The sequence below is a fragment of the Myodes glareolus genome, chromosome 2 (assembly GCF_982192425.1).
Source record: "Myodes glareolus chromosome 2, mMyoGla1.1, whole genome shotgun sequence".
NCBI lineage: Eukaryota > Metazoa > Chordata > Mammalia > Rodentia > Cricetidae > Myodes > Myodes glareolus.
Window position 1 is genome coordinate 78,071,418 of NC_142027.1, and position 143,459 is coordinate 78,214,876.

Below are 143,459 nucleotides of genomic sequence, written 5' to 3' on the forward strand. Positions count from 1 at the left end.
AAGAACTTGGCTCTCCTTTGTTATGGTAATTCCACCTGTAAACAAGGTTCCAGCTTTGGGCCCTATACCCTGCCACACCTGGCTCCCTCAGCTGATTCTGTCTGAGGCGCTGGGCACCTATCATCCTATTCCACTGCTCCTGATGGGAGGGGGCCATACCCTTTTGAACCCTCTTGCCCACTGGTATAAATACCCGACTTGAGTTTAATAAAGTGGCCATTTACTCTTTGGTAAGTGAGCAGGTCTCTTTGTGTGTCTGTTTAAACCCTTAGGACAGCTGTCCATTCTCGTGGACTCGAGTTCAGGAAAGCGTGCGCCTGAATCGGGCCTGGGTATCCACAGAAAAGTGCGGAGGCTTACAGAGGCACATGCCTTTAACCTCAGCACTTGGGAGGCAGAGGCAGGAGGATCTCTGTGAGTTTGAGGTCAGCCTGGTCTACAGAGCAAATTCCAGGACACCCAGGGCTATACACAAAACAAAACAAACACCTCACCCTTTTCCCCCTTCATCTTACAGATAACAAAGTTCAAATGGGTTAGTTGGCTTCCAGCATCCAAGGTAATCTGTTTCCAGGCCAGGTATCTCTTCTGCCTCCTAGAGCTCCGTCAAAAGCCATTTTCCCTTGCAGATCAGAAGACAGTAGTTCTGCTCCTGCTATCTTTACCTAGCATGTATTTCATTTTCTGGATCTATTACTATTTATTTGTCATCTGTGTGCATGCACACATGACACAGTGCTCATGCAGAGGCCAGAAAACAACCTGCAGAAGTCTGTTCTCTTCCTCAGCCATATGGGTCCCAGGGATTGCATTCAGGTTGTGGGCTTGGTGGTGCCCATATCCACTGAGCTGAGTCTCGGGCCTCTACCACCTGTTTTCTAACAATATCCCTGTACTCACATGGTCACTGTTCTAAGTATACTTTCAGGAGCAAATTGTCTAGGTTCCAATTTAAAGCAAGTCTACCTACATAAAGTACCTGGAACACAGCCTAGCCCATAGTAGGCCCTTAACAAGCCTTTTGGTCCGCATCAAGGAACAGAATAAGTTTTCATTGTTCATAGTCTGCAGCCTACAGCACTGCAGCTCCTCCCAAGTATCATCCTCCAGGGCTCCGGGGATAAACAAAAGGCAGTGTCTGGAAAAGCGGAAGCTTGCAAGCTCCAACTCTGGGCCTGAGGAGTTAACAGCAGCTAGGTTGGGGGTGAGAGCACAGCCAGCCTCAGGGCTCCTCCTAGGTCCAGCTGTCTGCAGGTCACAGTCCAGCTCTCCCAAACTGTCGCTGGTGCTGGGGTGGGCTTTGGTGGCACAGCTATCTTTTTGACTCGCCCCCGCTGCTGCACCTCCTCAGCCACATCCCTTAATAGCCCCAGTAAGAACCCGGGTTCATCAAGCAGGACTGTTTTCTCAATGGGGTGAGTAGTCCTGCGTTGGTCTCCACAGGAGAGATCTCTCCCAGCAACACGTGGACACTTCTGGAGAAGGAAGTTTCCGTGATGACTCCTGGAAAGATGGGTATTGGTCCAGGACACAGCAAGACCAAGTTCTCAGCACAAAGATTTATTTGCCCCAGGGGGATAGAGGGCAGGGAATAAGAGTCAGAGAGGAGATAGAGGACAGGGAAGAAGGGGAAAGAACTAGGGGAGAGGGATGGATATTTACCCGATGTGGGGAGGAGGGGAGGACAAAGGACTGCCTCTGGAGACAGGAGACAGACGTGGCCCACAGGAAAATGGAGGTTTGTAAAGGGAAAGGGGAAACCCATATTAGGACAAGATGTTTTCATTTTAATTGGACATGTTAATTAGGTGAGCCAAATGGGGCTTTTGATTGCTGGGCTTCAATACTTTGATAGCTGGGCCTTGGTAGTCAGCCTCAGGAGGAAGATGTGGCCAAATAAGGGGCTAGACCTTGGGGGCTGGCTTTAGAAATGTTATCTAAGCTTCTTTAGTAAGGCCAATGTGAATGGGGGAGAAGGGCACGACCTGCCAGAGCCATATTTGCCAAGCTTGCACCGGCTAGAGTCCCTTTAATACTACAGTCTCCTAGGCCCAGAAGCCCTTGCAGAATCTTGAGTAGATGTGCATCTTCAGCACATGGTGGGACTTTGCTGTCTCAGAGACCACAATGCCTTTGGAGGGCACTTGCTTGTGCAAAAGTCATGAGCTTTGGAGCCTGGCTTTATGATCTTTTGCACCGTTCCCACCATAACATGCCTCTGCAGCTTAACACAAGGTCTATGGATCTTTGACACAACCTTCCCAATGCACTTAGAGTGAGTTAAAGCTCAGAACCCAGTGATGGAAGGAACTCCCTAAATCACAAGTCTAGGCAATGAATAGAAAGTGACAGACCCCAGTGACATTTCTTCACAGTGAGAGCATGAGTTGTGTGGGATCTTCAAGCTGAAACCAGCAGCCTCGGCTCTGGGGAGACTGGTCTGGAAAAGTGCGTTAGCAAGTATAAATAATGGCCAGGGTACTCCTGTGTTACCATAGGTAGCCTTCGACAGAAACTGTAAAAATACCCTACCAAGCGTGTGTGTGTATAAACTGTGAAAGTCCCCTGACCTGAACATGTGTTTACAGAAGTGGAAAAAGCATACTGAACCGGAGCACATGTATATGGCGTACAGAAAGTCTGATGAATTCATGTCTATCTCTGCGGTTTGCTGGGTTTCTGAGAGTCTCAAACAACACCGGCTGCAGCACAGATGAGTGCAGGGAGACGGAACTACTCCATGGTTCAAAAGCAGCTTCCAGATTGCAACAGCGACTGCCCAACTGTACTGAAACACTAACTGGCCAGGGCAAGAAGTCCTAAGGACTGGAGAAACAAAGGAGACTCAAAAGTCAAGCATGCTCCAGTCAGATAGCATCTGAAACTGGTGCTACGGGGAGAAAAACCACTTGCACCTTCTAATATTTATTTTCTAGAGCTGGCCATCTTCATTCCTAAACTAACAGGTTTCTGATTATAAGGCCAACTGGGATAGACAGAAAGTACTTTCTAAACAGTAAAATATTCACATCAGATTTTATTAATATCAAAGAAAACAAGAAAATGTGTTCTCTCAGAGACAATGAGGTCTTTGTGTAATTTTAATTCAGTCTCTGATCAATAGGTTTCTTCAAGCTCGTTGCTATGAGACACCGTATGTGTTTAGTGGGGTCTGGGGGCTGGACCTTCATCATTCTTTTGCATGCTGTGTGTGTCCATCTTGCTTGATGGGAAGAATACCCATCCACTCACAGGAAAAAGAAACAAGAGTCAAGAAAAAAAAATAACAAGATGTATTTAAAAACAGTCTTCTCCAGTTGGCATCTTGAAATGGCTAACAATTATCTCTAACCCCCTCATCTGGTTTTCACTGCTCTGGCGTCCTCTGAGACGTTACTTCTTGAACCTCGGGCGGCAGCACCAGACATGATATCCCCAGAGGGAGAGGTATTAGTTAACCTTCTGCTGGTCACTCTTGTCTGAACACAATAGACAGATTCTTGAACCTCTTATTCATGACGATCATCAGGGAAAAAAAGATTAAGCCAAACTTGCATATTGAAAATAATGAAACACACAAAAAACCCCTGCAGATAATAAATATCGCCGATCCACCTATTTCAACCAAAGTCCAATTTCTTTCACTCCTAATAGCCCTGCAGTCCATTGTACACCTTCTGCACTGATCCTTGTTTGAGCAGCTGCTTGACACCTGCAGAAAGAGTGACCACATTAACAAAGATGTGACTTGCCCAGAGTTTGCAGGAGGTGTCATGGAGAAGCCCAACGGCTGGATGACAACCCCCGTTTTCAACTTCACATGTACACATCTCAAACATACACACCTGTTCACATGTGGACGTCAAAACACACACACATGTGATCACTTGTTTCTTTCTCTCAAGGCCCGCCCGCAAATCCCATGAAGCTCCAGGAAAGAAGAAGGCAAAACAAGTGAGCGGAGGCACTTCAGCTGATCTTCTGTTCCTTCTTCCTTGCTCTTTTGCCAGTTTCACCCCCTTTACCTGTTCTCTTATTATTTTAAATGCTTACACCACCAGCTGCTAGCACGGAGAAGTTCGCCCCCACCCTCCCCAATTCTCCTATACCTCACCCTCCCTTTTGGTTTGGTCTAGCTTTTTCACTGAAGTGATTGTTTCACTTCCTTATTACTCCCTAAGTGCACAGCCTTTAGTGAGCAGTGACAGCAGGATTTCTTATTGCCTGTACACAGAAAGGCCTATAACCAAGTCTCAGGCCTCCAAAGGGTTTTGCTATTGTTTTCATATATTCAACCCACACTCATATGTACAAATATGTGTGTACAAATACACAGACAGACACAGACACACACATACACACACACACACACACACAATACCTTCTTTTGCTTCCTCTGTCAGCTGTTCTTTTGGAAAATCTACATCAAAAGTGATTATCAAAGAGCCCTTGATGTTATTGTTGTCAAAGTTAGGAAGCCCTTCCCCTTTCTTCCATAGCTTGGCTCCTGGCCTGGTGATCTTGTCCCGGGAAATATGTACCTGGAAAGCAAAAGTGAACCAAGTGGAGTAGGACTGGCATACCCGACGTCCAGCTCACAACTTCTACTGTGCACTGGTGACAAAGCCGATGCCACAGCTCAACAGGGAAGGGAGGACAAAGGGCGAGGAGAACCTTAGGCTGGCAGCACAGAAAGACAGAGAGAGGAGAGGCAGCGGCAGAGGACCAGAAAGGAGCCTCTGGTTTCAGACGACCTAAACCACCACATGACCACAAAACCGGAAGCCTGGCTGTTTACCTTGTGACCATCCAAGTGAGTTATGTCCATCTCAAAGCCAACCAGAGCCTCAACTAGCGAGACTGTCACATTTGTGTACAAATCATCGCCTCTCCTCTCAAATATACGGTGCCTGAAATAGAAAAAGGTAGACACCACTCGAGTTTAAAGTGCTAGAAGAGTCTTGGGAAAAGGTGAGCACCATTCTTCCAAACAGTGAGCCTTAGGCCTGCCTTGTGTACAGCCCAATCTGAGATTACAGAGTCACGGAAGTCACAGAAGTCACACTGAGCTCGATTTCTAAGGTATGCACAATCAGTAGAAGGACACAAAGGTAAGGAACCCGCCAACCATTAGGTTACAGAAAAGAAAGACAATGCTTGGCTGAATTTCCCTCCCCAGTCCAGCAGATAAGGTGAGTAAGGGGACAGAGAGATCACCAAGTTCAAGGCCAGCCTGGGTGACAGACTGACATCTTATCTTTCAAGTGTGCCACCCACACCTTGTCAAAGATGTTAGGTGCTAGTTTCTCAGGGAAGTTGTGAAGGGACAAGGTATGCAAGAAGTCACAGGAAAGATCACCTGGCACAGAGTGCAGAGGGTAACTAGGGAAGGGGGACCATTTCTGTATAACCTAGTGGGAACAATATTTTAGTCAAGCCTTGAACCCAGACCTAACCCTGGTTTCCAACTATAATAAGAGAGAATAATAAATAAGAAAGCCCAAATCCTGGGCAAAAATCCTGGGAGTGTTTAAGCAGCGCTCCACACTGGAGAGAAGAAGCCTGTAAAAGCTGGATATTAATATGACTGAAAGGCCTTTTTCATGGAAAACTATTATGGCGTTCCTTGATTCCTATTGCAGACTGCCTCTCATTTTCAGCTCTTTATTTCTTGTTTTGTTGCTGTTGTTTGTTTAGGACAATACCTCATGTACCCCAGGCTGGATGACTTGGACCTTCTGGTCTGCTTGTTTCTATCCCCTGAACACTGGCATTATATGTGCCACTGAGCCTTGTTATAAAGTGCCAGGCCCCAAACCCAGGGTTCTGTGCATGCTAGGCAAGTACTCTCCCAATGCCCAGCTCTTTTCAGTTCTTACTGAGCCTTTCCTTCTAGCATCTTTTGACTTTTAAAGTCCTAAGAAAATAACAGGCTCAAGGTCAGGACCTCACCTCTTATTTTCATTATTATTGCAGAGTTAGAAACAATTACTGATGGTATAATAGGCCTAAAACAGAAGAAAAAGTGCAGACGCATCAACTCCATAATCACTCAAGCAAGAAGCAGGGCTGAGAGACACCTCTCCCAGCTGATACCTACTTGACAACTTTGATTCGGAACCGTAAGTCTCCAGGTTCTCCATCCACATGAGGCTCACCTGGTCAGAACAGTTCAAAGAAGACCAGAAGTTACACAAGCCGAACTTCTAAATCCACTGCCTCAGGCAATGGCTCTATCAAGTCTATTTGGGAAGGCAATGACTCCACTCCTCCCACATACTAGGTAGCCATTAAGGTATGGGACAAGGCAGAAGTGAATTAAGATAATAAATACTGGTATCTCACCTTCTCCAATAAAGGGGTACTCCATGCCATCTCTCACGCCAGGTTCTATTTCTACTTCTAGTGTTCGCTCTTCATTCACTAGTCTGAGACAAAGGGAATTAAAAAGGGAGAAAGAAATAGTAACAAGACCCCAGATATAATCAGCTTTACCACCGTACTGGGAGCCTTTTCCTGGACAGCCACACTGTGTTGTTTGCCAAAGCTATCTGGGCCCATTTAGGGCTTCCAGATGCCAACACTCAGGGCAGAGAGACTCTGCATCACACGAACATCAGGGTCTGCTCTCAGTCAGAGTGGGAGAGAAACAAACTCTGCCACATGTCGCTTAGCACTGAAAGGCACTGCCTCGGAGCTTAGAGACAGCACCGTTCCCTCCTGTGGAACATGGTGGGGGACGGGACAGCCAGGTACAGACAATCAGAACATTTATGTGTCTCAAGAGACCCATAGATGGCCTTTCACTTACTTGACATTAGGGCACTCATCACAAACCACCTCCTGGGTCATCTGGAAGCGCCCCGGCCCCAGCTGTGTGGTTCGCATCTCCTGCCGACAGTTGCATTTCCGTTTGCCAGGAGCCTGCCTGGCTACAGGCTTGTTTCTGACTACCTAAGAACACAGAAAACGGCCTTTAGTTGCCTCACTGGAGCAGTGCTCTGCACATGTGCCTTTTCTGTAAGCTACCCTCAGAGACTGAAACTTCACACAACTCTGGGGGCTACAGATCAAACTCCACACAAGAACAAAGCAAATACACTAGGAGTAGAGACAGGGGAATGAGAAGAGACTCCAAAACAAGGTGAAGTACCAGCATTTCCATAACACACCTAGGGCTACTGAATTAAAGCAGCTCATAGGATTACTGCGTTATTAAGAAATCCGAGTTTTGTAAAACATAACCCCCCCCCATAGAACAGTCACAGCATTCAACATCCGCTGTGTGACTACCATCCAGCTCTACAGTTAATCTCTCCAAACCACCTCTTTCTGTTTTAAGCAACCAGTCCAGGACTAATCCCCAGTGCTGCCACCACTCAGACACCAACATATACGAAGAGACAACAATCATCTCTGTGTAGCTGACTGTCTCCAAACATCATCCCCTCAGTACATGACACATATCTATCTACAAACAAAAACAAGAAATGAAAAAATATAATGATATATAACATATCTATATCTCCTCAATTACCTTGTGAGCTTGTGGCCTTGTGGCCAGCCTGGACTGTGTAATACTTTACCCCCCCTCCAAAAAAAAAAAAAAAAAAAACCAAAAGGAACATATTTTGGGACTGGAGAGATGGTTCAGTGGCTAAAAGCACATACTGCTTTTGTAGAGGATTGAATTTGATTTCTAGCATCTATATCTGATGCCTTGAACACCTATACTTGTGTGCACATCATTCCACACAGAAATAAACAAAATTAAAAATAAAAAGCTCTGCATTCTTGTATTTGTGCAACTGCAAGGCATTGCGTTCAGACACAAACAATTGGAGAAGCTCGCCCACAGCAGAGCTCAGACACCTCTAGACGTGCACACACTCATCTAACCACAGCTCCACAGGCAGCTCTCATCCTTCTCAAGAACAGTGAGGAACCGTAGCACATATGCTTAAGTAAATGGCAAGGTCTGAAAGTATGCAGTCTAGCTGCAAAGTCCACTCCAAACTTTAAGGAACAACTTGGTTAAAGAATGAAAACTTTTACTAGAGAACATGGGACAACTTTTTCACTCTATAGCACATTTCTAAAAGAAAAGACTCAAAAATTAACAAAGACCAGAATTTTTTACATTAAAATGAATACTTGTATTAATTAAAATAAATCTTAAATATCGTGTAAAGACAAGTTATATTATAAATAGGCAGATATATCTGTATTACGGCTAACAAAAACAGTAGCAAGAATGGAGTGGTCTTAAGTCAACAAGAGAAAGACAAAGCAGGGCATATGGCAAAGGAGCATTTCACAAGAGGATGCAAACAGAGCCAATCAAAGAGATGCTTATCCTTGCTGGTGATTAAGAAGCACAAACCAAGACCACAAGGAGGTAACATCATATGGGTAGAGTGCCTGCCAACATGTGTGAAGCCTTAGGTTCAATTCCCACAGCTCCAGAACTGGGGGGGTAGGGGAGCAAATTTTGTGAGCCTCATAAATTGCCATGGCATGCTAAGTGTTAACATAGACTATTTCAAACATCCTACGGCATTTTCTTGTGAAGCATGAACATGTGCTAACACAGTCCAACTACTCTACCCTTTACTTATCCATGGAAGAGACATCCTTGCTTATGTGTAACTAGAATATGTACAGGAATGTTTACATATAATACTCTTTGGGAGCTAAAAACCAAACAAAACCAAACAACCCTACTGACAGTCACCATGAGATTTTATTCAGCAGACTGACAGCTCCAAGTATGACTTACAGGGACAAGTCTGTCTCAGAAATGATGATACGCCATCTTTACAGACTCAAAGACAACAAGAATGCACTGCTTAGGTTCGTGTACGTGTAATAAACCAGAACAGCAGCGGTAGAGTTATCTCTGCGGTGAAGTAGGGACGGGATACGAAGCAGGAAGGGCATGGGACTGCTTCAGTGAGTTCTTGGCTAGGAAATGAGTTCAGTTTGTGAGTGTTATGAATTAAGATTATGATTAATTCAATCGTGTGTCAGTCACTCACTCTTGTCCTTTAAAAGATAAAAAGGACATTAAAATCTCTGATATTTGGTCAAAAGTGCAGGTTCTGTGCGTCAGTGTGAGCAGGTGTATTGTGAACTTACTTCCACAAAGTTTCCTGCATACACTTCTTCTAAAGTAACTTCGAGATCGACAATGATATCACTTCCTCTTGGGATGTTTCTGTCCTGCTGACGAGGGGTTCCTCCAAACATGAAGCCAAAATCTCCAAAGAAGCTGTAGATAGATGGCAAAATTCATCAGGAAAAGAACTCAAATCCTATGTCTCACCATTCCTTATTTTCTTCACACTGATAAAATACTGCTTCCTACCAGCACACTATATAAACAGACATTTTAATATACTGAAGTCAAATATCATAAAAATTTTAATTTACATAGCATCAGGTTGCCTCCCACTATAAAAACAAAATATGATTCATACATAACAGCAATACAGGAACACACAGCACATCAACGAATTCAATGTTGGGCTCAATCAATGAAATAATCCATTTCAATACTGAGGAAACCCAGACAAGACAGACTTAATGAAAAAGGATCTAATATAGATAATCCTATGCAATTTAAACTTTCTGATTAATTAAAGTTTTGTTTGTTTTTTTGGGGGGGCGGGATTTCTCTGTGTAGTCCTGGACATCCTGAAACTTGCTTTGTAGACCAGGCTGGCCTCAAACTCAGAGATCCACCTGCTTCTACCTGGGATTAAAGGTGTGCACCATCACCAGGCCTAATTTAAGGAATTCTTTAATGTGATCCTAAGACATCTGAACATATTATGTGTGTTCACTACATGTGCTCTTCAGAGATTGACCTGGACAAAGAAGCTACCACTCTGTACAAAAGCATTGGGCACTTGTTTCAAGTTGGAAGCAAAGCCTCGGGACATTGTACTCCATACTGAAAGGAAGTCCTGGCTTAGACAAGGTCGGAATCAGTGTTTGGAGGTAACGAAAGGACTCCCAGCTGGAGTTGTCAGATGCCTGCACTCCAAACCCTTCAGCAGAGAAACGGCCACGTAGAGGAGGGGAGTTTCTCCTTCTGACATCTCCAGCATTGCTTCAGTGGTGAGGGAAGAGGCACTTCCCTGACAGGCTCAACAGATAACCATATGGAACTAATTTTACTTGAGGCGCAGGTCCACAGAAGCCTTTGGGAATCTGAAGAAATGAAGGTTCACACCACACAAGTGCAGAAGCAAACATCTTTCTGTTCATAATCACAGAGTGAACTCTGGCTTAGATCTCCTGGTGTAAAACATCACGATGTATGGAGTCAAGTGTCAACAAGGAGGGTTCAGAGTGAGATGTGTTAGCATCCAGCATCCTCGGTTCCCAGAAAGCCAAGTACAATAGGAGGTCAAGAGATTCTGTGACTTCCTTCTCTGATGGGGACTATCACAGCCACCCCTTTGTTGTCCACAGGATGAAACAGAGGCAACTCTGCCCTCTGCTTCTGAGAATAATTCATTTAGTGCCTAAATGAATGTCTCAGGATGTAATACTTTGCAAATGGGCAAACAACTTACTGTGAGAAGATGTCCCCATGGGAGCTCTGATGACCATCTTTCAAGCCTTCTTCCCCATAAGTATCATACTGTTTCCGTTTCTCACTATCTGACAGAACCTGGGATAAACAGAGTGGGAAAGTGTCATACTCCGTCAGTCAGCTAAGATACACTCATGTCTACAGCTGGTTTCCATTCTGACCCTAAATTTCTAAATCCTTCGAGAGAGTGTGATTTTCATTATATGGTATTAAGGCATATTTAAAGTTGTTACCTTGTGTTTGTGTTGGAGTTTTGAGATAAGGTCTTCCTACATGGTTCGGGCTGGCCTAGACATCCAAATGTAGTCCCAGCTTGCCTCAAACTCATGCTCAACCTGCCTTAGCCTCCTGAGTAGAACCCTAGACAGACAGCACCACATCTGGCAGGCTGTTTTAACAGACTGAACTCTTTGATGCCCTATCTATTCCACATTGCCCAGTTCATGCTTTTAGCTTCAAGTTATTGAAACTGATTTAGTACTTTAAGAATGGTATTTAAGAAATGTGACTGTGAAGGTCGAGAAGGCACCAAGAAAGAGAGGAAATGGACTACGCAGGTTAATTTTCTAGGCAATTAAATTCCAAGGCTAATAATTCTCTCACTAAACTGTAAACTAGAATATAACTATGGCAGATTATCATGACTGATAGATGTACTAAATTAGTAGTCTTAAAAACACTACCCATCCCTGCAACACACACTACACTTTAGAAGATGGGCGTGCCAAGAAAGCAAGCTCATGGGCCCTGAAGTAAAATTCACAGCTACATTTTCATACTTCTTTTTTCATGCTTTGGTATGCATGCAAATCCATCTGTAAAAGAATGCTCTCTGCCTTAGTGTGTGTGTGTGTGCATGGGCATGTAACTTTGTGACATCTTCAGTTCAAGAAAATATTTGTTGAGAAATACACTGCTGAGAAAATACTAATAAACATCACTCTATGTTTTTAGAGTAAATTTCACTGCCTAAAAGAACTTTGCTTAATGCTTGTGATCCAAAGAATGTAAGATGGCGCCGACTCTTTTCCACATGCGTCTTGTTTCTAAGCATGCAAAAATTTGCTTTCAACATGCAAGAAGAAAAAAATGTATATAGGGGATTGATAAAAACCAAGTATAAATATATATATATATATATGAAATCTATTATTTTGTATGTCAATTTTAAAGAGGGCTCGAAAGACAGCTCAGCAGTTAATAGCATCTGTTGCTCTTATAGAGGACCTGACTTAGTTCCCAGTACCCACATGGTGGCTCACACCCACTCATGACTCCAGTTCCAGGAGATTCAACGCCCTCTTCTGATTTCCATGGACAACAGGCATGCATAAAGTATACCTACAGACAAGCAGGTACATTCACCCACATAATTTTCTCTTAAAAAGCTTATTAATTTCAAAAAGAAGAAAAAGAGGGGAGTGCTGAATAGATGGCTTATAGGTTAAGAGTACACACTGCTCTTGCAGAGGACCCAAGTTTGATTCCTAGCAGCCATGCTGGGTGGCTAACAACCACCTATAACCACAACTCCAGGGCATCTGGCGCCTCCGGCCTCTGTGAGTACTTCCTATACGCATACACACACATATATGTATAAATAATAAAATAACTGTTGAAAATATAGAAAAGTTCTTTTATTTTAGAAACCTGAGGCATATGCACACATACATTACTTCTGAAAATTAAAGAGCTTTCAATCTTCCTTTGGGCGTGTGTAAACTCCTCACTATGTTGCTCAGTCTGGGTTTAATCCCAGAGCTTAGTTTCCAGGTAGCTAGAGTCACAGGTGCTTTTCAGTATCCTCAGTCTACTTTAGAGGTGGGGGTGAAGGGGAGAAGTTGACTAGCCAACTTATAAACAGACACACACACACACACACACACACACACACACACACACACACACTGTAAAGCACTGAACAACAATTAAAAGTGTAAATCTGGCTTTTCATGGAAGTATTTTTGAGAACTGGGTTCCTAGCACATAATAACACTATCCTAGGAGACAGTACAAAATGTGAAGTCTATTAGCTCATAAGAAACAAAATGTTATGTATCATTATAAGGGCCACCAGCCCTCTGACTTACACATGGGCCCAGGTTAGGAATTTCTGTCAGAGGGGCTGGCAAGATGGTTCAACCATTAAGAACCCTTGCTGCTCTTGCAGAGAACCTGAGTTTGGTTCCTGGCACCCACGTTAGGCAGCTCACCATCACCTGTAACTCCAGGTCCTGGAGATCTGATACCTCTTCTAGTCTCTGTGGGTACTCACACATACCTGGTACATATACACATAAATAAAAACAAGATTTTAAAAAGGCAGGAAATGGAATCTATAGATAACGACTGCACTATCTGTTTTCAAACAGAAATGAATGAGGGAGGGCTCTTGGCATTCTGGTGTTCCCCTACTCACAGGTTTTTCTCCTTTTTAGTTTTTATGACTCACCTCATAAGCAGCACCCAGATCCTGGAATTTCTCCTGGGCTTGGGGATCATCAGGGTTCCGGTCAGGATGAAGCTGCAGGGCCAGTTTCCTGTAGGCCTTTTTGATGTCCTTTATAGAGGCACTTCGAGGCACCCCCAAGATCTTGTAGAAATCTCGCCTGAGAGGATGGGTAGATGAGACTTCATTAGAGAGTTCTGCATGACATTTTAAAGTTACTTCTTTATTCTCTGACAATTTTATGTGTGCATATAATGTCATCTGGTCATTCTCACACGACTTCCTTACCCTCTCTCACCCCTCACTCACACTGGAACTTCCTTCTTCCCAATAAGCCCCCTTTCCTATTCTCATATGTTTTATTTTTTGTTTTTGGCCCACTGAGTTTGGTCAGCGAGACTTATATAAGTGTGGGCAGGGAGGTATTTACTGGAGCCTGGGCAACTACCAGCAGCTGCATCCCTAAGGGAAAACGACTCCCCCTCACCCAGCAACCATTAACTGTCAATAGCTCTTCCCTTGGGGAGGGAGGGATGAATCACATTTTTTGTTTGTTTTAAAATTTATGTGTTTGTCTAAGTCATCTCTCTAGCTCTATATTAAATTAAAAACATTAATATGTATGTGTACCTGTCTGTCTATATGTGTACCATATGCGTTTGTAGAATGCAGAACCTTTGCGGTTATGAGCTGCCTTATGTGGGTGCTGGGAACTGCAGCCCGGTCCTCTGTAAGAACAGCAAGTGCTCTTAATCACTGAATTATCTTTCTAGACCCAGAATGTATTATATCTTTAAATATGGGAAGTACTTTTTTATCCCTTTACAGCCAGGTCTATTTATATAAGCATGAAAATATAAAGATGAAGGTATATGTGACATGTGAGCATACATAAGGAGTGAATAAAAAAGGGATATGCCAGAATTTAGTCTGAGATACTGAAGCAATCAATGAGAGCCTATGATTGGAGACAACTCGAAACTACGCAATTCTCATAGAGTTACCTTCAGTAGAGAAACTATTTTTGCGCTTTATGGCTCCGTGAAAGTAATTACAGCTAAAACCCAAACAATCAAAGTAATTCTCTCTTTACTCCCTATATTGGCTCCAAATGATTTTTTTAAGGATTTAATTATGAGCACATGTGTATGTTTGTGTGTGGGCGTGAGTGCAGGTACCCTGGGAGTTGAGAAAAGCTGGATCCCCTGGATCTGGAGTTACAGGTGGTTGTGAACCACCACATGGGTGCTAGGGTCCTCTGCAAGAGCAGCAAGTGCCCTTAACTGCTGAGCCATCTCTCCAACCACCCCAGTGACTTCTGATTGTTTCCAAAGGTCAAGTAATTTCAAAAGAGAATTACCTTTACTCACAAAGATTGTATCACATAAATGTCCCGACAGTAGCACTTTGTGAACATTAAAGATGGACTGACTGAAGGAGTTAAAATAAAGGGTAAGCAAAGTTTAAATAGTAATTTTGAAGAATGAATAACACTACTCTGTATGTGAGAATTGCAGGGCATTTTGCTGGGAAAATGCATTTTATATATTCATTGGGAGTAACCACACTAACTTGCTAAGATCATCTTTGTGATACACAGCCTCTAAAGTTCACACGCAGGAGCCTCTATATCCTGGTAGTTATGCACATAGCATGAACTGGGACATAAAGTAGAGCACACTGCCAGGGACTACGCTAACATCAGCCATAAAAGGGTTGTCTGCAGAAAGTGCTAATGGGAAGATAGAATAATACTATAAAAGACATCCCAGAGAAGGGCCGTATCTAGTTCATCCCCGAATAAGCTGAACACACATGAATGCTCACACCATCTACTTTCTTTGAATAGAATTTTAGCTATCAGAATTTATTATAAAAATATTATCTTAATAATGGGGCTGGAAAAGTTACAGAATAGATATTAACATAGTATGGATGGTAATCTTCAAATGTATAGGGAAAATGAATATTAAAAAACATATTGTATGGTGTAGCTCAGTCAGTAGAGTGGTTGTTTCTAATTTCTGAAGCCCTGAATTCATCATGACACACACCTACAGTCCAGGTATTCAGGAAGCTGCAATTAGTTTATACCCTGAGTCACACTGTTTGAAAAGTCATTTGGTATTTTAATCATTCTGTCAGGGTTTGGGTTGATTTTGATAGATGAGTTTCAAGACTTTGAACTCACTATGTATCTGAGGTCAGTCTTGAACTCCTGACCCTCCTGCCTCTACCTCATAAATGCTGACTTTATAGGCATATGAACCATGTCCAGCTCAATTGTATCACTTTGCTTTGTTTCTCAAGACAAGGTTTCTCTGAAGCCCTGGCCTTCCTGGAACTCACTCTGTACACCAGGCTGGCCTCAAACTCACAGAGATCTGCCTGCCTCTGCCTCCCAAGTGCTGGGATAAAGGTGTGCCCACCCGGCACAGCTCAACTATATCATTTTTAAAATCTTATCACCCACAGGAAGTCCCTAGCTAATCTGTAAAGTCCTGACATCTCATGAGAAAGGAACCAGCTATTTAATAATGAAAAGGCTAACTATGTAGAGAGTGAGGCTTACTTAAGTAATATTCTTAAGAATATGCTTATGTAGAAGGGTGGATTAAACAAAAATAAGGATGTTTTAAAAAATCATGGAGAGCCACTACTTTGTCAGCTAATTCAAAAAAATATATAAAGTGCCCCCCAACCATGATCTTAAAGTTCTTACAGGGGAGCTGAATTCAGTTTGCAGCACCCATGAGGGTGACTTACACCCACCTTTAACTTCAGCTTCGGGGAATACAACTTTTCTTGCTTCCATGAGCACCTGCACTTACATGTTCATATCCGCACACAGACACAGATATACATGTATTTAAAAATAAAATCTTAGTGAGAGACAGTCAGATGGATACACAAACACAGAGCCAGAGGATTCTGAACATAGGTACTCTGCATGAGTGGGCAACCTTTTCCTTAGAAGGCACGCATTATGAAGTGAAAATCTCAGTCCCCCCACACCCCCCGAACAAGAGGCTGTCCATCGTAAGTCGATGGAAGCCTCTATTGCGGATGGCACACACACACACTTTGGTTACAGGATACAGAGGAAATCAAGCTGGAGAACTTCCTGCCTCCTGGCCAGCTTTCACAGCGCCAGGTTACATAGGCTGCGCAAGGAGAAAAATTACTAATATTGACCAAAAAGGCAAGATGTACCCACATCTGGTACAATAGTAATGCAACGATTAGGGGGCTGACCTACTGCTTTCTGATTGGATTTGAGGCCTGCTCCACAGAAGGGAATTTCTATTTGGTACTGTAAAGCTGTTTGAAAGCCCATGGCTGGGCGGTCATAGGTCCTGTGGGAGAGGGAAACCTATTAGTGTTATTTTGTTAGACATGTGATTTTTAGGTCATACCTGTAATATCTTGTAAACATTAGGTTATAGTTATAGGCAGATTCACACACTGAGTCGTGGTCATGGGGGCTTCTTTATACAGGTGGCAGTAGTTAGCGCATCAACGGAATTGGTCCAAGTGTGGAGAAGAGGTAACTGACTGCTAAGTGCTTGGTTTTCAATGGAACACCTATTTCAACCTTCCCCGCCTCTCCTCAAGTCCCCAAGGTTCAGGCAACACCGTGGGAGCTGGGGCAGAAAGAATGTAAAAGCAGGGGAAGGGGATGAGCGCTGTCAAATTCTGTCTTCTGGAAATGGCACTCATGGTCTCACTCTAGTTATGGCTGCCCGAACAAGACCTTCACAAAGAACATGCCAATACCATTAGTCCCCATCCCAGAAGCCACACCAGCTAACTGGGCTCAGTGAGTTACGTGAAGGTGGGAAGGGGGCACGCTGGTGTGTGCACAGGGGGAGTGTGTGTGTGGTATTGTGGGTAGGTATGATTACATTGTGTGTGTATAAAGTTGTCAGGGAGTAAGTAAAGAGGGAAGAGGTTAAATGACAGCTCAGAAAAAAGGCTGGTATAGCTCAGTGTCCACATTCTACTCCCCAGAGGCTACTTTATGAGTGACTGGAGTTTAAAGCTATAGAACTTAAAAATATTAGAATTTGCCAGGAATCCCGGTACGTGGGAAGCGGAGGCTGAAGGAGCATGAAGGAGTTTAAGGTTCCCCTCAGCTACATACTGAGCTGGAGACCAGCACACCTCAACTCCCAACTCCAACACTCTATGCTGATGTTTTGCTATATACTTTGGGCACTCATGGCTTAATCAAACTAAGGGAAAGCAATACAGTCGATGTAAGAAATGCTAACTTTTAGAAATTGAAAATATTTCACAAGGAAAAGAATGCCAAAATGTAGGCATATATGCAAAGGGCAAAGAGCATAAAGGGAACAACTTTAAAAGCTATTGGAGGTGACGTAACAACCTACAGACTGTCAGAATGCGACACCTGCTAGTTTCTGGTGTGTTATTTTTGTGGCTTCTTATTTATTTGAGATAGGGTGTGATGTAGGCGGGCAAGCCTGGGACTCACTCCCTAGCGGAAGATGACCTTGAATTCTGATTCACCTGTTTCCACCCGCCAAAAGCTGGGGCTAAAGGTGCAGGCGCTCTAGAACACAAGTCTGGCATACCATCTCCTGAGTCATCGGAACTCTGGGGTCGTGCATTTTAGATGCTGGGAGAACCTCAAAGTCGGCTCTTTTTCCTTGAAGGGTGGCACAATGTTTTGCCCGGTTTCAGAACATCGATAAAGTTCCTTCAAACTTGTATGATTCCTAAGAGTGGCCTAAGGCTAGGTTCCCAGTTTCTATTACCTGCTAGTGAACTGCACTTCCCACTAGAACCATCCAGTTCAAGAAGGAAGCGTGGAGAGACAGGGAGCCCAGATGACAGTTCAGGTTCGCTAAGCCCAAGAAGGTGGGAAACATTAAGGTTCTCTAAAGGGTGTTGTTGGCTCCCTCAAGCCAATTTCCTTCAGTCCGAACTTGGCTTCTCTACCTGCATCTGACTTGGCATCATGGCCCACCCACTTTAGTGTCCGCCCCTCGGACGCTGGTTGCAAGCTTGGTAACCCACAGTCCCACCTTCGAGTTCAGCAAATCCATGTCCATAACCTCAACCCCTGCTTGGCACTCACTACCTTCCTTTCCAACAGGAGCCCCGTCCCTTCCTCAGAGTTCCGTATCCCTACTTCTGCTCACAGCCACTTAACTCCCTCCAATGCCCAAACCAACTGCAACCAACTCCCTCTCTTCTGGGAAATCTGGCTCCGCAGGGTCAGCCTGGCCCACACGACCCCTCCGTCCCTCGGCCCAGCTCACTGCTCCCTCCTCGCTGCCACCCGCGCCCTTCTCAGCAAAGGCCGCCCCTCGGGCCCGGGGCCGCGCGGAGCCCCGTCCTCACCCGGCCATCACAGCACCGATGAGGTACAGTAGCAACAGGCAGAAGGTGCTCAGGTTCTGCGGGGCCATGGTGTCGCCTGGTCCTGCACTCTCGGCCTCCCGTGCCGCTGCGTGCGCTGACCAGCCCTTCCGGCCCAGACAGGCCGCCTCACTCCGGGGTCTCTAGCCGGGCCGCCGAGACAGCTAGCGCGCCCCCTCTTCAGCTGCCACTTTCCGGGAGCCCCCAGAGCCGGCGAGCAGCCAGGCGTGGGCCAATCGTCGCCGGGGACATCACACGCGGCCGCCACTCCGCAGCCAATCAGCGCGGTACACTTCACCTCCGAGGCGGCGCGGGCAGCCAGTCAGACAACGGAACTGTGGCCGCGGCCTCCGGCCAATGGGGAGAGGAGACGTCAGAGGTTCGCGCCGCCCGGAAGCGCCTGCGACTCGGAGAGAATTTCAGGAGGAGAGGGGCGCGCTGCGAGGAAACCCGAGCGTCCACCAATCGTGGGACTCCTTCCCAGTTCTGACCAATTGCTTGCGAGAGGGCTTGACTTGGTTACCAGTCTATAAACTACGTCGTGTGCGCCCGGGACGCGCGATCGCCAAGGCGATTGCTCGGTGCCGAAGTACATTAGGCGCCTTTCCTAGGGATGGGATCGCACAGTACAAACTGATTACGAATAGTCTCGATTTCGTAGAAAAGAGACCTGGTTCCTTATAGAGAAGCCGCCGCGGAGACCGACTTAAGTTGATATTCGACTTCCAGTACTCCGTAGCGGTGAGACGACCCCACCCCCCACCCCACTTCAGAACCCGTTTTCGAGAAAACTAAGGCAAAGCGTTCATTGGCGGAGTTGGGATTTTTTTTAATTGAAATGTTTTCTGTAAGTTTCCCAGCAGAATTGCACATAGTAAGCATGCAATTAATAAAAGCCGTTATTATAGTTCGAAGTAGAGCTGCTTCGTTGGCTGTTCTTTCCTCCAGTTTTCTTTACCACAGAAAAACTAGTTGTTTAGCAAAGCCTCTTCGCTTAGCTTTGCTTCCTGCATAGGTTTATTCAGATCTTTACCAATGAATGGTATCTCGATTATGACCACTATAGCTCCACCTCTTACCCAAGTCAGTTACCTCTTGCTTGCAAAGATCTCCTAATCGATCTTCTCCCTCCAAACTTCCTATCTCCACACAGTATTTTAAAATAGTCCTGCGAGCGCGCTAGGGCCCTGGAGATCACAGATTAGCCTAAACTGGTGGACCTGGGAGTCCAAGGTCCTGTGTCTGTCTGTCTGGCCAGCCTTGGGATTTCAGACCGTTGTTGCCAGTTGCTACTATGGGTGGAATTCAAGGCCTCCCGCTTGTACAGAAAGTAAGTGGCAAGCTTTACAGACTAAACTGTCTCCCCAGCGTCCTTGTGACTTTTTAAAAAATATATCAAATCATGTCACTCTCCTGCTTAAAAGCCTTAATGGTTTTTCATTTCACTCTAAGTAGAATGCCAACTCTATGGCAACTTACAAACCTGTCTAGTTTAATAATCGGTATCCTCCCCTGTTAAGTACCTTAAAATATTCCAGAATAATCAGCTCCCTTCCTCCTTTTAAGACATTTTCGTTGTATGTATCCATTGTATACGGTACTTCCTTGCATAGGCAAATTACACAAGTATATAATGTACACGGAGCATATTCTGCCTCACCATTTGCCCGCTTACCTTTCTTTTTCTCTCTGTCCTGTTATTCCCTATGTTTCTCTAGAACATTTGGCCTCTACTTTCATTCCATGTATACATATGTAATTTTAAGTACCTATATAAAATCTAGGAACCACAAATGAGAGAAGACATGTATTTTTCTCTTTGAGACTGACTTATTTCCCTTTGGATGAATATCTCAGTTTGTATTCATTTTCCTGTAGACAGCATACCTACATTCTTTATGGTTAGACAAAAAGATCATTGTCTACATAAATGACATTTTTTCTTTATTCTGCTGCTGTTAACTCCTACGTTAGCTCTGTATCTTAGCTATTGTGAATTGTGCTGGAACAAACATTGATATTTTGTCAAAACCCTTTTGTGCATTAATAAAAAGGCTTATTTTTATGTGCATGAGTGCTTTGCCTGCATGTAAGCCAGTACGTGCCTGTTGCTCAAGAAGGCCAGAAGAGGGTGGAGGATGCCCTGGAACCAGAGTTGCAGATGGATGTGAGCACCCATGTTGGTGCTAGGAATCAAATCCAGGTCTCTAGAAGAACAGTAAATGTTCTTAACCTGTGAGCCATCTCTGCAGCCTGGCTTGCAAGTGTTGTATTGAGAATTTTTATATTGGGCGATAGGTCTATAATTTTCTTTGTAGTGTGTTTGTCTGGCGCTAGTAGGAGGGCAAATTGGTTTTATTTTTTAAAAGTGACTTTATGGACTACTTTTAGAAATGTTGGTGTTTTTCCTAAAGGTTTGGTAGAATTCTACAGTGAATCTATCTGGGATCCAGGTTTGGGCTTGTCTTAGTCACTGTTCTCTTGCTGAGAAAAGACAACTATGGCCCAGGCAACTCTTACAAAATAGAGCACTTAGTTCGGGTCATAAGTTTCAGAGACTTAGTTCATTACCATAATGGCAGAGAGCATGGTGGCATGCTGACAGGTGCTGGAACAGTAGCTGAAAGTGCTACATCCTGATTCACAAGCAGAGAGAGAGAGAGACAAAGAGAGCGCCTAGGCCTGGTGTGGGCTTTTGAAACCTCAAAGCCCACTCGCTAGTGACATTCTTCTGCCAACAAGACCACGCCTACCCCAACAATTACACACTTCATCCTTTTAATCTTTTCAAAGAATCCACTCCATGGTGACCAAGCATTCAAATGTATTAACTTATAAGGGCCATTCTTCACATCGCTGCAGGGCTTTTTTTAGTTGGGAGATTTTTGTTGTTTTTTTTTTTTAAATAATTTTTACTTCTTCAGTATTGATGCTTGTTACATAGTTGTTTAAATTATTTAAATCCTCTTCATGTAACTGGCAGGTTTTATACTTCTAGAAATTTGTCCATTTTCTTTTAGGTTTTCCTGGTGATGGAAATTTTATTGTTATCTTGTAATGGTTCCCATTTTATCTCTGATTTTGTTGAATTAGGGTTTCTCTCTGTGTGTTGGTTAGTTTGGGTTAGATTTGTTGATTCTGTCATTTCATGGATTCTTCATATCTTTTTTCATTTCAGTTTTGTTCATTTCTGTGCCCCTTCCATTTACTATTGTATTTATTTTGTGTGTGTGCACATGCCTGTGCAGTGTGCATATGGAGGCCAGAGGACACACTTGCAGTCTGTTCTCCTTCCACCATGTCAGTCCTAAGTATTGAATTTAGGTGGTCAAGCTTGGTGGCAAGTGCCTTTTCCTGCTGAGCTGTGTCCTAGTTTCATTTCTGTTGCTATGGTAAAAATATCCTGAACAAAGATGACAGGGGAGGAATGTCTCTTTGACTTACAAGTCCAGGTTACATAAAAAGTCCTGTCATTGCAGAGAAGTCTCAGGGCAGGAGTTTGAAATAGCTGTTCACAGCACATCCACAATCAGGAACAGAAACAAAAGTGCTGTGTTCCGGCTCTGAAGGGAAAGGTATCCTGGCTGTCAGAAGCCAGGCTATACCTAGAGCCCTGTTCTGGGTGGGGGATGGCTTCCCCACAGGAATGTAGCAATCCTGCTCCTCTCGGAGAGCCATTATTGCTCACCTCTGCTCCGCTCTCTTTTCCCTGCAGAGATGGATGTCCGTTGCTTCTTTCAGTGCCCTGCTCCACTATGTTACTTCTCTGCTTCTCTCTGCTAAGGGAGAATACCCACCCCTCTTCCCCCAGCAGAAATGTAGCAGGTTGCTCCTGCTCCATCAGAAGTTGTTACTTCTCTGCCCTGCCCCACTCCAATGGTCTTCACCCAAAACACATTCAAGAGATTTATTGGGAGGGAAGAATCCAGGAGAGTGACTGTCTCTGCCAGGGTGGAAGAAGACAGCTCCCAGCTGAATAGGTACAGGGCTTATATATGGCTTCTTAAGAGTTTTTCCAGGGTGAAGATTTTCAGAGTGGGAATTGGTTGTATTTCAATCCCTGAGCTTGGAACAAGCTCAGAGATTCGCTGGATTTTGTGCTCAGGAATGGGTTGGTTTCATGCTCAGGGAGTATTTGGTTTTTATGATGAATTGGTCAGGAGCAGAGTGTGTTTCTTTAGCTCTGGTTTTAGGGTTAGGGTGTGTTTTTTGTCTCTGGTTTCAGGGTCAGGGTGTGTTTCTTTTACTGGCTCTGGTTTCAGGGTCAGGGTGTGTTTCTTTGGCTGGCCCCTTTACCCTACAAGTACCCACGCTCCCTGCCTGCTCACAGGTCTACTAGCCTCTCTACTTGTATATAGGTCAGGGCCCCATCCAGGGAATGGGTCAGTTAATAATCAAGATAGTATTCCCCATTTATGCCCACAGGCCAACCTGATCTAGTTAATTCCTCAATTGAAATTTTCCTCTCAGGTGATTCTGGATTTTGGCAAATTGACAATTAAAAACTAACCCTTGCAGCCACCTTGCAATCAATGCCCTAGTTCAGTCACTTACTTTTTACCCACTGATTTGAGGTTTGTCTTATCCTGTTTTCCCAAGACCCCAAGGTGAATTTTTAAATTATTTGTGATATCTCTGATTTTTTAAAATGTAGGTAGGCACTTCCCTCTTAGAACTAATTTCATGGTTACAGGGAGATGGCTCAGTGAGGAAAAGCACTTACCATGCAAACCTAACGACCTGAGTTCAATTCCTGAAACCCTCATAGAAAGCTAGTTGTGATAGCGCACATGTGTAATCTCAACATGCCTACTTGAAGATGGGAGGCAGAGAAAGGGAATCGGAAAAGCTTGAAGTCCAGCTAGCCTGTAGCACAAAGCAAAGATGCACAAACTGGAGGAGAGGGTTGGGGAGATGGCCCGGTGAGTAAAGAGGGATCTGTCAGTTTTGATTACCCAAGTTCAATCTGTGGCACCCAAGCAGTGGAGAGAACTGACTCCCCCACATTCTCTGGCTTCGACCTGCATGCATGGCATGTGCTTACACAACATACACACATGCACACACACACACTAAATAATGTAAATTAAAATTTTTGAAACAGTAAGAAGAGAAGTGCTTCAAGAAGGCGGAAGGAGAGTACTGACTCCTGAAGGTTATTCTCCCCGCCCACCACTCTGACAGTGCCGTCGTCATGTACCATACGTATTGATGTTGTATTTATAGTATTATGTTGTATTTATAGTATTCTAGTCTAGTACTTAAAAACGTTGGTTTAGGTTTATTTTTAAGTTATGTATGTATATGTGTGTGTCTTTGTATGGGTTTGTGAATATGTGGGTACAGGGGCCCTCAGAGTTCTGAAGAGGCTGTTGGATCTCCTGGAGCTGGAGTTAGAGTTGGTTGTGAGCAACCCACATGGGTGCTGGGAACCAAACGGGTGCTCTGCAAGTGCAGTAGGTGCTCTTCTCAGCTGAGCCGTGGCTCCAGGACGGCCTGCTCCCCATTGTTCAGTCTCTCTGTCTAGTGTTCTTGGAGTGTTCTCACACACACCCAGAATTCTCCTCACAGCTCCATTCCCAGACCATGTTCCAACACCACCCCCATTGTAATCTTTTAAAATTATCATTATGTATGTGTGTGCATATGCATATCCACCCTACTGAGTCCATTTAGAGTTGGTCGTGTGCAGCTCTGTCCAGGGCTAGCCACTGGGAGTGGATGTCCTATGCAAGAATTCATCCCTGAAGGAAACTGACTCTCCCCCCTCAGCAGCCATTGACCACCAGCTCTCTTCCTAGGGGTGGGACCATGTGGAACTTCTCCAGCCTGCACTGGCTTATCAACTGGTATTCTTATGTTGGTCTTGTTCAGGTAATCAGAGATTTAGTGGGTACATTTTCCTTTAATGCCTAGGGGGCGCTATCTAGCAGTAGGCATCCTGGGCCTCTGGCTTTTACAGTTGTTCCAGCCACTCTGCTGGAGCCCCAGCTGTAAGGGCTGTGTTGCAGAGTTAGGGTTGGGAATCCCGCAGACCCATCCTCTCTGTACTTTGATGAGTTGTAGATCTCTACAAATAGTCTCCATCAATTGCAAAAGGGAAGTTTATTTGAATAAGGGCTGAGAGCTATACTTAATCTGTAGATAGAAATATAAACCTTTAAGACACAGTCTAAATATACATATACATATTTGGAAAATATATTGGTTTAGAAAACTGTAGCAATAGGTTCTCCTCGAAGGACTGACCTCTCCAGCCATGGGTATGCTTTTGTGGTTTTGTCCTAAACGCCTCCTGAATAGGCATTTCTTTCCCCGGATTAGGAAAGATTTTCTCAGCCTTTAGTATGAAATTGTTTTTAGTGCCCATACTCTATAGATATGTCTTTTCATGGTGCCCTTAGATCTCATTGCTGTTATGCCATATGAAATCATCCATGTCAGTTGCCTGCATGTCCTGTTTCCTCCACCTTGTCTTTGAGACCTGATACTCTGTCTTCTCCTCATTCTGTTATATTAGGGAAGCTTTCCACATATGTTGACAGTAGTTTCTGTCCCACCCGGTCTCCACAGCCATTCAGTCCCAAAGAAACACAGAGGTCTACATTAATTATAAACTGGTTGGCTTTTTAGCTCAGGCTTCTTATTAACTTTTACATCTTAAATTAGCCCATAATTCTTGTCTGTGTTAGCCATGTGCTTTGGTACTTTTTATCAGCGGGGCAGTCACATCTTGCTTCCTCTATGTCTGGGTGATGACTGTAGACTCAGCCTTTCCTCCTCCCAGAATTCTCCTGTTCTGGTTGCCCCGCCTATACTTCCTGCCTGGCTACTGGCCAATCAGCATTTTATTAAACAAGTACAAGAGACAAATCTTTGCAGGGTACAAGATTGTAGCATGAGGGGGCCGGCTTGTTGGGGTTTCCGCCCCGCCCGGTACCCCACAGCCAGCAAATCCCAAAGAGAAATCACACACAGGACTCCATAAGATTATAAACTGATTGGCCCATTAGGTCAGGCTTCTTGTTAACTCTTATAACTTATGTTACCCCATTATCCTTTTCTACATTAGCCACATGGCTCCATACTTTTCTCAGCTGGGCAAGTTACATGCTGCCTCTTCAGTGGTCTGCGCAGGAGTGACGGAGGGAGCTTCCTGTGTCCCAGAATACTCCCAGTCTCTTTGCTCCACCCCTACTTCCTGTCTGGCTTTCCCGCCTATACTGCCTGCCTGGCCAATCAGTGTTTTATTAAAATATGATTGACAGAATACAGACAATTCTCCCACACCACAAGATCATTGTCCCACAGCACACAGAACTTTTTATTTGCTTTATGAGGCTTTCATATCTTCAGTATTCTCTTCATTGAATTGCACTTTTATATCAACTTGACTGTGTCAGGAATTAACTTAAAACCCAAGCAGCTGGCACCTGTGAAGGATTTTTTGTTTTGTTTTTGATTGGATCACTTGAGGTGGGAAGACCCACTCTCAATCTGGGTTACATCTTCTGGTGGCAGCCTATAGAAAAGACGTGGCCAGAAGTGTTTGCCCTTTGCCTGATTGCCCTCGTTCTCACTGACAAATTCAAATGACCTGCTGAGGCGTTCCTTCACGGCATTAGAGCAGTGGTTCTCAGCGTGTGGGTTGCGTCCCCTGGAGGTTTTATATCAGATGTCCTGTATATCAGATTGTACATTATTGTAACATGTGGGGCCGGCTTGTTGGGGTTTCTGTCTGGCCCAGTACCCCAATAAGCCAGCAAGTCCCAAGGAAAATCACGCACAAGACTCCATAAGGTTATAAACTGATTGGCCCATAGGGTCAGGCTTCTTGTTAACTCTTATAACTTATATTAACCCATTATTCTGATCTATGTTAGCCATAATGGCTCCATACCTTTTTGAGCTGGGCAGGTTACATGCTGTCTCTTCGGTGGTCTGTACAGGAGTGGCTGAGAGAGAGCTTCTGCTTCCAGAATACTCCCAGTCTCTTTGCTCCACCCCTACTTCCTGTCTGGCTTTCCTGCCTATACTGCCTGCCTGGCCAATCAGCGTTTTATTAAAATATGATTGACAGAATACAGATAATTCTCCCGCACCATTTCCCTCTTTTTTTTTTTTAAACAAAGGAAAATACCCATAATCCATTTGTTGGGAATGTGGGCGTAGTATTTCAGGCTACTTCCTGCTGGTTGGGGGCGCTGATAGTCTTAAGGGGACCTAAAGAAAATATAGAGTCATGACTGGAGTATCCTGTGAGTCTCGATCATCTCAGGCAGCAGTCTTGGATCAGTTCTGGATGTAGACCACTGTCATCTGGGCCATCTGTTCCTATCGGAGATTTTTCAGGTGGCCTCCCTTGGTCAAAGGTGATTATTCTTAACTCTGAATAAATCCAGAGTCTCTCGTTTTCTGTGGAAACAAAAGCAAAATCTCTTCTCCAAAGTAACATACCTTTTGACTTCAGTTTTGAAGCCAAGGTATTTTCAAAATGCCTATCTTGGGTTAGTTCAGCAGCATTTATAAACAAAAGTCTTTTAGCAGTTGTTGCTCCTTCCTCAGCAATCAAACAATTTAAAGAGAGCATAATAGCATACAGTATGAAGATTCTCTGTGCATTTTCCATCTTTATGTGACTTTATTTTAACCTCTATTTCTTTTATTTTTACTTTTACTTTTTGCTTTTGAGACAGATTCTCTGTATATATCTTTGTCCTGGAATAACTCTGTAGACCAGGCTGTCTTTGAACTCACAGAGATCCTCCTGTCTCTGCCTCCCCAGTGCTGGGATTAAAGGTGTATGCTACCACACCTTGAACTCACAGAGATCTGTCTCTGCCTCCCAGGCATTGGAATTAAAGGCGTGTACTACCACACCTTGAGGTCACAGAGGTCAATCTACCTCTACCCCTTGAAGTCACAGAGGTCAATATGCCTCTGCCTCCCAGGCATTGGGATTAAAGGTGTGTACCACCACACCCAACTACTCTCTTTCTTTCCTTTTAACTTTAAGAACTTTAACTTTTAGTCTGCATATACACACTGTAAACCATTTAGAGGTTTTCTTCCTCTTTGAATCTCTCTTTACTGTATATTTTTCTTTTTCTGACCATATGAGTCTTTAATTTACTAAGCAATATGGAGAGCCGTGGCTTTGACGGCTAGATCCATCTCATTTCTTAGCTCTCCAGCCTCATGGCTGAGATACCAGCCAGAGCTGTGTTCACTGCCACAACTCTATGGCGTTTCAAGGTCCTTGTCAGAAAGCAAGTTGCAGCATTCTGCTCACAGATCACACTCAGTCGAACTGCCTGCCTGAAAGAGTCAGAGATTGCCTTGGCAGGACAGCCCAGAAAGACGGCATTTTAAAACAGCGCAGCTTTTTTCCTGCTACGGCTGAAAACCGAAAAGCATGCATTCAGCTTTTCATCAACACCGTTTAGGTGCTTCGCGGCAGGACCTCTTAAAAGAGCTGCAAGGTTTTGCAGCTAAAGCTGAGTCAGGAAGCCTCTCTTAGATGAGAGCACTTTCTTGCCTCTAGCAGGCAATGCAGACCCGAGAAATTGCTGCTACCAAGAAAACATACTTTACTCTATTCTTTCCCAAACTTTCTCAGGCTTTCTGTGGATTCATTTATCCACGTCTGGGCGTCATATGTAGTATGAGGGCCGGCTTGTTGGGGTTTCTGTCCCTCCTGGTACCCCAACAGCCGGCAAGCAACAAAGAAAATCACCCACAGGACTCCATAAGGTTATAAACTGATTGGCCCATAGGGTCAGGCTTCTTGTTAACTCTTATAACTTATATTAACCCATTATTCTGATCTATGTTAGCCATAATGGCTCCATACCTTTTTGAGCTGGGCAGGTTACATGCTGTCTCTTCGGTGGTCTGTACAGGAATGGCTGAGAGAGAGCTTCTGCTTCCAGAATACTCCCAGTCTCTTTGCTCCACCCCTACTTCCTGTCTGGCTTTCCTGCCTATACTGCCTGCCTGGCCAATCAGCGTTTTATTAAAATATGATTGACAGAATACAGATAATTCTCCCGCACCACATTATTGTGGAGCTTTTCCAGCCCGATAAGCCTCTCTACCAGTGCAATAGTCCAGATCAAACCAAATCAGACCAAATTAAAAGAAGCCCAGGTTTAATGGATTCCAGTGCTCCTGGGTGGCCCTCCAGGAAAACATGGAGAGAGGAGAGGAGAGGAGAGGGAAGAGGAGAACTGGCGAGACCACATGTTTGTTCTCTGAAGGGCAGTTTAGATAGCCTTTGGGAGTGGTCTTGACCCTCTCTGGGGAGGGGCTGCTGTTTGGCAGGCTTTCTTGGAGGTGGTGTCTGGACTGTGGCCACTCCCAGGGAAGGGGGCTTTGACATGGAACTTTCCACCCAACATTCCAAAATGGATGCCAGGAGCTGGGGTAAAGCCCCCAACCAAACATTCCAGACTCTTAGGATAAAGGGGTGCCAGGGAGCAGAGGTGATGCTTCCAACCCAATAATTATGATTCAAAAATGGTGGCAAAATTATAGTTATGAAGTAGCAACAAAAATAATTCTATAGTTGGGCACCACAATGTGAAGAACTATACTAAAGGGTTGCAGCATTAGGAAGGCGGAGAGCCACTGCATTGGAGGCTATTTCTTCGAGCTTCTGACAAATAATGAAGACCAGCTGAAACATCTACCTTCATGGACTGAATAATATTGTGTTCCTGGACTTTCAGTCAGGAGACAACACAGCCATTGTTGAACTAGCCGGACCACAGGTCTCTTCTCTCTCTCTCTCTCTCTTACACACACACACACACACACACACACACACACACACACACACACACAATCGGTCCCATTCCTCTAGAGAACCGTGATTTCTCTGGGTCCTAGTTGTGGCTTACTGCTGCTTTTCCATCGGCCACACATGACTGCTGACAGGGCCTTGGACTGACGAACAGTTTCTGTCCCTAGGATACTCACTGCAGTAGAGAAATATATACTGATTACTAGAGATAGGCGTGAGGTAGGGACCATCCCAGGACAGGGTTAGTCCTTGTACTTTTCTAGCATTTATACACTCTTTAAAATTTTGTCCTGGGAAACTTTAAAGCCTTCTGGAGGCTGACATGCACTGGACTCGGCTCTTTTGTCTTTAGATACTCCAGGTTAATACAAATGCACATTTTCCTTTTGAGTTTTCCAGTATCTTAGTTTGGTTTCTGTTGCTATAATGAACTGCAGCACACCACACCCATCTGCACTCCATGCGCTACCATACAGTTCTTGAACCGGGCAAGGGGCTGGAGATTGAAACACTCAAAGACTCACAGACAGAGACACAGGTCATCCTTGATGCCAAAATGCCCTAAGAATGCCCCCTTTATTGTATCCAGGGCCGCTTATATAGAAATCCTTGACTGATAACCATGCCCCAGCCAAACCCACCAGAAACCACTCTCCTGTCATCAGGAATTCCTGAGGGTCTCGTGCTCAGAGCAGCCACAGGCTGTCTCACAGCAGAGGAAAACAAGTTGCAAGAAATTCCGGATCTGGGGGTTCACTGCTCCCAACATTGAATACCATGACTAAAATCAACTTGGGGGGCAAAGGACTTATTTGATGTACAGTTAACAGTCCATTCTGGAGGGAAACCAAGGGATAGCTGAGGCAGGAACTGGATCAGAGACCATGGAGGAATGCTGCTTACTGGCTTGCTCAGCCTGCTTTTTTATACAACCCAGCACCATTGCCCACAGTGAGCTGGATCCTCATACATCAATCATCAGTCAAGAAAATTGACTCATAGACCCCTGGCAGTGGGACCAGAATCTATCCCTGGTTCATGAACTGGCTTTTTGGAGCCCATTCCCTATGGTGGGATACCTTGCTCAGCCTTGGTGTGTGTGTGTGTGTGTGTGTGTGTGTGTGGCGGGGTGGGGGCTTGGTCTTGCCTCTACTTGAAATGCCAGGCTTTGTTGACTACCCCATGGGAGGCCTTACCCTCTCTGAGGAGTAGATGGGAGGTGGGCGTGGGGCAGGAACTGTGACTGGTATGTAAAATGATAAAAAAAATTTAACAGAAAAAAGCTATTTCATAAAGGAAAAGTAGAAAATAAAAAGAACATGCATCCACAGATCTGCCTACAGGCCAGTCTGATGGAGGCAATTCCTCAGTTGAGAGGCCCTCTTCCTAGATATGTCTAGGTTTGTGATATGTTGACCAAGATCAACCAGCACACCTACATAGACTCCTTTGTCTACTTTCTCTTATTCCCCTCTTGTTTTAGCATTTTGCAAACTTAATTTACACACTAGTCTAACTACTTCAGATCTGTTAGTACCTCTCTCTCCTTGTAAAGATTATATCTTACCAAAAAAAAAAATTATGTCTTACCGTGTGGTCCAGCTGAATCAGCCTTAACTCTTTTGAACACAGTTCTGCCTGGTTCAGTGGACTGGGCATTGGGATAAAATACTCTGACAAGAAGTTTATTTTGAACTAAAGCCAGAAGGATAGAGCCCATCTTGGCAGGGAAGACATGGCAACAGGCAGAGAAAACATGGTATCAAGAGAACAAAAGAGGCTGATCACATGGCATTTGCGCTCAGAAAGCAGGGAGAAAACAGCAAGTGGGCCCAGCCTATAAAAACCCCTAGGCCTGCCCCTTGTGATGTACCCTGCAAGGTTCCATATCCTGAAGGTTCCATAACTTTCCTAGACAGCTCTACCATCTGAAGACCAAGTGTTAAACCCTTGGGCTTACGTAGCCATTCATATTCAAATCGTAGCATTCTGCCTTTGGTCCCCATTGGCTCATGCCATCTCATGATGCAAAATGCGTTTAGTCCAACTTCCAGAGTTCTCGTGATCTAGGAATACCAACACTGCTCTAAAAAGTCCAGTCTCTTCTGAGACTCAGGGCAATCTTTGAACTATGTAACCCTCTGAACTACAAGAAACAGATTATGTACTTCCAACATACAATAGGACCGAGTAAACATTCCTACTCTGAAAGGGAGAAATGGGACATAGTGAAGAATGGTGACACCAAAACACGACTAAAATCCAACAGAGCAAATAACAAATCCTTTTCCAGGGCATGCCTTAGAGGCAGGGTTAGCTTCTTACTGCTTTTTTCCTCTTTGGACTGCACCTTTCTTTCATCCTGCCCCACTTGTTTTTTATCGTAGGCCTGCATCAGAGTAGTTAGTAATAACCATGCAGCAGGTTCAGTGTTGTGCTGTAGTGAAGTTTCAGTCTGTTTTAGAGTCAGGCTTACTCAAATGCTTAGGAAAGGAGCAGAATGCAGCCAGGTTCTGAGTCAAAATACCACACTATTGGCCCCTAGTTCGTGTCCTAAACACGGCACTGTGGCCTAGTCCAGGCTCTAAACACCACACTGTATCCTAGTCCAGGCCCTAATAGAGTCCTTGTTTCCTAATGAGCATCATGCACAGGGCTCCATGATCTCTCAGCATTGCTGTCTTCCGGCCTCCATGAGAATGACTTACTACATTCTGTTTCCAGCATTCAATGCCTTTCCAGCCTAGAGTTCTAAAACTGTAACATTCCACAAAACAAAAGTCCAAAGGGCACACAGCAATGACTCCACTTGGTACCATTTCCTGTATTAGTTTCTTTTCTGTCATCATGATAAAAATGCCCTGGCTAAAAACAGCTTGGGGGAGAAAGGGTTTATTTTGGCTTTCAGTTCTAACGGGATAACCCGTCATGCCGGGGAAGGCATGGCAGGAGAGGCATGGAAGTGGCTGACCACACTGTATGTACACTCAGGAAGCAGTATTGGAAACAGCACGTGCCACACATGCGCACACAATGAAAAAGCCATTCCCAGTTCTAACAGTTGACAGACTATTTCCTGATTATCGCAGTTTGTTGTTTTGGACCATTACTAAGGTACTTACTGTGAATTTTCCTTTCTGTATTAAAGTTTGGACCTGGTGGTTAGATATGGTTAGATATCTTTTATCACTTATGCCTCATCCTCAGTGTTCCAAGTGTTGGGATCCCATGAGGGGCTCTGTGGGGACTAAGACAGAAGTTGGCACCAGATAGCTGGGTATTGTTGTGACAGGCTACACGTTGGCAGATTTGAACTTTCTGATTAGGAAAGCGGTTGAGTATGTTAAAGGGGCGGGGGGGGGGCTTAATGGGTCATCCTAGTTGGAGCATGAAAGATAGTGCTGAGGGAGATTTGAACTGTAGGGGTTCAGCCCAAGAAGTTTCAGAGGGAAAGAAAATTAGGAAGTAGCCAAGAGACCATTCTTGTGATATTTTGGCAGGGAATGTGGCTGCATTTTTGCCCTTGTCCAGAAAAACTGCCTGAGACTAAACTGAAGAGTTTTTGGATTAATGGCATTGGCAAAGATTTCAAGACAGCCTAGTATTGACTGTTGTGTGGTTGTCAGTGGTCACACCTATGCCAATCTATAATGAAAAAGAACAAGCTGAACAAGGAAAAATACAAATTGTACAATTTGAGGAGAAAAGGAACACTAGGAAGTATAATGGAGCTAAGTCCAGGGCTCAAGGAGACAAAATGTTTAAAGAAAAGCCTGCTGTTAAATTACACAAAGGGAGTGATGGCCTCAGAGTAAGACCCCACCCGGCTCAACTTCCACCTTCTGGAAAGGAGTTAATGAAAAGCTTAATCAGTGAACAGGAGAAAAGGAAGCTGATGCAGATGTGATTGAAGGAGGGGCCACGGTCCAGCCTAGAACAGCTTCGGCCACGAGGTTCTGGCTTTAAGGTCAAGGATACAAGAAAGGGGTTACGGAATCCCCCACCCCATGACTGAAAAAACACAGTGAGTGAGGTCAGACTTGTTAGGGTACCCTGTATTGAGGCCCAGACAAGCCATTGTGTGCAGCTGTAAAGGTGAAGCCTGGGTTGCCATGGAGAACCCAAAATGTTAGAGATGCCAGAGTTGTTGGATACCTGCTGAGGAGAGCTGCTAACAGGGAGTGGAATCAGCCCAAGAAAAAGAAGTATGTTGTAGTCAACAAAGCTGAACGGAGTTGGAGATCTGAAGAGCTCTTTAACATAAAATACATACATAAAACATAAATATAGAAATAAAACATAAAACACAGAAATGTAGAATTTGGAGTTTTCACTGTTGCTTTTTCTGTCTTACTTTGGTCCAATATCTCCTCATTTTGCTCCCTTTCCTCCCTTTTGGAATGGTAATTGTTAGAAATTTTTCCTAATGCAAGCTCTCTGTCGATGCAAAAATCCCAATCAAGCCAAATCACAACAGCCCAAATAAAGAAATATCCAGGTTTAATGGGATTCCTGCTCTCTCAGTGGCCCCAAGGAGGAACCGGGAGGCCACTAGCTCGATCCTCTTTTGAGAGCTCACTTAAATACCCTGTGGAGTGGTCCTGACCCCTGGCATGCTGGGATTTGGAGTCCAAACCAATACAACTCTCAGGCCTGGCAGCTGGGATGGATGCTAGGGCCTGGGGTCTACACCCCCAACTTAACAGTAATGTGTATTCTGTGTTATTGTATGTTGAAAGCATGTGATCTGCTTTTTGATTTTGATTTTACAAGGAGTTACAGTTAGGAGATGGCCATGAGTCTCAGAAGAGACTGACCTGTTAAACATTATTGAGACTGGTAGACTATGGGGACTTTTGACGTTGGACTGAGTGCATTTTTTCCATTATGATATATCTACAAGCCTACAGGGGTCAGGGAGTGGAATGTGGTGGTTTGAATAAGAATGGCCCCCATAGGCTCCTATGTTTGAATACTTAGTCGTCAAGGGAGTGGCACCACATGGGAGGGATTAGGAGATGTGCCCTTATTGGAGTAAGTGTGGCCTTGTTGGAGGGAATGTGTCATTGGGATTAGCAACTCTCTCTCTTCCTGCTGCCTGTGGTTCTGGATGCAGAGCTCTCAGCTCCTTCTCTAGCACCATGTCTGCCTGTGCGGTGCCATTCTCCCAGCCATTGTGACAATGGACTCAATCTCTGAAACTGTAAGCCAGCCCTAATTAAATGCTCTCCTTTATAGGAGTTACCGTAGTCATGGTGTCTCTTCACAGCAATAGAATACTAAGGCAGCTATCAACTACAGATCTAATTTATACTCTACCCCTTCCCTCTGTCACCAAATGAAACGTCGTCAGCACCTCCCTCTCATTGTCTCTCACTACCCCTTTCCGGCCAGTTCAGAGATGAGTGTGGCTATCATCTCCATGTCTTTTTCTCGTAATTCTTCCCATTTGATGGCAATTTTTTTGGGAACACAGGTCAACCTTAGTTGGTTTTCTGGGAAGACCTTAGTTGCATGTCTTATTGTCTAGATAAGGGGCTAGGCTACAGTTTGCTTGAAGCCTTGTCCCATACATGCTACTTGGAGGGATTGTAGTCTCCATACACAAGTGGGCCCCATCTGTCATACCACTCCATACCTTGAGACCCACCCCGCCCCTCCTCAGACCCAGCAGATTTAGTGGTATATTTTTTACCCACAGCATGTACACTGGAAGCCATGCCATCCTGTGCCACATTTGGAAGGGTTGTCTAGGTGGAGTCGCCACACTCAAACAGCCAGCTTCCAAGAGCGTGAGTGCTCATCACAGAGCCTTTGGTACCAGGATGCCGCAGGCTCGGGCAACAAGTACTGTGTGAACAGATGTCTGTTTAAGCCAGAGAGGGAACCACCACCAACAAAAACAATTGTATACTTGTCTAGTGTGATGACCAATGAATTTACTGGGGTTACTTATGGGAACATGAGTGAGGGGTTTCATGAGGAGCATAGGAAACTTACAAAAGACCACATCTTGAGGAAAATCTCTCCCTCTCAGCAACTGTTCACTGCCTGTGCGCCTTCAGACAGGGCTAGGCTTCTTGAGCCTTTCCAACCTAGCAACCGTGAACTGCCTGCGCTTCTCCATTGGAGAACACCAGTGGACCCAATCTTGTGCAGCAGATGATCACAGCTGGGGAGAGTTAGAGACCAGCAGCTACACTATGCTTAGCTGTCCACAACCAGTAATTGATTAGTACTGGGTGATTAAAGATAGAGGAGGGAAAATAGATAGAATGAGTGACCAGTGGGTACAAGATGGAGAGGATGCTGGGGCTAAAGATGGCAAGAAAAGAGATGTCATCATGTAACCTTAAATAGCCCCCACTCTCAGGAGACTCAGAGACCCCACCAAACAGGCCAGCCTGTGTTCTTTGAGAAAGTCTGTCAAAAGTCAGAAGGGAAGTAAGAAAGAGAGGGAAAAAAAGACAGGATGAGAACAAAGAACGCTGACCTGTAAATTGATCTTCGGTATTGAATAAAGGGATAAATGTAGGAGAGGGGGCTGGGTGAGGCACTGACTGAATATAGTCTCTTGACTGTTGCTGTTGTCAGCCCGGATTCTGTGTCCCTTCCTAGGCCCTCTGATGCCAGGCACACCAGTAGACAGTCATCTGCAAGACTGGGCCACGAAAACTGATCCTGTCAGTTGGCCGTCCTTCTGGGAGGGGTCATAAATGTGGGCGAATTTCTTGTCAGTCTTCAGGGGTCAGGTGGTGAGTGCTGTCCTTATCACAGTGCTGGCTTGTCCTCATGAGCCAAGTGGTAGGTACTGGCCGCTCCTTCCTGATGGGGCACTCGGCTTGAAAGCAGGCCGACTCTGGCTTTGATTAGGTTTGCCACTTGCTAAATAGGCTTTGTTGCCAAGTTCCTTCCAACAGTCTAGAGGAAATCTGCTGTTCAGGTTCCAGCACAGTCTAGGGCATTTGTTCCAGGTTCCCAGAGTGTTTGGGGCAGAGATCTTAAAATGGTTTCTAAGCCTCTCTTGTTGAATACCCAGAATATCAGAAGTTTCTGTTGCTGGGGTAAACACTATGACTGTAAGGCAACTTGAGGGAGGAAAGGACTTATATGACTTATAGGTAATGGTCCATTTTATGGAAGGAAGACAAGGGATGACTCAAGCCAGGAACCAAAGCAGAGACCGCGGAGGAATGCTTACAGGCTTGCTCCCAATGGTTTGTCCAACCTGCTTTTTTATACCATACAGGTCCACCTGTCTAGGGGTGGCACTGCCCGCATTGGACTGGACTCTCATGGATCAATCATTCATCAAGAAAATGCTCCCACGGACATGACCTGTCTGATGGAGGCAATTTAGAGTCCCTCTTCCCAGATAGCTTCAGTTTGTGTCAAGTTGACAGAAATTAACTACCACACATGGTATCTCCCTTCTCATTAAAAAAAAAAGTTTGCTTAAGGAGAGTACTGTTCGGTTTTCGGAAACCCTCTGTTTTAGACTGTAGCTCCTCTCTCCCTGGGAGGAGAGAAATTACCTAAACTGGAACTATTACTCTTTCGTTTTGTTTTGAGACAGGGTTTCTCTGAGTAGCCCTAGCTATCCCGGAATTCACTCTATAGACCTGACTGGGCTCGGACTAGAGATCCTCCTGTCTCTGCTTCCTGAGTGCTAGGATTAAAGGCATGCACCACCATCACCAGGCAGTAACCTTTTTTGTTTGTTTGTTTGGTTTTTTTTTGTTGTTGTTGTTTTTGTTTTTTGAGACAGGGTTCTTTTGTGCAGCATTGGTGCCAGTCCTGGAACTAGCTTTTGTAGACCAGACTGACCTCAAACTCACAGAAATCGAATGCGGGGATTAAAGGTGTGCGCCACCACCTCCGCCTAGAAATTATTGTTTTTTAAGGTCTACTATCACATCTAGAGAAGCTGTAAAGAACTAGGAAAGTAGGAATATCAAAAGCCAATATGAGGAAATTTCTTCCTTTTCCATCTTCTGGGTGGAATCTAAAAAGTTTCCTGAAGGCTGTAGCTTGGCTGGAAGGTTAGCCGAACTCTGGAGTGAAAGCCAAGGCTCTTCCTTCATTCCCAAGGGATCTGACTCTCGCTTCAGCTTGCTATGTAAGACTTGGGGTGTGCCGAGTTCGACTTTCCATGCTCGGTTTAGCACTTGAAACCACACGTACCCGCCCCTGAATAGCTCTAAACTGCGGTGAGCGTTGTAAATTACCCATCACAGCGCGCCAGCCGCGTGGGAGGACCACGGTTCCACGGAGCTGAGGGAGACTTCTCGCTCCTGGACTGAAGGGCGCAGCGCCAGAAAGTTCCCAGCCGCGGGTAGCCGTTTGCCTCGGGGTTGGAAAGCCGCGGGTCGCTCTAGCCATGGTCCGCCAGGGCTCTGTGGTGGGAGGCCTGGTGCCTGCGCAGTGAAGGGCAGCGGTGCCGGCGAGGGGGGAAGCTCCAGCGGCTGCGAAGAAGGTTAGTGGTGAGTGCTGCGCAGGAACTGTCCAGCTGCCTCCGGGGAGGGGTGGGTTAGATGTCCCAGAATCCGACTCGATCTGCGCGCCCCTGGCTATTCCGCCTCCACGCGGAACCTCAGCGGGGGCTGACCTCGGGGGTCCTGGGCCCCTGCCCTGTACACCACCTAGCCAGTGCTGCCCAGGCCCCTCACCTCCCGGGTTTGTGCTTACTAATTGCTCCGGTTGAGCCCAGTACAGGGGTCGGCAGCATCAGGTGCCTGTTGCCTCGAAGACACCCTGTTTCCGTTTTGGAGAAAACTGAGGGTTTCCCCATAGTGCTGTGTTAAGTCATTCCTGGATTGGACTGAACCACCATAGACTTTTGCTTCCCAACATCCATCGTTTGAGTTGACCTTTCTGTGGCCTTCCATCTGTTTAAAGGCCTCCTGTGTCCAAGGGTTGTCATTCTCTTCTAGACCCACTCAGTTTTAGAATTTCTCCCTGTACCACTTCTCAAAGTTGTAGCCATGAAGTTCTCAAAGCAGACCGGAACCCTAAATCAAGAGTGTGCTAACTAAACATGATTCTAGACAAGTCCCCTAACTTCTCAAAGCTTGTCTGAAGTGAGGGAAATACAGGTGACTGTGTGAATGAAATGCAATGAAAGATATTGCTTTTAGCATCCTGCTTCCTACACAAGCACCCTCCTACCTCCCTCCCCCCCCCCCGCAGGCACATAAGCGCTCTGTCAGTTATGAAATATATTTGTTTTTTGTGTGTATGGATGTTTGCCTGGGTGTATGACTATACACCATGTGCGCGCAGTGCCCAGAGGAGGGTTTTGGATCCTCTAGGACTGGAGTTAACAGATGGTTGTTGAGTCACCGTGTGGATGCTGGTAATTGAACCCAGGTCCTTTGGAAGAGCAGTAAATGCTCTTAAGCACTGAGACATCGCTGCCTTCTAATTATTTCTTTTCAAAAAGCAATAATACACCATTCCTAATTGGTCCTACAGAAAGCTCTTTTCGAATTATGCTAAGAAGTGCTCAGTGAGATGGATGTTTTTGTTAGATGATGATGCATTTGATGGTTGCTTTGGGAAGGGCTATATGTCAGGAATTCCAGAAATGCCAGTTGTTTTTTTTTAATGCATATTTAAAAGTCCCTGGGAAGCAATTTATAGTGCATAATATGCCGAAAGAGATAATCAGAAATTGTATGTAATAGCTGAAACCTTTAAACTTTTAAAATGGGAATTTTAAGGAAAAGAAGAGTAAGATAGATAGGTCTCTCTGTTCATCACTATTAACAGGCATCAGTATTTTGTCCATCTTGTTTTATGAAAAATCGGAAATTGTTAAGTGTTGAAAAATAAACCAGAGTACATTTGGAATGCTAAGATACCTTGAAAATAATTCAGAATTGTATTTACACACTGCAACCACGAACATTCAAAATCTAAGTAGCATCCAATCTAGAAAACAGACAAGGAAATACCATAAACCATTAGCTGATTTCCCTTTAGTGGTGGGAATATGAGTGACCCCCGCTCGTTTTATAGTTCTGTGTGTAACAGCTCTGGAAGCGCTGTACCTGAACTGAGCACAGCTGCACACCAGAGCCAGTTCACTGCTAGCGAGAATTCATCCATTGATGCGTTCACTTTCCTTGACCCACATTTGCATTCACATGCCTGTCTGCCACCTGGAGTTAATGCCTGGTGTCGAGCATTAACTCAACACATGGTCAACTCACACATTCAAATCTTTAAGAATATTTTTCATTTTAATTACTTTTATTTATTTAGTTGTGGTGTGGGGAGCTGTTAGAAGATAAAGTTCAGAAATGGGTTTCCCTCTTCAACGTCGGAGTCCTGGGGGTTGAACTTAGGTCATCAAGCTTGGTTGCAAAAGCCTTTATCCCTGAGCCATCTTGCTGTCCCTGTATATCCAAATCATTATTAACAACTGTCTTCTAGGTGTAACTGATATTATTTGATCCATTTTATTCCATTTTATTTCTACCAATGTTTCCCAGCAGGATCCATTATAGAATCCTGGTACAGGATGATGCCCCCTGCCCAATACCTTTTCTTCGCTCTCTAGGCAGGAATAGAACCTAGACCACATGCATTTCCATACTTTTCTAAAGCAGCCATTTCAAATAAATAAGGTGATGAACTCATAGTCTTGTTTTTCTCTCAAAGAGATTGCAGTGGAATTTGACCAGAAGTTTATTTTGCTTTTGGTGAGGGCGAGAGCTGCTGTTAAGCTGAGGCCACAACACACTTAAAGATAGTTAGGGGGTCACTTTCCAAAAAAAGGGGTGAAGGAGATTGTTTCGTGTTTGTAAAGGAACTTTGTTTCACAGGTATGCAAAGAAGCCTCTTTGTCCTGATGTCTTCAGAGATACTATGGATCAGTCCGGAGTTCTCCTCTGGGTAAAATCAGAGCCTTTTATAGTGGGTGCCTTGCAAGTCCCACCTCCATCCAAATTCAGTCTTCACTACCTCAGGAAGATAGCCACCTATGTGCGGACGCGGGCCACAGAGGGCGCCTACCCACGCCTCTCCTGGTCTACATGGAGGCACATTGCGTGCGGAAAGCTGCAGCTGGCCAAGGAGCTAGCATGGCTCTACTTTGAAATATTTGATAACCTTTCAGTGAGGACCCCCGAGGAGCGCCTGGAATGGTCTGAGATTTTGTCCAGCTGCACGACTGAAGATGAGGTGGAAAAGCAAAGAAGTCAGGTACGTATGGACCGCCGTATATGTAGTTACTCTGAACAATAATCCGTTCCGAATTTGTGTCCTAAGAGTGCAGCTTAGGTTCTAGGTTGTTGGCCCTCGTGATTCTAAAGTGCCATCTGAATTGTGTTTTGACGTATGTGATCAATGAATTAGTCCTTTTACATCGTAGTTCATGATCCCCCACTCCTGAAGGAGCCATGCGTTGGCAGCTCTTCCACTGACTGTAGAAGTATTCTGGGGCAAGGGCGCGGCTGATGTTACAGGTAGAGGCGCCTGAGTCTTTAGCAGTCTGTTGCCTTCCCCTTACTCAGCCCTTCATTCTATCTTGACCGTCTAAAAGTAACATCTGCTGTATACTAGAATCAAATCATTTTTATGACTGTATTTATTAATTCACCCATTTTCTGTTGCTAATAAGATAGTGCCACAGATGGGGTTATTTTTAAGGAGCTCTATTGTGGCTCATCGTTCTGGAGATCCGAGATCAAGAGGCCACAAGTCTGGCTATCGCAGTGGTTCTCAACCTCTGGGTCTCAACCCTTTGGAGTCAGATAACCCTTTCACAGGGGCCCCCTGAGACCATTGGGAAACACAGATAGTAACATGACAATTCGTACAGGAGCAACATTACAGTTATGAAGTAGTGACAGAAATAATTTAATGAAGAATTGTTTTAAAGGGTCACAGCATTAGGAGAGTTGAGAGCCACTGGGCTATAGCATCCTTGCTGGTAAAGACCTGAAGCAGTACAGGAGGACATCATGGTAAGAGACACTGTTTTCCTGTGTGTATGCAATAGTCTCTCTTCCACTTATAAAGCTACCAGTGTGGAATCTCAGGGCTCTGATCTGGTGTCTTTATTTAGTCCTAGCTACCACCTAGTCCCACCCAACACCATAGTTACATCGTTTGTACCCTCTTAGTCCCTCACCGTGAGGATTAAATTTCAACATGAATTTTCAGAATGGACAAATCATATTCAAGCCATAGTGTCCTGCTTCTGTCTCTTGCTCCACGTGGCTCATACGCTCATAGATGGTGTCATCCTCTGTAAATAATCCCACAGTCTTAACTTATTTGAGCCTCATTGTCTCATTTGAGATTCAAGGCAAACTCTTCAGTTGTGAGACTGTAAATTCAGGTTATCTACTCAGAGTATACAGTGGGCCAGGCTATGGAGTGGGTAAATATTTTCATCCCAAAGGCAGTAGTTAACCTGAGAGTGGTAACTGGCCAAGCATGGTGGCGCAGGCCTTTAATCCAGCACTTGGGAGGGAGAGGCAGGCGGATCTCTGTGAGTTTGAGGCCAGCCTGGTCTACAGAGTGAGTTCCAGGACAGCCAGGGTTGTTACACAGAGAAACCCTGTCTTGAAAAGCAAAAGTAAAGAAGGTAGTAATTGGCCCAGATCACATCCAGAAGCTGTCAGCACAGACACAAGCTGTTAAACCTCCAAATTCTCTTGTCTTGGGAAGGGGTTGTAGCCCTAAAGCCTCATGTAGCTCTTCCTCTATGTCTTTGCTAGGCTCAGCCCATACTTAGCTCTCAGCTCAGAGTGTCATGACTATGGCTTTCCCAGATTGGCATTAGTAGACTGGTAGTTCCCAGTTACAGAGTCCTGGGGGTAGTCTCCTTCCTACGATTTCATTAGGCATGGACCCTCTCTAGCAGGACTCCTAAGCCAGGTCTCTGTGTGGCTTCTAAGTTATCCTTTGAAATCTGGGTGGAAGCTGCCATTCCTCCATAGCTCTTGCATTATGCGTGCCTACAGTAATTGTCATACTACAAGGTGACACTTGCTCCTTTGATTAGGGTTGTTAGCGGTACCTGGGCTTGCTCACTCCCTGCTTTGATTAGTCTTAGCTGTACCCGGCTTGCCTGAGCATAGCCCAGGTGGCCAAAGAGTGCTCTTCTGGAAAGCAGAGAGCAGAAGGTGAGAACTTATGGAGAGAACTCTGAAACAGTTCTTCCTTTAAGCCACTGGGCTGTGGTGAGAAAAGTAGCCCCACAGACTTCTGAGGTGCCCTCCAGGTCTTGCTCCTGTTGTCCTGATGCATCTGGCCTCATTTTATCCATGCCGATCTTTTTAGCAAGGTTACTGGATGCCCCCCCTAGATGATTTTTTCTTTATTCCTTTGCTGGATGACCTGCAAATCTTTCAAGTCCTTTTGCTTTGTTTTCTTTTAAATTTTACATTCTATTCTTAGATGGTGCTTTTACTCCTTTCTTTGAGAAGTTAAAAGGTAACCCAGGAACACCTTGACTGTTTTGTTGTTTGAGTATTTCTTCTGCCAGGCACTCCAGTTCCTCACTGTAAATTCTACCTTCCATTAGTCTGTAGGTGGGTACAGACATAGCCCTCTGGCAAGAGCTAACTCAAGGGTCCTGGGAGAGTGTCTATCCCCTGAGGGCAGCACCCTCAGTCAGACCCAGAGACTTCCTGCTAGACTCCACCTCATACAGGTCCTACCATCTCCCCACATTGCCACCCTGGGAGTCCAGCATCAACTCAAGACTCACAGGACAAACTCCACCCAAACCATAGCAGACAGCACCTCTGCCCCCATGGACTCCGTAAGCTAGTAGGAGCGGCTGGTGTGTAAAACACAGTAAAGTTCAGAATGGACTTGAGAGTGATTCATTCTTGTGGTAGGAATAACTTCACAGAGTATATTAGTTATATACAGTAGTTTAATTATGATGCCTGTGGCTTGTGCCAAAGCAGTTTGTGTATCGTTTGTCCAACAGTCCTACACAGCCATACTCAGTGGGATGAATCTCAGGGCTCTTATCCATGCAGTGACTCAAGAAATCATGTTTCTATATTTTGGAGTCACTTAGTGTTAAATGACTTTGCTGAGGGGGGAAATGAAATAAGACAAAGAAATGCAATAGGATCACAGTAGTTGACCTTTTGCTCACTTTACACAGAAGCCACACAAGCTGTGGCTGTCCTTCAGGTTGTGATTGGCAGTAGGGAGAATTGCTTCCTTGTAGACCATGCCTGTTCTTATCACAGATGTGAAGAGAACAGAGAGGGAGGACACAGCTGCCTTTCCCCCATAGTGAGCTTGAGAATGGGTCTTGACTGTGAAGCAGGCACCACGGTGAAGGCCACGGTGAAGGTCACCTTCCTAAATTTCTCATACATCGTTATTTTTATTTTACTACTGTGTAAATTAAGCACACGAGTTCTAACGTTTTAGAAAACTTTGTATATGTAGTTGCAGTATTGTTAGCTGCATGGTGCTGTATTGCAGACCTGAAGAACTGAATTACCGTGTGTAATTGAGACTTCGTTAGCTTTTGACAATCGCCTGTTTCCCTTTTGTTCCAGCATTTGACAGTCGCTGTTCTTCTGTGCATCTGTGGACTTGACTCTTTTAGACTTTGGATGTGCTGTGGTTGAAGTGTCTTCCATGGTATTCTATGTTGGATTTTAATGTTCATCCTGAGAGATTAAGAGGGTGCAGACTTAGTCTGAGGTACAGGCCTGTTATCCCAGCTGTTAAACAGACAGGAGGATTACAGGTTCAGGGCAGCCTGGGCTACAGAGTGAGTTTAAGTCTAGCCTCCGCAACTTAGTCTCAAAATAAAAAATAAAATGAATATCTATATGTTAAAAAAAAGGATCCTGATGACTTCATCAGACAAACATTTTCAGAAAAGTAGCAAGATACAAGAACAGTGTATAAAAATCAGTAGTTTTTCTATATACTAAGAAAGAACTTGCCAAGAAAGAAATAAGGAAAGAAAAAAGCAAGCAAACAACCTGGAATAAACTTACCAGGAGTTAAAAAGACTCTACAATGAACATTTTTAACACTAAAGAAGGAAATTTTGGAAGACACAGAAACACAACCAATAAATGGGTAACTGAATTGAATAGCAAGTCTCAAAAAATATAAGGCAATAACTGTGAGAAAAATGTTAAGTGTCTTTAGCCATTAAGGAAATGCAAATTCAAACCGCTTTGAGAATCCAGTTTACCACAGTCAGAATGGCTGTTGTAGGGGACAAAGGCCAAGGAATACAGATGAGGATGTGGGAAAAGGGGAACTCTTACATACTGCTGAAGCACAATTCATAAAAACTCAGAGAGAGAAATTGGGGTTTAACCTGAAGGTCAGAAAAGCAAAACAGCCAGCCACTGACTCTTACCTCTACCTCAGTTTGAAATGGTGATCCAGCCTCCAGGAATCTCAGAATGAGACTGAAAGCTGTCTCCTCCCGTTTTATAATCTTTTCTAGTTCTGGGATTAAAGGCGTGCATTGACCTGTTTCTATGGCAACTATTGTGGCTACTGGAATTATAGGTGTGTGTTGCCACTGCCTGGTTTTAACCCCAGTGGGGCTGTTTTACTCTCTGATCTTCAGGCTAGTTTTATTTATTAAAATGCAAATGAAATGTCACTGCATACTGCTGGTGGGAATGTAAACAGGTTCAGCCACCGTGAAAATGAGCACGGCCGTGTGCGCCCACAGGTGTCTTAGGCGAACATACCAAGGAGATAGTTGACATCCGTGTTTATTGCTGCACTACGTAGTAGCCAAACCCAGCAGATAAATGAATAAAGAAAATGTATATATACCTAATGGAACTTTATTCAACCATAAAAGAATGAAAGTACATGGCTTTTACTAGTAGGAGAGTGTCATAACAAAGCCTGTTGCTACAGTGTTTCTCCACTGTGGGCTATAGGTGGAGGGTACTGTGGTCATCAGCCCCGTGTTTCTCCACTGTGGGTTATATGTGGAGGGTACAGCAGTCATCAGCCCTGTGTTTCTCCCACTAGGGGTTAGATGCTAGGTACAGTAGTGCCTGGACATGAAGGTGGATACAACGCTAAGAAACATCCATGGTTTTGGGGTGTTTATTGTGTACCGTAGTTTTGCTAGTTACTGTGGATATTAAAGTAGAAAAAAGAAGACTCTTTACTGTCTCTTGGGAAGACTGTCTGAAGCAATAATGATTGTTAAGCTAGATGTATAAAATCAAGGAATGTATTCTGTGAAAAATACAGCTAAATAATTGTTAGCTTGGGTGTTTCTTTATCCAAGAATTGAAAATAAGGGCTCACACAGATTTACAAAAGAAGCCCGGTGATGTTGGGGAAAGTGGTAGTGTAGATTAGGAGGGAAACATTGTCAGGGCTGACAGCAGGCCACATGAGAGAAGACGCTGAAGGGCCCTGGACTGTAGCCTAGGGTCTCTCTATGGGGTATGAGAGAAGGAAGGGCTGGTTATTAAGGGGAATAAGGTGGTTCTCTATTTTGATTGAAAGATTGGATCATGTATTCATTTTTCCTACTGCATATAAACCTCCCCACAGTGCATTTGATTTTAGTCATGTGCACACCCAATTATGCATAGACTTAAGATGGTAGAGGATTCTCACTAAAGCTTTTCTAGAGAACACAATTTCATCTTATTCCATGTACATCCAAAACCAGCTCAGACTGGATCAGCCCTTCTGTTCTTCATACCTATATACACTGAGGTCATGCTTGACTAGAAACTATATATGTCATTGTTGTCAGGGGCAGGGAAACATACAGTACCATTCAGATATGGGCGTGTGAGTAACCTAGCACAGGGGGAGAGCTGAGTCCTGAGGTTGCCAGGTGCATTGTTTGGAGAAGGTTGTGTGTGCATGGTATGTACAGGTGAAGGAATCAGGCTGCTAAGTACACTGTTACATGATGGGGGTGTGCATCACCCAAAACCTAGTGAAGGTCCCAAGCTTTACTAGCTCCTGTGCTTGCCTGCCTCTGTGTGGTTCCTCTTGTGCAGCATTCTTAGAACACTGAGGTGAAGAATTGAGGGGTAAAGGTGGTAAGAGAGAGGTCCTCTTGTTGATGGGCACGTTCTCTTTCTGGACCGTTCCAGTGCTGTGGTGCTGTTTTAGTTTTAAAGATAGGAACTGGGTGAAGAGTATTGTAAATATAAATATAAATAAAATTTATATTATATATATTTAAAATTATATTATATTTTATAAATATAAATTATATTTTATTATTAAATTATAATTATTTTATTGTTAAATTTATATAAATATAAAATTTCATAAATATAAAATTATATTAAAATAAATATAAATATAAATAAAGTCGATCTACTTTATTTCTTACTTCTCGGCACTTTACTTTCTTTAAGAAAGTAAAGAAAGGTGTAGTTTAGTGGATAGAGTGTTTGCTTACGTTGTCAAATCCCTGGGTTCATTCCCTGACATTGAATAGACTGGATGTGGTAGTACATGCCTGTACCCCAGCTCTAACGTGGGGGCAAGATGACCAGAAGTTCAAGATCGTCCTCAGCTCCATAGCAAATGAGAGGCAAGCTTGGGCTGCATAAAATCCTGTCTAATTTCTTAAAATGTGTGAATTCCCAGTTGACTCTTGACAGACTGGATTTGGGTGATCCTGGGAATCTGTGTTTCTGTGTCCCAGGTTTGGTTTGCCCCCTACTGCTCTGTTAAGACACTGATCAAAATCATCTTGGAGAGGAAAGGGTTTATTTGTCTAGAGGTTAGAGGTTACAGTCCATCCAGAGAAGTCAGGGCAGGAACTCAAGCAGGTTTGTAGAGACAGGAATTGAAGCAGACACCAGAGAGGAGTGTTGCTTACTGGCTTGCCTCCCCTAGCTGGCTCAGGGTGCTTGCTTGCTTTCTTTTTTTTTGTTTTTGTTTTTTTGTTTGTTTTGTTTTGTTTTGAGACAGGGTTTCTCTGTAGCTTTGGAGCCTGTCCTGGAACTAACTCTTGTAGACCAGGCTGGCCTCGAACTTACAGAGATCCGCCTGCCTCTGTCTCCCGAGTGCTGGGATTAAAGGCGTGTGCCACCACCTCCCGGCTCAGTGTGCTTTCTTACACAACTCAGACCACCTTCCCAGGGCTGGGCCCTCATATGTCAGTCATTAATCAGATGTCCTACAGACAGGGGCACAGATCGCACTGATAGAGACAAGGCCTCTCAGTTCAGATCTCTCGGTACTCTAGCTTTGTTAAATTGACAAAAACTGATGAGCACACAGAGTTAGAAACCTTCACCAGCGATTGTGGTGGATCCGAGTGTGGACGCAGATGCTTTTCGTCACTGTCTCGCTCCTGCGTGTGTTGGGATGGGAATGTGAAAATCACGAGCTTCAAACCACAGCCTTCTCAAATAAGACAATGACAGCAGAACAGGGATCTTTGGTTTTGGTTGTGTGTGGTTTTATTTATTTTAAACAGGGTCTCCCTGTGTAGCCCAGGATTCATGGTCTTTCCTCCTTAGCCATCTGAGTACCGGGATTATAGATGTGCTACCAGCCCGGAGACAATTCCCTCCAAATGCACATGCGTAAGAAACTGTGTAGCTCCGGCTGCCACCCTGATACCAGCTTCAGTTAGACTGATGCCCTAGATTTTCTTGGTCAGCCTGTAAATCTGGGTTAAACATTCATGCTTGGTTGAACTTCCTTCTTTTGTCTTCCTTGCACCTGTTCATTTACATATTTGAATTGCTGAGGTTGCTTTTTTGCCTGCAGTGTATTTTTGGAAAGGACATTGGTTTTCAGAAGGACTTCCTATAGCTTTCTATGAAGTGACTACAGTTACATAGTTGAGAAGTTCCTCTGTCTGGGCATCAAGTGACAGCCATTTCTAAATTTGATGTTTTTAAGATCAAGAAGCTGTGTAACCCTAGTTACGGTATACTCACTTGTAAATTAGTGGTGGGTCGTGTTTTAAGGTGTGTTCATCTTTTATTTCCTGGACAGCTTTCAGTGGACACGCTGCAGTTTCTGCTCTTCTTGTACATCCAGCAGTTTAACAAGATCTCCCTGCGGACATCGTTGATTGGGGAAGAGTGGCCCAGTCCTAGAAGCAGACCTCAGTCTCCCAGCCTCACTGAACGGACCAGTTGTCACAGTAAGGTATCGATTGTATTTTGTAAGGGAAATGCTTCCCCTTCCCTACAAAGTATGTGTAATGAAGCCAGGCATTGTAGAATGTGAAGCAAGAATAATAAAAACCTGGAGACAAATAATGGGGTCTTACCCGAAGATCCGAAAAGCAAAGCAGCCAACCACTAGAGAGACCTCTTACCTCTGCCAAGGCTCAGACCACAGGGGCGATCCTGCAGTGCTCTCACCAGCCTCAGACTCCACACTCGACTGAACTCCTGTCTCTTCCCCTTCACATTCCTGTCTCTGCCCAGCCATATCGCTCCTGTCTCCAACCTTCCTAGTGCTGGGTTTAAAGGCGTGTGATCCCAAGTTCTGGGGTCACCTTTGTATGAGCTCTGTTTCTCTTTTAGACAGATTCAGTCTCCTGTAGTCCAGGGTGGCCTTGAACTAACAGAGATCCCTCTGCCTCTGTCTCTCTCCCCCACGTCCTGTGTGTGTGTGTGTGTGTGTGTGTGTGTGTGTGTGTGCGCGCGCGCGCGCGCGCGCACGCTACCACTCCCTGGTCTGTGTGGCTGACCAGTACGGCTGCTTTGCCTTCTGTTCTTCAGGCAAGTGCTTTATTTATTAAAACACAAATAATATGCCACTCTAAGAGTATGCCTGTAACTCTAGTTCCTGGAAGATGGAGCCAGGAGGGTTATGAGTTCAAGACCAACCTGGGCTATTGAGTGAGACTCTAGCTCAAAACAAAAACAAAAACAACAACAACAAAACTCCCCTCAGTAACCCAGACCCAGAAAGACAAATATAATATGTACTCACTAATAAGTGGCTTTAGACATAAAGCAAAGAAAAACATGTCTACAGTTCACAACCCCAGATTCACAACCCCAGAGAATCTAGACAACAAAGAGGCAAAGAGGACCCTAAGAGAGACATACATGGATCTACATAGGAAGGAGAAAAGGAAAAGATCTCCTGAGTAAATTGGGAGTGTGGGGATCATGGGAGAGGAGAGGGAGGGGAGCAGAAAAAAATAATAGCACAATAAAAGCAATTTAAAAAAATTCCCCTTTCGCCTCTTAAATTGCTTAAGTAATTTTATGTATTTTAAATAACTTGTCTCATGTGATTAACTGTCACACATAATGAGTCTTATATTAGTAAGGTCTTACAGCTTTTCTTTCCTATTATAAAGAAAAACATTTTCATCTTTTTTTGTATGTGAAGTATGTTGAAAGCTCTAAAATGTAAACCATAGTGACATATGAAGGCTCTTCTTTAGAGTGAATGTGCACACTTGGAATTGTGCCATAGCGTGTGAGTGGAGGTCAGAGGACCGCCTGCAAAGACTGCTTCTCTCCTGTCGCCATGTGGGTCCCAGGGTCTGAACTCGGGTCACCAAGTTTGGCAGCAAGCGCATTTATCTTGCTGGCCACATGCACATCTTGCCTGGCTAATCAGTATTTCAGTATTGAGAGTTAGGTTCATTGAATTCTTTTCTTTCCAACCAGCTGACACAACACCTTCAGGCACTGTTAATGCCAGCCAGCAGGGAGGAAGTTTCCTGGTCAGTTTGAGATTGGTTTCTCTGTCACTTAGCCAAAGTCTAGTATCTTCAGCAATAGGGTCTTCCCACATAGTTGTGACCAAGGGCAATGACAATAGCTTGTGTTGCTTAGGAGGTTTCTGAGGCCCCCTTGACCTGTATCCCACAGGGAGGTATCCTGTACCCCTTTCTAGTTTCCTGGCTCCCACTGAAGCACCAAGTTACACACAAAAGCAAAAGATTTGAAGAAGCTAGGATCGTACTGTGATAGAGAACATGTGGTGTTTGTCTTTCTGGACCCAGGTTACCTCACTCACTCCAGTTCCATCCATTTATCTGCAGATTTCATTATTCCATGTTTTTACAGCTGGCTAAAATGCCATTGTGTGTATGTACTACATTTTTCTTACTTAGTCATCTGTTGTGGGCAACCAGGTTGGTCCCTTTTCCTGGCTATAGTGAGTAAAGCAGCTGAGACCCTGCATATGCAAGTGTCTCTGTAGTAGGATCGGAAGCCCTTTGGGTATATACTTAGGAGCAGTGTAGCTGGGTCACACTGTAGATCTGTTTCAAGTTTGCTTCTTAGTTCTTAATTTATCTTTGTTTGTTTTGAAATAGGGTTTCATCTTGTAGCCCCAGCTAGCCTAGAACTTGCTATGCAGACCAGGCTGGCCTGCAACTCAGCAAGATCTACTGGCTCTCCTTCTCAAGTGCTGGGATTAAAGGCGTACACCACCATGCCTGGCCCTCTTTCTAGTGATTTGAAAATTTCTAGTAGTCTGCAGGTGCATGCTCCCACCAACCATGTGTAAGAAAGAGTACACTTTCTGCCACACTCATACTAGCCGTGTATAAGAAAGAGCACTCTGCCACATTCACACCAGCCATGTGTAAGAAAGAGCTCTCTGGAGCTGGAGAGATGGCTCAGCAGTTAAGAGCACAGACTCTTCTTCCAGAGGTCCTGAGTTCAATTCCCAGCAACCACATGGTGGCTCACAACCATCTGTAATGAGATCTGGCGCCCTCTTCTGTTGTGTGGGCATACATGGAGGCAGAATGTTATATACATAATAAATAAATAAATCTTTAAAAAAAAGAAATTACTCTAAAAAGAAAGAAAGAAAGAAAGAAAGAAAGAAAGAAAAGAAAGAAAAAAAGAAAGAGCTCTCTGTGCCATACTCACACCAGCATCTGTTCTCATCTGTGCCCTTCTGACTGCGGTGAGGTGAGATCTTAGTGGAGTTCTCGTCTGCTTTTCCCCAAGGACTAAATGCCTTGGGCATGTTTTGAAGCTTCCTAGCCATTTTCATATCTCCTTGGAACTATTTTGTCGAATCCCATTGCCCATTTTAATTGGGTTCTTTATTTTCTTAATATTTATGATTTCTTAGTATATTGTTGACCTTAATCCTTTGTCAGATAAGTGACTGGCAGAGATTTCTTCCTCTCTGAGTATCCTTTGCAGGGGTCCCATTTGTTGATTGTTGGCCTTATTTCCTGTGCTATGGGAGTAGTATGCAACTTTGAGTTAATCTTTAATAAACAGTAAAATTTAAAATTACATGTATTCCAAAGGGATTGTTTTAAAATTTATTTTTTATCAGTAAAATCAACTCATTTTGCACACACACAAAAAATATAAATTTGCATAAGCCAAAAGACCTTAATTTTTAAGTTTGAAAGTTCCTTAAAAGTGAGGATTTTGTCAGACATTTCTTCCACTTTTGAAAATGTGATGTGAACAAGGACAGCATCCACCAGTCACTTCCTCCTGTGTCCTCCAGCATGGCAAGTGTAGACGGGCTTGGCTGGCACAGTATGCAGTCCAGACATCTGGAGACTTCATAGGTAGCCTTCAGTAAACTCTGCAGGATATTGTTTAGTAGTTAGTTTTTCAGAGACAAAGCCATTATTATTATTCTCATTCCCCCAAACTCCTGAAAACATAATAGAAAGAAGGAAATGTCATATGGATAGGAAGGAAATCACTTCCTAGCATTTGCCTTCTGAGCTTTCTCGTTTCTTTTTTTCTTAATGCCATAGTAGTAATGTTTGCAATTCAAATTTCTGTCTGTCTGTCTGTCTGTCTGTCTCTGTGTTTAGAGGTGCACCTTCTGCACAGTGCTTCTCATTGAGCCTGGAGCTCACTGCTTTTGGGCAGACTAGCAGGCAGAAAGGCACGTCCCACAGCATGAAGTCCAGTGCCATCATCCTTGCTTCCTCTGGCTTTTAGTCTTCATGAAAGAACACTGCATAAATTTTGATGATTTTTTTTCAGTTTTAATTTCACAGTTTCTATTTACTCAGCAATTTCTTCTTGCTTAAGCACAGCCCCCCCCCCCGAAAATATTTTTCTGTCAAATATTTAATGTTTTCTCTGTGTTTAAGTTTGGGATTTGTTCATGTAGTTGGGACTTTTCAAGTCATCCTTCAAGGAAGATGTAGCAGCCACTGGAGCATGTGGTGACCCATCTCGATGGGCCACACCATTGTGTGCGTGGACACTTGTGAGTGCAGCAGTGTGTTCTCTGGGAAGTCCATCCGCACAGTACCAGTAAGCAGGGCCATGCTGTACCAAATAGACCTGCAAGGTTCTGGGTGCTCAGAACGTGTGAAACCCCACTACCCCATGGCACATACTCAACACTTGTGGAGATATTCAGGATACCCAGGATACCCAATAGTTGAAGGGTGGCTCTGCTTCATATATTTTCTGATCATTTTTTCCCCAAGCCAGGATTTCTCTGTGTAACAGTCCTGAAATTCCTTCTGTAAACCAGGCTTGGCCTCAAACTTACAGAGATCTGCCTGCCTCTGCCCCCTAAATGCTGGGACTAAAGGTGTGCACCACCACCACTCAGCTCTGAAGATCATTCTTAAAGGGATCCTTTATTATACTCCTGTAACTTTTCCCAGTTTTAATGTAGTCAGTCCCTTCAGTACTTAAGACAAAATACTCGACTTTACAGGAACAAATCCATTTCTGCATTTGTTCATTTGAGCAGAACTGTTCAGTAGAAGGAAGTCTTGTTACTGGATTCTGCTCTACAACACAAGGTGCACCTATTAGTCAGGGTTCTCAAGGAACAGTACTGGTAGTAAAAGGATTTATTAGACTCCTCACCGGATGTGGTCCAGGTAGCCAGCAACAGCTGTCTCACAGTAGAAGTCTGAGAATCTGGTAGTCGTGGAGTCCCTGAGGCTGCGTGTCTCCGCAGTCCCAGTCTGGTGCTGTGTCCCAGAGGATTCCTGGAGAGCTGCTGGCTTCAGTCTGAGCTGGAATCCTCAGCCAGGGCAGAGGACCTGCCATCAGGAGTGAGGGCAAGCAGGCACAAAGCCTTCCTTCCTCCAGTCCTCTATTGGGATGCTACCACTGTGGCCCAGGTTTAGGGTGGGTCTTCCTACTGCAATAACCAGATTAAGAAAATCCCTTAGCTGTGGTCCTGAAATCTTGGGTTTTAGTTGATTCCAGATGTAGTCAGGTTGAGTCCAGATTTTGTCAAGTAGCTGTGATAGTATGTCATTGCCATATGATTTGGAAGAATTTCTTTCAGTAAGATGTATAGAGCCTTGGCCACCTTGGTCAGTAGAAAACCCTAGTTTCTCTTCCATTTTTGGTATTCATTTATTCTCTCTAGCTGCATATCGTTCAGCAGGATGTCTGCTTGCAGAACTACCTTTCAGCTGGAGCAACTTTTAGAGAGGTGTTTATCACCCAAGTGGCTGCTGACTCTCCATCTTTTGCCCAGTGCAAACTCTGCTTTCACCTAAAATAAGTTTCTTACTGCGTATTGTCAGTAAATGTTTGATTGTACATCTAGTATATACCTACACATCTGGGGCTGTATAGGTGTATAAACTGCATCCAACACTCTCTTGTGGCCTTTACCAGTACCAGGCATGCACCTGGTGCACAGACGTACATGCAGGCAAAATACCCATACGCATAAAATAATAATTTTTAGAAATTACAGACAAAAAAAGTCCTTCTTTTGTTGAATTGTTGGCTTGTTGGCTTCTAGCCTAGCTGAGAAAATGTGAGCTCCAGGTTCAGGGAGAGATACAGCCACAAAGCAAATAGATAGAAGTGATAGAGGACACTCACTGTGCTCTTTGTACAGGCATGCATGTGCACGTACACTCAGGCACAGAGAGACACATACGTGAATAAGTAAATGAGTAAGTCTTTTTAAAAAGTCCTATGTTGTAGTATGAGTGAGCTTTTTAATTCTAATTATCTTGCTTTTTTTGAGAATTTTATATGAGTGCTATATTTACATCATTTCCACTCCTCCCTTTTGTCCCCCAACTCCTCCTTCCATTCCCCTTTAGATTCATGGGGATTATTGCTCTGTGTGTGTGTGTGTGTGCATGTATTTTGTTTGTGTGTGTTTAGGCTGACCTCTTAGGATTGTATAACCTCTCAGAGGGCATATTTCTAGAGAAAAGTGATTCTCAGTAGCTGTGATTACCTATACCTTTTTATCTGGGGGTGAGGTCTTATGAAATCCCTCCCCCATCTACCTTGGCATGTCAACTGGCATCATGCAGGTCTTTTTGTTGTTGTTATTCTCTCTCTCTCTCTCTCTCTCTCTGTGTGTGTGTGTGTGTGTGTGTGTGTGTGTGTGTGTGTGTAACAGCCTATCCTGAAACTCACTCTGTAGAGCAGGCTGGCCTTGAATTCATAGAGAGCCCCCTGCCTCTTCCTCCCAAGTGCTGGTACTAAAGACTTAAATCATTACCTGGCTGTGATTTTTTTGTTTGTTTGTTTGTTTGTTTTTGTTTTCTTCAAGACAGGGTTTCACTGGCTTTAGAGCCTGTCCTGAAATTAGCTCTTGTAGACCAGGCTGGCCTCGAACTCACAAAGGTTCACCTGCCTCTGCCTCCCAAGTGCTAGGATAAAAGGCATGCACCACCACTGCCCGGCTGATTTTGTTTGTTTGTTTTTTGAAACAGGGTTTCACTGTAACTTTGGAGCCTGTCCTCGAACTACTTCTTGTAGATCAGGCTGGCTTCAAACTCACAGAGAGAGGCCTACCTCTGCCTCCTGAGTGCTAGAATCAAAGGTGTGTGCCACCACCACCCAGCAGGTCTTTTTTTAATGCAACCATGTTGTTAAGATTTTGTAGATACAGCTTCTCTGTCCTAATGTCTTATAGCAGTTATTCTGGTCCTCTGCATTACAGTTGTTCTATCATTTGCCACAAGTAACGCCTATAAACCACAACAGCGAATGGCCTGGCCGGGTATCTCCAGCAGGGCTATAGTGATTGGCCTGGCAAGGTCTCTCCAACAGGGCTATAGTGGCACTTAAATCCTGGAGGAAACCAACAACTCTCTAATTAGATCTAAGGGAAAGAATTCTTGCTTAGTACCGTAAACCCAGCCAAATAACTTCCTATGGCTGGAGAAGGCATAGATGTTGGAGGAGAACCTACTGCTGCCATTACCCTAAATCAGTGTAGTTTAGCTGTGTTCTAAACACTAATCTTTATATTCACATGTAAGTGTAATTGTCACCCCTCATCAAAGCAGCTTCTTTGGCAGAGATTCATTAGTGGTCAAAATACAGGGAATAAGTGGTTGTGGAGTACCCAGCCCCAAATGGTAGGTACATCGTTCCTTTTCCTGCTACCCAGACCTGAAATAAACATAAAGAAACTATATTAATTGCACTACTGTTTGACCAATAGCGTAAGCGTATTTCTAGCTAGCTCTTACATCTTAAAGTAACTCATTTCTATTAATCTGTGTATTGCCATGTGGTTGTGGCCTACCAGTAAGGTTCAGTCCAGCATCCAGCATTTGTCTCCTATGGCAGCTACATGGCTTCTCCCTAACTCCACCTTCTTTCCTCTTCTATCTGCTTGAAATTCTGACCTTGCTCTATTCTGCTAAGCTACTGGCCAAAACAACTTTATTCATTAACCAATAAAAGCAACACATAGACAAAAGGACTTCCCACACCAGTACATCAACAGCATAGTCCCTACACCTAAGGCTCAAGGAAGATGGAGAAATGGACTCTTGAGTAGAGTAGCTTATTCCCTGCTACCTTTGACTTTGTTTGTTGAACCAGAATCTCATATTAAAAAAGTTGATCCCAAACTCCAGGGTATATGTGATCTTCTAGCCTGAGTGTCCCAAGACATTGAAATGTCTGACTTTCATTGGTCTGATTTGAAATGAAGACCTAGACCCTTTAGATTGAAGAATATACTAGCTAGTGTGAGTTCTTATGTGGCATTGGGACCTATTAGAATAGCCATGAGGCCCATGAGTGACCTGCGGATTAGAAACTCTTGAAGCACAGACCTCTTCTTATTTGAGGAACAGGTGTGTGGTGAGACCGTGGCCTCTGAAAGAGGAACGTATGGCTTTCCATTTCCTGCTCTGTAATAAGCTCTGATTCTGCTTTAGCTTGGGAGATGAATGTGTATCCCTGTAGTACAATCTACACTTTTTGTTTCCCATAGGCTGGGGGAAGGTACGCCTGCCCCCGTGAGCACTCTCTAGTTGTAGCCATACCTAGTAGCTGCCGGCTCTCACTATTTGGTCCCAGAAGAGCACTTTTCATCCTGCTTTCTCTGCTCTTACCCAGGCTTCTTGTTCTTGCTTGATTCCATCATTAGATCCTAGCCAGTCACCCTGCATTTAGTCTACAGTCAGACCCTACTTTGCTTGGCTGTGTAAAGTACAGGTGGCTTTTTGTTTGTTTGTTTGTTTAAACTCTGTCAATGATTCCTTATTATCATGGTCATCTTTATATTGCTTGCCATGGGTATAACAGGAATGAGAAATGTCGATTGAATCTTAAAATTGTTCTTCTTGACCTGTTTTCATTGGAATCCAAATGAATATTTGAGAGTTTATTTAAAAGGAAAAATACATTGGACAGCTGTAGGAGTTCAGCATCCTTAGCCATGAGGGAAATGCAAATCAAAATGACTCTGAGATTCCGTCTTACACCGGTCAGAACGGCTAAGATGATAACACTAATGACAGCTTATGCTGGGTAGGTGTGTTGTAAGGGGAACACTCCCCCATTGCTGGTGGGAATGATTTTGTACAGCCACTTTGAAAATCACTATAGCGGATTCTCGGAAAATTGGGAATCAATCTACTTCAGACCCAGTGATACCAATTTTGGACATATACCCAAAGGATTCTCACTCATAGGTTCTTGCTCAGCTTGTACATGGCAGTGTTATTTGTAGTGGTCAGAACCTGGAAACAACCTAGATATCAGTCAACCAAAGAATGGATGAAGAAAATGTGGTACATTTACACAGTGGAGTACTACTCAGCTGTTAAAAACAGTGACCGCAGGAATATTAAAGACAAATGGATGGAATTAGAAAAAAATCATCCTGAGTGAGGTAACCCAGGCCCAGAAAGACAAACATACATAGTGTGTACTCACTCCTAAGTGGACATTAGCAGTAAAGGATAACCATGCTATAGTCCACAGTCCCAGAGAGGCCAGGTAACAAGGAGGGCCCACAGAGGGAGTCATGGATTTCCCTGAGAAGAGGAAATAGAAGAGATCTCCTGGATAAAACTAGGGGTGGGTGGGGATGGGAACATGAGGGATCGGACTGGGGCAGGATAGAGGGGGAGAGTAATGAAAGAGATGTCTTGATGGGGGGGGGGTTGCGTTTTGGGGTCAGGTGGAAGCCTAGTGCAAGGGAAACTCCCACGAATCTGCAAGGATGACCCCAGCTAAGACTCCTAGGGAAGCACGGATAGATAGCCTGAACAAGCCTTCTTCTGTAGTCAGATTGGAGCTACCCTAATTGTCATCAGAAAGCCTTCATCCAGTAATTGATGGAAACAGATGCAGCACTGGGCTGAGCTCCTGAAGTTCAGCTGAAGAGAGGGAGGAGGGATTGTATGAGCCAGGGGCATCAAAGCCATCATAAGGAAATCCAGGAACAACTAACCTGGGCTCATAGGAGCTCACAGATACCAGACCCACAGCCAGGGGGCCTGCATAGGACCGACCTAGGCCCTCTGTGTATGTGTGGCAGTTGTATAGCTTGCTCTACTTGTGAGACCACTAGCAGTGGGAGTGGAGCTGTCCCTGATGCTCCGGCAGTCTTCTGGGAACCCGTTCCTCATACTGGGTTGTCTTACCAAGCCGTAGTATGGGGGAAAGTGCTTAGTCTTTACCGCAACTTGATATACCATGCTTTGTTGTCATCCATGGGAGGCCTGCCCCTTTCTGAACAGAAACAGAGAAATAGATAAGGGGGGGCAGAGGGTAGGTGGAGGGAGGGAATGGAAGGAGAAGAGAGAAGGGAAACTGAGGTCAGAATGTAAAATAAGTGAATAAATTTAATAAAAAATAATAAAATTTAAAAAAAAATTAAAAGAGGAAAAGTATATGGATTAAATGTCTCTAACATGGCAGCTACAGTCCATGTGTCTTAGTAACTGACGACCAAAGCCTACTGTGATTGGTCCTGCCTGCTGTTTTAGTTTCTGTTCCCAGTATGCTTCCTGTACCCAACCCAGAACTTATTTTTCTGACAGAGCTAAAGTCTTTGCTGTTTCTGTAACTTGAATGTCCTTTTTCATAGTTGCTCACGTCACCTCCTGCATCCATCAAGAATTTCCTCAGATAGTACCCCACCGTGATGTTTCCCCTCTGGTGAGGGAGTTCTCTGAGCTTGTAGAACGCCTTACAGATCTCTGTAGCGGCTCTTACGCGGATGTCTGCTGTATCTCTGTTGTCTTCTCACCATGGGCTCCTGAGCTCCTTGAGGATAGAGCTGTCTTACTCAGTTTGCGTACCTAGCACAGTCCAGGCCAGCCAGAGGTTCCAGACAGATATGTCTCACATAGATGAGGCAAAGAGCAGGGGCGCTCACCAACTCAAACCTTCTTCCCAAGGTGGCATTTCTGTTAAATCTAGGTGCCATAAAGCTGTGACTGCAAACCCAAGAGACCCAGAGCTTTTTGGAGTGAGTGACTCCCATACTTTCTTTCATGTTTAATCAGATGGCAACCAAACACGCATACTAAAAATGTTGTATGAAATTACCTTTGGGCTGTGTGCGTAAGCTGTGATGATTTGGTCTCATCCTCGGGTAAAAAATGTCAGTTTTACAAAATCTGAAAAAATTCAAAACAGTTCTGGTCTCAATATATATTTGATAAGGGTGTTGAATCTACAGTGCTTTTGAGTCACTTTACAAATACAATATACACAAAGGTCACTTTTACATAGCTACCTATGTTCTTTGAGAGAATGAGATGGCATGTAAACACAGTATAATTAAAATATAAAGCTTTTGTCTTACAGAATATCTTCATTCTGCTATGGATTTTCTTTGTCTATTTTAGAATTGGAATGACTACAGTCACCAGGCTTTCATCTGTGACCGTCTGTCGGATCTCCTTGAGCTGCTTCTCGACCCAGGACAGCTTAGTGCGTCTTTCCACTCAACCCACAAAAGTGTGCTCTCTCGAGAAGCCATCCTGGCACTCAGCTTCCTCATCGAAGGCACCATGAGCAGAACCAGGAAGGTGTACCCCCTTCATGAACTTGCCCTGTGGCAACCGCTGCATGCAGACAGTGGCTTCTCAAAGGTCTCCAAGACGTTCTCTCTCTATAAGCTGGAAGCCTGGTTGAGAGCCTCTTTGACTACAAATCCATTTGGTCCATCTGCTTGCCTCAAATCTGGGAAGAAATTGGCTTGGGCTCACCAAGGTATTTTTTATAATATATTTTACCAAATATTAAATTGGCCAACTAGGAAGCCTACTGTTCTCTGGTGTATTAATGATCAGATGTCCGCTAGCCCGTGCAGTCGCACATGTCTGTAATCTGGCATTTGGAAAACAGGGCAGAAGAATTACAAACACAAGGCTACAAGTGGGGCTCCATGGTGAGACCCTGTCTCTACACTGCGTGCATGTGGTACACAGCATACACGCAGGCCAAACGCCTGTACACATAAGATAAAAGTACAGGGAAAAAACCTTAAGTAAGTAAATAAAAAATAGCCCAGTATAAGAACGGACCCATCTTCTGTGTATGACGTGCACGGTAGACAGGACCCTCAGAGTTGACTTGGGCTTTTTATTACAGTTCACATGACTATAGTTTGTCCTCCATTGATTCTTTCTTCCCTTTGCTGCCAGGTGTTTTTATTTTCTATTAAATAAATTATTTAAATTATAAATTATTTTATTTAAAAATAAAAGGTGTTTATTTGCTTGAGGTGTTTTTGATTTTCTATTTAGCAGCAGAATTTGGCCAACCAGTAGACATCACTTCAGAGCTGATAGAGATGAGGGTCTTTTAGCTGCATAGGCACAGGCACAGAATATATTTCTAAAATAGAAATCGTGTGAACAACAGCAAGAGTCCGACATTTGCTATGTCATTGTCTACCCTGGTCATCGTCATGGCTAAGAGATAAGTTCTAATGTTGTGGGCTCTTGAGAAGAACCAGGAGAACATGTCTGCAGATGTCTATGCTACTGAGCTAGGTGCCAGGCCAAGTTGTTGAGGGAAAAAAATAGTAAGCTATGTTCCACAGTCTCAGAATTTCAAAGATAGGCTAACAAATAGCTTCCGTATATATGTTTAAAAATATATTAACCCAGCATGATGGCACATGCCTTTAATCCCAGCGCTCAGGAGTAGATCTCTGTGAGTTCAAGGCCAACAAAGAGTATATTAAAATGCTAACAGAGATGGTAAGATAACAAACTATTTTTTAAACTTTGTACTGCTATTTTTCTACACAACCATGTATCATGTATATGCTATATGTTCAATTAAAAGCTAAGTCTTTTAAAAAATAATTTTATCATATTTGTGTATCCTTTCCACACTGGCCCAGTAGAGGTTGATTTCATAGTTTGTGGGAAGTACAGGCAGAGAAGCAAGTTTTGGACTGATGTGTTGGAAGGGACCCTGTGAGGGGAAGATGTACTCTTGAGTAGTAATGAAATTGGGGTAAAAACATGAACTCAGGTAGAATTTATGGAATGCTGCTTTTAGTAAGTTGAGAGGACTGCAGAACTGATGTTATGGCAATTTGAGAAGTCCATTACAATTGGGAGGGCACAGTGAGGCTGTGGAAGAAAAGCTGCTTGGATCTGTCAGTAGTTTAGGACTTAGGCACATTACTTAACCTAAAAGGTAAATAAGAGAGTACATCTTAGCTCTATCTGAAATCTTGAATGTATTAGACTGTGAGGCCCTGACTTTGCAAACTCTGTTTTAAAGAAGGGACTGTGTAGAGCAGGGCCCAATCTCAGCTCCAGAATTGTTCTGTTATAGCAGAATTTGAATGGACGCCCTGAAAATAGCCAATTAAGGAACTAGAGTGCAGGGCCATAAAATTTAATGAGGTCCAGATGTTCTTGGGAGGCATCCTGTCCTTGAAGATACCTTGTCAGTAATTTATGGCTCTTTGTTATGTTTTCACACCCCAAACTGACCGATGGTTTCAGAAACTACCTGACCCTATCCACTCCTTACCCAATCCCAAGACGACAGGACATGAACTCCCCTGGTAACAGTGTTTTCTCTTTTAAAAGTTCTGCTCTCCCAGGGCTCCCTGCCACACTTTCTGCACCCACCATGCAGGGGTTCTGGAAAGGTGTTGGTCCAAACTTAAGTTTGAATATTAAAAACTCTCATGTAATTTGCATCAGAAATCTGGCTCTGTGAATTCATTTGGGGACCAGAAACTAGGGCATAACAATACGTTTATATTTTTCATAATAATTTTGAAAGATTGCATATATACAGAAAAGAACAATCAACAGTATTTTGTCATTAACTCCTTTTTAATTATTTATTTATAATGTATACAGTATTCTGGCTGCATGTTTTGCTCGAACACCAGAAAAGGGCATTAGATCTCATAGTAGATGGCTGTGAGCCACCATGTGGTTGCTGGGGATTGAACTCAGGACCTCTGAAGAGCAGTCAGTGCTCTTCACCTCTGAGCCACCTCTCCAGCCCCTAACTCTTAAATATTATATTTTCTTCGCATGTATTTGAGTTTAGGCATGGGTTAAAAAAATGTTTTTGTTTGTTTGTTTTGCAACTCTCTTATTATTTGTGTGTTTCCTTAAATAGCGGAAGGTACGACCAAAAGAGCAAAGATTGCTTGCAATACTCACGTGGCCCCTCCGCTGCACCGCATGGTGGTGATGAGCCAGGTCTACAAGCAGACGCTGGCCAAGAGCTCAGACACTCTAGTGGGAGCTCACATCAGAGTTCATCGCTGCAATGAGTCTTTCATATATCTGCTCTCCCCGCTGCGGTAAGCATTTTGATATTTTCTTTTGGGCAGGATTCACTTTTTTTTTTTTTAAGTCAGAATTTTATTCTAGGTAATTAATTCAGAAGAATTTAACTCGCTTAAAAACGTTTCAGGTCTGTGACAATTGAAAAATGCAGAAATAGCACCTTCGTGTTGGGCCCCGTGGAGACAGCGCTTCACCTACATGACTGTGAGAACGTGGAAGTCATTGCTGTTTGCCACCGACTGTCCGTCTCTTCCACAGCAGGCTGCACCTTTCACGTCCTGACGCCTTCACGCCCACTTATTCTCTCTGGGAACCAAAGAGCGACTTTTGCCCCGTTTCATACCCATTACCCAATGCTGGAGGACCACATGGCCAGGACAGGCCTCGCGACGGTACCCAACTATTGGGATAACCCAATGGTTGTGTGCAGAGAAAGCAGTGACACGAGCGTCTTCCGGCTCCTGCCACCGTGTGAGTTCTACGTGTTTATTATTCCCTTTGAGATGGAAGGGGACACAGCAGAGATACCCGGGGGTCTCCCCGCTGCCTACCAGAAAGCACTGGCTCAAAGGGAAGAGAAGATACAGATCTGGCAGAAAACTGTGAAGGAGGCTCGTCTGACGAAGTAAGTGTTTTCTGGAGTCAGTGTTGCTGTTCATGTGAAACTTGATGGGAAGACAAAAGTTAATCTGGACACTTTATAGTGTCAGCCACACTGATTAAATGATGTGTGCATCCTTTCTCGGGGCTTGAATCCCCAGTTTAGTATTCTAGGTGCTGTGTTACCGGAGGACGGGAACAAGCCAGTACTCAGGTATTAGGCTCCCTTTCTTGAAGACATTGAAATTGCTCTGTGGCACAATCCTGTAATCCCAGCACCTAAAAGGCTTGAGGTAGGAGGATCACAAATTCATAGTTAATGGGAGCTGCATGATAAGACTCCTCCTCACAATAAAAATAAGCTTATGTTTATTTGGCAGAGGTAAGATTTACATGAATTGAAGCAGTCTTGTCTAGAAGATGGTACGTGATTCGGCCTTAAATGACTTAGCTATTGGCTACTCTAACACATGGACTATTCTGGTGGCTTCCTGACTGCACTGCACTCGGCACCAGACTCCGCCAAGAACCTTATTTAAAAATAGAGATTTTCATGGTTCCCACCACACCAAAGACTTAAACTCACATTCTTGAATGGCTTCTTTCTAAGGCTGACCATGGATTGTTGCTATTTCTTGTCAGTTTTGCTTAGTCTGTGCTAAAGTGGGAGAGTGGTTTTTGTTTTTTTTAAGGCTAGATTTGCAGTGTAAAATACTGTGTTTCATCCTACTTAGGGGCACTGAAATAGCTTATTTTTTAATTGCATTCCCAGGATAACAGGTCTAGCTGTAGATACTATGTTATGCCCAATTTTTTATTCAAGGGATATTGGTCTTTGAACTCCAGAAGCCAGGGACATGGCATGCAGTGTCAGAAGACACCAGTGTGAACAGTACGGGAGGCACATCAGGATGCAGAATTTGTAATGGGTCTTAAGAATGAGATGTGTGCATGGTGGCAAGGGCTAGTCTTGAGTGTCTCTGCAGTACTGGAAGAGCAGATGTCTGAAAGGCAGAAGCTAAAGTGGGATCCTGGGTGCCATACAGTGGCCTTTAAACTTGCTAAGTGAATTGAGTCAGGTTAGGTCACATTTTGACAATCAGGCCTGACTGCTCTTGGTGTCCTGTGGACGCTGTGGATTTGTGCCCTGCAGAAACACAGCACAGCCAGGCTGATGTGCGGGCTGTCCCAGCTGTGGGGCCACTCTTCTCTTTCCTGCCTACATCAGGCTGTCGCATTCGGGCCGTTATCGTTTCTTGTTCTGTGTCTGGTAGCCCATTCCACACAATCATTTTGCTTCCTCCACTGTCTCATGTAGACTTCTGTTCAAGTGTATATTGGAGAGACGTCCTCTGTCAACCTCTTTCTACAGTAGCACTCCCAGTAACACTGTATTGTCACCTGATGCTCCACTGTTGTCCAACAAGTTGTTTTCTTCTAAGTCCCTAACCTTGTACTATATATTTATCTTGCTTCCTCCCCATATTCCCTACAAGGGTGTACAGTTGACAGGGACACCTACACAGAAATCACAGTGTGCCAGCCTGGTCAGTAGACCAGTCTCTTTCTTCATGCATTTATTCCCCTCAGTCAGAACACTGTCTTTAGTAAGACTGACAGCAAACAAACCTTGAGATGTTGTCTGTCACTGTGCTCTGAACAGTGAGAACTGAAGGGTAACTAGAAATAGCCTTTCAGTGGTGTTGTGGGAGTAGATCTGTTGGGGTTTGTCTTCTCAAATGCTTTTGCTCTCAATCACAACTTTAGGGAGCAGAGGAAGCAGTTCCAGGTCCTTGTGGAGAACAAGTTCTATGAATGGTTGATTAATACAGGACATCGACAACAGCTGGACAGCCTCGTTCCACACACAGCCGCCTCCAGACAAGTGCCTGGATAGGACCCGCATGGAACCACTGGTAGGCGTTTAGAACACGGAGCACTTAAGGAACCCTTGCGAAATCTTCCATCGCATACGAAACAGAAGAGACAGCGCATTAGATTATGCTCTCCTTGCCAGTGTTCTCTTCTTCCCCACCACGTCGAGATACTTACCCACATATTTTTTGATGAGAAAACTAAACTATTCAAGAGGTACCTAGAGAAATCTGGGCAAATATCATGGCCAAGTTTGTTTGTTTGTTTGTTTGTTTGTTTGTTTTTGCAATTTTTGTAGCAGCAAAAAATATTTTTCCATTAATGACATTATGTTTTTCTTTTTGTTTTTAAATAATTTTTTTAAATTACAGGTATGTGTGTATCTCTATGTGTGGTTGAGTGAGGTGCCCAGAGAAGGTTAGAGGTGTCAGATCCCATGGGGCTGTGGTCACAAGTGGTTGTGAGCTGACTGATGTTGGTTTTGGAGGTTGAACTCAGGTCCTCTGGGAAAGCAGTGTATGCTCTTAGCGGCTGAGCTCTCTCTCCCAGCCCAGGCATTAAGTTCTATTCCTCCTCTCTAATATATCTTTTCCCTATCCCCACAAACTATTTAGTAAAACAGGTCTTTAAGAATCACACATAGAGCATTATTAATAGGTTAGTTTAATTAATCCAAATAAATACTTTATTACTGAACACTAGAAGAAAGTCATAGATTATAGATAGAAATAAACTTATTGAAAATTACTTACTCCAAATGCTCTTTTTCAGCATTTTTAAAGTTTTTTTAAACCTTTTATTTTTCCTTTGTGTCTTTCCCATCATGTATCTCAATCCCTTTGCATCTGCCCTCTGCCTTTGCAACCTCCCCCAAAATAAAATTTAAGAGAAAAAAAAAAACAAAAAGAAAACAGGAAAAATCTCGTCATGGAAGCTGCAGTGTGGCCCAGTGAGTCACACAGTTCACCCTTTTGTCCATTCGTCTTCACTTGCACGTGTTCATTAGAGTCATGGGCCTGGTTCCAGGCCTCTGGCTTCTGCTACACTCTCGATGCTGGGCCCTCCTGGAATGCCTCTTATTATCCTTCTGTTTCCCTGTGTTGTGGAAATCCTGCAGCTTTGGGTCTGCAGGACCGGTCCCTTCATGTGCTCCAGCAGATCTCAGATGGGGTGGACATTGGGGTGGGCTCATACCCTGGTTCTGGGCCTGGGTAGTGGCAGAGTTGGTCAGCCAGCCACCCATTCTCCCCACCAAGGTGAGCTCTCCAGCATTGGAGTTCACCCCTTGCAGCAGTGAGCTGCTTTCAGGCCCTCAGGGTTGGCCCTCCCACACCTGGACCTTCAGGGCCAGCCCTACTGGATTGTCCAGGTGAGGTGCAGGGGCTGCTCTCCCGAGTGCTGCAACTGGTGAGGGACAGGGACAGCTCTTCTGGTCATACTGGGCCAACTCTACCACACCACCATATGTCAGATGAGAGTTGGGGCACAGGTCTCCTAAGCTCACATTCTTGGTGCCAGTTTACCAGTACCCCTGTTAATAGGATCAGCTCTGCTGTGCTGCCCAGGCAAGGTGCAGGGCCCACCTTCCCGAGTGCTGCAGCTGGTAGGTGGGTGAGATGAGGGGGGCGTGGCCAGCTCACCTGAAACTCCACCAGCAGGGTCAGCTCTACTGTGCTATCCAGCAGGGAGCAGGGTCCACTTTCCGAGTGCTCCAGCTGGTAAGGGGGAGGGTCAGCTCCCTCATCTGTTGCAGGTGGTGAGGGGCAAGGGGTAAGGGGGACATCTCTCCCCCAACTATGCTGCCACATGACAGATGAGTAGTGGGGACAGCTCTCCCATCCTCACAAGTTTGGGGCTGGCTCATCCACACCTTTGACAAGGTTGGCTCTATTGTGCTGCCCAGGTGAGGTGCAGGGCCTGTTCTCCCGAGTGCTTCAGCTGGTAAGGGGAAGGGGCAGCTCTCCCACTCTTATGATCTTAGGGCCAGCTCTCCCATCGCCTCAGGCATAGAGGGGTGGTGGGGCCCTCAAGGGCATCTCTTCCCATCCATGCCACCATATGGCAGATGAGGGGTGGAACCAGACCTCTCGCATTTATGTTCTTGGGGTGGCTCACCCATGACCTTGTAAGCAGGGTCAGCTCCGCTCTGCTGCCCAGCTCTGGTACAGGGCCCACTTTCCCACGTTGCAGTTGGTAAAGGGGAGGGTCAGCTCCCCCACCATCTGGAGGCTTTAGGGGCAATGGGGGAGGACATCTTTCCCTCGCTCGCACCATCACATCTCATAGCAATACCAGCTCTGCCCTCTCACACCCTCAGGGCTGCCTCACCCTCGTCCCAGGTGAAGCACTGGGCCTGCTGGTGGGGGTAGGGTCAGGTCCCCCACTTGCTGCAAGTGGAGAGGGTCAAGGGGAGGAGGGAGGGCATCTTTCCCTCACCCATGCTACCACATGGCACATGAGAGGGGCATGACGTGCTTTCCCATTCTTACACCCTCAGGGTTGGGGTTGGAAATGTGGAGATTGTACAAAGAAACAGAAACTGTAAGGCGTAGGGATTGAATCTTCTGTTCATCTCCACTCTACCAGTTTAGGGTTCATTATAATTTCTTTCTGTTATAAAGTAACTAACACCATAAAGGAATACAAAGCTTATTTTATCATAATAAATTGTCATGGTCTTCTAATTTATATGAGTTTATAAAGAAAAGTAGTTTTCATAATTGCATGGAACATGAAAATTAACTTATAAATTAAATTCTCTTTGCTGATCTGCAGGGCTCTGGAAAAGTGAGGAAGAACGGAGGACGGTGCCCATTGGAGACTGTACTGAAAAGGCAGCCTTGTGCCTGCGAGACCTCGGCCTTTTCCCTCTTTTTAACTCCTTTGTTGGTTCCTGTTCTGTACGTACTTAGCTTGGATTTTAGCTTCTGACTTTCATAAAACCATTTTACGTGTAGAAGGTTAGAAGACCCATGCATGTTGTGCCAAAATGGAGCACTGGGCAAGGCAGATGTATGTACATGTTGGTGTCCAAGTGACTGAGTACAGGCTCACAGGCTAATCTCATGTTTTAGTTTGTATGATGAAAGGGTTTTGTCCTAGCAGAAGAAGTTAGCCAGGTGTGGTGGCACGTACCTGATCCCAAGAACTCAGGAGGCAGAGTCAGGTGGATCTGTGAGTTCTAGGCCAGCCTGGTCTACATGGTGAGGACCCTGTGTCTCAAAAAACAAAACGAGTTGTCTTGTTCTTTGTAACTATTTAAAAGGAAATTTCTACTCCTTTTTAAAAAAGAATGACAGTATGGTTAGCTGATGTATAAATATAGCAGAGATAGTTTTATAAAATGGTATTTTAGGCCTTAAAGTATAAAATGCGTATAAAAATTGTAAAATTTTTTATTTTTTGCTTCGAATTTCAATAAACAAACTCTAAAAAGTAATTTTTCCTGTTTGTTAAAAAGATAAGTTTTACTTTTAATTTAATAAAAGGTTTTTGTTGTTCTTCTGTTACTGTACCAAAGTTGAGTTTGCATGTGGCTGGGAAGCCCTGTTCTTGAAGACATGAGTGAAATGAGTATAGTAACTGACGGGTTCTTTAATTAACAGTTACCACCCCCGAGAGCCACTCCTATGGCTCTCCAGTAAAATTAGCTCTCTTAATGCTTGCTAAGTCTTTGAAGCCTTGATAGTTTTTACTTTAACATGAAATTCAAGTAAACAAAGACTGAGCAAATGTCGAGCCATTGGGGTGGCACTAGTGGGTTCTGCACATTATCCAATACTTGGAAGTGCACAGAATTGAGGGCGCAGATAACTCTGTGCTTCGCTATTCGCTTCTTGTGATCCACATGTCAAGGCCCATTTGCCGCATCTTTAAAGACGTTTGTTATTAGTATGAATGTGTATATATGTGTGTATCTCTGGGTATGCACATGTGAGTGCAGGTCCTGGAGTCAGGTCCCCTAGAGCTGCAGTGGTGAGTGCTCTGTGCCTCCTGGGAACTGAAGTCCAGGCTTCTACAAAAGCAGCGAGCGTCCTGACCGCCGAGCCTCGCCAGCCCCACATTTCCCCTTTTACATCAACGGCTCTCATGGGTGTCCCACTTATGAGGGTATTTGTGGGGCACTTACGGTAGAAAGGTAGAAAGGTGAAATTGACTGAGGAAGACTGCTCGGCTGGGGAAATTGAAGGATTGGCTTGTTGTTTCTCTGAGTTTGTAAAACATATTCATCCCATCCCTAAAGTTAGAGGCAGATCCCAGTGTAAAGGCAGAGAGAGCATCTAGCTTGGAAAGTTCTGGAGTCTCAAGGCAGCTTTCTGTCCCTATATAAGTTGGCACTCTCTTACGAGCCATAGCTCTTTCTAATTTGTGTCTGCAAAAAAATTCAAACTTGAGTGACATTTGCAAGAATAGGTGAGCTGACCTTGGTGTGGCAAGCCTGTAATTCCGGAACTTGGGAATAGGGATTGCCATGACCTTGAAACCAGCCTCAACTACAAAGTGAACTCCAAGCCTACCAGACGCACACAACATAGTAAGATTCTTAAAAAAACAAACAAAACAGGACACTGACCCCCATCTATTCTCTGACTAGAATACCAATGTTAACATTTTGCCACATTGACTCATCTGTTCTCTATCATTAACATCAAATTCAAGAGCCGTATCTAACATATAGTCCATCTTAAAAGTTTTTAGATTGCCAGCCTTTTTTTTTTTGTAGTGACTCCCAGCCCACCCAAGGCAAGAGCATTCATAACTTCTAAGTGCAAATTTGTCTGTCCTTGAAACCTCACTTTGACCCTGAAGTAGAGGGTGGTCTTTGGGTTCTCCTGTGTGCTCTCTGTTGAAGAAGAGAAAGACATTAGGAATGCCATTGGCTGAAAAAACAAGCTGCACAGAGAAAAACTTGTTTTGAATTTTTAAAACTTTGGCTGGATTTCGGTTCCTTGATTCAGCAGCGTCTACAATGCAGCAGGGCTGGGTGAGCATTAGACGGGCAACGAAGCCTGCCTTTATTTCATAATCCCCATTGTTTCTCCAGCAAGCATCAATAGACTGTAAACGACTGACTCAAATTTTGGATCCAATTCTCATGACTAAGCAAATGTTTGACTTGAAAGCAGCCTGGTATAAATGTCCCTGTGCCACGGCTCCGGGGCTACTCCTGCATTTCCTTCAGTAGGTGTGGAATCCGCCTCTGCACCTACAATGTCTAAAACCGGAGCCAAGGTGAGTAAACACCGCACAGACTTCTTAGCTCACGGCTCTTCATCTCAGGACACGCTGGAAGCAGCGTGCAGAAAGGCTCTTGCTTCTGCCTAGAGGGGAAGAAACTAGTGCTTGAAGGACAAGGATGGGAAGAGGAGATGGAGAACGGCTTGCTTTCTAGTCTAGCGGAATCACCTAACACATTAAAGATTCACCTTTAGCGGTGGTGCTGTGCTAAGTACTGTATGGGTAAGCAATAGCGAAACCATCATGAGGGCTACCTTCCAGCAACGGACGATTTAAATACCAGGAATAGGCCATGATGAAGACTGTAATAGAAATGTACTCAACATTCTGTAATGTCTAATTTAGCCTCAACTATTACCAAAAGGCCAGTCCTGTGAACTTAATCTGGCAGTATGAATCAATTAATCTTAAGCAGTTGGTTTTGTTTCTGGGCAGAGTCCTCACCAACGTTTGACCCAACTGCTTGTCTGGAGGTGACCGCTCAGACAAGGCTTTGGGAAGGAAGGAAGGGATTCTCTGTTAACTTTTGTAGTAATCAGTGAGGCTGAAGGGTGGAGTCGGTGTGTGGTGCCTGATCCCTCCCTCCTCCAACTCCTTGCTTTGAAAACTTTCAGACTTACTAATCTTGAAAGAATAAGAAAAATGTGTAAATACTTGTCTTTCACTGATACCCCAATTGCTAATGTTCGGCTGTATTTGCCCTTTGATGAGTACCTAACTTCACTGTGTTGTTGACTCGGGTATTTAGATATGCAGCTCCTAAAAACAAAGTTGGGGTGTTTTTGTTTTGTTTTGTTTTGGTGTGTGCATTTTTCACCTTGAATAAACATACCCCCAAGATTCTTCCTAAATCTAATACCCCATATTCTGACCATATTTGGTTTCTCCAGGTGACCCCAGACATGTTACGGCATGTTAATGTCATATGATGCATCTAGTTATCTGATTATTTTTCTTTGCTTACTCTCTCTGTTCTCTCTCTCTCTCTCTCTCTCTCTCTCTCTCTCTCTCTCTCTTCCCCCCCCCCCCCCGCCTCTAGAGCAGCCCCTTCAGTTTTTGCTTTGGTTTGGGTTTTTTTGTTTTTGTTTTTGTCATTGTTATTGAGACAGGGACACTTTTTAAAGTTCGACCCAAGTATAGTGGAGAAACTCCTAAATTGATATCACAGTGTCCTCCTCATCTTTAGACTGAGACTAACAAGAAGCGTGCTTACCAGTGCACGTTGTCCGTTCCTGTTAACTTGTTCTATGATTGGCTAGCTAGTGCCTGGTGCTCTTTTTCCTCATTGACAAATAGAACTAACAGCCATCCAGATGTTGGGGAGAAGGACTGTCTAGTGTAAAACACACCACTTCCACTTAGGGCCCACTGAAGAATCTGAAGAGCCTTGAGGGAAGCCAGTGCATCAACATCATGTAAATAAGCACCTGTCCTTTCTCACTGCCCGTCCTTTCTCACTGTCTCAGGCACACTGACTCAACATGAGCAACAGATCTTATTAAGCATGTTTTCGTTAACCTCAGAGATAGGCCAGATTTTTTTTCCTGCTTAGATTGGTAGGCTAATTTTTCAAAAATAAACTCAAACGTGACAGGAATTTTATAGTAATTTCTAGGAAAACCAGCACGGTTTGACTCTTCTCTACAAGTTTATGTCCAAAGGCCACACATCTCTCCATTAGCAATAGAGTGGGCAGACTTCACACACCTTCATCCACTGAACAGAGCTGGGGCCGGAGCTCCATGGAAGACGAACGCACATGAGTCAACACGGGGTGACTGGCTGGTCTGGGAGGGCCCACAACATGCTGGCTCTGCATGTATGTACTTCTCAGATACTGCTGCAAGGCAAATATACAGAGGACTGTCAATGTGACAGCCAATGAATTAAAATCCTCAAACCTTACTTCCCGTAGCATAGCTCCCATGGAATCATTTTCAGTAAGTCATGGCTCAAAAGTAAATTCAGCATATGAAGAACCTGACATGTAGAACCTGTCCGTTCTTGGAGAAGTCACTCGATTTTCCTGAAGATCTCATCATAGGTCACAATAAGACTCCAGGATGCAGGGTCAGTACTGCTGAGGTGTTGGAGTGTAAATGCTGATGTGTTAAGTCACGTGGGATAGGAAGATGGAAGGAAAAGAAAATGGTCCACATAAGCAGCAGCAGGAGGTTTGCAGCACAGCCCACGGGCTTATAACCAGCCTTGAAGAGCTAATGATCTTTGGAAGTCATCTCTTTGTCCATAACAACAAAAACAACTTACTGTCTTTTTAAACATTGATCTTTGGTTGCCTAACCTGCACAAGGATGACAATAATGGACTTGTTAAGGTACAAGGGTGAGTTCGGTGTTGGTGGCACACACCTTTAATCCCAGCACTCAGGAGGCAGAGACAGGTGAATCTCTGTGAGTTCGAGGCCAGCCTGGTCTACAAGAGCTAGTGCCAGGACAGGCTCCAAAGCTACAGAGAAACCCTGTCTTGGAAAACAAACAAGAAAGGAAGGAAGGAAGGAAGGAAGGAAGGAAGGAAGGAAGGAAGGAAGGAAGGAAGGAAGGAAGGAAGGAAGGGAGGGAGGGAAAAGGTACAAGGGTGAAAGCTCATGAAACTTCAACCTAACACAAAGAACTACAGGAGACTAAGGAATGCCTAAGAGTGGGGGAAATAGTCTACCCCAGGGAAGAGCACACTAATTGGTTACCAAATGGCCAGCCCTAAACACACACACGTAACATACAGACTGAGCAGTTGCATTTTAAACAGTTTTTAAAATGTTCTTTATAGTTTTGCACATGTGTATAAGATACTTTACTCATATTCACCTCCCATTATTCCCCCTATTTCCCTTCCACTCCCATCAAATCTCTTCTCTGTAACCCCCTCGCTAGTTCCATGTGCACTGTTGTGTGTGTGTGTGTGAGCGTGTATCCCATTGTGTTTAATTAGGGTTGCTAGGTTGAACACGGGTGTGGGCTATTTGAACAGGACAGCTTAGAGAAGTGCTTCTCAACCTGTGGGTCCGCAACCCCATTGTGGATTGGATATTGGACATTTACATTACAATTCATAACAGTAGCAAAATTACAGTTACGAAGTAGCAGCAAAAATAATTTTATGGTTGGGGGTCACCCCAGCATGAACTGTATTGAAGTCACAGCATTAGGAAGACTGAGAACAACTGGCTTAGGGTGTCTATACCATCGAGGTTTGTGATTCGCTCTCCCAGCAACCTTTGATAGCCTATAGCTTCTCAGGCAGGGGTGGGGCCCCAGGAGCGATTTTGAGTCAAGTATTAAACTTTATACTTGATTACCATTATTTTCATTTTACCCTTAGACCACCTCTCTGTAGGACACACTTTTACCCTGACCCCTGAAGGAAGGGTTGGTACACAGTTCAAAGTCACATAGCTAGTAAGCTGTGCTGGAATTTTTCCTCTCATCTGTGCACAGGTACCATATATCTCTAAATCTGCTATGCTCAAATGAGAGAGGGAGACGAAAAACAAATTTGTACAGGAGGAAATGAAACACATGTTTTTCTGTTTGTTTGTTTGGTTTTTTTTTATGAGAAAGAAAAAAATAGGGAACAGGAAATAGAGGCGAGAGACTTGGGACAGGAAAGATTAAGGCAGAATAGAACAGCTCGGGGCGTGTCACCTGGGGAAGAGTCACACAAGGTGAAAGAGAAAGGATCCCGTGCTCTTTGCAGACGTCCTTTCTCTCCATCTAACGAGTCGCCAAGATCTGACCCTAGAGTGCTTTGCTGTTGCAGCTGCCCGCGTCTCCTCGATCTTGGTCTTTCCGGGCACCCAGGGAACGAACTCCAGGTCGGTCTACTACACTCACTGTGCACTAGTTCCCATGACGGATGTGCTCTTCACGTATTTCCTTTCTTTGGACAGGCCTTGTCCCCTCTCCTTTGCTTTTAGAAAACTACTCACCCTTTACTCAAAGAGGCCAAGACGCCCCGCCTCTGCTCCTTTATTGACAACGCTTTTCTGTTAGGCCAATAAATCAAATCAACCACAAGGTGGCGGCACAATGCCAAGAAATGAACCACTTCAACCGCAACTCTCGGTTTCCTTACAACCCAGCAATTTTTCTGAATGTGGAATTACTGTGCAACAAGGGCTAGGGGGTGTCTATTTTGGGGTTTCACGGTAATATTTAGAAGCGATAGATGAACTCCCAGAGTTCCTGTCCGGTGTCCCCTATTTCGAGCATCAAAACTCTGAGGTCTTCGTTGTACCAGCATCAGCACTTCCAGTCTGAGTAGAAGGCTGCAGGAACTTAAATACGCAGTTCGGTCGGCGACTACTGGCTTTTACTAGAACATCCTTTTATTGCGCCCCATTTTAAGAAAGTCCTGATCCCATTTGTTGACGGAATTGCCAGAAGCCAAATGTGAGGTAAAGTAGAAGTGTGTGTGTTTTTCTTCACAGTAGAAGGGAATGCCGTCCCAATGTGAGCGTGAGCTTTCACCTTGTGCAAAGTCGCCCAGTTCCTCAGCTCTCTGCTTGCTCTGTGCTTCAGATCAGTTTCTACGAAGACAAACATTTTCAAGGCCGCCACTATGACTGCGAGTGTGACTGTGCCGACTTCTACTCCTACCTAAGTCGCTGCAACTCCATCCGAGTGGAAGGAGGCACGTGGGCTGTGTATGAGAGGCCCAACTTCGCTGGGCACATGTACATCCTGCCTCAGGGTGAGTATCCTGAGTACCAGCGCTGGATGGGCCTCAACGACCGCCTGGGCTCTTGCAGAGCTATTCACTTGGTGAGTCGGGGAGCTTGCTGTGTGGTCACAACCCCACATCTTTTCTCTCTTTTTTAAGGTTTTATTTTTAGGAGTGCACACAACACACACACACACACACACACACACACACACACATTTGCGTACAGGTGCCTTCAGAGACCAAAAGAGGGCGTTGGGTCCCCTGGAGCCCGAGTTGCCGGTAGATATGAGCAGCCTGGTGTAGATTTGGGGAACTGAACCCAGGTCTTTTGGAAAAGCAGCAAGCACTCTTCAACTGCTGAGCCCACTTGTCCCACACACCTTTTCCTAAGTCTTTCTACTTCTTCGCGGGTAGTTAGGTTTTAAATGACATCACTTCCCAACCTTTTTGGCTGAAATCAGATCATGTGTGGACTAAATACTAATTGTTCTATGACTCTCTTTCTACCTCATATATATTTATAAAACTTATACTTTTCTTAATAAAATCAGCCTTTTATAGTAGAGACAGATCTGAGGACCCTGCCTTCAGGGTGATAGGCTGTGAACCATGCTGCCCTCTGAGTTCCTGAAGTGCTAATGATTTCTTTAATAATGGCTGTTTATTTCTTTTTGTTGCTGTTCCTCAGGCAAGTGGAGGTCAGTATAAGATTCAGCTCTTTGAAAAGGGCGACTTCAATGGCCAGATGCATGAAACCACAGAAGACTGCCCTTCCACCATGGAGCAGTTTCGGATGCGAGAGGTCCACTCCTGTAAGGTTCTAGAAGGCACCTGGATTTTCTATGAGCTACCCAACTACCGTGGCAGGCAGTATCTTCTGGACAAGAAGGAATACCGGAAGCCCATCGATTGGGGTGCAACCTCTCCTGCCGTCCAGTCACTCCGCCGCATCACAGAGTGACGGCATGAACGGGGTCACAGAGTCCTCCCTGAGGGCTGCAGGCTGGCTGGCTCGTGTCCAAATAGGCATCATAAATAAAAGAATTGGAATGCATCCCACTGCTGACTATAGTGCCTTTTAATTGTGTTTCGGGACCAACCATCTAGAACCCCACACAGTGGGCAGTTACACAGAACAGTTCATCTGTCAGATAGCTAGTCTAGACCTTTGTGCAAAACCAGATAAAAGTGCACTGAAGGCTGGGAAATCACACTCACACGGAATGGCTCTTTCTGCTTGTGTTTTGCATTAATTCAACAAAATATCAGAGCTGCCATGTACAGAGTGCCTATACTAACGATCTGTTTCTTCCCAACCCACTCGATAAGCGTAGTGCTCTGTCTACACAAGTAAGCGAATTTACACGTCAGAAGAGATTCCAAATGGAACACGCTCGCCATGCAGAGAGTAGCAGAAGTGGAATTTCTTTAGGACAGTTATGCTCCGAAAGCCCTCAGAGCCAGCTCAGTCATTCAACTCATAGCAGCTGTAGTGTGCAGTGTGGGTACAGGACCCCGAAAGATGTAAAAGGTGGGAGAAGTGGGGTTCCACTGTGAGTGCTCTCAGGAGACAAGAGACCTATTGAGAGCAAGAACATATTACTTGGAGGTAACCAAGCTACCTGTGGTCCCGTGTCCCTCACTTGGGATCCAGATGTGCCGAGCTTGCAGTGGAAAGGACACGTGGCACCTTGTCCCTACTCTATGGTTGCATTTGAAAGAGAGTTGAGCAGAGTCTTTACGCTCTGAGCAACCCCTAAGGCTTCACTTAGTTCATCCTGGTGAGGACATAGAATCACTAAGAGCGTTGGAGGGCATCTGAGAGCTTGGGGAAATGCTGAAGCACCTGTCCTTAAAAGAGATGGCATGTTTCAGGAATTCTGTTACTGGCGTGGTTCGTTATCCTGTTGAATTGGGCATTAGGTTCAATGGGCAGAGTTCACATTCAGCTGACTGGGATGGATCAACAAGTCCTTGGAGGGCCAAGGGTGAGGGAAAGAGTGACCCCCAGTTGGATAGGCGGGGCCAGAATGTTGCCTGGTCCTTTTTGGGAGCCAGAAAGCAGTGTGGTGGCTGTATCACTACCATGGTAACGGTCTCAGGTTCTTATCTGCATTTGCACTCGGGTTTTATAAGTAATAAAGGGTAAAAGTAATCCCTTCAATGGCAAAGCTCATGTCTTCTCTAGTCTTTCACCCATGACGACGCATGAGAACGCTAAACTCCAATGCATATTGCAAGCCTAGAATTTATTTTGTTAGGTTCCCCTTTCTTTCATTTTGTCAGTGAGGACTTTGAGAACAGTGGGCGAGAGTCAGGGAGACACACACCGAGGAGAAAGAGTGGGAAGCTGCACACTGGGCTTCAGAGGGTCGACTGCGCTGCCAGTTCTGGACCCTTCCAAAAAGCTAACTTGCCTCACCTCCAACACAAGAGCCCCGAACCCAGTGTTCTCCACTGAACACATTAGAATTTTCCAGGGGCCAGAGAGGACACTGAAAAAAGTGTTCGATACCCAAGGTCACTGACATGGCTTTTAAAAGTGCAGTTTCTTGACATGACCTCAGAAATCTTACCAGTTGTGTTCCACTGGGGAAACTGAGGCAGTGAGTTAGCGACGGCCTCTTCTCACGTAGCAGCTGCTGTTTTGCTCCTTAGGTGTTCATCACAGAGTGTTCAAAGCCACCAGAAAGGCAATTCTGGCAGCAACACAGGCGAGCAGTGTCAGGACGGCTGTGCAGCGTCTGAGAGACGCAAACCATGGCTGCTGAGACGTAAAACAATGCCCATCAAACAACAGGCCTGTCAGCGTCCGCCCTGGTTCTGAAAGGCCGTCCTCACTCTACACACGCGCGCCTCTTAACTCTGCTTGAAAGAAGTTTCTCCGGCACTGGATGCTAAAGGTCAGAAGCTATCTGTCCTCTCCTCATAGATTCCAGACCTTTTGGGAGAGAAGATCACTGACTCTGCTGTTAGAGCCGAGAGCTGGCATCCCATCTAGCAGGCGCACCCCAAACAGCACGGTTACCTCCCTCTACTCTCAATCGCGTTCTCTGAAACGGCGGCGTCTCAGGAAAGCAAAGGGCAAGACACACTAAAACCACGTTAGCCTTTCTTGTATCCCATGCATTCCTCAGAGACAAGACTGAGTACTTCCCAGATATGGCGTCCACTTGCTCAGCAGGCAGTGTCCAAGCCTCCAGGGTGAAGCTGCCAGATGAAACCCAGAGCCGTATTAGTGAACACCAAATGCCGGAATATAAGCATAAATGGGAACTGAGTTCTGTGTGGGACATGCTAGAAATCATCATTTGTTTGAAACTGTGACTTCATTCTTACCTGCATCTGCTATACCCGTCACCCTAGCGTAGAGTGCGGCAAACTATAACAAACTGTGCTGGGGTTAAAGCACACGGGATGCTGCAGGCTTCAGAACCGGGTGCAGGAACAAGGAACATTTAAATCCACTGTTTTAAGAAAGCATAGTAAACTTGTGTCCGCAGTGGATGGACCCCTATGGACCACTAACTTCATGTCCTGGCTGTCAGAGAGCTCTGAATATCACAAAATCTCCCTCACACAAACTCAGCATGTACCCCTCCAGCTTCCAGTCTGCAGTCTTAGCTCTGACCTATCTGGGTTTCCATCCACAAGGCTCGGGGTACCCCTGTCTCCCTTCACACTATCGTTTCCACGCTCAACAGCCCCTTTCCTCCCGCTCCTCTCTTGGTGTGTGCCAAATGCACACCCTCACGTCCTCCCTGTGGTCTGACCCATGTAAACTACATCCGCATGACTATGTTCTGGTTTTTGCTTGTTTCATTTGACTTTAGGTTTGAGTTTGGTGTGTGTGTTGGGAGGGGTTGTATATGGCCTGTTGCTGTTGTTGTTGTTGTTGTTGTTGTTGTTGTTTATTTTTTTCAGACAGGATTTCTCTGTAGCTTCGGAGCCTGTCCTGGAACTAGCTCTCATAAACCAGGTTGGCCTCAAACTCACAGAGATCTTCCTGCTTCTGCCTCCCAAGTGCTGGGATTAAAGGCGTGCACCACCATCACCCAGCTGTGTTTTGTTTTGACTAAGTGTCTTAGCTACTTTTCTGTTGCTGTGATAAGACACCACGATCAAGACAATTTATAAAAGGAAGGGTTTGTTGGGGCTTATGGTTCCAGAGGGTTAGGGTCTCTGGTGGTGAAGGCGTGGTGGAAGTAAAAGAAAGTTGAAAACTCACCTCTTAAACCACAATCACAAAACAGAGAAAGACAACTAGAAATGTCAGTCTTTAAATGCTTGAAGCCTGCTGCCAGGGACACACCTCCTCCAGCAAGACCACGCCTCCGAACCCCTCCCCCCAAATAGTGCTACCCACTGGGGACCAAGTCCAAACACCCATGACTCTGAGGGACAGCTGTCATTCAAACCAGCACATTAAGTCTGCCTCTCCTGTCAGAGAACTCTAAATACCACAGTCTCTCTCCCTCACACAAAGTCAGCATCTACCCCTCTAGTTTCCAGCTTGCTGTCTTAGCTCTGATCCACCTAGGTCTTCATCCACAAGACTCAATACCTCTTAATGGTCTACCAGGACTGCCATGGGATCATCTACATTTTCCCAAGAGCTAGCAGTCTAGCACACAAGCTGCAGCATCCTGTTCCTCTCTGGACGTGAATTCAACTCTCTTGCCCATAGGACAACAACATATAAAAACATGTAACGTGCACACTTTGTTTTCATCATCTTCACTAGTTCCAAAGATAACTCAGACCCTGGACAGCAAGAACTGAGTTGTTGCTCTGAGAGGAGATGTAAGATCAGGCTCCCGTGAGCCTCTGGCACAAGTATTTCTGTTAGTGAACAACACTAAACCTCTTCTCTTGGGTTCTTCTGTTTCCAGACACCGGAAGCATCTTGTTGATTTAGTAACATGGACCTCAGCCAGGGCCACTGGAACTCACGCCGGATGAACGACTATCCAGCACATACTTTCCCTGTGAAGGTCTGCCACAGCCTTCTCATGCTTTGGACACTAGAGAACAGGCCGGTGCTGTCATTAGGGGGCATCTGGAAACAGTTAAATAATAACAGAAAGAGCAAGAATACAAAGAACATGACATTAGGTGAACCTGGCACAACGCGAGAGCTGAGACCAAAAGGCGTAGAGTTTGTTCCACTCCAGCGGGATTACACGTATTGGGTCACCAATCTTGGCTCCTCTTCATTCACATCCATGAGTAGCCTTAAACACAGCAGTTTGTGGCCGCTGATGACAAAGTGACGATGGTTAGGATTCGCAAATGGAGATGGACATGGTGAGGATCCACTGGACCGCAGTGGCTACCGGGTTCCCGCTGTTTTCTAGTAGTAACTACCTAGTGCCGAGTGGTTTGGATTTCTTTCAGTCTGCTACATAGTTAGCCAGCTTGATTGTCTTTTACTTTATCCTATAATTCTTTCAGAAATGTGCATATGTCCTGGACATGGTGTGGGGGCATGTACAGATGTGTATTCATACATGGGGGTGCATGTATACATACATGTGCATACTTATGGAGGCTCTAGGTTGATGTCACGCATCTTCGATTCTCTCCCCACCTTACAGATATTGAAACAGGCTCTTTTGCTCGTCATTTATCTACTCAGTCAGCTTGCCCTAGAGACTCCCCGTGTCTGCCCCTTGGATGCTGAAATCATAGGTAGGCTGCTATACCACCTGGCTTTTACATGGGTCCTGGAAATCCAGACTCTGGTTCCCATGCCTACACAGCATCACTTTACCCAGTGAGCCACCTCCACAGTCAGTATCTGTAATTTTGGCAGATGCTTCATAGATAAACGTCAGAGTCATCTAAGCCATTCCATAGCCTTGAAAAAAAAGGTCACACATTGCTACCCCAGCAGTCTGGCTTTCCCCTTGGCTGTCCAATTAGCCTCTTCCCTGGTTCTGCCTTCCCGAAGTTTCCAAAATTAACAAGGTTGTCTCTAGGGTTCACAAGGTTAGAGGTTTTCAAACCCATACTTTCTCCTCATATTCAACACGACACAAGCAGTTGTGTTGATAGTAGATGAGCCAAGAAGAAGAGTCTTGGCTCTTTCTATAACTTAAAGGGGTACATACTGAACAAAGGCAGCTACCCGAAAACCAAAACCCTTCCAAACATGAGGTCCCTGAAGGACCATCATAGGAGGAGCCCTTTGGTAGTGAATGAACGAATTTGGAACCCATGGGCTTCACTGATCCTGGCTCAGCGGTCTACCAGTGAGTTTATGAGATTCTTTCTGGAGTACAGATGGAGGGGAGGAGACAAGACGAAGAAAGGGAGGAGCCTGGTGAGCAGTAGGAGCCAGGGGAGTGGAGGGAAGTCTGGAGTGCTCTGGGCATGTGGTGGGTGTGGCTACATGCTCAGAAAGGGGAAGTTAATCTCCCTCATTTTTTTTTCCTGCTGGGCTCTGAAGCTCCCTTCCCCCCCCCCCCTTGAGCTCATCTCAGTTCTTTCTACTCCTGTCCATCTTCCCAGTACCTGTGGTCCCCTTTGTGAGCCAGCAGCCATAACACAGTTGGGTGACTGGGGAATGATTAGCTTTGTGGGGGAATCCTGCCAGCATTTGCCTCTTGGGAGCAGAGTACACAGCAGGCAGGGATTTGTCCCCATTGTTCAGCTCAGCACACAGCCATGTCAGCCTGCTCACTGAACCATGAGGCCAAAACAATGGTAGGTCCTGATGGTAATGCTGACCAGGGTGGTTTCCTAATACACGCTGGCTGGATTGCCCAAACTCACAGTAAGTCTGGTGGCCCTGGCCAGGCTGGTACTACAGTGCCCAGTGCTAAGTACAGAAAGGCAGATAGATAGATCTTCATACTATGTTTCTATGAGCAGGAGTGATAAGGAAGTTCAGCCAATCACATTCTGTCTGTGGGGCTTGTTGCCCTAAGGCAAAAGTTTACCTATAAACCTGGAGGGTTCATTTCCCCCGCCCTCTCTCGCTCTGGCCTGGATCCAGCGTTCCGGACGGTTGGGATTCTGGTGTAAGTTTTTCCTTCTGTTTTATTAAAGCTGTATCTTTTGTAAGATAGTCTGAGGACCTTTAATTACCGATCGCACTGCGTCTTCACAGGAGTAGGGCTAAAAAAGAGCCAAGAGAGCTGCCTGTGACGGGATTATGAACCAGAGTCACTGATAAGTTCCTGAAGACTCCTCTAAAGGCCCGGCGCCCCTGCAGCTGTGAGGGAGTCCCACGTTCCTGCCTACTCAGTGTCCCAGGGCTCCTGGGTAACAGCTATGCTTACACTGTCCCGGTGATGCTCTTGACACCCAGGACTTGGGCTCTCAGCCTGACTATGGGAAAAGAGGATGCAGCTACGCCTCCCACTTGAGTAGACTGAGGCACAGAAAGATGAAGCGCCTGTAGAGGTGACTTCAGACTTCCTGGGCCCCAGAATCAAGAAGAGCCCTTTGAAACAGTGGCCATGCCAACTGTTTCCCTGTGTGTGAGAATTTCAAGAAGACTGTTAGCCTCATGTTTCTTTTCCTCATAACCACGCTTTCAGTGTCGAGGACCCTTAAGGTGTAAGTAAGTGAATGTAAGTGGGAGTTAGCATGCTGGCCTTGGAGGGAATTAGGAGAGCGAGCATGTGCTGGACTGACAGGCTAGGGCTTTATTGGTTGTATTATATCTTCTCCTGCCCCCTGCCCTCCACGCCTCTGGTTTCTAGTCCTGTTCTTCCACAATGGAAAGAAACACAGAAGATCTGGCCAACAAAGAAGGGGCTGGATGGCCTGGCTTTGGGGTGTATCTTCTCTGAAAACCTAAGCTATGAAAACAAACATCAAATCGGAAAACAAGAAAAGTAGGAGAAAATATGCACTTTGAAATGACTGCCTAGGGAGCTCTTCAAAAGGTAACTCTTTAAAACTGGAACAAAGATACGACATTCCTAAATCTCTCCTTTACCAGGAGCTGTAACAGTGGGAGAACAGGTCCAGGATGTGAGAGTCTGGTGTCCCCTCGGACTCAGATCAGACTATTAGTCTGTGACCTTCTCACGTTGTTCTCAGGTACCAGAAAGAAGAGGTCTTTGCTTGAAAAGAGTCTCGTATCATTGTGAGCCACGGCAGGAAGGCACCCTCGCCCTCACCCAGTTCACCCCACCAGCGCACGATGGAGTAAAGAAGATTGAGGACATATAGAGAATTTATCCCACTTTGAAACTTACCCTTTGCCTCTGGAGAGTGGCAATTTTGGTCTATGAAGTAAATTTAGTGGAGTCCGGTAATAGGCAAAGGACAGGTGCTTCAAACAGTGCCCGAGGCACAGGAGTAGTTGGCTCAAAGTGATGAATAGGGCTTAAAGGGATGAGGCCCAGCAGTTAGGGAGGGTGTGCCTGGTATGTGTTGCCTCAGCTACATGAAGTCCCCCAGGCAACAGGGACTCGGCAATCTGTCTCCTTGTGTCAGAATGACTCTCTCGTCTTCTGTTCAAAGTTTCTCTCAGAGAGTGGAGGTAGCAGAAACACCATGATCGATCACTAATGCCACCACCCCCCCAAAAAGGTATTGATTTCTTTGTTTAAAAAGATAGCCTTCAGAGTCATTCTTAGCTCTACAAAGATTACAAGGTTTCTGAACAGCCAGAGAAACATTTAGGATGGGCTATTCCGCTTTCACACATAGGCAGGAATGGCCCCGGGACTAGTGAATGTGAGAGGATGGGTCAGGACAAAGTCACAGGCTTTGCCTAGGAGGTGAGGAAGTTCTGACTAACTGCTTTGGAGGGTAAGTTCAGGGAGCCATCCTCTAAGCATCATACAATGCACCTTTTAAAGTGTTTGGTGTGTTGACTTTTTACAAATATGCAGCTGGGTAAACACTAATAAAATCAGGTTTGAGCATGGTCATCCCCGTTAAATTCCTCTGTGTCTTAGGTGCCTCTGCTTGAAGCCTGTCCTGAAGGACATCTAGGCTGGAGCCACTGTCCTTCCCTTGGTGCCCATCCTCCCAGTGTCCTGAGTGGGATCAGGCAGTGTGGTGGTCTGTGCCCGGTTCTCCCACACAGAAGATGCTTGGGGATGTATCTGTGCTGTACCACACATCAGGAGTTCTTTTCTATTAATGAGTAACAATCTACGCTATAGATGTACCCTTCTTATCTTTAATAATTCAGGAGCGAACGGAACTGGCTTGTGTCCAGATACTCTGCTTTGGTTTGCAGTGTCTTTAGAATCTCCGGAACTGTGTGTCTAGCCGGTCTAATTTCCACAAATGCTTTCCTCTTCTCCGTATTAGGGTATTGTGCTTAGACCGCCTGGAGATCTTGAGGTGGTGATCTGACACATCCAAACCCTTGTTTCATAAAGAGTTGGCAAGCTGTATCCCTGTCCTGGGTTCAGAGGGCAGCATCTAGGAACCCTAGTCTATGTCTAGCCTCCCTCCCCATCTTATCCCAGCAGATCCGAAAAGTCCTAGAGGCACAGGTGGCCAGACTGGAGAGAAAGAGAGAGAGAGAGAGAGAGAGAGAGAGAGAGAGAGAGAGAGAGAGAGCTTAGCTCCTTGAGCCTTGCGTTCCGAGATGATCCTGTGGGTAGGACACCAACTGGAAATACAGACTGGCAGAGCAAGCATTCTAATTTATAGTGCTCAAATGTTCAGACAGCTGATGTATGGACGCCATTTTTTTTTTAAATTCAGATCCACAATTATAAAGAGGCTTGCCCTGGCTTTCACTGAAGACGGCATCCACTTCTCTTTTCATGCTCCTATGAGCAAATCAGCACCAGTGGCCCTCTGATGGTTCACAAGGATAATCCTGTACCTAGCAGTACCTGCTTCACTGATGGGGTGCAGTTTCTGTGCTGGGGGAGTCTTACCTCATCTTTCCATCTGGTCCCCTGACTGATGGCAGCTGTCAGTGCAGGAGAACACAGTCTGTGCTTGGCAGTCCTCTGTGTCCCCAGTCAACTCCTTCACGCACTCCCGCGAGCAACTGTTTCCTCCTCAGAAACCCCACCACGTGACCTGTCTCTACAGATACCTCCTACTGAACAGGAAAGATGGAGGCCAGTATCCATGCATGCAGCATCCTCCCTGTTCCTGTCTCGAAGGCATCACAGCTCACTGACATTTTACTCTTGGTTCTCTCCATAGTCTGTTCTCTCTGAGCTAACCTCTATGACTCCAGAGTCTCCCTGTCTCCCCAGCTTTCCTCTCCTCTTACTTCCTTCCCCTCCCCTCCTTTTCTTTCTCTTCCTTCCCCTCTCTTCCCCTCCCCTCCCTTCGCCTCTTTTCCCTCTCCCTTCTTCTTCTTCTCCTTCTCCCCATCCTGCCCCAGATGATCTGAGCACACCCAGGGTAGAGGTGACAGGGCTGGCCTCTCCTCCTCTTCCTTCATCCTCACTCTCTTTTTCTCTTCCCCTCCCCCCTCTCTCCAGCCTTTAGCATTAAGCCATCATGTTGACATCATTTTTTTTTTCCCATTCCACCCTACAAGGATGTCTCAAAGTCACCCTTTTTCCCCCACTTCCCCGACTTGGGCGTCTGCTGCAGAACGGGATGTGGCATCTCTGCCTGCTCTTTCACGGCTCACTAACCTGTCAAGAGCAGGCACTCTTCCTAAAACATGTGGCCTGTCATCTCCTTGGTAAACCCTTCGGATCTTTTGAGGTCATGTGTGCGCAAGAAAGAACAGCCAACTCTCAGAGCCGTGACACATGCTCTTCGTGATGTTGTTAAGGAGTTCAAGACCAGAAAAGATCCCCAGACTCAATTCAGATTATAATTGAGAAAATTTATTAAAGTTGCTAGCAGGGCCACAGTCTCTAACCCAAATCAGAGGCGTGCCCAGAGGCAGGTGAAGCAGGGCCTTTTAAAGTCAAAAGCCACGAGAGCTTGTTCTGCTCTGCCAAGATCAAGTGGTCAAGGTAAATGCAACATAGTCCTTGAATGTCTGCATAAGCAAGTAAGCCAAAAATCAGCAGTGAGTCGTATCATAACAAGCAGACGGTCGTAGCTGCACATTTCGCGGCGGGTGGGTGGGGTCAAGGAGTAGGGTTGCTGGGACCTGTCTTCCAGGAACCGGAGTCAGAGACCAATGGCTATTAGGTACCACTGTGGATGTCCAGCACAAAATGAAGTTTCTTTAACCATCACAGCGTAACACACTGCACCAGCGCCACAGTTCACAGCATGAACACAGATTGTTCCCGCCAATGGGAGCACTGCTAGAGGAGCGGGCTTCAGAGAGCCCAGCTCCAAATGGCACCTTCATTCTAGTCGGCCCAGGGACTGATCTCACGTAGCACCCTCGCCCCCTGCCTCCAATTCCTGTGCTCAGGGAATTGTGGGTTATTTTTCTAGGGAGTTGTGGCAGGAACCAACTTTTTATAGGTGGCATGGGCAAGGCCCATGGCAAAAAACTCCAGGCGAGCCATGGCGAGAGCAGTGTAATAGACAGCAAGGAAAGAACCAAAGTCAAAGAGCAGCGATACAGAGTCACCGGCTAGCTAGTTAATGGTCAGCAGGATGCCAAGATCAGCAGTGTCAAAGCAGAAAGCAGAGGACAGAGGCTCACTTCAACCACCCTCACCTGGTAAACAGCATGTGACCATCTCTCTGGTTAGGCCAGAAGAGCATGCAGGGCCGGAGACAGTTTGATTAGCTTTACCAAGGATAGGTTCAGAGAACTGATTAATCTCATAAAAATTACCTCCGTCTTTGTCTAATTCCTGCTAAAATTCTCATAAAAATTCTCCACAGGGCTAGCAAGATGGCTTAGCAAGTAAAGAGAGCCGCTACCAAGCCTGATAACCCGAGTTTGATTCCCAGAACTCACGTAGAGGAAAAAGATAATCAACCTTACAGGTTGTTTCCTGGCATTCACTCACGAATAAATGTAATTCTAAAAGTTTTAAAAACACTATACAAGACCCCCTCCCCAGCAACCCTCTTGAGGGCCCTCCTACTGACAATGGGCTTGTGCTGTTCCTTCATAGCTCCTCCATAATGCCTATTTTAGTCTGTTTACCCCTGTGTGCCCATGTCTTTAATTATCATTGGCACGAGACAACAGGGTCTTAGTTGGGGTTTCTATTGCTGAGATAAAAGATCATGACTGAAAGTAACATGGGTGGGAAAGGGCTGACTTCATCCTGTAATTCTCAGGTCACGCCCCATTACAGAGGGAAGTCAGGGCAGAAACTCAGCAGAAGCCGAGACGCGGGAACCGAGAACCAAAGCGGAGACCATGGGATACCATAGCTCACTGACCTGCTCCCCATGGCTTGCTTAGCCTGCTTTCTTACAGCACCCAGGACCACCGGCTTAGGAGTAGTAGCACCTCCCACAGGGAGAGCTGGGCTGTTCTACATTAGTCAAGAAAAAAAAAGTCACAAGCTTGCCTCCAGGCCAACCCGGTAGGATTATTTTCTCAGTTGAGGTTCCGTCTGCCAAAAATCACTAGCTTGAGTCACGCTGACATGAAACTAGCCAACAAACATGGTGTCAGGCTCATTTTGATGGCCACTGAGGGTCTGGCACCCTAAGGTCCGGGGTCACACACAGCTGGGGTGAGAGAGCTCCTGCTGCTTTCGAGGACTCACATCAGAGTCACGCTGTCACCTGTGGCGGATATCGTGCCCACCTTTGGGCCCGTGACTCTTCAAACGTTCCCTCAGGAGCCCTTGCTACACGCCTGTCTCTCACAACCCATGCCACTTCTACCACACAGCCGTCTCCTGTGTCCAGAGTCACAGCTAACCAACTACATCTCTCGTTTCTCCTCAGAATGCGAGTTTGCGGGAGTCAAGGGCTGTGTCATTTCCTAGAGTCCCAGGTCATCTTTAGGGGACAGAAAGACCGCCTCATCCTCCCGGTTTCCCACATCCTCACTGAAAGCAGAACACTCCTGTAGGAAAGAACAGGCAGCAGCCTGTGCTCAACTACGGACGGGATCTGGGGAAAAGGCGAGGCCCAGGCACAAATCCTGTGACCAAAGGCTGGCCTGAGAAAGGGAGGTGTTGACCAGAGTCTCCAGATTCATTAGCCAGCTGCCGGGTCGCACATCCTGCAGCTGGGTTGGGACTCCCTGACTCGTGCCTCCCGAGTTCATGTATCTAGACAGACTTACCCATTTGGGCTCCCTGAGATGAAGACAGGCTCACCACAACAATGAAAGACAGGCTTCAGGGAATCCGCCACAGAGGGGAGTGTGGTCATCATTGTTGGTGTCGTCCTCTCCTCCTCCCCCTCCCCTCTTTATTTTTGTTAGTTAGCCTAGTATAATTGTTATTTATGTCAGGCAGCTGGCTACAAAGCCTGGTTCTACCACTTACCAGCTGCACAACCTAAGCAAGTTACTGTTCTGCACCTTGAAGTGGTAATAGGAAGACCAGTTATTCTCTCAGAATCCTTAAACCCATGCAGGTCCTCTAGCAAATTCTCAGCCTGTGCGTGAGGATGCTCAGCAAAGCTAAGCCATTAATGCCCCAGGAACATCCCCAACTAATGATGATGTAAGTTAGTGGACATAGACCTTTCTTCACAGCAACAGGACTAGGCTTCCACAGTATGATGTGGTGTGGTGAGCAGCTGAGTGACAGATTTCTCCTGTCCCACCTCCCTACTTCCTGGGACTTCCTGGGAGCATCTCCCAGATATTTTCCTTACACTCAAATCCTTGTCATTCCTCTTAATGGTGATGAAACAAATGCTGGAGTAGGGGGGGAGGAGAGAGGGAGAGAAAGAGAGAGAGAGAGAGAGAGAGAGAGAGAGAGAGAGAGGGAGGAAGGGAGAGAGAGAAAGAGAGAGAGAGGATTAGATCACAGCATCTTTGACAATGCCCAGATTCAAACTCAGTCTGTCCACCTTGCCTCACAAGGCTTCATTGCTTCCCTCTCCAGTTCTGTGGGCTTCTACTCACATCTGTCTGCAGCTGCTGCTTTAATTCACCAGGTGCAGCATGATTAATAAAAACTCAGAGGGAGAAATTGAGGTTCAACCTGAAGATCTGCCATGGGCTCTTACCTCGACCTCAGTCTGAAACGGCGATCCTGCCTCCCAGAATCTCAGAATGAGACTGTGTCTGAGAACTGTCTACCCACGTCTTACATTCCTCTCCAGGGCTGGGATTAAAGGAGTGTACCACTGGGATTAAAGGCATGCACCACCCGATTTCTATGGCAACTAGTATGGCTTCTGGGATTAAAGGTGCATGTCATTGTGGTTACTGGGATTAAAGGTGTGTGTTATCATAACCTGGTCTGTAAGGCTGGCCAGGGGCACTGTTTGACTCTCAGATCTTCAGGCAAGCTTTCTTTATTAAGATACAATTGAAATGCCACTACAACCAAGTGATAACTCCCACTAGCAAACGGAAGCTTCCCAAAGGCAGCTGGGCAGCTCCCAGCCCCTCAGCTTGCCCCCTTCATAGTAGTGAATGGGGCACGGTCCCCTTTTCCACCTTCGCATGGGCTCTGGTCTTGAGTTCCCTGGTTTTAAACCCATAGTCGACATTTTAATAAGCACAAACACTAGTTTAAAAAAACATCTCACGAAAGGCAGATGACAGTGTGAGGTGTCACTCCCCAGGGTGCTATTAGCAACTTGGCATGTCCTGTCTAATGGGGGAGTTAATGGAACTCTAGACATCTTGCCAGTAGGATTAAGAAACTGTAACCGTGTAGCTGTAGAGACAGAGGTGTGAACTGTACCACATGAACAGATGGCCCAGCAGGTCCTGCTGTGTTGCTGTCCCCCTGCAACGAGCCTCCTGGTCGCCTCGGGAGGACCGCAGCAGCCCCCTTGGGATCAGATGGGTATATGGCTCCATCTGGCCAGCTACTTTCGCAGACAAGGAAGTCTGAGAGGAGAGGATGTACGCCTGACCATGGAGGGCAGGGCCAGGAATAGGACCCAGGTCTCTTTGCCTGCAGACAAGTGTTTCCTCCTAAACCATGGTGACGCTGTGTTCCCGCCTCCAAGCCTGAGTTTTCACCTCTGCAAAATGGCAACTTAGAGGAATTCATGGATGTCAAGGTTCTGAGGATTAGATGAGACCACGTGTGGAAGTTTGGTTCACTGTAAATGAGCCAATGTAAGAAGGTGGAGTGGGAAGGGGTAGAAAGCCTCTCAACCAGTGGCTCTCAACCCTCCTAATGCTGTGACCCTTTAATACAGTTCCCAATGTTGTGGTGACCGCCAACCTTAAAATTATTTTCGTTGCTACTTCATGACTGCAACTTTGCTGCTGTTTTGAATCGTAAGGAAAATAACTGTGTTTTCTGATGGTCTTAGGCGACCCTGAGAAAGGGTTGTTCAACTCCCAAGGGGTCACCACCCACAGGTCGAGAACCACTGGTCTATACAGACAAATCTGGTAGGATCCTGGTTTACCATCTTGCTTAGCTGAGCACTGATTTCCCCTCTCACCTTCCTGCCCAGCCTCTCCGTACAGCGTGCGTTGGCCTCGCTTCTAGATTCCGTGGCCTAGCCTCCACCATACTGCAGTGCTGGGTGTGGAACCCAGGGCCCTGCACGCTGTCAGCAGGTGCTAGACCACGGAGCTGCATCCCGAGCTCTTTGTCCCACCCCCACCCCCACTTTAGAAGGGAGCTTTGAAACTGAATGTTGGAAATAAAAGAATGTTTTCCTAACAGGAATTGGTTCCGATCAAATGCAAAAGGCCTTTCTTTTTCAAGGCTGCCTATCATTTCCAAGGGTGTCAGCAAAAGTCTAAACTTTAGCACAATGGGCCGGCAGGAATAACTTCCCACGTGGTTGACAAAATGTCAAGAACTGTCAGGGTAAAAACCCTGCTGCTCCAGCGATCAAAGCAAATGGGCTGAGCTATGCATGGAGCCCCGTTTCCTTCTGTAAAGGAAACCCTCCAGGTTTGGCATCCATTGCACCAGGACCAGAGTAGATTAACCCTGCAGGGGTTCTGGCCAAAGGGGGTGGCTGCCTATCCTGAGAGCCAGGCTCTGCCAAGGCTCCCTCATTCCTTTCGCCCTGTTCTTTCTGTCTTATCAAGATCCTCGTGCCCTCTAGCTGGTCTCCAGGGGTCCTCCACAGGATGCAGGAGTGAGCTGTGTCTTCACAGCCCTGTCCCCCAAGCGCCCTCAAACTGTGGCCCCAGGAGAGATCTACTTCTCTTGCCTCTGGATCCCTAGTCACTGCCTGGAAAGGATACAACTGAACAACCCAGGTCAGGGGCACCTCCCGGAAGGATGGCAGCTATCTGGTTTTGTTTGTGGTCAGGACCCCCATCTCTTCCAATCTCAATCTTCCTATCCCTTACAAAGGTAGCTACATATAACTGGACTCTGCAAATCTGTATATTCTCCACAAAATTAGAACCCTTTCCAGTGGGTGTTGATCCCTGACAGGTAGAAAAATAAGGAAGACTGCAAAATTCAGCTTCTTCTTTCCCCATCCTGACCTGAGACAAAGACCTTCTGGACTTTTTCCTCATCGGCAAGGCCTCCCTTTGGACTGACTAGTTTGAGATGGTCAGATGTGTTCAAAGCCTGTACTAAACATGTTCCAGCTTATGTGATGTTATGGGCCTAAGGCGCCACTTTCTCTAAGTTATATAAACCAAAATTAGGGTAAGGGGACCACCCTAAACTACTAAAAATCGTATAAAAGACCCAAGCCCTCCTGGGGGAGGGGAGAGAACTGTCTGTTCCAGAATCTCCTCTCCACTTTGTGAGAAACCTTTATCGCACGTGTGTCCAAATTCTCCCCCACCCCTGTTCCCCTCCCTGTCCTCACCCCCTTCCCATGCTTCTTCATTTAATAGTTTGTTACCTGTTGCTTCCCGCTGAGATCCCCCCCCCCCCCCCGCCGCCTTTTATTTCATTTTAAAAAAGCAGAAGAAAAGAACGGCTCTCCCGCCTCTCACAGCAGCAGTACACTGACTCCTGGATCCCCAGAAGCTGTTTTTGCAAGCTGCTAAGCAAATGTTACCCAGTGTGTTTCTCTTGATAAGCAATGCTTGGCCCCCTGAGCCTGCTCACCTCACTCAGGAGCACGCTGCCCCGCAGCTCCGCCTGCGCCTCCACCCACACGGTGCCTTCCAGCTTGCCAACTTCCCTCCGTGTGATCCCCGTCGCCCACTCAACTGCAGGCCTCCTTCCGGACCGCCCCTCATGATGAGTAGTTAGTTACTATACACCAAGCTGCCACTGTCAAACCCCATCTGTTCCCCGGAGCTTTCCAACAAGAGCCTCCACCCACCGCCCACCACCACCAGCAACAGGCAGACTGTCCACAAGGGTCCTCCCTCCGGGCCTGAGGGACGCTCAAGTCTGAAAGCCCCAGAACTTGGCTTGGGGGACAGGACACAGCGCTACTGACTGGGGGCCATGCTGTAGCAATGCAGGTCTCTTTGCTCCTGGAACAGCCCTACCCTGGCAAGATCTGAGTCCTGAGCAATACGGTCCTGAGCAACAGTACAGGGGGTCCAGAAAACGTCATTCGGTGTAGATCTGGGGGCTGGGGGAAGCTCTGGGTAGACTGCTTTCTGAGCATGTGTGATGCTGTTGGTTCAAAACGTGGTATTTTTAGGGGTGGGGGCCGGCGGGGGCGGGGCCGGGCAATGTGTCTCTTTAGTTCAGAACCATCCTGTGATTAGTACTGTTGTCTCAGATTGTGTTCCCCACAACACTGATTGGCAGGTACTGTTATGAGGACCATGTCTGCAGTTTACACAGTTAGCCATTTCCCCTAATACCCAGACAAGAGGTCAAACGGTGTGCAGGATTCTGACAGCTGCTTTGTAAGAATTCTAAAACGTGTGGGTGCGCGCGCGCGCGCACACACACACACACACACACGAACACACATACGTGCACACACATGGGCATATACACACAATATGATGATACCCCCATTACCAATCCCCCACACTGAATTTCTTCCAAGTAAGTCTTCCTTCTGCTGTCACATTTTTTGTTGTTGTTTGTGTATTGTTGTGTTGTGTCCTCCCTTAGTTCCCCGCTCCGCTTTGGTATTTTGGGGTTTTGTGTCCCATTGCATTTAATGAGTATGAGTTGCAGGAGTTTGGCCTTGGGGTGGGGGTGGGGGGTTAATTTGAGCTCTTACCAGTGACTGTATCAGTAAAGAATTTGACCCTACCTCCCAAGTCATGGTTAATCATCAGAGAGGTGTGAGACCTTATGAGCCGCTCCAGTCTGTGATGGAATGGCAGGTGAGCTACAGCGTGGGTTCACGGGTATGACAGCCACAGCCTGCCCAGAAGACGTCACCTAACACTCTTTCCCCTCCTCCTGGTCTTACAGCTGCTTCTGTTCTCACAGAGTTAGAGTTAGAGTTCTCTAACCTTAAGGGGGGGTGTAAAGGGCTGAGCACTCAACAGTCACTTACTCTCGGCACCTTGACCAGTTACAAGTCTGCATTAACTGTTGCCATGACAAAGAGGAATTTCTCTAACTAGCCTGAGAGCAGCACTAATCTGTGGATACAAACAAGTATTTAGGAGGAAGTTTGACATCATTTCCCTTTACCAAACCAATAATGGTAGGTACCCCGATAGGGCCCATGACCTCTCCAGCCAAGGGCTTTTGACAAGTGCCTGGGATGAATTTCTTCTGTGAAGTGGGTTCAAACCCAAGCAGAAAGTGATTGGTTATGTTAGACCCAAAGTTAACCTGTAAGCCACACCTGTCCCAAACACCTGGTAACTTCCTGGGATTCTGGGAGTTGTAGTTCTTGACAAAAGCTTCATGGGAAAGTACACTGGCCTGTGGGTTTAGTTCTTATAAGTCCAACAACACACGCTTCAGGGCCATTCACCTGGAAAGTTTCCATCTTGGTCATTATTTAACATTTTAATAAAAGCTTGCTTTAATTTGGCCCAAAATGGGGGAGCTGCTTTGCTCCAGCGGATTTCAGGATTAGCAGTTACTTCCCTGACAGCCGTGCCACTGTCTCAGTCTCAGCACTAAGCACATCTTTCAGGGCAGTTTTTCTGCTGCAAGCTCGCAACACGGAACTGGGGAGCAGAGATCAGTGTTAAAGTCAATCTTCTTATAAATTCAAGTAATTGGGCTTTGTTTTGCCTTTTTTTTTAAAAGTGAAAAGTATGATTAACAAAAAGAGCTTTAGAACGGGACATCCCATAATAACATAGTTGTGGCCACTTCTTGCTTTCATTTCTTGCTTTAAAAATGTATTGATGCTACTGAAATCATGGAGGAGAGACTGCCTGCCTTCTTACTAGCGTGTTCTTTTCTCAGTCGCAGTCTTCAGGGCCGTCACAACATACTACACCTCATTGTTAGACAGTAAACCAACAGTCTCAACTGAACTGACGGAATACGGCAAGTCTGGATGTACTCAAAGACTCTATTGGAGATAGCTTCATATTTGTTTGTTGTCCTTCTTGTCCAGTCAGGAAAGATAATCTGTAGTCTAAAGGACAAACAGGACAGCGTAGAGCGGGATTTGCCCACTCTTCCAGACAGCAAGAATGTTGTTCTACCAGAAGAATTGTGAGGCTTTTTATGATCTACCTTAGCGAGTAATGCCATGTTCAATCCATGGAAATTTCTCCAGCTAAAGACAAACTTGAGAGGCCTGATTAGGATATACTTATATGATAATTTCTATGCCATGTAGCAGTGGCCTCAGCCTTGGCTGTTGATTAGATTTATGTGGAGGCACTTTACACTATCTCTAAACCCAGGCTGTACCCCAGACACTTAAGGTGATCATTTGTGTGATGGATCCCAGATATCAATAGTTGGTTAAGTGTCCTAGTGACCCCAGGGTGAAAGCAAAATTACTGTATATTTTACCTAATCAGGAGGTTCCTATCATTGGCTCCCAATTCTCAGTGATTGTGGTAAGGTTAAGCCATGGTTTTTGGTGACAGCACAGGACTCTCCCTGAGAACCTCCCTGTGAATCTGTGAGCTCGTTGTTTCATCTGCTCATGATTTACACTCAGCCAAATAGGACTGCACAGAACAGGTGATTTTTTTTTCCTAATTCTGAATTCCACTCACATTTGTAGCTACAATCACTCTATAAAAAAAGAGCTCTTATCACCCTAGTCTATTAAGTAACTCAGCAGTACAATCCAGGCAAGGCCTGATAGATGCCTAACCTCTCTTCAGGAGTTATTTTACTCAGGAATGATTACATTTTTTTCCTGAGCCCCCTGAAAAAGATGGCTGCAGAGATAAACATTCTTTGAGGTACATGAGGAGTTAGGAGTCCATTATATTATGAAGTCAGGTCAGGAACAGAACACAGAAGTCTGGAGAATGTGCTGTTAATTATCAAGGAAAGAGGAAGTACTCAATCGTCAAAGGCTCAGCTGAGATTAAAATGTGACTTTGTCTTGGAGCCAAGAATGGCAGATTTTTGCATCAGTATCCGGCAGGAGGATCGGTTTTGCCCAGTCTGGCTGGCAATGGAGTTGACCTGCTAGGTACTGAAGGGCAGGTGGGTAAGGAAACAAAGACCATGATGGCTATAGAACACTGATTCCTCTGCCATGAGCCTGGCTCCTCTGCCCCTAGCCAATCCCTCCTTATCATTCAAGTCTTGAGTTCAGCGCCATGTCCCGTCAGAACTGCCCAACTTTCCATGCCTGTATAAGCAGCCCCCTTTTCAATGCTCACACCTGGGCTTCCCCGCCACCAGTTCTTGCCATCAGAACTTCAACTGTTCCTCAAGTGCTATCTCCTATTAGATTACAACTTCTGGTTGAAGTCAGCTGGAATCACGAGGGATACAATGAGGGCTGTCTTAGCTACTTTTGTATTGCTGTGATAAGACACCATGACCAACGCAACTTATTAGAGAAAGCATTTAACTGGGACTCACCGCGGCAGAGTGTTACAGTTCATGATGGCCAAGCGAAAGCATGGTGGCAGGAAAAGCTGAAAGCTTGCTATTTGTCCCACAAAATGGGGGGGGGGGGCTGTGAATAATGCCAGTCTTTTGAAACCTCAAAGCCCCCCTCCCCATGGACATACTCCTTTAACAAGGCCACACCTTCTGATATTTAGCAACAGTTCCGCAAACTGAGGACCAAGTATTCATAGACAGAGCTATGCATATTCAAGCCACCACAGGCACTTTGGAGACTTGGCGGAGTCTGAGTCATGGCAGAAGTAACAGAAAGGATGACTTGCTAAGCATCACTGAAAACACTGCGGTTGATCTGGGACTCTGAGGAAAACGTCACAGGATTTCAAACTTTCAAACATGGGTCAGATTGTGCTGGGTTTGTGTACAGTCTCTTGGTTTGTTCTCAGCACACCCAGATGCTCACCATGATCCACGCGGATCTGTATCATGTTACTAGCACCGCCCTGGCTTACCCTGCTGCTGACCCTGTGGTTCCTTGCTCTTCATCCTCCCCAGAAGCCCACGGTAGAGCCTTAGGATGGCCGACCCCTCTGCCTGGAGCCTTGTTTTCTAGATGGCAGCCCATTTCTCTCTCCCTCCTCATCAGGTCTCCAGGAAGAATCCCCGGGTAACCTCACACTCCCTGGTTCATCGAGCTGGACTTTGCTGGCATCTTTACTTTGGTCTAAAGTCAATGGCTTCTCTGGGTTGAGTAGATGTTAGTTCACATCTCTGCAGGGAAAGGATCACACAATGCCTGAATGCATGTGTGAATGCTGTGGTGGTTTGAAACAGAGATGCCCTCCATAGATTCATGCCTTTGAATATGTGGTTCCCAGTTGGTGGTGCTATATGGAGAGTTTACAGAGAAGTTCAGCCTTGCTGCAAACAATAACATCACCAGGGTCAGGCTTTGAGAGTTTAAAGGCTTCTAGCTCACTTTCTCTGCTTTGTGTTTGCAGTTAAGGATGTGTGCTCTCAGCTTCCTGATCCTGCCGCCACACCTGCTATCTGCTGCCCTGCCTCCCCGTCTTGATGGATCCATCCCTCAGCAACCATAAGTCAAGTAAACCTTTGCTTCTGTGAGTTGCCTTTGTCAAGCCGTTTTATTACAGCAGCAGAACAATAACTAATACACTTGCCATGATGTGGATGACTTACTTTTGTATTTATTGTTGCTTCCCTATGCTTTCAGTCCCTGGAACAGTGCCCAATCGGCTGTCATCACCCCAAATCCTGTGTTGTGTACACACATACCGAGTGCCTTTGAATGACAAAGAAAGATTGACTCAGAAATGGGGTGAGTGCTTGTCTCTGCCTATTGCACCCCTCAAGTCTCCCAGGATGAAGTACTGAGTCTAAATACGCCATACAGATGGGGTCACAAGCAGGGCTTAGGACATGTTATGAGTCATGAAGACGCATGGGAGCTATGGGACTACTGTATCATACTGTGAGATCGGACATGAGGATATCCCCAGACTCTACAGTAGGTGGGACACTGGACCAAGCACAGACGCACAGATACTGGAGGACTAAGACATCATCAAGCAGCCTGTTGACCAGAGGAAGAGCCCGAGAGTCTGGCACAGAAAACGGGGCATGGCTTACGGGCGAGATGACTGATGAAGAAACTCAGCTTCTGGGGCTGCCACTAACAAGCCAGGTGATCTTAGAAAGGGACCCCTCGACCACCCATGTCTTATTCCACCCCGTAGAGATGAAACCAATGTCATCTCAGAGGACAGTGAGGACCAGAGAAGTGTGCACATGTGTGCGCACACACACATACATATGTCTTAGAAGGGTGCTTGGCGCATGCTCAGTGTTATACGAATAATGACTGGTGCTTATATTGGGAATCATGGACACATGGAGACCGTGGGGCCACAAAGCAAGGGGGAACCTCATTGTCTGAGATGTGGAGTAGAGGTGTAGGAGGCCCACAGATCTGAAGATCTCAAGCATGAGAGATGTGTAACTTGGCAATTTGGAGGAAGTGAGGCTGGGTTGAAATGGTAATGGGGCCTCCAGAGTTCATGACCATCCATAACCACACAGGGATTGTTAGTGTAGAGGAGACAAGGGGAATAAAGGATCACTTGTAGGTCCAGAGGAGAAGACAGGTCTTAGTGAACCCCTTAGCCTTGGGGAGTCTTCCCAGTTCATGGACTGTCCAGAGAAATGGCCACAGGATGGCCCTGTGTCACCAGAATAAGCCAGAGCCTTCTGCAGGCTGACTATAATTTTTTTTAAAGGGGAGATATACAATTTTCTGGAGGTGGGAAAGACATGAATTTTGTTCTTTGGACTGCAAAAGTCACCCAGGAGTGAAGCCAGAGATGCCAGTGCCCTCCTCCCTGCCTTCTATGTGTCAATGTATGCTTATCTGGGGTTGCCCACTGCTTTGGGACACCCCTCTGGAACTATGCCACGCAGAGTCCCTGTGAGATGGCAGGTCCTCGACCTCCAGGGTCCATAGCCAAGGGGATTTCATAAGCCACAAAGGGGGCAGAAGGAAATGACCCGCCTCTTCCTGCTTTGGAGCCGGGACTTTAGAGACACATAGGTACGGGTTCTCATCTTTGCTGTGCTTCTCCTGTGACCTTGGGCACTTTCCCTGGCTCCTCAGTCTGTCCAGGCTCTCAATGGAACATGGGATGCTGGCCCGTGTTGTTGGAGTGGTGATGAGGAAGGAGTGGGACAACCCAATACCTAGATAATGCAACAGTCACGCTCAGCAGATCTGGTCTGGCCCTCCCGGACGCAAAAATCTCATCTAATGACTTTTCTCCATGCTTCCAAAGTCACCCCTTCCCTTCTCTGAGCCTCTTTGTGGGGGGGGGGGGTCTGTAAAAAGAGGTACTTGAACTTGGTTGTCTCACAGCACTTGGTCATCTTCCAGGGTTGATAATCCAAAACCCCACAGTGGGAACAAACTTGAGGAAACACAAGGATGAGCTTGTGCTCAGTTCGTTAGAGCTGAATGGGTTCCTAATGGTGCATCACTAAGCAATGCCCCCTGGCAGGTGCTAAATGAATCTGGACTGTTGGTTTCAAAGGGCAGGCAATATGAGCTGGATTGAAAGAAAAGTTATTATTATTATTATTATTATTATTATTATTATTATTATTATTATTATTATTTCGGGTTGGAGCAAAGCTGTAGGTGGGAGAGCAAGTAGCCTAGCTACCCCTTTCCAGCTTACTGTCAGATTTCACCAGCTCCTTCGGAGAGAGTGGGAAGAACATTCGCTTCATCATGTAGTAGGCAATTTGTAGCTGTCTGGAGCAAGGAGGGAAGCCCTCCATCTTAGAGCTGCCTGACAAGATTCCAGCCTTCTTAAGGTCCAAGCAAATTCAGCTTCCTCAAAGAAACAGGGAGCCTGACTTTCTTGGGGGAAAAAAACAACCACAAACACCTTGGTTTTGTATGGGGAATCTTTCCTGATGCTCTCTCTTTCTGTCAACGGAATGACTTGTTCATTTCTTCAGGGCTCCGGTTCCCTCCTCTGTGAAGCAGGGGTGATGCTTGGACACCTCCTGGAGTTCTGACGGAGTTAAAGGGCATCTGCCAAAGCTGTTCTAGGCCCTGGCTTGTTGGACTGCCTCTTGTTCGTGTTGCTGTGACAGCCGCCCAGACTCTAGTGGAGTCAGGGACTGTTCAGGGGTCTCCCGACGCTTGCTGTTGAATTCTGCACGCTTAAGGAACAAGGACGGCTTCAGATTCGCTTGATTCCCCAGCGTGCTTGGCATGGAGTAGGTGTACAATTAAAGCACTCTGAATAAAAAGAAGGATGGACTCCAAGAGAAGAAACAGCATGTTTTCCTGCCAGCCTCTCTCACCAGCCTAGCTTCCTGGCTCCTGTCAGTCACTCAGATGCCAGAGAGTGGGTGTGAATGCACAGGTCTGGCCCTGGGGACAGGATATGCCTTGTGGAATTGGGGACAGAGCTGGACACTGGAGGAAGCCAGCCAGGCATGGTCTGTGCATGGGGCTCATTTTCTGTCCTTTGGTAGTAGCTCTCAAGGTCAAACAACCCAGCCTGCCAGACCCTGCTTAGGCCAAAGTGGCTGTGCTCATCATTGATAATGGAAGCCTCCAGCAGAACATCACAGTTAATTGCAAAGAAGGGTGAGTCACACAAAGCATCTAGAAAGGAGCTGGCACTCACCATGAAAGGACAAAAAGACCAGCCAGAAAGCTGTAAGGCCCAGCTCTGGTATCCAGGGAGCTTCAGGGTACCAAGGGAGGAGGGTGGGGAGTGATAACACCCACCCTGGCCACTAATGAGCCAGGAAACACACGTGTAGGCGGTCAGTCCACAGATGCTGGATGTTACCTTTTGAGATTTCAAAACCATGAAACAGACAAATAAGATAAGCCGGTCTCTGTGCATGCAATTATTGAATTCTTAGGGAGCAAACTCATCCGAAGACTTGGGGATGGTATGCCTTGCTCAAGGTCATGGTGGTAGCTCTGTGATGCGAAACCAGAGCCCCCCCCCCCCCCCCGCACCACAGCCCACATCTGATGCCATTTTACATTGAGTACAGGAATTGCTTCTAGTGTCTCTAACACCTGTCACACATCCCAGGTGCCATCTCTTTCAGTATTAGATGCTCCACTGCCTCACAAACAGAACCCTAGCTAATATGGGACATCTACACAGCCGGTCTATGCCTCCATCAGACACTGCTCAGTGCCGGTTAAAGTATGAACTCATTAGTCCTTAGGAAGCCCTGAAGGTTGGAACTATCATTTTCTTCGCTTTCAAATGAGGACAGAGGCTCTATGACTTGCCACAGTGTGACAACTGACTCTTTCAAGGTCAGGCTCTTTTCCCTTACCCTGTCAGCCGTCTATAACCTGTTGTAAGTTGGACTTCTCTATTTTGAAGATTTACCTCATTGTGAGTCAAAGCTGCTGTGGTGAAGCTTTTAACCATGGATTTTAGTTGTGTTCATAAGGCAGGGAAGCTCCGGGCCCCATCAGATGTGGGTGGCAGAGATTGCTCCCCATTTCCACCTTCTGCTCCATAAGATCCTTCTGCTCCTTTCTAAGATCCTGATTTTCCTCAGTCTTTTGATGGCGATATGCCTCAGGGTGGGTGTGGCCAGAACAAGCTCCAATATTCTAGATGCTATGGGAATGAATTTCCAGCTTGAATGAACTCTTTGGAAGTCACATCACCTTGTTAGTTCTTAGGTCACTTAAACTCTCAGGTCATCTCCATATGGACGTTGCAAGTCTGAGTGCCCAGCATGTACTGTGCATTCAGCTGTAAGCAAGGGGCGCATACGCCTAATGTCTTAGCTCTCCTTCTTCACTGGGCTCAGTGAGTCACAGCATCGCGGCCTCCATAACATTCTTTCTATCCCTCCTGCTGTTTTGGTTTTCTCCTAAGAGTTCCCTTGTGGAAAGGGTTGAATGAGAACAGAGACACAACCTGGCCAAGAGCTGTGGTTCACTGGTAAATACAATGGCACTTCCCCTCAACTCAAGGCCAAGCCTGCTACAGTTGGTATGAAGGCGCCACTCATGGGAATGGTGGAGGGGGAGCTATCTGATTTGGCTTCTCGGCTCTTATGTGACTGTGGTCCATTGGAGCAGCTCTTCTCTTAGCCAGTCACTCAGCAGCAAGATCCGGAGGGAAAATAAAGGAGACAGAAAAGTTCTTTGACTTCCCGATACCTTGTCTTCTGGTTTTATATCTCCTAGTTTCTTTTTAGAGAATCAAAGTGATTCCAGGGAAGGAAATCCTCTTTGGTTTTTTGGACAAAGTCTTCAAAGATGATCTAAGGAAAAAGAAAAAAGGTGGGGGGTGTGGTTCATTAGGAAGTCACTAGAGAGTTTATGGAAATGAGAGAAGACTAGATGAGAGCTTGGATGCAGGCCTGAAACCAGGACAGAAGTACTCAGATGGCTGCTTCCGCCATTTTGATATCCCTGTGTTACCCTACTCAACATATAAAATCCTAGAGGAGTCTCTGGTTGGTTGACATAGGTTACCTGTCCATCTCCCTTGCTATAATTGGGCAACAGAGTAAGAATCTGGTGAAAGGACTCCCCAGAAACTGTTCAGTTTCCATATTTAGGGTCAAGACATTCCAATTCTGCTACATACCAGTTTACATACGATGAGAGACTGGCAGATCCCCAAAGTGATGTTTTTTGAGAGGAAGATAATGTTGAAGCTCAAATAAGTAGCAACTAAAAATGAGAGTTATGTATGGTTCATGGTTGTAATCTTGGAAGACTGAGAAAAAAAAACTGAGTTCAAGGCCAGCTTGGGCTATAAGCAAGATCCTATTTAAGGGAAGAGGGAAGGAAGAGAGGGAAAGGAAGAAAGAAAGAAGGAAGGAAGGAAGGAAGGAAGAAACAAAGGAAGGATGGAAGGAAGGAAGAAAGATCATTCTTTAAAGGAAGAGTTGGTATTCCGAGAATAAAACCATCTTACTGCCATTCCCTGGGCAGGCAGATGCTTTATTCTTATCCTAGGGAAAACTTGATGATACCCTTCCAGCATAGCCAAGAAGGGAGTCAAACACATTGAGCAAAACAAATTCAAGGTTCACATTCTGTTCCAGCTGATTGATCCAAATTGTCATGGCCACAAATCCCAGAAGAGCACTTTGGACAGAAAGATGTGCCATGTTCAGCACAAGAGATGTTTAGTTGTCCCGGTTAGTCGTTGTGTTTCCAACTTAGAAACAGAATGGTCCTCCCGTGTCTGCTCTAAAACGCAGGAGATGTTCTTGTTGGTGATAATGGACAGCCGTGACAGCACTGGATGGTTGTGCTTGGGGCCAGTTTTCTAGGGTGGAGGACGGTAAGTGTCCATTAAGAGCCAAGGAAAAGTAAGGATGGCCCACAGAGAGCCTGTAGCAGCAGCCATTTAGAGTGTCCCCTCATAGGACTCTTATACACAGCTAGGCTTTCCAGCAGTGACCCTGTAAATAATGCATATCCAGGCAAGATGCGTGTGGGCAAGGTGAGTGTCAGAGCTCACTGGGCCAGGACCTGATACTAAAAGGATGTAATGTAGAATGACTCCATCACCCGTTCTGGCAGAATAAGCCTGTCTCTACCGTGCAGGCCTGGCCGTACTCAGTGTGGCCCACCAGCACAGTCCCTATCCGCAGAGAGTCCACGGCAAGCCCCTGGCCAGCTGTTGACCGTAAGCAGAAAGTTAGAAGCTGAGGCTGGTAGATCCACTCATGACAAAGTGAAAGTTGAGACCCATTCATGTTCCTTCTGGTTGGAAGGCTGCCTGCAGCCACCTCACCTCTGGAGGCATCTCCTGTGACCATTTATCACTCCCTAGTCGGTGTGATGCTTGCTAGCATATCCATCATACATGGGGCACGGCTCTGTGAAATGACAAGCAGTCATTCCTCTGAATCTTCAACACAGTGGGTTGCCATTCTGAGCAACAGAGATCCTCTCTGTGCTTTCTGCCTTCTGGCTTTAGTTCTTCCCAAAATTAGGACAAACTGCTCACCTGCAAATGGGCCTGCACACGTATAGTCCAGGTGCTTACAATGCCTCTTTTCCCCCCGCTAAACACCTTCAGCTTCTTAACTCACGGCTGTGGCTAGGAGGGGTGCCACATACCCAGAGCCCCAGTATTCAGGCAATAAGAGGGTTCGCACGTTCAACGCCTGCTTGGGACCCTACCCTGGCTCACCTGAAAATAATCCCAGGCAGGGTTTCTAGCTCTCTGAGCTGATCTTGACCTCCTTCATCAGGTTGGAAGCTGTGTTGGCAAAGGTAACCTACACTTTGATATTACCTTTGCCTGACTCACCTAGAAGCTTTTGCTAGTTGAGAACATTATACTCCTTTCAGTCCTTGAGAGCTGTGGGCTTGAAGTCCTCTATGATTTGTCTGAAATTAGAGCAAGGCCTGTTTACCCAACTCTGCTCTCAAGGTGGCAGCTGTACAAGACCTGCCCTCTGAGGTCCCAACCCTGTAGGGCAAAGCGTGGGTATTGGTAGTGATTTGTGGAGTTCCAGGATGCCCGGTGGTGTTTTTGTCATCTGCCCTTCAAAAGCCGCCCGACCCCCACTCCCCCAGCAGTCTCAGGCTCAGATGCAGGGAAGGCAGAAATTAGCCTCTTCTGCTTATTCAACATCGACATTAGTGGAAGTCATCAGTCTCTTGGAGGCCCTGGGGCACATGATGGTGTGTACAACCCTCATGGGAAGGTGGCGGTATCATGCTTTTTTGTAGGAACCACTTAGGACTGGCCATGTGGGAAGAAAGGGGTAAGTGGGCATTAGATGAGAACCCTAAGGCAGTTACAAAGCTGAACAGTGAGTTGGAGGGCTTTGAGCCATCAGCGCTTGAGCTCCCACCGTCCTCAGGCTGAGAGAACAGGCTAGAGGCCTGCAGGAAGGGCAAGTCTTCCATCTTCCACTGAGGTCAGCCCCCAGCTCCAGTTGGTACTGTTGTCCCTGCAAGAGGCTTGTCACAGGCTCATGCGGGAGCCGTAATCTGCATTGCATTTTAAGGATTTATTTCTTTTTCTTTGTTCACGTCCCTTTGTTCCCCCAGAGTTACTTTTGGTATAAATGCTTCTTTGGAGTGTTTTTCAATAACACTAAGACGTTCACTCCTCCACACCTTCTAGTTGGATGATTCCTAAGGCTGGAGAGACTGTAGCTACGCCTTACCCAAAAGCAGAGCCCCAGCGAGGGAGGGCTGGAGGTGGAGGGAAGGACGAGGGTTATTACCGCATTCTAAGCGCCTACACTCTCATGCATGCAATCAGCTTTAAACCTCACAGTTTAAAAGAAAATGGGACCCAAAGGGAGTGGCACTATTGGAAGGTGCGACCTCATAGAAGTAGGAGTGGTCTTGTTGCAGGAAGTCAGTGTGAAGACGGGCTTTAATGTCTCATATATGCTCAAGTCGTGCTCAGAGAGACAGACCACTTCCTGTTTCCTTTGGATCAAAGATGTAAGGACTCTCAGCTCCAGCATCATGTCTGCCTGCATGTTGCCTTGTGTCCTGCCTTGATGATAATGGGCTAAACCTCTGAACTGTAAGCCACCCATTAAATGTTTCCCTTTTTATAAGAGTTGCTGTGGCCGTGGTGTCTCTTCACAGCAGTAGAAATCCTACCTAAGACAGTAGCCCTGCAGGTAAGCTTCATTATTCCTCTTTGTTTTTTTTTCAGACTAAGAAACTCTAAAGAGGCTCAGAGAAGTTAAGTCTGCAGTTCCCCAGGCTAGTAAATGGCAGAGCTGAGTCTGGGCCTCAAGTCCAACCCCAATGACTGTGCCCTCTGTGATGTCCCGGGACTCCAAGAGGGAAGGTGGGTCTGTTTCATCTCTCCCGTTGGAGTTGGTTCCCCCTTCTTTTCTCATCCCTTGAAGGGTCCCATGTTTTATGTCTGTGATGTGATCTTTTCCCTAGTTTGTAAACGAATGTCCTTGGAGATCAGACACGGCAACAGGAAGAAGCAGAATTCAAACAGTTGTGATGGGAGTGCACAGTGCACCTATGTAGACTCCAGTGGGGCCCAGTTATCAACATTTGCAGCTGGTGGGAAAGCATGGGCTGACATAACGTGCTCTGACCGGGTCAAGGATTCATCCTTAAAAGACCATTTCCCAAAGAACCACATGCAGGTGGATGTGTCATGCATAGGCTTATGTGTCTTTCTGCTCACCCAAGAATTCAAGACATTTGAGTGCACAGCAGTTGTCAAATGACCCAATTCTGGGATGTCAGAACTGGAGGGTCCCCTGGCATTATCCCACACCACTCCCTTAGGTTGTATGGGGAAATAAGAGGTCTAGCCAAGAGTCACAGTGGGCTCACCTAGTCCGTTCTGAATCCCGAGTACTAGGAACCAGCCTGGTGCTCAACTCTTCCACATTCCTTTTCTCTCGATGGCAAGTTAGTTACATCAGTCTCATTTCAGAATCTCCAGAACAGACCCAGAAATCCATATTTTACTTCCCAGATTTTTTTGTTTTATTTTGTTTTGTTTCTGCTTTTCAAGGCAGGGTTCCTCTGTGTCACAATCCTGTCTGTCCTGGAACTCACTCTCTAGACCAGCCTGATCTTGAATTTACAGAGACCCACCTGCCTCTGCCTTCTGAGTACTAGGATTAATGGCATGTGCCACCACCACCCAGCTTCCCCAGAGAATTCTTATGCCTGCCTAAGTTGAGCCTACTGGCTAAGTCATGTAAATAAAGCTGGACAAGTCTCAAGTGTGTTTAGTTACACAGAAAGAAGAGGTTGGACTGTATCCCCTTTCTCTGTCTCTATGTTGAATAGGCTGGATGAAGGGTGAGAGTGGAGACAAAAGGGTCCATATATTCCCACTCAACACAGTCTCTGCTGACCTCACTACAGTCTCTATGTCACCTGCCTGAGAACCTGAATTTTATCCCTAAACCCTAAGTCCTCTTCATGATAGAACACTATAAGCACATAGAAGGTCCCTAAACCCTAAGTCCTCTTCATGATAGAACACTATAAGCACATAGGAGCTGGGCTCTAGATCTTGATCTGCCTAACTGTGGAACTCTGGAGTAATGAGAGAACAGACTTCGTGGTTCTTCGCCCTTACGAGTACACTCATTCTGGACCCATTACTCTTGGACAGTGGATGCTGAGTTAATCTGCTGATGTGTTCTTCTGTACAGGACCTGGTTCATGATAGGTGCTTAATATAGAGATTGATATGGAGGCATAAGCAAGATAGACTTGGGGCATATAGGAGAAAGAGAGAGAGAGGGAGAGAGAGAGAGAGAGCGCGAAGATGCTACAAGTTTATAGAAAGGAAGCCAAGACGAATCGCCTTTCAGGAAGAAACTTTTAGGAAAATTAACACATCACAGACATTATGATGAGGTCCCGAGGAAGAGAATAAGCCTTCAGGTCCAAAGAAGAGCTGGAATGATGGAGATCCTGTAGGGTGAAGCAGACCCTTCCGTTCCAAAGGGCAACGGGATTCTTAACTCATAGAGTTTTAGGAATGGGGAGGTCCATACCATGTGACCCAGCTTAAGGTGTGTACATGCTGAAGTCACAGAGGTAGGACCAGGTAGGATGAAAAAAGGCATCCTACAGCTGGATGGGGAGTGAGGGGCTGGAATGCCCAGGCTTTGGTTACCCACTGTCCAGAGAGACCTGCAGAAGGGCATGGGCAAGAGGTGTGCTAGCCAGAGAATCTGTGCTTTGGCATTGCTCGCTTGGGAGAACTGTTACCCACCATGAGGGCTTGCTTTGGCATTGTTCGCTTGGGAGGACTGTTACCCACCATGAGGGCTTGTTTAAGGTAGTGTGTATATAGCGGTTTGGAGGTGGAATGTCACGCATAGGCTTATGTGTTTGGATGCTTGGTCCTTAGCTGGTGGCTTAAGGGAGGTTTTGGAACCTTTGGGAGGTGGAACCTTGATGGGAGAAACATGTCACTGGGGAGAGCGTGGCACCACTTCCCGTTTTCTCTCTACTGCCTCACCTTCCAGTCTCAGATGGACTGTGTTCCTGGGGGAGATGTGGTTAAACTAAACTCTGCCGTAACTTTCTTTTGCCAGGGCATTTTATCACAGCAACAGGAATCGGACTAACTCAGCTTCCTAACATTACCTGACCATGTGCAAACATGGGTCAAATCAGCACCATGGTTTGGAAATGCTCAGACTGTGTTGAGGGAAAGGACAGTGGGAAGTTCCCAGGTGTCCCCAGGAGAATGTGGGAAGGGACACAAGTGGGCTGGGAGGAGAAAATGAACAGAATTGGGCTGACTTTAGACACACAATGAAGGCATTCTGATTTAAAAAAGAGTCCTTGAATTTGGGAGTTTTTTTTTTTAATGTAAAAAACTACATAGAAGGGATTAATTAAAGCTTTCTTGTGAGGGATGTAGTGATGGCTTCCTGAAAGAACATGCTTGATTTAAAGCAGTGCTGGAGATGAAGGACCTTCCTACATGACAAGCAAGTTCTTTAGTTTTCTAAGAAAAGGCTGTCACCACCGTAAGGAATGTGGGCTGTGACCACAGAAGTTAGGACAGCAGGCAGTCATGAACAATGCTAGTGGATGTTCACAAGTTAATGGAAGTCAGTGAAGTCTACAGGTGACGTCAGAGGGGAAAGACTCTCACTTGCTTTTACCTCAGACTGAACGTGTGTATCCAAATCTATGGCTCCCAATCTGACTTGAGCAGTGCTCACAAAAAGTCCAGTGCTAAACGGTGTTCTATGTAGCAGACTTTCTTCTGGGCCACCAATCGCCTTCCAAATCATGTCTCAGAGACTGATTATTAGTTATGAATGCTGGGCCTTATCTCATGCTTGTCCCACTAGTTCTTAAAACATATTTTGTAACATGATGGAGCCGGGCCTGCTTGTTTGTGTTTTCTGTCCTGCCCGGTACCCCCAGCTGTTTAGTTCCAGAGAAAAATCAATCACACAGGTCTCTGTAAGTTATAAAGCTGATTGGCCCTTTAGGTCAGGCTTCTTACTGGCTAACTCTTATATCTTGATTAACCCATTTTTCTGATCTATGTTAGCCATGTGGCTCAGTACCTTTTTCAGTGGGGCAGCTCACATCCTGCTGCTTCAGTGATCTGGGCAGGAGTGGGAGGAATCAATTTCCTCCTCCCCAGAATTCTCCTGTTCTCCTTGCCTCACTTCCACTTCCTGTCTGGTTTTCCCACCTACACCTCCTGCCTGGCCAATCAGTGTTTATTTAAAACATGATTGACAGATTACAGACAGTTCTCCTGCACCAATATTTTAACCTGTTTCTCTTCACCTATGTTTTGCCTCAGTGCATTTTGCCTTTTTTTTTTCACTCTGTTGTCCTATTCCATGTCCTGGTGCCTGGTGACAAATGGCTAGCTGGCCCTGGCATCTCCCTTTCTTACTCCCTCATTCTTTCTCTCTCCCCTGAGCCTAGATTCCTCCTCTTACTTATTCTCTCTGCCCGCCAGTCCCACCTACCCTTCTACCGCCTAGCTATTGGTCGTTCAGTTTTTTATTAGACTGATCAGGTGCCTTAGGCAGGCAAAGCGAGACAACAACACATCTTTACATAGTTAAACAATGCAGCATAAACAAATGTAACACACCTGTACATGGCTAAAGTAATATTTCAAAGCAGTTTTATATTTACACATGTACTTTTAAATTTTCTTGGGCTTTCTCCTAATTCTTTGCCTTGGAAGTGACATTATTTTAGATTAAAAAACTATGAATCTTTAAAATCACTTTTCAAATGAGAGTTACAACTAGGTACATGGGAGAGTTACGTGTATCTAATCATGAAAAGCAATCTTGTTTTGCTGCTTGCTTAGGTTATCATGGCTTTTTGCCTCAGATATTGATATCAGATGTGAGGAACCTGAGGCTTTTCTCCTTTTGAAAGTATGTCTCACCTCCAGGCCCAGACTGTGTGTCGGTCTCAATACACATCCCAGCTGTATCAGCAGACAGATGCATACTTCAATCTTTCTGTGAAATGACATTTTGGTCATTTATTGTTTTCTTGATTTCTTCAAGATGTCTATGTTTTCTTGAAGTTGGCTAAACTTCCTTAAAATAATCATTTCTTGAAAAATTCTTTGTCAGGCGTCTCTACTTCTGTAGAGTCCTGTGGCTTTATTTGGTGACAGTATCCTCGTAATTGGTTTTTAGAAGCTGTCAATTGATGTCTGTGTCAACTTGAAGCAAGGACTTATTCGAGTCTCTACAGATTGACTTGGCCTGAGAAAACTTCAGCAGTGTGACAGTGTTGATTGTCAATTCCACCAGATCTGGAATCGCACAGGAAACATGCCTACATCGGGGTGGGGGGGGGGGAGACTAGCCTCCGGGAATGCCTGAGAGGACTGTGTTGGTTAGGGTCAGATGGAAAACCCACACTAAAAGCAGGGAGCATTGTTCCCTGGACTTGGATCCTGGGCTGTCTAAAAAGGAGAAAGTGAGCTGAGTGCACACATTTTCTGCTTCTGGTGATGAGTGTGATAGGATCAGCTGGTTCAGGCTTCTGCTGCCGTGACTTCTCGGTCTCAGGGAGATTCTGTGCTCTTGAACCGTGAACTGCAATCCTTCTCTCTTGATTTGTTTCTTTCGGGGTATTTTATCATTAGCAACAGAGAAAGAAACTAAAACAGCCAGTCTTCCCCTGCTGGAATTTTGGGCAGGCTATCTTCCATGATCTCTTGGTAGAGTTGTTTTTATTCCCTAGGCAGGATAGTCTGGTTGGCAACAGGTGAGTGAGCTTGATGCCTGTGTCTATAGGAGATGCTTGAATATGCACAGGATTGCCTGGGTCCTGGGCTAGACCTGGAACCTAAGTCTACAGGGTTAGTGTCTTGCTAGGAGGGTCTCAGAGTTTGTATTTTCATGCACAGGCCAGGATATTGAATTCCTGGAGGCTTGCCGGAAACATCCGGCTGAATGGGTAAACCAGGACACGAGCCTGTTAGAATAGGCCTAGACTTTAGATCCACCAAGAGTCTGAGATCACCGGTATTGGTTTGGGGCCTCAGGCCAGCCCAGTGCTGAGGCAGGAGCTAGATCACAGTAGGTAGCAGAAGCAGGAGTAGTAGACTCATGGTGAAAACTACAACCTGTTCACATGGATTGCAATGGGAATGGTTGTTAGAGTTAACAGGGTTACAAAGTGAAGCCAGGTACACTGAGGAAGAGCGGCAAAGGCACTTGCGGCTGAGCATGAAACAGCCAGGCAGATCTGGCAAGAGACAGACAGAATGTCTCTAAGGAGTAAGGCCAGTGTTGGCAGGCTAGCTCGGAAAGCTTTTCTAAGCCACTCCATCCCTGGGAAACATATGTTAGATATATGGCTTTTTAACATATTTTTGTTTTTAGTGTGGATAATTATAACAGATTGAGTTCTAAGTAAGACTTCCCCATTTCTTCTAACAAACCTGCCTCATGTCAGAAAAGAGATGACGGGCCACCCCACAGAAAAGGAGATGACCCAGAATGTTGCAGTTGCTTCTTGTTAGCTGTGAGAACTGAGAGCTTAAGACACCCGCAGGGTATAGACAGAGGTGGCAACAGGGACTTGTGACTCACGACTGGCACACAGGTCCAGGTCAGAGACAGACGAGATGGGACTTCACCCATCCCTGGTGCCCAGCTGGGCAACATGTGAACAGAACACAATCCTGTAGGTACCCAGGTCTTTTTCCCTTTTCTTCCTGGCGATTTGCAGGGCCATTTGATCTCTGGCTCCCTGGTTTTTCTGTTCTTGCACCGGCCTGAGGGTATAGCTTAGAAAGAACTTGGCTCTCTTTTGTTATGGTAATTCCACCTGTAAACAAGGTTCCAGCCACGGGCCCTATATGCCTGCCACACCTGCCACGTCTGCCTCCAGCAGCTGCTTCGGGCCTCAGGGCCTCAGGCGCTTGGGGCGCAGGGCACCTGTCATCTTCTTCCACTGCTCCTGATGGGAGGGGGCTTTTTATACAATTACATTTTAATTTTAAATTTTAATATTTAAAAAGAAAGTAGGGTGAGCCATTGGGAGAAACCCAGGAAGCAGCATTCCTCTGTGTCCTCTGCTTCAGTTCCTCTCTCCAGGTTACTACCCTGACATCTCTTCAGGATGAACTGGGATTGGGACTTGTAAGCCAAATAAACCCCTTCCTCTCTGAGCTGCTTTTGGTCAGTGTTTTACCACAGCAACAGAGAGCAGACTAGGACAAGGGGCTCTGGCCATGCGTTTCAACTTCCTTCTGAAACAGATGTTTGAGTCTGTTTTTTTTAAAATGATTTACCCCTCTGAAAATTATAGGCAGACATTTCTGTCCCACCAGCCACTCCCAAATAACCACACAGAGGCGCAATATTAATTATTAATGTTCAGCCAATAGCTCAGGCTTGTCACCAGCTCACTTTTACATTCTGAAGTAGCCCACATTTCTTATCTACACTTTGCAAGATGACTTGGTACCTTTTCTCAGTATGGCATGCCCGTCTTGATTCTCTCTGCATCTCTCGCCGTTCCCAGAATCTGCCCTTATTCTGCCCAGTGTTCTCTTAGTTTGGCTCTCCCGGCTAACTTTTCCCTGCCTAGTTGTTGGCCAGTCAGCTCTTTCATTAAACCAATAGGAAGTCGCCTTGGCAAGGGCACATGCTTAGTGTATAAAAGGATTATTCCATAGCAGAAAATGACTGATTTGGACATTTGACCTTCATGGCAGGATGGTATAGGAGTTGAAGCTATGCTCTGGAGCTGGGCTGACACAAACATCACCTCATGGACATGACACCCATCTGAATTACACTGAGATATTTGTTTCCCTGGGTTCCATCCCACAGAATCTGAATTACACCATGATGTTTCCCTGGGTTCCATCACACGGAATCCCTGCTTCCCAGAGAGGACTCTCTATTTTTGTAGCCAGCTCACTGGAGCCCCTTCAGCAGAAGCTGCGCCCTGAAGTCTAGCGATCACCACACAAATAACAACCTTGACAAGGAGGAGCGTGTGGCTGGTAGCTGAGAAGATGCTTGAGAATCATTGGATCCTCTTGTTCCAGTGTTCTTTGTGCAGTTCCTGTAGGTAAGCGGAGGGAACTCCCAGGTGATTTTGGGTGAGACGATGATATATCTTGTTTCGTAAAAAAATTCCTTGAGTGTTAAGATCCACACTCCACCAAGGCCTGAAAGAGACTTACTGACATGCTCTGGAAGTCTGCCATCGCAGGGCCTATTGGTCTGGTAAAACTTACTCCTCAAAAATACTTCTGAGCTGAGAATAAAAACGCATGCATTGGTCTACAGGGCTGAGCTCCAGGCCTCTATAAAAGGGACAGTGTGTGTCTTTCTCCTGCCTCCTGCTATCTTTGGCATGGCTCTGAATGCCAATCCTTAACCCATTGCTTTCTTCCCTGAGGATCTGAATCTTGAGCTTTAGAAAAGAGGCCACTAAGAGGGCTCACAGTGGCAGGAAGGACCATGCCAGAGGAGGAGGAGTCAACGGGGATCTAGGCAGTGGGTAAAGATGCATCTTCAAAGGCTTCCCCCAACACCAGCAGCTCTTTTGACAGATTTTCCTTATTTGTCTATGAAGGGGATTTCAACTCATTCAAGACAGATCAACTGGTTGCTAAGGCGATAGTGTTGTAGTCATCACTGCCATGGAAACCCTTTCAGTGGCATAACATAAATATTTTCTTTTAAGAATAAGATGGGGAGTTGAGTGGGTGATAAGTTATTTTCTAGTGTTCGTGGGCTGTGGACAGAGATTGAGAAAGGACAGGACCAAATTAGCTCACATTCTATAGAGTTCACAGAACACGCTGTTTTTATTTATTTGTTTTAGATATAAAAGCCAAAAAATGTGAGGAGACAAAAATACCAACCAAAATAGTCCATAGTTGTGCAGTGGAGAGAAAGTACGTCCTGTTTTCTCTTGATTCTCTCAGGGATCGCCTGTAAGACTGAGTCCTTCGGACCAGGGCAAAGGCATCTATAGAGTTTCCAAGTTTTCTTCCTCCACCTTATCTTCTTCCTCTTCCTCCTTCTCTTCATCCTTTACAACCTTCTCAGATGGAGGATGAAGCTGTCAGAGAGTCCAGCAATGCTAGAAACTTGCAAAACTAGTAGGGAAAATCATGCCCAGGAAGAGGCATTTTCTTGCCTCCTTTGAGTTTTGGAAGTGGAAAGCCTCAGAAAGGCTTCATGCTGTTGCTACACTATCCATCACTAGGGTGGTGTGGGCACGCAGTTGCTGCACTCCCCGGGAGAAATCACCATCACTCAGGGAGACAAAGGCTCAGTGATACTCTCTGGAGTAACGACTGACACAGACTGTAAGGTCCCGCAGCCCCTGCTCTCAAGTAGAACGGTGGTCTTGAGAGCATAAGAGAGGCAGGAAGACACTGGGTGTGATGGATCTCTTTAAATGCCAACCTCGGATCACCTGAGAAGAGACTGAGACCTTTATCCACATCAGGGTGACCTGTAGGTATATCTTGGGGGGGGGTCTTGATTGTTGTTTTGCCTTGATTGTTATTTGATGTGGGTGACATCATTTCGGGCAGGGGATCCTGAACGGTGCAGGAGAGGAGAGATCAAGCAAGCAGGGATTCAGGCATGATTCTCTCTCTGCTCTTGACTGTGAATGTGGTGCTTTCAGTATTTTCTGACTTCACAATGGACTATAACGTGGGATTATAAGCTAACCAGATTCTTTCTCACCTAAGGTGCTCTTGTGTCAAGATGTTTGGCACAGCAGCAGAAAAAAGGATAGCAGGAGTGGAGCTACAGTTAAACCGGGGAATGAGGTCGAGTGTTCTGCTAGGAAGTTGTCTGTAGTTAACAAGCACTTACTGTAGGGGGCCAGACAAGATGGCTCAGTGGGTAAAGCACCTGCTGCCAAGCCTGAGGGCCCGAGTTCGAATCCTAGAACCTGCTTGGTGGAAGAAGAGGACTGACTTGTGAAGCACAATAAATAAATATAAAGATTTTAAAGAATTTAGTGTCCATCCTAAAGCAGTTCAAACAGAGGATTTTGAATGCTATCAATAATATAAGGGGATGACAAATATTTGATAGCTCTGCCCTCTCTGACTAAATCGCCACACATGGTTACATGAATCGAAAGACCAGCCGTACCCCATGAGTATGTACAGTTACTATGTGCCAAGTTAGAAGCTAAATTTAAGAAAAAGAGTTGATTCCAAGTCTAATTTTGCTACCCTGAGAGCCCAGTGTGGGGCAGGATGCACCCTGGAGGACAGGGTCACCGTTCTGCAGCCATAATGGCCTCTAGAGCATCTGTGTCAAGGCTTCCACTTACTTTTCTGCTGTGGGAATTTTGCTGGCCCGGAGCATCTGATGAAATTATTTCGCACAAGGTGCAGCAGGCTGAGTGATGGCAGGAGGGAATGACAGTGCTCTCCTCATCCAGGGCCCCTTGTGACAGGGCCTACCGAGATGCAGACAGGCCTGAAAGATGAAGGGCCCTGTTTGTTCCTGTGGGCTATCCTAAGAGATCCGTCAATTACGTGAGGTGGGTTAGGAGCTTTGGCTCTTCTCAGTTCTTGGTCTGCGATGGGGTAATGGCACAAATGACAGGTGGACAATAATCAAATTTGGGGAATGAGTTCAGATCCTGAAATGAGGGACACAGGGCTCAGAGTGTAGTTCTATCTCCAAGCTGGAGACTTCCAGCCCCACCCCCTCTTACTTTTTACTTTAAGACAAGGTCTCACAAAGCTGTCAGGCTGGACTAAACCCAGTCTGTAGTCTACACAGGCCTTGAGCTTGTGAGCCTCCTGCCTCAGTTGCCTGAGTAGGTAGGATGACAAGCCCTGACTCACCAGACTCAGCTTTGAGAGCTATTTTTTGGTGGGGAGGCACAGGGGTGGGAGTTTTCAAGACAGGGTTTCTCTCTGTAGCCCTGAATGTCCTGGAACTCACTCTATAGACCAGGCTAGTCTTGAACTCACAGAGATCTACCTGTCTCTGCCTCCTGAGTGCTGGGATTAAAAGCATGCACAACCACCAGTTATTTTTTAAAGGCAGTGGTTGCTGTCTTATCTCTGTTTCTACTCTCCTTCTGGTTCTATGTAATGAAAAATGGCCAAGAAAGAAATGAGAGAAACATCGCCTTTCGCAATAGCCACAAATAACATAAAATACTCTAACCAAACAAATGGAAGACCTGTATGACAAGAACTTTAAATCTTTGAAGAAAGAAATTGAAGACGATGCTACAAAATGGAAAAATCTTCCATGCACTTGGGTAGGTAGAATTAACATGGTAAAAATGGCAATCTTACCAAAAGCAATCTACATATTCAATGCAATGCCCAGCAAAATCCCAGCAAAATTCTTCACAGATCTCAGAAGAACAATACTTAACTTAATATAGAAAAACAAAAAAACTCAGAATAGCCAAAACAACCTGTACAACAAAAAACTTCTGAAGACATCACAATCCCAGACTTCAAACTCTACTACAGAACTACAGTAATGAAAACAGTTTGGTATTGGCATAAAAGCAGAAGAACCAATGGAATCAAATCAAAGACCCAGATATCAATCCATGCACCTGTGAACACCTGATTTATGACAAAGAAGCTAAAGATATAAAATGGAAAAAATAAAGCATATTCAACAAATGGTTCTGGAATAACTGAAAATCAATATGTAGAAAAATGAAAATATATCCATATCTATCACCATGCACAAAACTCATGTCCAAATGGATCAAAGACCTCAATATGAAGTCTGAACCTCACAGACGAGAAAGTGAAAAGTACACTTGAATGCATTGGCACAGGAGACCACTTCGTAAATATAACCTCAGTATCATAGACACTGAGACAAACAAAAAATGGGACCTCCTGAAATTAAGATGCTTCTGTAAAATAAAGTACAAAATCAACAAGACAAAACGGCAGCCTACAGAATGGGAAAAGTTCTTCACCAACCCCACATTGGACAGAAGTCTGATATCCAAAATATTCAAAGAACTCAAGAAACTTGACATAAAAAGAACAAATAATTCAATAAAAAAATGGGGTACGGACCTAAATGGAGAACTCTCAACAGAGGAATCTAAAATGGCTGAAAGACACTTAAGGAAATCTCAACATTCTTAGCCATCAGAGAAATGCAAATCAAAACAACTCTGAGATTCCATCTTACACCTGTCAGAAAGGCCAAGATCAAAACTACTGATGACAACTTATGCTGGAGAGTATGTGGGGTAAGGGGAATGATTCTCTATTACTGGTGGGAGGGCAGACTGGTACAGTCCCTTTGGATATCAGTGTGGCGATTTCTCAGAAAATTAGGAAACAATCTACCTCAAGATCTACCAACACTGCTGTTGGGTATATACCCCAAAGACACTCAATCATACTACAAGGACATGTGCTCAACTATGTTTGTAATTATTTGTAATACCCAGAACTTGAAAACAACCTAGATATCCCTCAGCTGAAGAACGGATAAAGAAAATATGGCATATTTACACTATAGAGTACTACTCAGCAGTCAAAAATAATGACATCTTGAAATTTGCAGGCAAATGGGTGGATCTAGGAAAAAAACATATTTAGAGAGGTAACTCAGACCAAGAAAGACAAATATAATATGTATTCACTCATAAGTGGCTTTTAGACATAAAGCAAAGAAAAACCAGCCACCAGGTCATAATCCCACAGAAACTAGACAACAAAGAGAATCCTAAGAGAGACATACCTGAGTGTACATAGGAAGGAGAAAAAGACAAGATCTCCTGAGTAAATTGGGAATGTAGGGATCACAGGAAAGACTAGAAGGGGAGAGAGGAGGAAAGGAGGGAGCGTGGAGAAAAATGTATAGCTCAATAAAAACAATAGAAAACAAATCTGCTCTGGAAAATTCTTTGAGATTTCCTTCTCTGTGTTTCAAGTGAACAATTAAAGCTAACAAAGACATTAGTTTCATAAATTGTTAATTTTTAAAAATAAAATGACACATATGCAAGCCTGAAAGCCAAATGGCCCTGAGCTGCCCCTGTCGGAAACACCTGTCCTCACACCTTTAACTTCCTGGACTTCACTCTTGTTCCTTAGCGATAATGACCCTCATTCTTTACCTATCTCTTTACCCAGGCCTTTGCAAACCTGTTATTTTCTTCCAGTCATTATTTATTTCCTCTGTGGTAGATGAGGGTTTAACACTCCTACATCAAAGTCCCTTCCCTCTTTCCCCTCCTTCATCTCCCAGAGTTTTATCATAGCACGGGGTTAAATCAACACTCTGTATTTCATTTTCACTGTTCAAGCAAGCTTATGCTTCATTTCCTGTATAAACAGTGGAGTTTCTAAGAGTTTATATATTTTTCTTTTTACATTTTCCACTATTTTATTTCCCAAATGCTCCATTCTCTCGCCTTTGCATGGCTCCAGGAATTGACCTGACTGGGGTGGTGCTGGACTGAAAAAAAGACAAACACATGGACACACAGACAGGGAAAATCTGGGCTTGGGTAGCCTGGGTTCTCAGGTGGAGAAGTTGAGTCACCTCAGAAGCTCAGCAAGTTTATTATAAATGGCTGAACTGGAGCCTGGGGTATTACATGCAGATAAACAGGGAGGCAGGGCTATTGCATACAGCTGAACGGGAGGGAGGCTTAGGGAATCTTGTTAGAAGCAGACTCTGTAGGGAGCAGTCTTCAGGTTGTAAATGTCTGGGTAGAGAAAGCTAAAAATGTTACAGCTGTGAAGAGAAAGGTATCCTCACCATCAGAAGTCGGGCTCTACCTACAGCTGAGAAGGGAAGGTATCCAGGATAGCTACAGTTCTGTCGAGAAGGGTTCCTGACTGGCAGGAAGTCGGGCTCTACCTATAGCTGTGTCCCAATGGGGAATGGTCTTCCCACAGGATGTGACAACCCTGCTCCTCTCTGAGAGAGCTGTTACAACGCAGCTCTGCTCCGCTCTGCTAAGAGAGCTTCCCAACAGAGATGTCCCTTGCTTCTCTGCTCTGGAGGGAGTTGTTTCTTCTTTGCTTTACTCTGCTAAGGGAAACCCCCCTGCAAAAATATAGCAATGTGATCCTTCTCTGGCAGAAGTTCTTACTTCTCTGCTCAGTTCCACTATGAGAGTTTCCCAGCAGAGGTGTCTATTGCTCCTCTGCTCAGCTCCTGCAAAAGGTCTCACCCAAACTCGAATTCAAGAGACTTATGGGGAGGGAGGAATCTAGGAGAGTGGCTGCCTCTGCCAGGGTGGAAAAGGGCAGCTCCCAACTGAACAGGCACAGAGCTTATTCAGGGCTTCTTAGGGGTGGAGCTTCTCCAGGGAGAAGATTTTTACAGTGGGAATTGGCTGGATTTCAATCCCTGAGTTTGGACAAGTTTAGAGATTGGCTAGAGTTTGTACTCAGGGACTGGTTGGTTTTGAACTCAGGGATTGATTGGTTTTCCTGCTCAGGGATCAGTCAGTCAGGGGCAAAGTGTGTTTCTTTCACTAGCCCCTTTTAACCTTTTGGCTAGTTTCAGGGCCAGGGTATGTTTCTTCGGTTCTGGTTTCAGGACCAAAGTGTGTTTCTTTCACTAGTTCTGGTTTCAGGGTTAGGGCATATTTCTTTGGATGACCCTTTCACCCTACAAAAGCTACAGTGGATTTTTCTGCATACACTGTCAGCGTTTACACTTGGGCCTGAGGAAGGCAAAAGAGAAAGCTTTGCCAGTCTCATGAGCTGAGGCCCCAGGGTCCTTGACATGGCCGTGTCCCAGCCAACAATCACTCAAGGTTTCCTCTGCTTCCCACATTCCATCCATCATCCGAACTTAGTCTAATCAATTAGACTTTTCATATGCTTAACCACATGTATTTTTTCTTGTGAATTATTCTATTATTGGCTCATCTCAGAATATCGTGCTCTTGTGTTATGACGCAATATAATTTCTTATGCTTCCTATACTGTTTGTTTTCTCTAATTGTTTTTTCTTCTGGATGTTTTCTCTCTCTTATATTGGACGTTGTCCTCCCCTGGCATATTGTTGGCCAGTTGTTTAAGAGTGAGACATTGAAGGGCTACTGGGAAGCCCTACACTATATACATAGAGCTATCAGTTGATTGTCTGTTCTTTAGGATTACCAAACCGTAAACCAGTACTTCACAGAAATAGGTCCACTCATTGGTTTCCTGGCTGTGCGTCTGGGTTCCAACACATTGTACTAGACTTTCAAACAAGGGAAACCGCTCCTTCTTAGCAAAGCTTCCCAGTTCAGAGCTTTAAGGTTTCTGTGTTTCATATTTTATACAATCATTTTTGGTATTGTTTTTGTTGGTTGCTTTGCTCCGTTTGTTTGTTTTTTGGGTTTGTTTTTATGCCAGGTCCTTAATTGTCTTGGTGTCATTTCCCTGTGGTTCCAGGTGTTGTTTGGCCTATGAAACAATAGTTCAGTTATTTTACTTACACATCCTCAGATAAACTTCTAAACTGTCTAGTCACCTTGCAAAGGACTGCTGGACAAAGTATGGGCCTATCTGGCTCAGCAAGTATAAGTGCTGCATAATCAACGCCTGGACAGCTTCGGTAGCTTTTAGAATTTGCCTTCTTCGGGTGAGTGCACTAATGCATACCCAGGAAGCCAAGGCATGGGAATTGCAAGTTCAGGCCCAAGCTATGCAGCAAGATTCTGTCCGAAAACAAACAAAACCCACAATAACAAAAACACACTGCCTCCTCATTTAAAATTCTCCTGCAACGTCAGGAGGTGACACTTCGAATCTCCTTTTTGGATGACAGCTACAGGAAGTGCAGTTTATCAGACGTGTCATTTTGAGTAGATACTGCTTCACAGCGCTGGATCTCAAATTGTGGCTCTTAGAATCATCCTGCCCTCTCTGCTAAGTATTTCTTGGACTTTGAGAAGGTGGGTAATATAGATGTCCCAGTTAGGACCTAGCGCTCCATAGTAACTTATTCTCTATCCTTTGATCGATTGTGAGTCTTTATACCAACAGTTAGAGCTTCAGAAAGTGTCTCTCTGAAGGCTGAGATAGACAGAAGGTCACAGATTTAGAAGGAAGTTTAATACCATGTTCATTTAGTAAACCGACAGCAGCAGCTTCCCCCTAGGGCCTATGGCTTCCCCAGTCATGGGTTATTGACTAGGTTACAGTACCATGTATGGTTTCTCACTTGTGGAGTAGGATTGAAATCTAAGCACAGAATGGTTGGTTGTCCCCGTAATATTCTTGCCACCATTGTACCAATGGGCACACCTTACCTGACTGGTAGTTTTGTAATTCACGGGGTTCGTAGATGGCTAAAGTTGATATTTCTCCTTTGGTTGCTTGCATACACCTCCTGGAGCTATGAAAGCTAGGCACCCAGGAGAAAGCTTCCATGTTCTGTGTTGGAGACTTTCATAAGAAATCTCAATATAGATTTATTTTTAATTTTAAGTGTTTTTTTTTTCTGTGTCAATAGGTTTTGCCTTCATGCATGTCTGGGTAGCATATGCGTCTAATGCCTGAGGGGCCAGAAGAGGGCATCAGATTCCCTAGGATAGACTGTCGGAGATGCCATGTGGGTGCTGGTCATTGAACCTGGGTCCTGTGGAAGAGCAGCCAGTGCTCTTAACTACCGAGCCTTCTCTCTAGTCCTTCAGATTAGACTTTTGAAAGGCTAGGCCATCAACCTAAGATTTTTGCCAACAGAGTTTATCTGCATCCCCTACAGATTTGGATTAGTTCCTCTCCACCTGAAGTCTCCAGTGATCCCATATCCTGGCCGGGAAGGGACTCCTCATCATTCATTTGTAAGGCTGCAAACCCCATAAACCAGGTGGTACTGAGAGCCGATTCTCCTGTCAGTCTTCCCTTGCTCCATTCCCCACCCACAGGACTGAATGGGCAGACAGAGAGGGCCGAACAAACAAGGAGCGTTTGTGTTCACTACGTGGGAGAGACAGTTCGAACAAGAGGTCAGGGGATGCCTATCTAAAGTGGGTCTCCAAAAGCCGAGCCTGTGAGCAGGAGAAAAGTGGAAATAGTACAAGTGGTAAGTCTTGGGGACAAGGAGTGATGTTTGCCCCCAAGGTAGGAGCAAATGCCCCACTGGAGGCAGCAGCCCAAGATTTATCCAAACCCAGGTAGGGTATATGTGTGTGTGTGTGTGTGTGTAATATACATATATACACACACATATGGGCTCTGATATGACTGGGTGCATGCAAAGGTGTAAAAGAGGGAACAATCAGTGGAGAGCTCTCTAGAACTGGGAAATGTTCTTAATCAGGGAAATTGCTTGTCTCATCTCCTCTTCCATCGATGTTGCAGTGGCAAGGAGGAAGGCAAACCACCCATGGAGCTTTGTATCCATTCTGAGACAGCTGGGAATTTTGTGTGGGTTCCATCTTTCTTACTCTGATCACAGACATGGCCCTATCTATACCCCTATCAGTACCAGGTAAAAATTTCTAAGCTCCATAGAGTCGGCCTTGGTTTCTTAAGTCTATGTGATCATATCCGATGCTATACAGCATTGCCAAATGTGAAGTTCCAGTCAATGTCTTGTTCACATGGCCAGTACTTCAATTATGTCCTGTTCCAAGGAAGACAGATACTTGTTAAACCTACACAAATAACTTTAGTCTCTTATAAAGAACACCCATCTTCAAATGTAGTTGCTGTGGAGGATCCCTTTACACTGTGTAAATATATGTCACTGTGATCAGTTTAAGAAGGAGATAAGGTTAGGTGGGAGAACCAGACTAAGGACACTGGGAGGAGGAGGAGGAGGAGGAGGAGGAGGAGGAGGAGGAAGAAGAAGAAGAAGAAGAAGAAGAAGAAGAAGAAGAAGAAGAAGAAGAAGAAGAAGAAGAAGAAGAAAGGAGGGGGAGGAAGAGGAGGGGGAGTTAGAGGAGTAGCCAGCCATACATGGAGTGGAAATAGGAGGTTCAAGATAAAAGAGAGGTAACACCATATGGCAGAATGTAGATTAATAGAAATGAGTTACTTTAAGTTGTAAGAATTATTAATAAGCCTGATCTGTTGTCCAAGGATTTATAATTAATATTAAGTCTCTGTGTTGGTTATCCAGGGACTGACAGGAGAGAAAGAAAAGCCCACCAACAGGACACAACTGGAAGTCAGGTATTGATATATGAATTGGGGCTGTTACACATGAACATTCAGCCCACCACTTAGGCCAATTATCTAATGACTCTGTAAACTCCTCCGCTTGAGCTCTGGAAAGCCTAGTCCAGTGCTGTGGCCTCTAAGTTACATAAGCAATGCTATCAGAAGTGTCCTCTGAGTACCTGGTCCAGTCCGTCCTATGCGTCCCCAGGAGAGTCCCTTGTTTCTTCTCAGTAGGTGACCACACATACTTTCAGAGAAGATTCAGAAAAACAGAGCAATGTGTGACTTGCAAAACATTTAAAATGACTATGGTTAAAGATCTGATGAGAATTCACCATGAGAACATAAAATTGTTTAGAAAAATTTGACTGTTTCTGTGTCAAGCCTCACTTTAAATATCAAACTCATGTAAATATCAGAGTGATAGATTTTAGGATTGATAACATTTTACCAGGACGTAGTATCTAGATGACAAGGGAAATAGGGAGTTTCTATGGGAAGCCTCCAACCTGTGGATATTTACACTAATGGCACTTACCCACACTGAAGTGACAGGAGCTAGAGCCCATCTGTGACAAGGCTCTTGGTATGAACCAGCACACTCAACACACCTGGGCTGCTTTTTAAAAACATTTTTCCTTTTACAAGGTGAAAAAACAAATTCTTAGAGGTTTTACATGGGTTCTATGAGACACCTCAGGGTCAGTTCATGGTCAAGATTTTATGTTGAATGTGATTTTGGGAAGGCAATTTTTCAAAAGCATCAGTGGGTATAAACGCTTGAATAAGTAGCATCTTAGGTCATTGTGAAACAACACTTGGCTAACGACTTAGTGAGAATGACAGCAAAAGCATTCAAAGTAAACATAGGAGATGATGTAACTGAAAAGACCGGCACTTTCATGAAAATCCTTTTCCTTTATTATATTTAAATGGTTTGATGTGTGCCTGTGTATGTGTCTTTGTGCTTGTTTCAGTGTGTGTGTGTGTGTGTGTGTGTGTGTGTGTGTGTGTGTGTGTGTGTGTGCTGTGTGTGGTGTATATATGTGTGTGTACATGTGTGTGTTGTGTGTATGTGTGTGTGGTGTGTTACATATTTGCAAGTGCAGAAGCCAGAAGACATTAGATCCTTTGGAACTGGAGTTACAGGTCACTGTAAGCCACCCAGTGTGGATGCTGGAAAGTCAGCCTACATCCTCTACAAAAGCAGCACACACTCCTAACCACTGAGAGTTCTCTCCAGTTCCTGAAACTCATTTTAAATTACCCTTTGTAATGAATCTATTCAGTCTTAGCCATATTTGGTGGTAGGAGACAAAGTTCCCTTTCTCTGTTGTTTTTTTTTATGCCAGATTTTGTCTCTATCTTTCTCCTCCTCATTCTGAAGCACCAGCCGTTTCAGTTTAAGACAAAAATCACTGTCTTTCACCGCTAGCAAAAACAGTCAGGTGGTGGTGATACACACCTTTAATCCCAGAACACAGGAGGCTGAGGCAGGCAGATCTCCAAGTGCAAGACCAGCCTGGTCTGCAAAGTAAGTTCCTGGACAGCTAGGGCTACATCGAAAAAAATTATCTTGAAGAAAATAAAAATGAACAAACAAACAAAAAGAAACATAATTTTCAGCCTTTGCAGTGTCATTATTTCTAGCATTTTTACTTGCATATTGAAGGATTTTAACTATAGGATCATCTTTTTTGAAAAGTAGAAACTAATAAGCCGGTGAGGGGAATTGTTACATACTAGCCCTCTATGAGAACTGTTACATACTAGCCCTCTGTGAGAACTGTTACATGCTAGCCCTCTATGAGAACTGGTACATGCTAGCACTCTGAGAACTGTTACATACTAGCCCTCTGTGAGAACTGTTACATTCTAGCACTCTGAGAACTGTTACATGCTAGCACTCTATGAGAACTGTTACATACTAGCCCTCTGTGAGAACTGTTACATACTAGCCCTCTGTGAGAACTGTTACATTCTAGCACTCTGAGAACTGTTACATACTAGCCCTCTGTGAGAACTGTTACATACTAGCCCTCTATGAGAACTGTTACATACTAGCCCTCTGTGAGAACTGTTACATTCTAGCACTCTGAGAACTGTTACATACTAGCCCTCTGTGAGAACTGTTACATTCTAGCACTCTGAGAACTGTTACATACTAGCCCTCTGTGAGAACTGTTACATTCTAGCACTCTATGAGAACTGTTACATACTAGTCCTCTATGAGACTAGCAAATTTTATGAGTATTTCATCTCATGATTTTGATGGGTACTTCTTCCTCACAGTATAATTTATCAACATAGCAAAAAAATGTATTTCTTAATAGGCCCAAATTTATCTAGCCTCTCCAAACTATGTAAGGGTAGGTGAGAAGTACCTACACTGAAAACTATGCTTTATAATGAATTTCAGGATTTTTCCTACCTAGAAATAGCCTAGGTGGTTAATGAGTATCTACTACTTGCTATAATGTTAAGGCTACACACTATCAGAAGATTTAAAACGTATTTGGGACAGATATGGTAAAACATAATGATTGTTGGAAACCCTGTTCACAAAACTTTCACTTCACTTCTGAGCAACACAAATGGAAACTCAGAAGGCAAGCTGTTTTGATAACCTTAACAGACTAGTGGCATTTGTCAAAATTTCCCAAAGTCACCAACTTGAAGGAACATTTGGGTAGTTCCTCATGCTAATGGGTTTTGTAAGTACCTCATCATCATAAGCGTTTATCTCTAAGTCAGTCATGGCAGAGTTCCTTCGTGGGATTTTACAAGTTAATTTAGTAGCTCCATCTGGGGTAAGGGACTGGCACATATGCTTAGTGTGTACAGATAGAGAGGGGGTAGTAAGTGGAGAGCCTGTAGTAGCTTCCACTCCAAAATCCTAATGCTAAGTGAGCATGGTCACATGACAGTCGCTGCTTCACATAAAGTACCAGAGTTGGTTCTCCTCTTTGCTCCCTTTATAGTTTTGTATCTAAATTGAGTTTTCAGAGTGTGTACCAAGTTAAGAACCTGCTTTAAAAGGGGACTAATGCTTCTTACCAAAAAAGGAATAGAGCCAGCTTAGGTGTTCATTAGTGGATAAGCGGAATGAAAATGCGGCATGCGCACAGTAGGACCTTCTTCAGCTGCAAAGTGAAATCATGCAATGCAGGGAGCAAGTGGAGTCCTGAGTGAACACGCATCCAGCCATATGCCTCCATCTCACAGGTGACTAAAGTCTTCCCTGGGGAGGGCTCAGAGGGATGACAAAGTCCTTCCTCAGGTTCAAGCGTGACACTGGCAGTACTGAAAATGTCCGCTGCAGCTCCCCCACTATCTTTATGGCCTGAAGGTTGATGAGAGTGACTGAACCTGCCTCCTTGTTCAAATGTGTGCAGTAAACCGACCTCCTTACCTATCTACCTGTGTCTAGTAACCCCACCTCCTTGTTCAAATGTGTACAGTAAACCAGCCTCCTTACCTACCTGTGTCTAGTAACCCCACCTCCTTGTTCTGTAGGAGCCAGTCATGATGAGCTAAATAGAAACAGACCACCCCCAAAGGAAGTTTTTTACTTCCAACCATTATCATCTGCCAGAGTAGGGCTCAGTCATCGATAAATTTAATGGAGGCCTGAGTCTCAGTAGTTTACCCTGAAGCAATACTTGGTTGCAAGAAGAACCACAAACTGAGATTACCTGAGCACCACCCAGGAACAGACCATCCAAAGGAAATGCCTTACATTCCAACTGTTGTAGATAGGATCACCTGCCAGCACACTCACCAGGGCACCCCTAGACAAATGTCAGTCAATCAGGAGTCCTGAACCTCAGAAATCCCTCACCCCCACCTTTACTACTATAAAAACCCAACTCTGACTGAGCTCAGGGCTCTCCATATATTCCAATATGTTGGACATGCGGAGAGACCGAGTTTGCAAACTTGCATCAAATAAAGACTCTTTTCTTTTTCACACGGAACTTGGACTCCTAGTTGGCTTTTGGGGGACTTCACAGATTTGGGCATAACAGTTCGACTATAGATAATGAACACTGGAAGTACAGGGTGCTGTGGCTTCTCTAACTGAGAGTTCAGACCACCCAATCCCACATTTTGTGTCTATGTGTCTGTGTATCTGTGTGTCTTTCATTATTCTCTCACTGCCCCAGTCTGGTCAATCCCTGGAGCCATGCAAGGATACAGTAGTGAACCATGTAGAAAAATGGATAGATCTGGAAAGTATCGTTCTAAGCAAGATAAACCACACTCAGAATGACCAAAATTGCATGCTATCTCTCACATTAAATCCTAGCTTTCAATGTGTGTGTGCATGTATGTGTATGTATGTATGTGTGTGTATGTATGTATGTATCTATGTATGTGTGTATGTGTATATGTGTATGTATGTGTGTGCATGTATGTATGTGTATATGTGTATGTATGTGTGTGCAAGTATGTATGTGTGTATATGTGTGTATGTGTATATGTGTATATGTGTATGTATGTGTGTACATGTATGTATGTGTATATGTGTATGTATGTGTGTATGCATCTGCGTATGTGTGTATATATGTATTATGTGTGTATGTATATATTATGTATATTCATTATATATGTGTATGTATGTGTGTATGTGTGTGTATGTTTGTATGTATGTGTGTGTGTGTGTATGTGTGTGTGTGTGTGTGGTGTGTTTAAGTACAAGCGTGAATGTGAGTATAGGATAGGCTATGAACCAACCCCTTAAATGATGGGAGCAGAAAGCAGGCTATGGGGGTGCAAAGAGGTAGAGGGCCATAATAAATCCCAATATTATGGATGTCAAGTAAAATGTTTGACATTAAGGGGAAAAAGGAGTAAGGCCTAGTGGAAGATTTTAGATCACTAGGTGCTGTGTCTGCTGGCCCCTTCTACTTTCTCTTTACTTCCTGGCCTCCATGGGATACACATCTTTGTCTCCAACCACATTTCCATCCTTCTAGACCCCACAAACTCTGCCTGCAATACTTACTGCAGTTATTTCTCTAAAATTCCAGAGCTTTAGGTCAGTTTAGACAGGATGGAATGATGCAGACTAACTTGACATTTGCCTACGGCCCAGACCAATCCACTCATTCCAGAAGAGGGCCAGCAACAGGAATAGCGTAGCCAGCCTGGGGCCCTGGGAGTTAGCCCTGGTCCTCCCTGCTGACCCCACTAGAAAAGCCTCCTCACTCCTGGCCCCAGGATACACAGTCAAGTTTTAGAATTATTCCTTCCCTGTCTCCACTGCTCCTTCAATCTCTCTTGGGAATGGAATTATGGGAGGTTTCCGCTAACCGTCTCACAGTCTTAATTTTATTTATCTGACACATTTGACTCTGGGGACACCAACTGCAAACCTTCTCAGAGTGGTAAAGGCATTATTGACTTTTCTAGCTTTGGAATTAAAAGGCTGATTGTAATAATTCTCAGGACTTCTAAAACAAAACAAAAATTCCTGAGTCCCACACAAGAAGCAGAGAGAAAGCAGCAAGCTTGGAAAGGTTTTCCCAAAGAGGTTTCCTTCGTTTGCTTTGCGCCCTGAGGTAGCAGCCCCTCGCTGAGTCAAGTCAGTCTAGGCATGAACACCCCCCAGGGGGGGCATGGTTACTTCTACACATATTGGATTTCCTAGTCTCTCCTTTGGGATGTTAGGAGTAAGGACAGGGAATGTAGCTGAGACAAGATTTTAAAAACAAGTAAAGGCAAACAAAGAGTTGGGAAACAGAAATAAGTGGAGGGTCCTACTTCCTGGTCACATGGCAGCCCCATCTACTTCCTGGTCACATGGCGGCCCCTACATGAAATGAGGTGTGAGGAAAGGAGACCCAGGGCTGCGAGCCGGTGCGTGGGAAGAAGGCAGCAGCTAGTCTGTTTGGAGAAGGACCAACCAGTAGGCGACAGGTGTGTCAGGAGATTTTGTAAGAAATGGTAAGCTCCGGGACAGAGGAAAGGGTAGAGTGGCCCACCAGGCATTTTCAGGGGAGGCAGCAGAGGACAAGCAGAGGCAAAGTTGGGAACCAGACGGCTTTCCAGATGAGGAGCGAGAGAGGCTTACACGTGGGACACGTGGGACACAGCGAACGCAGAAATCAGCATGCACAGATGCATGTCCCCTGTAATCACAATACTTGGGAAACTGAGGTAGGGGATCAGAGGTTTGAGGTCAGCCTGGAATACCAGCAAGATTCTGTCTTGAAAATGTAAAAGAAGAGTAAGCAAGAGAGAGTGTGAGAGAGAAACAGAGAGAGAGAGACTAAAGAGAGAAAATCCAAAGATTTGCCAGAGTTGAAGACCAGAAGTGAAGTACTCACAGAAACATTTCTGTCATTGTCATTTTACTCTTCTGGCTTTTATTGATGGGGGGGGGGGATGTCAGCCAGCTCCCAAATAAATCACACAGAGTCTTATTCTTTCCTATGAATGCCCGGACCAAGGTTGGCTTGTTTCTAGTCAGTTTTTCTTATCTTAATTATCCCATCTATCTTTTACTTTTAGGCTCTGATCTTTCTCTATTTCTGTATACCTTTCTTTTCTTCTTTCTTTGTGGCTTGCTGTGCAGCTGGGTGGCTGGCCTCTGACATCCTCTCCTTCTTCTCTTGCTCCTCTTTTTCTCCTCCCAGATTTTTCCTCATCTTTGTTCTCTCTTCATTCCGACCACACCTATCCTTTCTTCTGCCTTGTTATTGGCCATTTACCTCTTTATTAGACCATCAGGCATTTTATACAAGCAAAGAATCACAGCTTCACAGAGTTAAACAAATGCAACATAAAAGAGGGCAACACATGTTTGCATCATTAAAGCAAATGTTCTGTAGTGATATTTTGTTTGTGTTTTAACAAATAAAGCTTGCCTGAAGATCAAAGTGCAGAACTAAGCCACTAGAGGCCAGGCTGTAGCGGCACACACTTTTAATCCCAGAACTCGGGAGACAGGCAGATGGATCTCTGTTATTTCAAGGCTACCCTGGGCTACATGGAATTGATCCAGTCTTTAAGAGAAACAGATCTCACACAAAGGTGATCCTAAAACTTGGGATCCCAAGCTTTTAAGTCCAGCACTAGGGAGGTGAAGACAGGAGTGATATGGCTGGGTGGAGAGAGGAATATAAGGCGGGAGGAGACAGGAGTTCATTGCAGTCTGAGAATTCGTAGAGACAGATGCAGTCTGAGGATTTGTAGGAACAGGGTCGCCCTGTTGGTCTGAGCACTGGTAGAGGTAAGAACTCTCTAGTGGCTGGCTGTTCTGCTTCTCTGATCTTCAACATTAACTCCTATACCTGACTCTGGGTTTTGATTATTAATACCAATTAGAATTCATGCGACAATATTCCACAGCATAAACAAGTGTAGCACATCTTAAAATAACATTTCACAGAAATGCCATTTTGGATATACGCTGTGCTAAATAAATAATTAATCCAATAATTAATCCAAGTTTGTTCTTACTTGTTCTAGTGGCCACTCGAAAATGTACACTGACAAATCTCTCTCCCCCATCTCTTCTCTCTCTCTTTCCCTTCCTCTCTCTCTCTCTTCTTCCCCCCCTCTCTCCTTCTCCCTTTCCCTCTCTCCCTCTCTGCCTCCCCCTCACCTATTTCTCCCTTCCTTCATCCCTTTCTTTACTGTAGTGTTATGGATGAGTCCTGGGCCTGAGCGTGCCAGGCAAGTGCTCTCTGTCTGAGCCCCAGCCCTTGAGGGATGGGTCTTTAGAACAGCGCTCAGCGGAGCTTATTTCAGCCCTGCTCATGCACCTCACAGTGGAGCTTCCTTTTCAGGACTGTTGCTGCAGTCAATGGTGACGAACTTGGAGGGGGCAAACACCACAGTTTTCAGTTGTCTTTTTGTTTTGTTTAAAGTTCTGAGGATCTTACTTTGAAGCCTGGGTTAACTTCCAACTTGTGATCCTCCTGCCTCTGCCTTCCAAAGGTTTGAGTAATTATGCGGCTTGTGTGTGTGTGTGTGTGTGTGTGTGTGTGTGTGTGTGTGTGTGTATTTATTTACTTAGTGTCTCATTTTCCCCTAACACCATCTGCTTTGGTTTATTTCGCTATTCAGCGCTTACTTTAGTGTACAGGACATAGGAAAGCTCAGCAAATATTTATTAGATAGGTAGATTGAGGGATGAGTGAACACTCAAGTACTAAGTGAATCTATTTTTCCTTGATGTAAGACTTAGATATGGTGTTTGCCCAACAAGAGTCCTCTGCTGGGGCTGAGTCTGCAATGTGAAGGGCATTTTGCATAGAAGGGAAGAGCTATAGCTGAGAGATAAGGTGCAAGGGCCCAGAGGCAGGGGGACTTGGGCCCCAGTCCAGCTTTAACCTATGCCTGGGGGTTCTGTAATTTATCCCATGGGGAGGATGCTATCTCACTTGGTTATTGTGCTGTGAAGGGCTTAGCACAGTGCATTGCACCTTGTAAGAGCCCCTGAGCCAATACAGGATAATCAGATTAATCTCTGAGGTGGAAGGGACATGCTGCCCCATCTGAGCTGTCATTCTGTCCTTGGGCTGTTAGTGACAGAGGGATCTCTAGAGGAAGGTATTTTCTAATGGCTCCATGCTACGTAAGATATTTGTGTTGTCACAGCAGAGTAAAGGGCATTGACTATTTTCAGACTCTTGTCTTTTTCTTCACCAACTGAACAGTCTCCAAAGACAGCAATTTTGGATGAGGTCTGACCTCAGAACAGAACCTATGGCATTGGCAAGGTGTTTTTTTTGCATCTATATCTTGTTGGTATGAAAGGAAACACCTTCTTCCCCTGATAACGATAAGAGCCATGCTAACAAAGGGGCTGCCAGGATGCCCTTGGGCTGACTGATCTGCTGCTGTGGTAAGAAGTCGCTATTGTCAACGTAAATGGATAGTGAATTACCTGGGAGATGTGATCAAGCCTTTGGGTGTGACCACGAACATTTCCAGAGATCATGAGGACTTTTCCAAAATGAATGGTTTAATCTGCTCATTAGTAGTCACAATACGATGGGATTTCTGGGAGATACAAATTGTAACAGATGGGGCCTGGTGTGAGGAAGTAGGTCATTGGGGATATGTCCTGGAGGGGGCTCTATCTTATCCTGACACCTTCCTATATGCCCCCTCTTCTGCCCTCTAGCTACCATGATGCTAACTGCTCTGCTCCCCAATGTCCTTCCTGTCATGGTGCACTGGTAGCTCTGAAATTGTGTGGTACACCAACAACCCATACAGTTTCAAAAATTTCTAGTTTGGCCAAGCAGAATAATAAAAACTGACCAGTTTACCAGACTCAGAACTGGAGAGAGAGCTCAGAGAACTGTCAAGATGAAGAACAGCTTATTCTATCCCATCAGGACTTTTGTAGTTAATGTTCACAGTGTAAAAATATCCCACAACATTTTCACCTTTTGTTCAAATAAAAAGGAAAGGTTTTAACACTAACATTGTAAAACTATATACAATAAGAACAATTACTAAGTAAGGATGACATTCACAATGTTTAGTTCATACGTGTTTGGTCTATTTGGAGAAAGTCCTGTATTATTTATCCTATCTTAATGAGTCCAAAATTTTATCCCTAAACCATTTTCTATCATAACTTGTATTACCAGTCTAAAAATACCCTTTTAGGCCTGAAAACATTTTCTTGGATAAACAACTTAAGTTTTCATGTTTCTCAACCTTTATAAACTTTACATCTCTTAAATAAGTTTCTGTCATGAATTTGGTAACAAGAAGAACTGTAACTATAACTCTCTGATCTTCAATCCATCAGAGACCTGAGAATGATATAATATTATCTGATTAAACAGGAAGTGCAGAACAAGCAACTTCCAAAACTATAAAAATGACAAAGATGCCTGGCTTCCTGGACAGTCACCCAAGTTTCCTCTGCAGTGCTGGGGCATCTATCATCAGCCTATGGGCCTAGAATATCTGACAGACTTTTCTGTGAAGCACGAATTTTGAAGGATTGTCCTATAATGTCTTGGCAAAGTCTGATAGTTACTTCCTTTTGTATCCTGCTTGTTTGGTTTCGACAGCACACTGTCAGCAGTTGAGGCAATGGCAGTTTCTTGTCCAGTGGCTAACTTTTGCTACAAAGAAAGCAAACTCCATATGGAGTTTCTTTGATGCCCACCATTCTCTTTTGAAGTACATTGGTTCTTCCAGGAACAGATGTGTCTCACTGTTATAAAAAGCCTTATGTTATTAAAACATTTTAAATACCATGTTTTGTAGGTCTTCAAAGTGTTCGAAGATCTTTCTACCTAAAATATATCTGTTTGACCTTGAAGACATACTTAACATGATTATAAGTTTGATTATTATAGATGACTAACTACTAACCTCTCTTTATTTTCCTAAATAGCTTTCAAGGACTAAGACTTTTCATTACATTTCTAAATGAGCTGCATAGGTACACCACCTTAAACAAGAGTAGAAAAATATATACAGTATAACAAAAATAACCTTAAATTTGTATCAATATACAAAAATCCATGCAAATGCAAAATATTTGAGACTAGTGGTTGTTCCAAAGTAGACTCAGCAATTACTTTAACCCATTATTTTTATACTATATTCCTGCTTCTTCCCTTCAAAAATGATCCCTGAATCTAATCTCCTTTGTTCAGTTTTTTTTTTCTGAGCATGACCAATAACAAATGGCAGTTAAACAATAACAAACACCCATAATCCATTGAACAAACAAATCAACTCACTCCACCTCTTGGGAATGTTGGTGTTGTGTTCTCTAGACTGCTTCCCGTTGTCGTGAGGGGGCAGCATCTCTAGGGGACCCTGAAAAAATTAAGATAATGGTCAATTCCTAGAAGAACTAGTTGTAGTACTTTTTGTTTAGTCTCTGTGAAATGGGAAAGTGTAGATCTGAAGTCTGCTGGAGTAGTCTATGAGGCTGGACCATCTCAGTTAGCAGGTTTGGAGTTGTTTTGGATGCACAATTTGGAGTAAAATGTAACAAAGACATTCTGAGAAGCTGGATCCCCTGGGCTACTTGTCTTTATTGGTGTCTGGTCCTTTTTTTTCTGAAAACACATAAACTTTTAGAGGTAACATAAATATCTGTATTAACACAAGTATGGAATGTGCAGTGTGCACAAGTCAACTAAAGATGATCTTTGTCCTGTGTTTGAGCAGGTAAAAGGCATCTTTTAACTGTTGTGGAATATTATTTTAAGGTATGTCACATTTGTTTATGCCCTGGAACATTTGCTTAATGATGTAAAGATGTGTTGCTTTTGTTTATGCTGCATTTGTTTAACTCTGTGAAGCTGTGATTCTTTGCCTGTCTAAAATACCTGATGGTCTAATAAGATCTAAATGACCAATAGCAAGGCAGGAGAAAGGATAGGCAGGGCTGGCAGGCAGAGAGAATAAATAGGAGGAGAAATCTGGGGGGAGGATGAGAAGAAACACGAGAGCAAGGAGAGGAGGATGCTAGGGGCCAGCCACACAGTCAGTCACAGAGTAAAACTGAAAGTAAGATTACAGAAGTAAGAAAAGGAAAAAGCCCAGAGGCAGAAGATAGATGAAATAATTTGTTAGGAAAATCTGGGTAAAAACAAGCCAAGCAAAGGCTGGGCATTTGCAAGGAATAATAAACCTCTCTGTGTGATTTATTTGGCAGATCGGTGATGGGTCCCCAAAAGATCAAAAAGCCCAAAGAGTAAAAGGAGTAAAACAACCCACAACAGTTAACTTCACAGTTTGTTTGGACTGCATAACCAAACCTCTCTCCATGCCATCTGAGTGGCTGGCATGTAACAGTAAGTCATGAGGACTCTGGAGCCAACAAGATTCATCTTGTCTCATCCAGTCTCAGAGCTCTTCCCACAGTAGAGGGATCAGCATAAACCTCAACCAAAACTGATCTGCTTTAATTTTGAAGAAAAGCATAACTTTTTGTTTCCTGTGGAAACAAAGGCATAACCTCTCTTCCAACACAATGTATCTTCTGACTTCTCTTTTGAAGTTAAGACATTCTTATAATATATAGGTTGGTTTAATTTAGAAGTTTCCATAATCCAATGTCTCCCAGCAGCTATTGTTTTTTGTACATTGTCATTTTAAAAATTCAAAGCCAACAATGTACCATACAGGACGTAACTCCCCTACCTATCCCATATTTCTGTGGCTTATTCTTTTATTCTTTATTTCAATATTTTATTTTTAAACTATTTCCTTTTCTATGACTGTCTATATCTGTTTTCTTTTCTTTCTTTATCATCTATGCACATTTTAAAACATGCTGTACCTTTTTAGAGGTTTTCTGTGTCTGGACCTGGCTTTACTAAGTGCCTGCAGCATTCTCTGACCATGTGAGACAAATCTTAACTGCCATATCAGCTGCCACAAAGGCACAGACACAGGCACAGGCTCGCTGAGCGCACAGCTCTGGATCCAGGCTAAGGTAGCTGTGCCTCTGTATGCCTCTGCGCACCAGCCTGCCTGAGAGACTGAGGGTCTAGGAATCCACATTGGGCTCCTTGTCCAGGACTTTACTTACCTTTCTCAGGCACTGTGTTGGATATTTGAGCCTCAATGTTGGATGCCTTATGTAGTCAGATTTTTCTTTTCTGTTGCCAGCCACAAAAACAACATAGAGACTTCTTACTAATTATGAAAGCTTAGTTTTTAATTTAGGCATGTTTAAACTAGCTCATATTTTTAAATCTGATATTTTTAATCTGCCACGTGGCATTACCTCTCTTTCATCTTGTCCTTCCTGTCTCATCTCTGTGTCTGATTGGTGACTCCGCCTTCTTCTTTCTCTATCTGGAAATCCCACCCATACTTCCTGCCTAGCTATTGGTCATTCATCTCTTTATTAAACCAATCACAGCAGTATGTCTTCACATGGTGTACAAATATCCCACAACAGGGCTCTCCTCTCACAACAACTGTCTGCTCTCATTGGCTGAAGCCCACGGAAGCTGCTTGCTGTCTTCTGTGCTAACGTAGCATTCGAGAGAGCTCTGCCTTACCTCCCCCTCCCTTACCTACAGAGGTTAAACCACTGAGTACAATGAAAAATCTCCTTCTTGTCAAGAGCTTACAGGGACGTCTGGAGCCCAGTTTCTTGGGAAGCAGATGGTGAGCACATATTTCTGTTCAGAAAGTCATTGGTGATTCCAGCTGGGAGAGAAAGCTATCTGGAAGAGAATGTGCGTGAATGATCAGCAAGAGCTCAGCTTCTATGTAGACCATCAGAAGCCTTCTTTAAGAAACTCTGGTATTGCCATGATCTATCGGCTTTGCCCCAAATTGAGGTAAGGAAGCTCCTGCCTTCCAGCAACCCTCCATAAGGGTGAGTTTTACAAGGGCTCAGAGGTGAGCACGCAGCAGTCAACACTCATGGCTGCTAAGAGAACGGGGACCTTGCTCCCAAAGAACAAGATCTAGGTGGCGCATAAGAGCGTGTGCATGCCTTTAATTCCAACACTCAAAAGGGAGAGGCAGGCAGATCTCTTGAGAGTTTGAGGCCAGCCTGATCTCCAAGAGATAGTTCCAGGACAGGCTCCAAAGCTACAGAAAAAAAACCCTGTCTTGAAGAACCAAACCAAACCAAACAAAAAGAGAGCCTTTACTACTACTATCCGTAGCTTGCGCGGATCAAATCTTCCAATTGGCGCTGTAACTTTAAGTCCTCCGGGAACAGGTTCCTGGGATTCTAGTTGGCCCTTTTCACCACTTACCAAAGGACAGGTAGAGGCCGAGTCTGGAACCCACGTGGCAGCAGTTGGCCTCAAAACTGCTTCCTGTCCTACTTGGGTTTCTGTTGCTGTGATAAAAGACTCTGACCAAAAGCAACTTGGGGAGAAATGGGTTTCTTTGGTTTAGGAATCCCGATCACAGTCCATCACTGAGGCAAGTCAGGGTAGGAACTGAAGGCAGGAACAGAAGCAGAGACCATGGAGGACCATGCTTACTGGCTTGTTCCCCACAGTTTTCTCAACCTATTTTTTTTTATAACTCAGAATCACCTGCCCAGCATTGTTCGTAGTGACCTGGGCCCTGCCATATCAATCGCTAATGAACAGAATGCCCCACAGACTTGTCTACAGTCCGGTCTAATAGAGACTCTTTTTCCAATTGTGGATCCCCCTTCCCAGATAATTCTAGAAAGTTGTTTGTGTCAAGCTGACAAAAGCAAACAAGCAAACAAACAAACAACGCAGTACAATCCTAACCAGACAGTACCAATTATCTGCTTTCTATGCACTATTGGTTGGCTCATCGATGTTTCTAACCTTGTCAAATAACCTAGGGTGTTATCCCTAAACTTCTGGCCGCTGTGAAGTTCTTAGACCATGGGTACCACACCTGCCAACTCACTACCAACCATAGACTGGAGAGCACTGAAGAAACCTGCTCCTTGTTCTGCCTGATTTCACTGTGTCACGGCAGCCCTACATCCCTCTGTCAGTTAGACAATTAGATGATCACCTTGATGCTCTCCGGTCTTGTGTCAGAAGATGCTTAAGGTAATGAGACAGCAACCAAGACTTAAAGCTTAATGAGACACTTAGTGTGCCCCTTGGGTGCTTCCCTTTGGGAATTAGAATCTCTAGATCCACAAAGACTAGAATGGTGACGAGAAGCATCATTTCCCAAGTAGGATGGTCACAATATACTCACGCATTCCACTACGTCTACGCCATGATTCTAGACTCACTTATTCTACCTATTGGGACCGCCAGATCCTGTAAAGCTCCTTGATTTTTAGGCATTGATTTAGTCTATTTTGTCGCTATAACCAACCCTGAGTGTGAGGTCTGAGCTCTAAAGCAAGAATAGAGGCAGGTCACAGGAGACCAGGAGGTAAAGAGAATGTAGGCAGATAAGACAGACTTTATTCCCAGTACACAGGCTGCTGGGCAGCCAGATGTTGGCAGGTTACCCAGGCATACACTGGCACGCACAGGCCACACATAAGCAAGCACAGATACAAACCCAGATCGCCACACAGAGTGCACAGAGGTAGGCTTGCAGATGCAGACAGACTGAAGGAAGCATTGTCTCCTTTATTAAACACATAAAAGTGGTATTTTGCCAGATATAGTTATACAACAGATGACATCACTATTTACTTTTAGGTTCCTGGGACACCCGGTGTCATGATGTCAGCCATTTTGTGCTGACTCACAGCCTCCCAGATGTCCAGGTATCTTGGCCCATGCAGGACATCGGTACCAGCAGCATGTTGTCTAAAGAGAAACCAGTTCTTACAGCCCTGTGTTCCCTACAAGGAGGCTTGGAACTTTATAAAGAAAAGAAGCTTATTTGACTTTCAGGTGGAAAGTCCAAACAGCCTGGTGCTGGCATAGTGTTACATTATAAAGTATGACAGTAGAAAGGGAGCCAGTCAGACACAGACATATGGCAGAAAGATATCCACCAATTCATTCCTACCAACCCAGCCCACTACTGACAGAGAGCGTGAGAGTGACCCTCTACGCGACCCCTCTTCAAGGCCCTGTCACCCCAGTGTTGCAGCATCAGAACCAGGCTTCCAGAATGTGGCTGTTTAGAGGACAAACTATGTCAAAAGCCACAGCAGGTGTCACTAGTGTCCTGCGAGATGGGACGTTTTCACAGCGGTCAGCGTCCCTCTGTGGAGGTGTTCTCTTTGCAGCGTGACCGTGAGTCACACAGGTTCAGCCGTAAGCCCACTCTGACTGGTCCGCCTCCAGCTGCTGCCTCTGATCCCCAGGCGCCTCATTCTTTCAGGTCCGGGCTAACCAGTCATTTTTCATTGTCCTGAGCTAGTATTCCTGTTTAAAGTCTCTTCCCACGCCCGAGTGTTTGTCACTTTCTGTCACCGTGACAAACTACCCGAGAAAAATGATTTAGAGGAGAATGTTGATTCAGATTCACGGTTTCAGCACAGACAGAGTCACCTGCCCCTGTTGCTTTTAGGCCCAATGCAAAGAGAGCATCATGGCAGCCAGAGATTTCATTGGCGCAAAGCAGCTCACCGTGATGGAGAGGAGGCAGAGAGAGACCGGAGCTTAGGACAAGTTATATGCTGCCCCTCCTTCAACTAGGGCTTCACCTCCTAATAGCTCAATCAGCTGTGAATTCATCAGTAATAACCAACCACTAGTCCATTGGTAAAGTTTATGACCTAATTATTCAGTCACCTTTATTGCCACCCGATGGGAACTAAGCCTTCAAAACAGGAGCCTTTTAGAGGGGGCAATTCATGTCTGAGTCACACATTACATGACCACATACCCTATCCAAAAGAAGAACTCCCCCCCCCCCATTATGTTTCCAGACCACCCCGAGACTGTGTACTGCCAAAGCAGCCCATTTGGGGACTAGTGCCCCCCTAAGCTGAGATAATACTTTCCTTGAAGTAATCCCAACTTTTTATTTCTCCATCGGTTTGGCTATAGAGCATCCATGGCGCCGCCACACCTTCTATCTAAGGGAGAGATATTAGCACAACAGTAGTGAATGCCAAGGGCAAATCTGTTTATCATTCGTGCCACCCAGAACAGCTTTTGGTATTGCACACTCTGCCTCTGGGACTCAGAGCTGACAGTCCTCAGGGTTTCCCGGGTTGAGTAGTTTGAGTCTTCAGTGTCTCTGAAAAGGCTGTGGTGGAAGGTGCGGTCCCTAGCATGTGACACCATGAAGGATAGTGCCACCTGTAAGAGGAAGGGCCTACCCTAGGCAGTGGTGGTGCATGCCTTCACTCAGAGGCAGAGGTGGGTGGATCTTTGTGAGTTCGAGGCTAGCCTGGTCCACAAAGCAGGTTCCAGAATAGGCGCCAAAGCTACAGAGAAACCTGTCTCGACAAACAAAACAGAAAAAAGAGGAAGGGCCTGGTGGAGGGAAGGTACGTCACTAGGAGTGTGTCCTTGAATGGGACGAGTGGGACCCTGACACACTCACCCCACCACCCTCCCTCCCCCTCTCTTCCTCTCCTCCCTTTCATTTTTGGACACCTTGAGGTAAGCAGCCTCTCTGCCACAAGATCCCATCATGACGATCTTGAGCATACACTGGCTCCGTAAGATTTGATATTTCAACCTAGGAGCCAACAAGTATCTGATGCACCAAGCACTTGGTTCTACACAAATGTCCTCTTTGGTATCACACTTTATCCATTGATTTTTAACATCCTTTCATGACTTTTACCGATAATAACTATTACTGTAGTGTTTACCAAGTGGCAATTTTTCTTTTTTAATCTCTTTATTTATTATTTAGAAATGTTTTAAAGGAAAAAACAATCTCTGCTTCACTTTCTTACTTAATAACTTATTTTAGTTATATTATTAGAAGCCTGTGAGCGTTTCTGCAGGCTGCAATCCATTACCACCATTGTTCAGATTATCTCAGGTTCGGCTGTTGAGAGCTCTTCAGAGTTACTCAATCTTCCAAGCACTTCTTTACAAATAAACACTATTTATTGCGACTGATTTGGGCCATTGTCTCTCTATCGCAGCCCCTGTATGCCAAATAGTGTTGTAGAACATGTGGGCATTTGGGTATGGGGTAAGGGGGAGTTAAGTTGGAGACATCATAACATATTTATTCAGATGTAATTAATTTTTGTGACTCAAATAACAATCGCTTCCTTAGCAAACAAGTTTATGTTTGTGATCTGATGTAGAGATGACATCCAGGTTACTTCTGCCCAAGTATTCAGAACTGGAGGGTTCCTTTTGATGTGAACATACCCAAAGCTCCCAACACTGAAATTACGAGGTTCAAGTTTGCTCCACCACTGTGGATCTGGTCAGGCTTTGACACATGGGTACAAAGTGCATTTTGGAAACTCAGAAAGGAAATGTAAGCCCAAGAAGTGTCCACCTACAGATTTATGAGCCCAGTGTGCCATTTTAATTTAATCTGTAAGACCTTTCAGGGTTATTGAATAAAAAGCAGAGTATAATGCTCTAGTGGTAAGGACACCTGCTGATACAGGAATTCCTGAATTCTTACGACTTAAATTGACCCATTTCTACTAGTCTATATTTTACCACGAGGCTTGTGGCTTGTTACCTCACATCTTGTTTCCCCAGTGGCTGCTCCTCTCTCTGACTCCGTCCTTCTTCTCCCTGTATCTCTGCTTGGATTTCCCGCCTGGCTCTATTGTGCCCAGCTATTGCCCAAAATAACTTCTTTATTAACCAATGGTAACAAAACATATTCACAGCATACAGAAAGATGTCCCCCAGCAGACTAGAAATGCATAGACTCGTGAGTTGCTTAATAGCCCAGTTAATGAAAGGAGCGAGTTCTCTGACACACAGGTCAAATATGGACAGTTCTTGCAACTGAATATGAAAACTGACAACTATGAGGAGAATCCACAGGGAGACTTGCTATGACTGCAAAGCCTTGGCGTGCCTAACGTCTCATCATATAGGAAGGAAAATGTGTGAGAAATCACCTTTCAATTCATGTTTACAAACATTTACATGACATTCTATGTGAGCGTGAAGAAGAAAGGAATGCCAAAACTGTCAACAGGTGCACACACACACACAAAAATTGACCAAGCATGTTAGAGACATGACTGACCTCCCTGTCTTCTCTCTGAAGATTCATCATGGTGCTGGCTCCATTTGAAAATGTCACCCAGATGATGGGGCCCAGAAAAATAATGAAAAATACTGTAGTTGCATACTAAGAAGCTATAAGGTTCTGCATCATTTTTCTGGATTTTGTTTGTGGCATTTATCAGCATTTTAAACATTTAAATTTTGCTGTTTCTTTTCCTTCCTTCCTTCCTTCCTTCCTTCCTTCCTTCCTTCCTTTCTTTCTTTCTCTCTTTCTTTCTGTTCTTTGAGAGAGGATTTTTCTGTGTAACGCCTCTGACTGTCTTAGAACTCATTTTGTAGACCAGGCTGGCCTTGAACTCCCAGAGCTCCACCAGCCTCTGCCTCCTGAGTGCTGGGATTAGAGGTGTGTGCCACCACTGCCCAGCTCTGCTATTATTTCTTTAATCATTCTAAATAGTGACTTCCAAAGCTCACATTGTATGACTCTCTTGTTCTTTTATAAAGTTTCTCAAAGGCACACACCTTTAATGTCAGCACTTGAGGGGCAGAGGCAGGTGGATCTCTGTGAGTTCAAGGCCAGCCTGGACTACAGAGAGAGTTCCAGGACAGGACAGGACTACACAGAAAAAACCCTGTCTTCCAAAACCAACCCCAAAACCAAATAAGAGAAGGCAGAATTTTTTTTTAAAAGGACTTACTTCTTGGAGTCATGATTTGTGGTATGCAGGGACAGGTAGTATAGTGGTTGAGCCATTGCTGCCAGGCCCAGGGCTGAAGGAACCCAGGGGAAGCAGACCTGTGCAGCTGAAGTCTCGATCCTCCGCTTACCAGCTGTGAAATAGTTGCTGGGAGCATTAATGTGTGTTTATGCAACATGTTCACAGGGAGTGTGACGTCCTATTGATTCCAGCTTGACTCTCCCGATGAAAACTGATGGTGAAGGGTGATGCATCAAAAAGTTAAACCACGCTGAAGGCTTCATTGGTACCACTGTTTCTCATCATGATATAATAGATGAGTGTCCCGGGGTCTCTGAGGGCTTGATGATTTTTCGGTAGGGCTGGGATGTGGGTCTGGGGTAGGATGCTTTCCTGGCATGAAGGAGGCCTGAGTTAAAACCATAGCACTGCCCCCAGGCACAGACAAGCCAGGCTCAGGTTGGTCTGTGGTTTTAGTCTCCCCGCAGCTGCTCTTCATTCAGAGAAGCCTTGTTACTCTTGGCTACTCGTCCACGCTGCTCTCTTTCATAGAGAACCCTCTGCCTTTCTCTCCATTCACAGGCAGTCGGAAATCTGCTCAGGTACCACCCACGTTCCATTTCCTCTGTGCTGAAGTTATTATTTATCTTTGTCCATTTGGACTGGCTCACTTACAAACAACAGAATTGTGTATTTTTTTTTCAGTTCTGGAGGCTAGGAGGCAGAGTTTGAAGTGTTTGGGGCTCCAGAGTCCAGTGAGTTCCCCTTCCTGGTTCTCACATGGTAGAGGGGTGACCATACTCCTTCGATGGGCTACTAATCTCATTCAGTTGAGATTTGCCTCACGACCTAATCACTTCCACAAAGACCTCCCTCTGAATACTATCACCTTCAGATGTGGGGTTTCAACATAGGAATTTGGGGAGACCACAACACAATGGAGGAGCGCCTATTCCTCTGTTCTGTTTGCTAGTCTATCTATTCCTCGCTGGGAGAGCAATACTTGCTGTGCTCCTCAAGTAGAACTATTTGTGTACACTTCCTCCAGGGCTGAGAAACCCTTGAAGGCAGGACCCAAACCTCACTCTCTGCATCCTCATGAGGGTCCACAGAGTATCGATGCTGAACAAACACATGCGAAAGGAGCATTTCAAGCATGCTGACACAAAGCAACTTCACAAGAAATGAGAAATAGTTTCTACAGCTTTCAATACAGCCCCAGCATGGGCTAGACTCAGGGGGAATGGCAGCGAGGATTCTGGAGCTAGCTTAGCCTCGGCTCCTGCTCAATTGCTCTGCAGTATCAAGTGGGTGGTAGCCTTCGAGCAGAGCGGTTTTCTCATTTGTGGAAAGGGGCACATTGACTAGGATGCAGGACACAGCTACATGTGATGGTCAGCGCTAATTACTGTTGCCGCCATTGTCACCTAGTGGTTCAGGATGTCTGCCACTCACTTTCCGAGGCCTCTGAGAATCTAGTGCCCCCAGAATTGTTGCATAAAGGACTATCATATGGTGATGTAATACAAAATAAAAGACATACTCTCCATCTCCTCCTTCCATTTCCTGGCACGTGACTCCTTAAAGCCCTTGGGGTCTCCAAACAGCTAAGTGGCTTTCGGTTGCTAGTGACCAGGGCTCCTAGGTCGCTTCAGGACAAGGACAGGTTGCCAGGTGGACTAATCGTATGATCGGAGGATTGAAACTTTCACTCTGGGTTCCCGGAAGATGGAGAGAGGGGCGCAAGGCTGAGAGGGACTTATGATGTGAAGACTCCATCTTAACCAGGACAGGTTTGAGAGCCTCTAGGTTGCTGAACATGGGGACTCACAGCTGTGAGCCTGTTCCACCTTGACCAGAGGTCAGAGAATTTGAGTTTATTTTCCTCTCTCAAAGTTGTTGACAACAGATGTGGCTATAAGCAGGAGATTCTGACTTAGGGTGTGTTAATTAGTATTTGGGGTATGAAGGTGGCTCTGCTCCACCTGGACCAAAGGTAGGGGCATTCAAGACTATTCCTTATAACATGTTAATGAAGTCTGTGGCCACCCCTTCCCTTTGGAAGAGAAGTATATAAGCATGTGGAAAATAAATGAGGCGGATTCAGTATTCACAGAATGTCCCTCCTGATGCCATTCTGTGTTTCTGACCCTTATTTCTCTTCTATTTCTGTTCCTTTT

General features: G+C 45.1%; 3 protein-coding genes and 1 long non-coding RNA gene across 8 annotated transcripts; 3 read left to right on the plus strand and 1 right to left on the minus strand.

Moving 5' to 3' along the window:
• Window positions 1-3,019: 3,019 nt before the first annotated feature.
• Window positions 3,020-18,676, minus strand: Dnajb11 (DnaJ heat shock protein family (Hsp40) member B11). Its single transcript, XM_048453856.3, has 10 exons — window positions 18,423-18,676; window positions 13,056-13,212; window positions 10,584-10,681; window positions 9,139-9,271; window positions 6,812-6,954; window positions 6,346-6,428; window positions 6,101-6,158; window positions 4,799-4,910; window positions 4,382-4,541; window positions 3,020-3,712 (listed from the first exon to the last, which is right to left on the minus strand). The coding sequence occupies exons 1-10, from the start codon at window positions 18,488-18,490 to the stop codon at window positions 3,648-3,650; spliced, it is 1,077 nt and encodes a 358-aa protein (XP_048309813.1). The 5' UTR covers window positions 18,491-18,676; the 3' UTR covers window positions 3,020-3,647.
• Window positions 18,677-18,842: 166 nt separating this feature from the next.
• Window positions 18,843-68,161, plus strand: Tbccd1 (TBCC domain containing 1). 4 transcript variants are annotated; one of them, XM_085685355.2, is made up of 8 exons: window positions 18,843-19,181; window positions 40,074-40,452; window positions 48,211-48,366; window positions 59,237-59,603; window positions 61,995-62,181; window positions 62,295-62,792; window positions 64,535-64,683; window positions 67,418-68,161. In XM_085685355.2, the coding sequence occupies exons 2-7, from the start codon at window positions 40,117-40,119 to the stop codon at window positions 64,662-64,664; spliced, it is 1,674 nt and encodes a 557-aa protein (XP_085541481.2). In that variant the 5' UTR covers window positions 18,843-19,181; window positions 40,074-40,116; the 3' UTR covers window positions 64,665-64,683; window positions 67,418-68,161. The 4 variants fall into 4 exon arrangements, with proteins under 4 accessions (XP_085541481.2, XP_085541483.2, XP_085541484.2 ...); XM_085685357.2 differs by lacking the exon at window positions 18,843-19,181 and adding an exon at window positions 19,183-19,287; XM_085685358.2 differs by lacking the exon at window positions 18,843-19,181 and adding an exon at window positions 19,627-19,770.
• Window positions 59,616-60,706, plus strand: LOC148123010 (uncharacterized). Its single transcript, XR_015736747.1, has 2 exons — window positions 59,616-60,037; window positions 60,101-60,706. It is a non-coding gene; the product is annotated as an uncharacterized LOC148123010 (long non-coding RNA).
• A 910-nt stretch (window positions 68,162-69,071) lies between the features above and the next one.
• Crygs (crystallin gamma S) lies at window positions 69,072-75,630 on the plus strand. Of its 2 annotated transcripts, XM_085685359.2 has the most exons (3): window positions 69,072-69,874; window positions 74,419-74,661; window positions 75,252-75,630. In XM_085685359.2, the coding sequence occupies exons 1-3, from the start codon at window positions 69,779-69,781 to the stop codon at window positions 75,522-75,524; spliced, it is 612 nt and encodes a 203-aa protein (XP_085541485.1). In that variant the 5' UTR covers window positions 69,072-69,778; the 3' UTR covers window positions 75,525-75,630. The 2 variants fall into 2 exon arrangements, 1 of the variants encoding a protein (XP_085541485.1); XR_015000533.2 differs by lacking the exons at window positions 69,072-69,874; window positions 75,252-75,630 and adding an exon at window positions 72,487-74,294 and having other exon boundaries at window positions 74,419-74,557.
• Window positions 75,631-143,459: the final 67,829 nt, after the last annotated feature.

Coding starts and splice junctions, on each gene's coding strand:
- Dnajb11 (XM_048453856.3), bottom strand. CDS start 18,490: ATGGCCCCGCAGAACCTGAGCACCTTCTGCCTGTTGCTACTGTACCTC. Junction 6,429..6,811: donor GATGAGTGCCCTAATGTCAA/GTAAGTGAAAGG, acceptor CCTTTGTCTCAG/ACTAGTGAATGAAGAGCGAA. Junction 6,159..6,345: donor GTACCCCTTTATTGGAGAAG/GTGAGATACCAG, acceptor TGTTCTGACCAG/GTGAGCCTCATGTGGATGGA.
- Tbccd1 (XM_085685355.2), top strand. CDS start 40,117: ATGGATCAGTCCGGAGTTCTCCTCTGGGTAAAATCAGAGCCTTTTATA. Junction 40,453..48,210: donor TGGAAAAGCAAAGAAGTCAG/GTACGTATGGAC, acceptor TTTCCTGGACAG/CTTTCAGTGGACACGCTGCA. Junction 48,367..59,236: donor GGACCAGTTGTCACAGTAAG/GTATCGATTGTA, acceptor TGTCTATTTTAG/AATTGGAATGACTACAGTCA.
- Crygs (XM_085685359.2), top strand. CDS start 69,779: ATGTCCCTGTGCCACGGCTCCGGGGCTACTCCTGCATTTCCTTCAGTA. Junction 69,875..74,418: donor TGTCTAAAACCGGAGCCAAG/GTGAGTAAACAC, acceptor TCTGTGCTTCAG/ATCAGTTTCTACGAAGACAA. Junction 74,662..75,251: donor CTTGCAGAGCTATTCACTTG/GTGAGTCGGGGA, acceptor GCTGTTCCTCAG/GCAAGTGGAGGTCAGTATAA.